Source organism: Schistocerca piceifrons, chromosome 4 (assembly GCF_021461385.2).
Source record: "Schistocerca piceifrons isolate TAMUIC-IGC-003096 chromosome 4, iqSchPice1.1, whole genome shotgun sequence".
Lineage (NCBI taxonomy): Eukaryota > Metazoa > Arthropoda > Insecta > Orthoptera > Acrididae > Schistocerca > Schistocerca piceifrons.
Window position 1 is genome coordinate 60,387,324 of NC_060141.1, and position 144,179 is coordinate 60,531,502.

At 40.6% G+C, this 144,179-nt stretch overlaps 3 protein-coding genes across 3 annotated transcripts; 1 reads left to right on the forward strand and 2 right to left on the reverse strand.

The window, feature by feature from the left end:
- Window positions 1-9,821: 9,821 nt before the first annotated feature.
- LOC124795160 (cancer-related nucleoside-triphosphatase homolog) lies at window positions 9,822-86,839 on the reverse strand. Its single transcript, XM_047259048.1, has 5 exons — window positions 86,637-86,839; window positions 64,204-64,366; window positions 41,070-41,172; window positions 13,751-13,945; window positions 9,822-10,006 (listed from the first exon to the last, which is right to left on the reverse strand). The coding sequence occupies exons 1-5, from the start codon at window positions 86,689-86,691 to the stop codon at window positions 9,929-9,931; spliced, it is 594 nt and encodes a 197-aa protein (XP_047115004.1). The 5' UTR covers window positions 86,692-86,839; the 3' UTR covers window positions 9,822-9,928.
- On the forward strand, window positions 19,055-20,912 carry LOC124795158 (protein ALP1-like). Its single transcript, XM_047259046.1, has 2 exons — window positions 19,055-19,512; window positions 20,042-20,912. The coding sequence occupies exons 1-2, from the start codon at window positions 19,081-19,083 to the stop codon at window positions 20,864-20,866; spliced, it is 1,257 nt and encodes a 418-aa protein (XP_047115002.1). The 5' UTR covers window positions 19,055-19,080; the 3' UTR covers window positions 20,867-20,912.
- LOC124795159 lies at window positions 19,549-21,233 on the reverse strand. Its single transcript, XM_047259047.1, has 2 exons — window positions 20,922-21,233; window positions 19,549-20,015 (listed from the first exon to the last, which is right to left on the reverse strand). Exons 1-2 carry the CDS (start codon window positions 21,222-21,224, stop codon window positions 19,560-19,562), a joined length of 759 nt encoding a protein of 252 aa, XP_047115003.1. The 5' UTR covers window positions 21,225-21,233; the 3' UTR covers window positions 19,549-19,559.
- Window positions 86,840-144,179: the final 57,340 nt, after the last annotated feature.

The window sequence follows — 144,179 nt, forward strand, 5'->3', positions numbered from 1 at the left end:
AGGGAACATCCCACTCTATCTAAATTACAGGTGTCGCTTCAGAAAGACGATCTTTTTAAAGGGAGCAAATTTTTATTGCGTACAGTGTTGAAAGACATAGGCTTCAGCTATTCACTGTTTAATGGACGCAAAATATTAATGGAAAGGACAGATGTAGTTGCATGGCGGTGCAGATTTCTGCGCAGGATCATGGGTGTGGAATTCGAAAGTATAGTGTGGTTAGATGAAACTTGGGTCAATGCCAGCCATTCTTTACGTAGAGGCTGGAATGATGGAACGCCCGAGGGGACAATGGCAGTGCCTGTTGGCAAAGGAGGGCGTATTATTGTCTTACATGCAGGAACATCGAAAGGTTTTGTGCCAAACTGCTTGAAAATGTTTAGGTCAAAAAAGACGGGAGATTACCATGAAGAAATGAACAGTGTAGTATTTCAAGAATGGTTCGAGACATCGCTTATCACGAATCTGACAAGTCCATCAGTGATTGTTATGGACAATGCGCCTTATCATTCCGTTGTTCACGATAAGGCACCAACCTTGGCAACAAAAAAAGACGATATCATTCAGTGGTGAAACGGCGAAAAGTAGATTTCAGAGAAGATTTAAGGAAGGCGGAACTGCTCGAAATTGTGGCACAAAAGAAACCCCAATTTCCAACATATGTAATTGAAGAGATTGCTAAAAGGCACGGGCATGAAATCGTTCGGCTTCCTCCATACCACTGTCACTTCAATGCAATTGAAGGAGTGTGGGCGCAGATAAAAAATTACATTGCTGCAAACAATAAAAAATTCACGATCTCTGAAGTGGAAACTCTCCTTCCAGCAGCTATCAATAAAGTGACAAGCGAAACGTGGGCTAAAATTGTAAACAGCACTGCAAGTGCCATCACAGAGACGGCCAAAACCGAAGGGGTTGTGGAAGAATGCATCGAAAATTTAATTATACATCTGGGAGAGAGCAGTGATAGTTCGAGTAGTGCTGAGGAAGACAATGTCAAATCAGATTCTGACAGTGATGTGAGTGGTGTTTTTCCATTACAGTAACTACAACGTATTAAGGAATGTAACGAGGGAGTTTGCTATCGATCTACAACCAGATCATCATATTGTGAGTACTTTCTTCAGATTATAACTCTTAATACACTGACCAATTATTCTGTAGCTTGTAGTAGAACAAATTAATAATGCTAATACTTAACAATGGAAACCAAAACTGCTAATGTTCAACAACTTGCGAAAATAGTTTTCATTTCAGTTGTGAAGTTTAACAAATAACTTTATTATGTTTCACCATCTTAGATACTTGTACTAAATAGCTCTTATCAGTTTTCGAGTTAATATATTTCAAGCATCAACTTTAAATAAATTCACGCGTACCAATACGACTTGTATTTTGTCTCGCTTTTATTTCTGCTGCTAGAGAATGCGTGTAGCAGACAGGGCGCCGCGTGCTGTGAGCCACGTTCGGAAACAGCGCCGTCTGCCCGCCGGAACTGTCAGTACCAATCACTCGTCGCACGGACTATGGATTGCGTATTTGTTTCACACACAGAAGCATTAATATACTCCATCTCTGGATTAATTTCTACTTCGTTAGATTTTCGTCAGAAAAGATGTTACCAGATGTTGCCATTTTTGTATATTATCAATTTTTACCATAACACTGAAAGATTAAAAAAGTCGCACTGAAGCGTTTTTTTGCAACAAAAACATTAGCTGCTATGGAATATATCAACAACGCAACTGAATGACCACAATACTGATTGCTTTCACCTGTACGGTCGAATACGTCAATAGGATGGGATGCAACAAAATCTTAAGCCCGGTCCACACGCAACGATCTGTCTGCGCAGACATCGGCGCAGATGTCTGTACATGCAAAAGATCGCTGCAAATGTGGTGTGTTCACACGACACAAACCCCATCCTACTACTCGCCCGCCATCTGTCGGTGTAGAAAAGAAATATCAGTGGCAAGCGACTACGCTCCCCGAAAACGTCAAAATTTAATTCAGATATTTTGAAAAATAGAAATGGAGGAAGTTCTGTTGTGGTCTGTGTTCGCAACTTGTGTTGCAAAAAACATTCAGACCAACCGCAGGAAACAGAGAAAGCGGTCAAAATGGTGCAGACAGTGGCTGTTAAAGCGAAAGCAGTTTTGTCACCTAAATTTACTGCGAGAGTTGCAGGGCGAACCTGTTTTGTTTTACATAACCTCGTGTTCCATTTCCTCGCACATTGGCATTCCAATTTCATCTTCAATTGTACTCCTGCTTGGTCTTGGCGTTTCTTGATCACTAAGAAAGCCAAGTAGATCAAAATACCATAACGTTGGCTGGTATACTTGATCTACTCCTACACCAGGTCTTCTAGATTTCTGAACTTTGGATAACTCTTTTCGGTAAACAGTTCGCTGACAGACTAATTTACTTGACTTGCCTTCATGAACTCATCCTTCAGGAAAGCGTAAATAGCTTCACATGTGTTGGGTATTATTTCACTCAATGCTTGTTTCGATATTGCAGATGAAAATTCCAAATCATTGTAGCTCCTTCCTGTTGCTAGGAATCTTCATGTTACTGCCAGGCGTTCATGAGGAGAAATTGCCCTTCTCATACAAGTATTTTTTCTCATAATATGAGGGGTTACATGCTTTAAGAGATAATTATAAGTTTCGACATCCATCCGCAAATAATTTCGCCAGTTCGCGACGAAATTATTTTTTTATTACCGTTTCTCTGTTTGCCGAGGCGCCAACTGCCCGCAATTTTTCAATTAGAGCATTGTATGCTGCTGTCTTTTTGTCTCGGTCACTATATTCTTTACTTTTAATCTTCCACAAACATGGGTGATTTCTGTATATTTCAATGAATTCACTTACAAACTCTCGAGAACACTGACGAGTATCAGCCATTTTAATGCCCTGTGCACACAAATACAAACACTAGATTGAGCAAACAGCTGTTTCGCGCCAGATTTGCGACGATCTCCTGTCCACACGCTCCAACTTGTCTGCGCAGATGTGGTTTGAACCGACAGATTTGAGAGGTTTCGCTCAAACCTCCAACTCCAACTTCCAGGTTTGCGCACACCTCAGGTTGGTGCTGTCCACACGCAACGATCTGTCTGCGCAGATGTGATGTGCGCAGACAGATCGTTGCGTGTGGACGGGCCTTTACATTTTGGATCACCAAAACTACTTATTACTATGTTTGTTACTGTCCACTGTATTGAAATGTATGAAATTATGTGACTAATTAAAATAGAAAAGATGTGTACTTGCTGACATAGTACTCACTACTTCATGCAGGAAAGCGCAGTTATGAATTCTCTCTTACCTTAAATGTTTTCATTCTACTTTGGTTTGTTCATTTTCTTTTTTTACAGATTTCTTTGCCTTTTATTTTCGTGATTCATTTCAGTGGATTTGCCTTCGACTGATTTGTGTATCGTTATACTTATGTTTTGAGCGAGCACTCGACCATGAAAGCAAGGAAAACGATTAGAATAATAGAAACAATTACATTTTCTTTAATAATTGTACAGGCGCGGTCGCCAGTGTGAACTGGCTACCACCTCCGCCAAATAAAAAATCGCCGAAGCTGTTGATGAATGCACGACGTATTTATTCTAGATTGGTATTGGGGGCAGCACAATTTAAGATGCAGACAGTTGGAATTTTGAAATCTAAATTGCTTATCGCGACCTGATAATCGCTTTATGCAGTATCATTAGCTAAAACTGTCGGATTTCTTTTCCAAATGGCTGCAGGTTCAAATCGTACAATAAGCGAAAAATAAACATTGAAAATCTGTTATAAAGTTACGCCAACGACGGACTGGTACCACTTCGATATGTTGAGCCTCTCCACAATGGGCTGAAAAATAAAATTCATAATACATTGGTAGTTAGCACAAATATATGAAATATGGCAAGAAAGTATTCGAAGGCATTTTGATTGAGATTCAGCTTAATATTTTACAAATAATACGTAATTACAGAGCAGGACGCTTACATGATGAAACCGATGTAGTAAAAGAAGAAAGCGAACAACCAGGCATCTCCTAGGTGCCATCAAAAACACTGAAGGCGGCGCCTTCGTTTATTTGTACAGATAAGGCAAATATTAACATATCGACCCTTCGTTCACCATACTTTGTACAAAAAGTAAATTTTTAGAAAGTGATATTACAACCTGAAGGCTAATTCGAACTCAATACTGCTTTATGAAGCATGGTACTATCTGACGTGGATTTCCATTCATGGTAGATGGCCCTGTAATCAAAAAATATCAAGTGCCCTTGATTTAATTCATCATTTGAACACACTTATAATGCCATTTAAAGGGGGACCAACAGTTTATTGAGAACTCCGAACCATGGAACACAGTTATAAATCATTGCCACAGTAGAAGGAATTTGTAAATTATAGAAAAAAATCCTACAGCCAACTGAGAATTGAATGCTCAGCTTTTGTATTTGTAGCCTGATATTTGCTCTCAGCCTCTAGCCACAGTCTGGCTTGTCATAGCACGACTTATTGCATGCTGTGTGCATGTGTGAAAGGAATCAATTGATGGAGGTCTTACACGGAAACACAATGTGTCTTAATTATGCCATGTGACTATGGAAGGGATTATTGCAATCTTACATAACAAGCAACTATCACTGTCCAAGAGCTTCAATACTTGCTGCTGTGTGAATCTGCTCTCATTCTGCTTCTGTTTGTTCAACAGTCAGTGCTTGAATGATTTGCGAACATGAATAGTTAGCACCATGGCAAAAAATTGGGCTTTGTCTTCAACAAACTAAATAAATATTTTGTGAAGTGGCAAATTTTTCTAAAACCTGGTGATATGACTCTCATTTTAGCCTCCAAGAATTCCTTGAAACCAATTTGTACTTGTAATAAAGTAACACAGCATCATCCAAAGTGACAGAACACGTTCCAAAAGTATTTGAAATGAAAGAATGCACTTGCTAAGATTCATACTATTATAGAACAATCAAAGTTGTAAAGGTACATTAACCGCAGTAAGTGGGATGCGACAGAACGACGAAACAGTATTGACATAGACGATTACAGATTATTTTAACCCGAGACAACTAAATATTTCGAAAATGATGTACCGTATGAAAAAAAAGCTCTAGGTGAAAAGTTAATAGAGGAAACGGACATCTGTCTTCGCTACAACTGGCCACCTCCTAACCACCTCTCTTGATTGGGTGGAGTCAACTATGTATTTTCAAATGGGACCTATCATTTTTATTGCATATTAGAACTCTACTCCAAAAAACCAGTAAGTTTTACTCAAACCCCTCTTTTCCATTCATGTTACGTGGCACTGTAACCAACAAATATCAAGCACGCCTGTTTTTGCAATTAAGAACCGACACATTTAATTCTACATTTTATTTCCATTTTAAATGAAAAACTGTTGTGTTGTAACACTTGATATTTAGGTTTAAAATTTGCTTTAGTTTTGAAAATTTGATTGTACAGTGCAATATGATTAGCCATTTCAATGTCTGGTGAGAAATTATGTTTAGCATGATCCAGGAACAATGAGATAGATGTAATTGGTTTCTTTTCCCACCTGGATGCTTGATGTCAGTAAGTCCCATTGCGTCTTAACATTGATTTCGGTGAGTCCCCTGGCTTCTCACACTGGGGTGTTTGATTTCAGTGATAAGGGTTGGGGTTGGGTTGTTGTTGGGGGGGGAGACCAGACAGTGAGGTCATTGGTCTCATCGGATTAGGGAAGCATGGGGAAGGAAGTCTGCCATGCCCTTTCAAAGGAACCATCCCGGCATTTGCCTGGAGCGATTTAGGGAAATCATGGAAAACCTGAATCAGGACAGCTGGACACAGGATTGAAGCGTCATCCTCCCAAATGCAAGTCCAGTGTGCTAACCACTGCGCCACCTCGCTTGGTCGGTGTCTGACAAATATGCCAGAACAACAACTTCGGCAAGTCACATTTGAAGAAATAATTGGTAACAACAGGCACTCACAATTTTGGAGACTGCTACAAGAATCCCTCTCACATTATTCTATCCTGGACAGCATGCTGTGGGCAATCTGAACGCTTAAACTTCCATCGCTCATTCAGTTTCCGTTAATCATGAGATAACTTGATACTACTGAGAACAGGTTATGTTTGGCTGACAGGTTACATAGAATCCTGCAGCAACTCTAGGGAACTGCAGTTGCCTCCCACAACACTCAGTGCTCGCTAGCCAGGGACATGGAAGAGCCACAACAGCTCAGCATGAACTCAACAGACTGAATTGCCCCAAGCACTCACAATGGTACACAACGTGCCATATCGGCACTTATCCGTAATCGCATGGAGGGGTAATCACCTCTCTTCAGTGTGCAAAGTTCCAGAGGTTCTCTGATGTGGTGACTGGCCTGGGAATAACCAGGTTGTTGACTGGCAGTGGAGCTAGCTGGAATGGCGGCAGGTGACACATGGCTGGAGGACCGAGAGGGCCAGGAAGAAGTGGTGTGGTCGGTGCCCTGCTCAAGCAGTGTTACTGTGTTAGTATCACGTCTTGATCAGAAAATGTGATAAATGTATTTTGTGGAGATGTAAGCAAATGTACAAAGTCAACATTTGTGTTAAGGTATCATTGTACTGCACGTCTGAGAGTTTATTGAATAAGCTTCTTGGAAGTGTTCACCACTGTTTGTCATGTTCTATCTCTTGTAAAATAACAAGTACTATTTGTGGTTCAGAGACAAGACAGTGGTACTTTAAAAAGGAACACTAAAAGCTGTACTTATAAGGCACCGGAATAATAAACTGCTAGTTTTTGTAGCAGTCTGACACTGCTGACCTCATTATGGGTGCTTGTGTATTATTTATTAAGCTGATGATTTGTTGTTGTTTCCAGTGCATAACTTATGCCTGTTTCAGGTTAATCAAACCAACGTCTAAGAGTACATGAGGGCACAGTCTGTGCCAATGAATTCCATGTAATGTTACTTATGTAAAAGGGAAACACACCATATACACATTCTGGACTGCTGAATTACTGGACGTGGCAATGGTTGAGGTGTGCTGCAAACTTCTGTAAATGAAGCTGTAGTAGGGTGTTCATCTACTTGGTTCTAATGTGGATCAAAAGTCCAGTGGATCCACGATTATGGTTTGTTCTATAAAGGGGAGTAAATGAACATGATTGTATTATGGTTTTATAAAAACAATAAATTTGGATTTGGCATTTACCGTTTTTAGAGATTATTGTATTGTCAGCACATTCACAGGCAACCATGGATGTTCTATTCTACAATCATTCACTAGATTGCATGGGACCACACAAAATTGGAAAAGTTGATGGGATGGAGTGCAGTTTATGAGATCTTAGGCGTTAGCCAGTTTTTCAATTCACTTGGCTTCTGATTGCTACAAGAAAGTTATAAGCGTGTGTTTGACGGGGGTACATTTCTCAGCTTCTGTTTCAAAGCTAAGATGCCATGCTCCTCCATAGTCATTAGTATATTACGTGGAGGCATGAAATACCTATACAGTGGGTCACAAGAGGAATGGTCAATATTCAGGGATATGACACGAACAATCATCTGAAACAAAAATATTCACATGCACATAAGATCCATTCCAAATGATTTCTGAGGCAGAACACCTTTTTTGTAAATTATTGTTCATTGTCTGTATTATTTGATACATTGCTAGGTTTACAAACTTACAACAGTTACTACGCAGCAGTGTCTATGATGCAACTAGTTCGTCTCAAGTATTCACCTTTTATTTTTTAAACCTCAGACTTCATCCAACTTCATAAACAAAAATTTAATGGCTTAAGGTCTGGCTATCTTTGTGGGCAGTTGATTGTACTACTATGAACAATCCAGTGACTAGGGTAAGTGCAGCTGAGATATCCCCTCATGTTTCTGGTAAAATGTGGAAGGACTGCGTCTTGCTTGAAGCACATTGCAGTCCATGTGGATATTTCCCTATTTCTCTATTCTAAAATGACTGGACCTATCAACATATTACCTACCATATGACACCACACACTGGTCGAAAAACGAACTTGGAAACAGGTTTCCACTGTAGCGTGTTGGTCTTCCTGTGACCACTGGTGATTATTGTGTGTGTTATTGATTTCATTCCTTGTAACTGTGGCTTCATCAGTAAATAGTATTAATGGAAGCAATTAACAATTGTCATACAACAAGCAACAAAATTCAAGGTGTGTGGCACTGTCACCAATGTGAAGATTATATAGATACTGTATGTGAAATGGGTACAAGTTTTCCACGTGTAATGTTTGCCATACACATATTTGTGGGACATTGATATGTGCAGATAGTTGCTGTGTGCTAGACTATGCTGCACTATTTCAACAATGTGTTGTTATTCCTGCACAGGTTCTAGAATGACGCATTCTGAAGAAAAATAGAAACTTGGGAAGAATACCTGATTCATGGAATGTACTGGAAACTTTGGTAAACACTCTTTGATCAGGAATTCAATGTGTAAGAAAGTGCTGATGGTAGTCTTTGAAAGCAGTAGGAGAACTACCACTGCAGAAGCTGTACATGTGTGTCATATCTGTATATTCCTCATTAGCGTAGATGGGTGGCATTTTAGCCAGTGTGTGTACAAACTCAGTTAACTGATGCTTCTCTCTGATACATTCTCAGTCCCCCTCAGTACTTTACTCACAACTCATCATGGATAACAGCATGCTCAACATGCTAGTTTAATAGCAGAAAGACATCCTGAAGAAAGACATTGATAGCAATGAGATAAGTTGGGCTAGAATTAAATGTCAAAGAGTAAGGCACATATGTGCTTGCCACTAGCCCGAAAACTAATGTACATTAAGTGTCTTCTATATTGGAAAAAATTTGGAATAGGGAAAATGTCCATATGAAGCTTTTTGTTTCAAATGAGCATTCCTGTCATATCCCTAAATATTGAACATTCCTCCTAGGACACCCTATATTCCATCTTGACCGAGATTATGTAGGTCAAGATAAATTTGGTCTCAGGTTGGGTGAACTGTAGAACTGGATGGTCCAACCAGAAATGTGGACATTTTACTGTAACTGGACTAGGGATCACATATGATACTGGTAGGTTAGTCTCTGCAGGATTCTGTACGTGTTGTGGTAGGCATTGATTACAAGATGAGATCATCGTAAGCAGTTTGTGGTTGACACAAAAACTTACATAAAATGTGTTTTACCATTGCAGTACACAAAGTGTGTTTTAACATTGCAGCACACAGTTCTAATGTTCGGATGTGCAATGCAGTTGTTATGGCAGTTGACTTGAGAATTCAGGATTGCTAAATGTAAAGTGAAAATATTATTTTCTTAACACAATGTGCACAGCGAAATTACACTACATTAAAATAAACTGCAACTAACATTTATTTCACATAAAATATAATTGACAATTTACTGTACAAATAACCATCAGAGTGTCAAAAATTTCAAAGGAAGCTGTTCCGATATCTTCACTTTTCTCTTTAAGCCTTGAAATAGAAAGCTTTGCTATTAAAAAATAAGAAAAAAAGTGCACCAACATTTTATTTATTGTGACAATTCATTTAGTGTTCATTTACCTGCAATTCCATGGAAACATTCACTTCTGATTACGAAGTTGGTGTTTCACTGCTTTCTAGCATTTGAATAATGATGGTAGCCCCTCTAAGTGTTCTGCAGATAATGTCCGTGGTTCAGCATTATCTGTAGTTCTAGGTGTTGAATTATATTAGCTATTATTTAGAATACTGTTGCCAACAAAAGATAACAACTAAAACAATGAAATTAAAGAGGTTAATTGTACAAGAACTTCTTTATTGTACAGACACTGAAAATTTTAATCCTGAAATAAGAGACACAAATTTTTGTATATTGTAAATTATTTATTACAAACACATTTATATTTCAGTGTACTGTTTTCAATGCAGATATCAGCATCTCAGATATTTCATTTTCAAGACCATTTCTATTGTTGTAATCAACCTGAAACATAAATATATGCAAAATGTAATATTTATGCACCACTATTCAACTATTAAGAATACTAAGAAAACAGTTCACCACATATCTTAACAAAGTGCTAAGTGGCAATTAGGGACATAGAAATTAGTTCTGACTGCTTAGGACACAGACTCAGATAGCTTAATGGTTAAAACAACAACTTGTGAAACGCAGGATATATTGGTTCAAATCCCAGGGTGGAATCCATTTTCATTTGTAATGAAGAATTCACTATGTCGAAAGCTCAGCATTCCTGACTGGTATTCGCTGATATCACTTCATAACATTCCATATTCACTGATCTTATTTTATGTGTTGACTCCATTAATTTCATTCCATTCACTTTCATTCAGTTGATATATGGAAGCAATGCACAGTATTTATTAAAATCAAGAAACAGAAATGAAAACAGAAAAATGAGAAATCTAGAAAAATAATTACTTAAAAACAAGTAAATGTCACTCTCTACCCTGCAAGTTTAACAGGTAATTTTTAACATCAATGGAATTTGCAGTAAAAGTAAAAGTGAAAGGGAAAGCAACAACAATCTTAAAGTTCAATGATTTCATATAACCTTTAGGCTGAACATAAAAGAAATGGAAAACAGCATTAAAACGGGACGTAGAGAATGTTGGGTACAGTATTTAATTCATGGATAAAAAGTAAAAGGAGATACTTATGAAGCTTCACATTTGAGAAACTGATTACATATCATGGAAGATATTCTTAAATTAATATAGTGAATTTCATAAAACAGACAAATGAAAGAGAAAACCAAAAGCAGACTGTAAAGGCATTGAATTTTGTTTTTAACAAAAATACACTGTTTATACATACTGGATAGTGACTTGGGATTACACATCTCTACTATTACATCTCATAAGTACAAGACTATGAAATGTTAAAAACATACAGTACTGGAAAATCTTGAGTGCAATATTTACTACAGAATCAGAAAAGATATTCACTTACTGTATAGTGGCAATATTGAGTGATGGATAGTAAACAAAAACAAAATCTGGAACAAAGTACAAGTTTACACACACACACACACACACACACACACACACACACACACTCTTTATAAAACATGTTTAATCCCAAATTAGTGTTTTAATTTCTTACCAAACTGATAGATTCCACTAAAGCATTAAAGGGTGATTATCTTTAATAGATGAACACGGACATCATCTTTCTAGAAATATCGAATAGTGTGTTGCAATCAAAAGTTTTGCTGAACATTTGCTTTCACCTTATATTAACTATTTAAAACTTTCCTCCAGTAATATACAATGTGATTTTGTCACTGTTCAGTGCCTGCAGCCTCAATAACTGTTGAATCTATGCAGATTTCTTCCGTATAGTTATGTTTTTTATTCACCAAGAATTAGTTGTTTTACAGACAGCTCACAATGTTGATTAAATGAACATTTAATATAAAATAAGAGACTACAGCAAATAAAATGAGAAAAGAATGTATAGTGACTGGGACTTGAAACCTTATTTCTTGCTTATCACAAGCAACCACCACAATCATTAGGTTATCTGGGTGTATCGTCTCCAGACCTGACTCAAACATTCATAAAAGACAAAATTTTTTTGGGAAACATGATGGTGATAATAACCTGTTAAGTAAACACACTGGTGTTGCATGTGTTATTTATTTTGAATATGTCTGCCTGCTTAGCTGGGTGGTAAAATGCTTGCCTCCCATATACTGGGCCGGGGTTCGATTACTGGCCGGATCGGATATTTTCTCCACTCGTGGACTGGGTGTTGGATTGTCATCATGATTGCATAATTTCATCCTCATCATCTACTGCAAGTCATCCAATGTGGCACTGACTGAAATAAGACTTGCATTTGGCAGCCGAACCTGCATGATACATCCTGGTCAATGATACCATATGATCAATTCATTTTTTCATGCTGAATATACAAAAAAAATTCTCCCTCTTTGTGTATGTTTACTGCACCTTTCATTTAACTCTTGTTACCACTGCACTTTAAAATATTGAACTTCTACAGAATGTTTCTGACACAGACGTTCCACTTAGGGGACCTACTTCCTGAAACTAAATTAGACCTGTTACAGAAGACAGCAAAAAGAAGCTTGAACATACTGCATAGGTTCCGGCAGAACCTATTTCCATGGTCATGCCTAAGAACACAAACATAATGTGCTGCGTTTCATGTTAAACTTTTTGCCATCTTTGTACTCTAGACGAAAATAAAAACTGGCAAAAAGTGTGAAAACCTGCCTGGTATACCTAGACTTTCTTGACTGTGATATCATCTGTCAATAATCTAAGATGCGATCTTCAATTATTTCACTGTCTTGCATTCATGTACTCATTCAGTCATTGACACATCATGTTTCATAAATCCCATTCTGAAGGAGGGCTTTTAGGATGTAGAATGTCTACAGCAATGCAACTGTTTTATCACAGCAGATGAGGCTGTGTACCATGTTGCTTACAGATGCGTCCTCTGAATCATTTTCACTGTGTTACATTAAGGATTCACCCATGTCTTTTTAATTTTATAGTAATATCCACGACTATCACTTAGCAGGGAATGTCATATTAAGATGAAATTTTATAGTAGCAGTTTTAACCAGATCTTGTCGAATTGGCCTTGCTACATAAAATGCTTTATAGGCTTTAGTCAGTATTTTACTTAGTACAGAATTAATTCACTAGCAGTGCCACAGTGTTAAAATTCCAGATTCGTGTACATTTTTGAGTAATATGTTTCCTCTAAATTATGAGACGGAAAGTTGCTACTCACCATATAGTGGAGATGCTAAGTTGCAGATAGGTACAACAAAAAGAGTTTCACACTTAAAGCTTTCGGTCAATGGCCTTTGTCAACAACAGATACACACACACGCACACAAACACATGCATAAGCGCATGCACGCACGCACGCACGCACGCACGCACAAAAAGAGTTTCACACTTTAAGCTTTCGGTCAATGGCCTTTGTCAACAACAGATACACACACACGCACACAAACACATGCATAAGTGCATGCACGCACGCACACGCGCGCGCGGACACACACAAAACGCAACTCACCCACACGACTGCAGTCTCACACAATTGAAACTACACTGAGACTGCAGTCTTTTTTTTTGTTGAGCCTATATGCGACTCAGCAGCTCCGTTATATGGTTAGTAGAAACTTTCCTTCTCATAATATTGTTACATTCCATCCTGGATTTCCATTGTTTGATGTGTCCTTTAAATGTATATGTAATGATAGTAAATGCTTCCAACATCTCATAATCGAATATAACTTAAAAAAGACACAATGTTTCCAAGCACTTGATCATTTATCATCATAATCCATTTATGGAAAGAAAATCTACTATGATCCCTTATAATGAAAATATCAAAAATTTTAACAACTGGGGCAACTTCACAGAGATATATTCTTGCTGTTAATAACTTCATCAGTACATCTAAACTTGAGGAGATAAACTTATATTATAATGAAAAATTAGACAGCCGAAATGAAACTAAAAGAATGCTTAAGGGTAACTGGGAGACGAAATTAATGTTAAATCCTAGGAAAAACATTAATGTCATAGAAACAAGAAATGAATTCTGTCAGTTCTTGGTAGCAAATAAACATGTGTTTCAGAACATCAAAGAAGTATTTCTCTTTTGTTCCAGGTATCATTATCCTACACAAAACAACAGTGCTGTCACCTTACTTACTGCTATTACTTTAACATCTGGACGTGTGCGCAACTCTTCAACAAACTGAATAGGCCGCTGTTTAGCAATTGGAATTGTTCCCAAAATTGTGGCTTTTGGTGAACTAAATGCAGCAGAAACACAGTCTTTAAACTTTTTTGAAAATAGCTCCATTTTCCCAATTTCATCAACTACCAAAACATGACCAGGCCGTCCCTAGAATCAATCATAAAAATCCATACATGACACTCACTAAAACAGGCAAAAGTTCACGTTAAAAATCTTGTATTACTTCTGTATACATGGTGTGATGGGGATAAACACAGATATTTCTAATGGCAAGTGAGGATGGTGTATTGAACAACATTACATCAGTATTTACATCTTTTGCTGACTAATAATCATAGCTATTATGAGTCATATGTTTCTAAGCTTGTTAGTACATCCAAGTACACAGAGAAGACCTTAATGCTTATTTTCCCTTGGGCAGCAGGTCAGTTGTTAAGTGTGGATGTATGGATACAAAACAGTTCGTCTATACTGACAGCTGTCGTCCACTTAGTGGTGCAGTTATCACCATGCAGAAAACATCAGGTAGTATACATCCTAAACATTATGACCATCTGCTTAATAATAATAATAATAATAATAATAATAATAATAACAACAATTATATATAAAAACAAAGATGCTGTAACTTACCAAACGAAAGCGTTGTGTTGATAGAGACAATAAAAAACACACACACACAAATTTCAAGCTTTCACAACCCAAGGTTGCTTCATCAGGAAAGAGGGAAGGAGAGGGAAATTCGAAAGCACACACACACACACACACACACACACACACACACACACACACGATATGAATATCAACAGTTGCCTCGTCAGGAAAGAGGGAAGGAGAGGGAAAGACGAAAGGATTTGGGTTTTAAGGGAGAGGGTAAGGAGTCATTCCAATCCCGGGAGTGGAACGCCAACCTATTCATGGGTCGCTTAGAGGAAGCCTTCTTGGTTACCCAGGCCTGCCAACCCAAAGTTTGGTACAGATTTGTTGATGACATCTTCATGATCTGGACTCACAGTGAAGAAGAACTCCAGAATTTCCTCTCCAACCTCAACTCCTTTGTGTTCCATCAGATTCACCTGGTCCTACTCCAAATCCCATGCCACTTTCCTTGATGTTGACCTCCATCTGTCCAATGGCCAGCTTCACACGTCCGTCCACATCAAACCCACCAACAAGCAACAGTACCTCCATTACGACAGCTGCCACCCATTCCACATCAAACGGTCCCTTCCCTACAGCCTAGGTCTTCGTGGCAAAAGAATCTGCTCCAGTCCGGAATCCCTGAAGCATTACACCAACAACCTGACAACAGCTTTCACATCCCGCAACTACCCTCCCGACCTGGTACAGAAGCAAATAACCAGAGCCACTTCCTCATCCTCTCAAACCCATAACCTCCCACAGAAGAACCACAAAAGTGCCCCACTTGTGACAGGATACTTTCCGGGACTGGATCAGATTCTGAATGTGGGTCTCCAGCAGGGATACGACTTCCTCAAATCCTGCCCTGAAATGAGATCCATCCTTCATGAAATCCTCCCCACTCCACCAAGAGTGTCTTTCCGCCATCCACCTAACCTTCGTAACCTCTTGGTTCATCCCTATGAAATCCCCAAACCACCGTCCCTACCCTCTGGTTCCTACCCTTGTAACCGCCCCCGGTGTAAAACCTGTCCCATGCACCCTCCCACCACCACCTACTCCAGTCCTGTAACCCGGAAGGTGTACACGATCAAAGGCAGAGCCACGTGTGAAAGCACCCACGTGATCTACCAACTGACCCGCCTACACTGTGATGCATTCTATGTGGGAATGACCAGCAACAAACTGTCCATTCGCATGAATGGACACAGGCAGACAGTGTTTGTTGGTAATGAGGATCACCCTGTGGCTAAATATGCCTTGGTGCACGGCCAGCACATCTTGGCGCAGTGTTACACCATCCGGTTTATCTGGATACTTCCCACTAACACCAACCTATCCGAACTCCGGAGATGGGAACTTGCTCTTCAATACATCCTCTCTTCCCTTTATCCACCAAGCCTCAATCTCCGCTAATTTCAAGTTGCCGCCACTTATACCTCACTTGTCATTCAACAACATCTTTGCCTCTGTACTTCTGCCTCAACTGACATCTCTGCCCAAACTCTTTGTCTTTAAATATGTCTGCTTGTGTCTGTATATGTGTGTGTGTGCGAGTGTATACCCGTCCTTTTTTCCCCCTAAGGTAAGTCTTTCCGCTCCCGGGATTAGAATGACTCCTTACCCTCTCCCTTAAAACCCACATGCTTTCGTCTTTCCCTCTCCTTCCCTCTTTCCTGATGAGGCAACAGTTTGTTGCGAAAGCTTGAATTTTGTGTGTATGTTTGTGTTTGTTTGTGTGTCTGTCGACCTGCCAGCACTTTCATTTGGTAAGTCACATCATCTTTGTTTTTATATATATACAAGGTGTTTCAAAAATGACCGGTATATTTGAAACGGCAATAAAAACTAAACGAGCAGTGATGGAAATACACCGTTTGTTGCAATATGCTTGGGACAACAGTACATTTTCAGGCAGACAAACTTTCGAAATTACAGTAGTTACAATTTTCAACAACAGATGGCGCTGCGGTCTGGGAAACACTATAGTACGATATTTTCCACATAACCACCATGCGTAGCAATAATATGGCGTAGTCTCTGAATGAAATTACCCGAAACCTTTGACAACGTGTCTGGCAGAATGGCTTCACATGCAGATGAGATGTACTGCTTCAGCTGTTCAATTGTTTCTGGATTCTGGCGGTACACCTGGTCTTTCAAGTGTCCCCACAGAAAGAAGTCACAGGGGTTCATGTCTGGCGAATAGGGAGGCCAATCCATGTCGCCTCCTGTATGTTTCGGATATCGAAATTTCATTCAGGAAATTAACGACGTCGGCCGTGCGATGTGGCCGGGCACCATCTTGCATAAACCACGAGGTGTTCGCAGTGTCGTCTAAGGCAGTTTGTACCGCCACAAATTCACGAAGAATGTCCAGATAGCGTGATGCAGTAATCGTTTCGGATCTGAAAAATGGGCCAATGATTCCTTTGGAAGAAATGGCGGCCCAGACCAGTATTTTTTGAGGATGCAGGGACGATGGGACTGCAACATGGGGCTTTTCGGTTCCCCATATGCGCCAGTTCTGTTTATTGACGAAGCCGTCCAGGTAAAAATAAGCTTCGTCAGTAAACCAAATGCTGCCCACATGCATATCGCCGTCATCAATCCTGTGCACTATATCGTTAGCGAATGTCTCTCATGCAGCAATGGTAGCGGCACTGAGGGGTTGCCGCGTTTGAATTTTGTATGGATAGAGGTGTAAACTCTGGCGCATGAGACGATACGTGGACGTTGGCATCATTTGGACCGCAGCTGCAACACGGCGAACGGAAACCCGAGGCCGCTGTTGGATCACCTGCTGCACTAGCTGCGCGTTGCCCTCTGTGGTTGCCGTACGCGGTCACCCTACCTTTCCAGCACGTTCATCCGTCACATTCCCAGTCCGTTGAAATTTTTCAAACAGATCCTTTATTGTATCGCTTTTCGGTCCTTTGGTTACATTAAACCTCCGTTGAAAACTTCGTCTTGTTGCAACAACACTGTGTTCTAGGCGGTGGAATTCCAACACCAGAAAAATCCTCTGTTCTAAGGAATAAACCATGTTGTCTACAGCACACTTGCACGTTGTGAACAGCACACGCTTACAGCAGAAAGACGACGTACAGAATGGCGCACCCACAGACTGCGTTGTCTTCTATATCTTTCACATCACTTGCAGCGCCATCTGTTGTTGAAAATTGTAACTACTGTAATTTCGAAAGTTTGTCCGCCTGAAAATGTACTGTTGTCCCAAGCATATTGCAACAAACGGTGTATTTCTATCGCTGCTCGTTTAGTTTTTATTGCCGTTTCAAATATACTGGTCATTTTTGAAACACGCTGTATATACACACAGGCAGATATATGTAAATGCAAAGAGGTTGGGCAGAGATGTCAGTCGAGGCAGAAGTACAGAGTCAAAGATGTTGTTGAATGACAGGTGAGGTACGAGTGTGTGTGTGTGTGTGTGTGTGTGTGTGTGTGTGTGTGTGTGTGTGTACCTGTCCTTTTTTCCCCTTAAGGTAAGTCTTTCCGCTCCTTACCCTCTCCCTTAAAACCCACGTCCTTTGTATGTGGTTTAGAAATGATGAATTTTGAAAGGGCATGGAACTAATATCATGAGATAAATGTGTATCAGACAGCAATGAGAAATGCTAAAAGCATAGGTGTTCACTGGTGTGTAATGTAACTTTTTATGGTCAGTGGATATGAGTAAAGATAATACTACTTTAAAATATTACATCTGTGCTAACTGCAACATAAATATTTTTGTTAGAGAATATGAAGTGATTTCCATAATTCTTTTTGGTTGTATGGAGACTAATATGGTTTTTATAGGTCACTGGGGAAGAATTAAATGATGAGAGAGTTTTGGACCAATAGTTAAAAAAAAAAAAAAACCCTGAAGCAGAGAACAGAAATCAGATGAGAGCAGGTACCAGAATCTAATTTTGAAGTGATAATTTGATTTTAGTTAGAACCTGTAAGAAAAGAAGTTACCGTATTTACTCGAATCTAAGCCGCACTTTTTTCCGGTTTTTGTAATCCAAAAAACCACCTGCGGCTTAGAATCGAGTGCAAAGCAAGCGGAAGTTCTGCAAAATGTTGGTAGGTGCCGCCACAACTAACTTCTGCCGTCGAATATATGTATTATGTAGGGCTATTATACACAGGCATGCTTTGTAGGAACTAAGATAACTACTGGGGCCAAAACCTCTGGGTCAGTAAATAAATTTAAAAAAAGGTGGAAGACGAGCTTTTTTTTCTCCGCCCCGAGTTTCAACCACTACATTTTCATAGATTATACAACGACGTAAATACAAATTCCGTATTGTTCATCTTCGAAAGTAGCAGAATTTCAATGTACTATGAAAATCCGACTGGCAAGACTGTTTGGGATGCTTATCAATATGGCCAACTCTACGTTCTGAATTTTTTCCTACCTGTGAGAAGAGACGGTTGCTAAAGCCGCGTACACACTGCCACTGGAAACATGTTTCTGCCGGAAACATTGTTTTCTGCGATGTTTCGCAAATGTTTCCGACTTTGTTTCTGGTCTCTGTTTCCGTCCACACTGGCGGCAAACATTTCTCGTGTGTTCACGCCGTCTGCAGTGCCCCTTGTGTTATTGTGTTCGTATCGTCTGCTGCTGCGTTATGTCTGGTGTCGAAGAAACAATAATGATATGTGGAGCTGCATTATTAATGCTAGAAGGTTTACACAAACAAAATGAAAGGCGTCCTCGTCGTTGGTGGAGAAAAACATTCTATAGAAGAACTAGCGGAAATAATCTGCTACGTGAGCTGAGTATGGAAGACGGCTCTGGCTTCCGCAACTTCACTCGGATCTCACCTACCGATTTTGAATATCTGGCAAATATGATATCACCATTTGTTTCAAAAAAAGACACGAATTTCAGGAAAGCTATTTCAGTCAACCAAAGGCTTGCAGTTACTCTTCGTTTCCTGGCAACAGGAGATTCATTTCAGAGCCTTGCGTATTTATTTCGCATTTCGAAACAAGCAATATCTAAAGTAGTACCCGAAGTATGTGAAGCTCTGGTGGAAGTACTGAAGGATTATGTAAAGGTAAGTAAATGAAAAACATCGTTAAATAAGCACATTTACGAAGGTTATTATTTCTCAATTACGTTACATAATTCGTCAAACACAACTTCTTCAACTGCGTTGTCACTGTCACTGTCTACATAGCTTGTAAATGTAACAGGGGAATTGTTACTTGATGATGATGGCCCTGCTACATTCATACCCCTTTTCGACTGCTCACTTTCTAAATACGCTACATGTTGTTTCATTAGTACATTATTAAGAATAGCCATTGTTTTTGCTCGTTGTAACTCGGGCAATTTCCTTAAAACTGAGGCCACATACTGCCCATACGCACTGCATTCATCGTCCTTGTCTTCTTGTTTTTGCAGCACTTTAGTTAGCAATTGAGTAGCAATCTTGAAGGGTTGCTGCATGTCTTTTTTCTCGCCCATCATCCTTCTGATTTTTGGTGGTGGAGGACTGGAAGGTCCAGCTGCAACCTCTTCGTCCTCAATTGTGCCCTCTGGCGAATGTACGAAAACCTGAAAATCAAATTTCTTTCTTTCAGATACCTGCGACTGAAAACGACTGGAGTGAAACAGCATGTTTATTCTCACAGATTCTTCAGTTCCCCCATTGTGTCGGAGCAATTGACGGGAAACATATCGTGCTACAGTGCCCTGTTGGTAGTGGAAGTGAATATTACAATTATAAAGGTTCATTCAGCATTGTGCTGCTTGCTGTCGTCGATGCCAGCTACAACTTTTTGTACGCAGACATCGGCTGCCAAGGCAGAATATCAGATGGTGGTGTGTTCAAAAACGCGAGCATAAATGAGTTGATTAACAAAAAGAAACTTAACTTGCCACATGCCGAATGCTTACCAGGTGGCACCAAGGCCCTACCATATGTTTTTGTAGCAGATGATGCATTTCCCTTACAGGAAAACATTATGAAACCCTACCCGGGAAAACATGTTAAAGGTTCAAAAGAGAGAGTTTTTAATTACAGGCTTTCAAGGGCCAGAATGGTTGTTGAGAACACTTTCGGCATTATGGCTTCAGTTTTTCGTGTGTTTAAAAAACCTATGTTGCTACAACCGGAAAAGGCAAAAACTGTCACACTTACAGCTGTATGTCTCCACAATTTTTTAAGGCGAAATGCTGCGGCAAGGAACCAGTACTCCCCACATGGAAGCTTCGATTCCTACGATTTACAAACAGGTGAAATGATTCCAGGCACATGGAGACGAGATGACACTGCATCAGTTTTCATTTCAGCACAGAATATACCAAGGAAAGCTGCTTCCACGAATAAACAAATTCGAGACGAATTTGCTAATTATTTTTTAAGCCCACACGGAAGTGTACCGTGGCAAAATAACTATGGGTGAATGTGACTGTGTACTATAAAATACAAATAAAGACAAACAAGCATAATTTTCGTACCTCATTTTCCACAGTATCTGTTGTCTCCTTTGGCTCATGTACATCGTCCAAGAACTGCAGCAGCCGATAGCCGAACCAGTTCGAGTCATATGCAGTGTCTGCACCACTACCAGATGGTCTGCTGGCAATAATTTTTCTTTTCTCGCGCCTGTACGCAACCACTAGCGATCGTATTTTCTTCTCAACACTTCCCTTGTCCGTGCTAAAGGCTGTTGCAATTTTTGCAAGAGCATCGTGTTTTTTAAGGGTATTTTTGTAATCCTTGCTCCGGACGTTCCATAAACAATCCTCCTCCTGGTACATTGCAATTAAATCGACAATTTGTTGCCCTGACCACTCCATTATTCTACAAAACAAAGCGAAAATGAAAACGACAGTAAACAGAACACCGCTAAAAAGTTGACGACACACACACACATACGCTAGCGCCGTGCAGCGGTGACAAGTGGTAGCTAGCCGGAAACATTGTTTCCTTTGATCTGTACCGACACTGCTACGGATAGATGTTTCTGTGTTTCCAAACATGTTTCGAAACATGTTTCCAAATGGTGTCCACATCAAGCTACCGGAAACATGTTTTGAAAACATGTTTCAGTCTCAGTGTGTACGCGGCTTAATAGTAACCCTATGAAATGTGAATCACATACAGTATTCTCTTTGCCATAAGAATAATACGAACATAAACATTTTGCCATGTATTCTTTCGTGTTTGCTGCTATCTCATTTAAATCCTGTCTGCCTAATAAACTACGAAACTAGAGTGAGACAACAGCAAACGCGGAAGAATATAATACGTATCGTGTCATGTTTAAATTCGAAATATTTAGTGATACGGTCAGAAATGAAGCACGGCAACTGACAAGATTTTTAAATCTAAGATGACTCTAATTTCTGTGCAGAATTTGATGTACTAAAGAAGCGGCCGCAAAGATTTTCAAACGGAGAAAAATTTTCGCCTAACTCTCGTTCAGAACATGTTCTATCATGCGCAGTCTATTATTTGGTTCTTGTTGATCATTATCAAAGAAAGCAGCAGTGTAAGTAACAACAAATACCAGTCTCTTGCCATTGTTTCGCTAATGAGATGATTCCTCTCTCGTTTGTTTTTAATTGTAAGCGGCAGTAGCGCGCAGAAAAGCAAGCCATGCCGCAAGCGGCGACAGGCCGTAAACACACACTATAAGAATGCGACAAACAATGCATGACACAGTACAGTAATGCATTTTCAGCTTAGAGTGACGTAAACTCCTATAACAAAGAAAACGGCACGTATCAGATCAAAGCAAAATAAGCAATCGATTCAAACCAGACGAAGCACGTGAAAAAGGAAGGGTACCCGTATAAATACGGACGGAGCACCTGACGCATAGCAAGGATTACCTGGTAAAGCTTAACTGCTAAGCTTACGACGAACCAAACTACTGTAGGTGTATCGTCATTCATTCGACCTAAATTGTGTCTCATATTACAATGGACCAACTTTGTTTCGATTTGGAGGTGCGGCCTAAAACTTTTCTATCTCCTTGAATTTCGAGTCTCAAATTTCAGGTGCGGCTTAGATTCGTGAATTTTTTTTTTTTTTTCCTTTATTTCGAGTCTCATTTTTTAGGTGCGGCTTAGATTCGAGTAAATACGGGTAAATTATTTCCATTATATGAGGGGCCTTGTCATGGAACACCAGTAATATATAAAAAGACTGTGACCTTATAAGAACCACCTTGGAATGTTATTTCTATACTGAATTTCATGGAGTTTGTGATCAGGACAAATTGTAAACATTTATTACATGGTTATATCTGCAGTGTGGAAGGCAGAAGCAGTAAGACAGTGTGCTGCTGAAACAAAGAGTAACAATTTTTAGAAATTAATTGCAAATCTAACTACAGATGCTCTAGGAAGCTTCAGATTAAATGTGAGAGTGACAAAGCTTTACGGTATCTGAATTAATAGCATAACATGGTACATTGTGTCAGGTATGTTATAGCAAGATCAGTATCATAACTGAAGCCTGAGAGCAGAAATTGCAAGTAAGGAATACAAAGACAGTAATCAGTATGGAATTATATTTTATTTTATCATCTTGATGGTCAACAGAATCATTATTAGGGATAGGCATTACAGCATACCTGATAAACTCCACAGTAGATACGGCATATTTATGAGAAGGTGAGGGGGAAGATGTTACAAGTGGCGGTGGTGGTAGTAATTACAGATCTTGTTTGACAAGGATGAGACAGGTGATCATCTGTGAGTTTAAAGTAGGAACCATCTTGGCACCTGCCTGAAGTAATTTAGGGAAACCACAGAAAACCTAAATCAAGATGGCTGATGAAGACCGGAGCCTCCACCATCCTTAATACAAAGACAGTCTGTTTAAAACAGTGCTACCTCATTTGATTTATCCCTACTGTGCAGTACTGTTTAGCAAAGAATTTATTTAATAACATAAAATGGCAGTGCTCCGCTGTTCATCCATTTCTCACTCTCGGTCACTACATACTATCAGCTGACTTCAGGACCATAGTGACAATGTTTGGTTTCCATTTTGTGTGCTGCAACTTCCCATTTGCTAGCCTGAAAAACTGAGTCATCATCCCTCTGTAATGAGTAAGACGTTGGGATCAGAAAGAGGCTAAGGTGTTACGAGTAGTAATATACATTGCATAGCTTAGGGCATAAGGTTTTTAGGGGAAAAAAGAGGGGGGACATAGTGTGAAACTGTTATGTGAAATGATAGATGTTTCATTATATTATTATTATTATTGTTATTATTATCATCATTATTTTAATTTTTTTTACCAAACTCCTACTCTTTGTTATCACTGTATAGAATATATTGCATAACAGAAACTTTTTAGCTGCCTTTTAAATAAATTTGTTTTAGTAAACTTTAACATCCTTGGAAATTTTTGTACAGTTTTATTTCTTGATACAAAATGCTGTTTTGAGTTTTATGTCTATTCTTTCTCAGCAAATGAGTTCAGTCTATATCTTGTTTCATGGTCATGAACAGACCTGTTTGTGCAGTAATGATCAATGTTATTTTTGATGTGTGAGACTGACTGGTTAAATGTCATTCTTTGACTGCTCCTGGCACAATTCATAATGAAATAGTTTACAGATGAACAGGCCAATGCCAGTGTCGAATGTGCACAATATTTTGGCAAGCAACCAACTTGCCATCATCAGGTGCACTGATGATGGGTGGATGGAGTGATGGGGTTAAAGGGACCAAACTGTGAGCTCATTGGACCCTTAACCCTTTGTGTGCCAAGCCAGGAATAGTCCCCAGAGAGGAAAGACAAATCCTGTTGGATTCAAATGTATCCAAGAATCAAGAAAACAAAGAGAAAGAAGCAAGTAGAAATGAGAAAGGGGTAAAAGGGTGAAGGAGGGAGAGTTGCCCCACCCACAGAGCAGCTGGAGGTCCCAGAGCATGTTATGTGACCAGAGACAGGGCCTTTGCATTTGACTGGTGTTTCCACACCCTCCATTACCACATGAAAAATAGCTACATGGACAAGATAAAATCTCAGGAAAGATAACAATGATCACAAGTCTGTCAACCAATGATAGATGTGAAAGACTAAGAAGAACTTAAAAGGTGGGAAGGGCAGGAACCAGGCTGGATCACTGAGAAGGGGCAGCCATGGGCCCCTCGAGGCAGAGCAGCCAATGACATGGCATCCCTCCAATCCCTCAATTGGCTCATGATGTTAATGTTTCCTAAGTAAAAGAGAGGAGTAAAAACCAGTTTCATGGGCAAAACATAAAACTAAATCAGCTACTTTGGCATCATCCACTGGCACCAAAGGTAGCATGTTAGCAAGTTTGAGGCTTCACTGTAAGGTAGCCAAATCAGGGTAGTCCAGTAGAATGTGGGTCACCATAAGATGGGCATCACACTGACAGTAGAGTGGATCCTCACATTGGAGGATGTGACTGTGGGCCAGCCAAGTGTGGCCTCTGGGAAGCCGACGGAGGACAGTAGATTTCCTGTGAGGAGCATGAAGGAAAGACTGCCACATAGTCATACTCTGTTTTATGGTTTACAGTTTATTTGGAGGAAACAGTGCACAACAATTTGCAGTCCAAGCCTCCAACGAAAGTAGGAATAGAGTTGACTGAAGATCTGGTTCCGATACCCCTCTCTCCAAAGTCAGCATCCTGGTAGCCAGTTTGGCCAACCAGTCAACATGTTCATTCCCTGGGATCCCAACGTGACCAGGGGTCCATACAAAGATGACTCACCATCCAGGGCCATGAAGGTCATTATGAGATCATGGGTGGTCACAACCAATGAGTGCTGAGGGTAGCACTCGTCGACAGCCTGAAGACTACTCAAGGACCCACTCTCAATTAAGAATGATTCAACAGTGCAAGAATGAAGATGGCTGAAGGCTCGAGCAATGACCACCAATTCTGCTGTGAATACACTGCATCTGTTTGGCATGGAGAGTAGTTTACTGCTTCTTGCAGGTGTGTAGGCAAAAACCAGTTCATCTGTCAACCATAGAGCCATCGGTGTATACTACGTCTGAGCCTGAAAATATGTGAAGGATGTCCAGGAACAAGTGGCAAAGAAGCCATAGGGGCTATTAAGTCTTTCAGTCCAAAGGAGAGGTAGAGGCAGATCTGAGGGTGGAGTACACACCATGGGGGCACACAAAATTTCTCTCTGACAAGGGCCAACAGGGAGAAAGACAGAGTTCAGAGCACAGACTCTGTATGTGAACTGTGATCATGACTTCAGGCCTCAGCCTAAGTTGTGGGAGGTATATATCTCTACCAGGAAGAAGGACACAGTAGTTTAAACATTCAGGGGTACAACAAATGTGTATTGCTTAGATGAGTAGTAGCTGTTGGTGCCTGATTTGTATGGGAGGGATGACATCCTCTGTGAGTAGACTGTTCTTAGAGCTGCTTGCAAGTCAGACACTACAATGGTATACTGAGTCCAGCATCTGCAATGCGGAAGGTGATGCTGAGCCATATGTCAGGCTTCAGTAATCAAGACATGACAGGATCATAGCTTTGTAGAGCCACAAAAGTGTAGAGTGGTCTGCACCCGAGCCGGTGTTAGTGAGACAGTCAAGAGTATTAAGGTGTGACCAGCATGTTTGCTTAAGTTGGCAAAGATGGAAAAGCCTTGTCAACTGAGTATTGAAGACCAATCCCAAAAAATGATAAGTCTTCACCACAATGAGCATTTGGTCCTTGTGTTAGACTTCTGGTTGGGGAGGGACACTACCCTGGTGAAATAAGTGTGTGACACATGTCTTGGAAGCCACAAGTGAGAGCCCAGAAGTGCAGCTTTTGTGATGCAAAGTGTTCAGCAATACCCACACTTGAGGAGCAATAGCAGATAAAAATGTCATTAGCATGCAGGGAGGGTGACACTGTAGAGCCCACAGCTGCAGCTAGACCATAAATAGCCACTAGAAACAGGGACACACTCAATACAGAACCCTTGGGGCACCATTCTCTTGTATATGAGTACTGTGAAAAGCACCAACTTGAACCTGGAAAGAATAGTGAGCAAAAATATGGTGATTCCATGCAGTGTTGTAAGCTCTATGCAAGTCAAAGATGACAGCAATAAGATGTTGAAGCTAGGCAAAAGCTGACTAAATAGCAGACTCCAGGCAGACCAAATTTTCAGCAAGAGAATGGCCTTAGTGGAAACTGTGCTGGGATGGAGCCAAAAGATTCCAAGTCTCAAGGTACCATACAGCTGTTGCTCATCATACATTCAAGCAACTTACAGAGAACATAAGTGAGATTAAGTGGACAATAGCTGTCCATCTCAAGGGAGAATTTACCCGGTTTCAGAACTTGGACAATTGTGCTTTCTCGCCGCTGAGACAGGAACTTATTCTCATTCCAGATACTATTGAAAATGGCAAGGGTGTGATGTTGGTAATTCACTCATAAGTGTTTGAGTAGTTGGCTGTGGATGTGTTGTGGCCCTGGAGCTATATTAGCACAAATGGCTAGGGCACCGAGGAATTCCCACTTACTGAAAGGAACATTATAATGTTCCAGGTGATGTGTAGTAAATGTTAAAGCAAGTCAAAACAGCAGTGTTTGAGGAAATGCAGGCTGATAATCCTCGGGTCCAGAGGCTTGACCATAATGTAATGAAAATGTTCAACAGTGTCTGCCTCAGGGTAGACATCACCAGTCACAGTGATACCAGGTACACCAGTGGAGTACTAGTGTCCATAGAAACCTGTGAAAGAGGAATACATGGTTCAATGGCAGTAACACACTGCTCCCAGCATTCTCGTTTCTGTCTTTTATGAGATGGTGGACGTGGGCAAGGGGCTGTTTAAGGGCAATGAGGTGCTTCATTGATGGATGTCGCTTATGGTGTTGGAGAGCCCACCTGTGATCTTTAATAGTCATGACGATTTGAGGGGTCCACCAAGATATGTCTTCCAATGGACGGATCCGAAGAAAGAGGGGATCACTGTGCCACATGCTGACAGAATGGCTGCAATGTGCTCTGGACAACTGCATCAATACCTCCATTTGGTGGGGTGCCTAGGGCGACAGCAGTGGTGAAAGCATCCCAATGAGCTTTGGAGAGAGTCCATCTGGGTGGAAACACAGGCGAGTGACACCAAGGGAGAGTAAAAAGAATTGGTAAGTGATAACTGTTACACACATCGTCATAACTCACCAATGGATGGACGGAAAAAGACCTGGGCTGCAAACAGAAAGGTCAGTGGCTGAATAGGACCAGAGTCTGAAGAAAAGGTTATTTCTAAAGCAGCAGTAGAGGTGGAAGCAGCAACTGCAGCAACTGTACCTACACACATAACAAATGCTGGAGCAGCAGCACCTACCACACTTCATCTACAGGATTCAACAGCAGCAGAAGATGAAGCAACATCCACATCTCCACAGTCACCAGTTGCATTACAGTGCCTACAGCAGCAGCAGCAGCATCAGTACCTACCACACTGCATCAGCAAGACTCAACAGCAGCATAAGAAGAAGCAACAACCACATCTCCACAATCACCAGATGCCACAACAGTGCCTCCACACACCATAACAGCAATTCCATCAATTCCTGTAATAGGAGCCTCACCTACAATATCATCACAAGGAGGGAAGAGTAAGCATACATCAGTAGATGTGCTACCACTCCAAGTGAACAATTTTATAGTAAAATGCAACAAGAGGCAGAAATCCAAAAGATAAGCCTTGTAAAAGGATGAAAACCAATCACTATAATGTTAAATGTGTAAGCAATGAGAGTGTAGATTTTAAAATATGTTACCTTAAGATTCAAGGACTGAAAGATAAAGAACTTATCATAAATGAGTTTGGTATTGATAACAAGTATGATATTTTTTGTCTGAGTGAACACTGGGCTAATGAGAATGAACTTGCAGTTACCACATTTAACAACTTAAGTGTAGTAAATAGCTTCTGCAGGAAAGAGCACATTAGAGGTGGTGTGGCAATTTATACCAACCAGTCACTCAATTGCACAATAACCAAACTTGCCCTAATTCCTTGAGTGATGAACAGCACATTGAAGTTACAGGTATAATCATTAATAGTCATACGCTAATAGTAGTATCCATGTATACTATACATTGTATAGATCACCAAAGGGAAGCATTAACATATTTTTAGAAAAAATGGACATGCTACTGAGTGAATTAAGTAATATTAAATGGCTACACTATGATATTGCAATAGGAGGTGATCTGAATGCTGATTTTGATGTTACTAAATGTAAGAGTAGTGTTGCAGAACTGGAAAACTTACTAAGACAATACAATATACATCATGTCAATAAGAGGCCCACAAGAAACAAAGCATATTTAGATAACATCTGTGTAAACTTCAAGACCACTGAAAACACATGTGAAGCTGAAGTGTTCCCATTCTCAGACCATGACTCTGTATCTCTAAATTATGCAAGTAAAATTCCCCTCAATAGGAGCAATACAAACAGACCTGTCCCAACAGTTGTGATTACCAGACCTGTAACAGGATAAAATTAACACATTTCGTAATTCCCTTGCTGACAGAGACTGGTTTAGCCATTGTAGTGTTGATGGACATTACACATCAGGCAATGACCTGACAGCCAAAATAGTATTTATAGATTTTTTAATGCATTCTTGACCCTATTTAACCATAGTATTCCCATAAAGAAAATAAAAATAATGGACAGCAGCCATAAATTCAGCTCTCAAAACATACAAAATATGTGGTACACTAAACAGCTGACAGATCTAAAAAAACAACTTTTGTTACTGTACAACATATACAATTGTATGAAGTCTGACTATGCCAAATCAGCCTATGTGGAATGCAGGAATGAATACAAAAAAAGCCACCCTGCAAGTTAAAGAAACCTACAATGCCAACAGCATACATAATTCCACCAATAAATGCAAAACAGCTTGGAAAACAACTAAAAGTGCTGCCACAGGAGACAAAATTAATATCCCACCTCAAACACTCAATGAGTTTTTTATTAATTCAGTGAAAGAAATAGGAAATACAATTATCCATCAGAGTTACTCTCTCAAAATTGGGGTAGACAGTCGCTAAACACAAGCACGCTAACCTTCACTGAAGTATCGCCTAGATACTTTCGAAATTTTCCTGAATTTCTCCACCCTTTAACGTGTTTTGGAGGCAACACAACTACCTAACCTTTGTACACATCATTGTTCACCAACCTAAGTTCAGCACAGGATCAACATAGCTCATCTCAAACCAACACTTTTTCGACTTTTTTCACACCTTCATCTCTCCCCATATATCGATAATTTGTATTATTTAGCATGTTAGATAGTGGCTTCAGAGCAAGGCAGAACCAGAAAGGACTTAATGAGTCTCCTTGGTATATTCCACACTTAATCTGTATTGGCTGTGGTGTGATATTATTTGAATTTATTTGGATATTAAGTGTGGTTTTCCAATTTTTCATTACTGTGTTTAGGAACTGTATCAATTTAGGATCTACTTTGTATATTTCCAATATTTGTAGTAATCATGAGTGGGGTACACTATCAAAAGCTTTTTGGTAATCAATGTATGCGTAGTGTAGCAACCTTTGTTTAGTTTTAGCTTGATATGTCACCTCTGCATCTATTATCAGTTGCTCTTTACATCCTCGTGCTCCTTTGCAACAGCCTTTTTGTTCTTCATTTATAATTTTGTTCTGTGTTGTATGTGTCATTAATTTCTGTGTAATGACTGATGTTAATATTTTGTATATTGTTGGTAGGCATGTTATGGGGCGATATTTTGGTGGGTTTGCTGTGTCTGCTTGATCTTTAGGTTTCAGATAAGTCATTCCATGTGTAAGTGTATCAGGGAATGTGTATGGCTCTACAATGTAACTGTTAAATAATTTATCTAAAAACAAAGATGATGTGACTTACCAAACAAAAGTGCTGGCAGGTCGATAGACACACAAACATACACACAAAATTCAAGCTTTCGCAACAAACGGTTGCTTCATCAGCAAAGAGGGAAGGAGAGGGAAAGACATCATGTCTGCTTGTGTCTGTGTATGTGCAGATGGATATATGTGTGTGTGTGTGTGTGTGTGGGTGTGTGCGCGTGCGCGCGCGAGTGTATACCTGTCCTTTTTTCCCCCTAAGGTAAGTCTTTCCGCTCCCGGGATTGGAATGACTCCTTACCCTCTCCCTTAAAACCCACATCCTTTCGTCTTTCCCTCTCCTTCCCTCTTTCCTGATGAAGCACCCGTTTGTTGCGAAAGCTTGAATTTTGTGTGTATGTTTGTGTTTGTTTGTGTGTCTATCGACCTGCCAGCACTTTCGTTTGGTAAGTCACATCATCTTTGTTTTTAGATATATTTTTCCCACGTGGAATGTTTCCCTCTATTATATTCATGTTAAATAATTTAGTTAGACGTGAATGTGTTGAGGTGAACTTCTTTAGCCAGAAATTTGCTATTTTAACTTTTCCAGGGGCTTTCCAATTGTGCGTAGAATTAATTGCTCGGGTGACTTGATGTTGCAAAATTATCACTTCAGGCATTTGTGGTCTCATCTTGTATGTGTCTGTTTCTGCTTGTACCCACCGAGTATGCCTGTTATGTTGTACCGGGTTTGACCATATGTTGCTCCAGAACTGTTCCATGTCTGTTATGTTTGGTGGATTGTCTATTTTAATGTGTGTGTTATCTACTGTCTGGTAAAATTTCTTTTGGTTTGTGTTGAATGTTTGGTTTTGTTTCCTTCTATTTTCATTTTCATTTTTTTGGTATCATCTAAGTCGTTTGGCCAATGTTGGTAATCTCTGCTTCTTTTCATCTGATTGCTCTATCACTTCTTGTTGTGAGATTTTACCTAACCTTTTTCGTTTTTTGTCTGATATTTCATTCCTTATAAATTGTGTTAGCTGTCCGATGTCTTTTCTCAGTTTTTCTATTATGACCTGTAGCCTGTGTTGCCATGCTGGTTTTGTGGGTTTCTTCTGTGTGTTGGTTGGTTCTGATCTCTGCCTAGTGTGTATATTTAGTGTAGTGAGTGCTCCTATATAAACCAGTAGTTGTAACTCTTCCATAGTTGTATTTTCATTTATTTTGTTGATAGTTGTTATTGTTGTTTCAACTTGTGCGTTATTTGGTGGTCTATGCAAGAATGGTCTAATGTCTGTATTTGTGTCTTTGTATTCTATATATGTCAGCTGAAATTTTTCTTCTATATCTAACATGTGTGTCAGTTCGTGTTCTATTTGTGCTTGTTCTGCTGGCTGTCTTAAGATTTCGTTTTCCTTTGATTGTTTAACTGATGCGTGTTGTTCTTTGTTTGTTTGCTCTGGGATGTTTGAGTCCATTACTGTATTTCTTCCTCTTCTGATTGCACATTTTGTTCCAGTATTTGTTGTACTTGTTTGATGTTTTCTAATTCTGATTGGGGTATCCTGTAATTTTTGATTATTACATGGATCTGATCAGCTAGTTGTTCTGTTAAAATTTTAATTCTGGGTATCTGGTAATAAATGTTGTATATACTTGTGATCTGTGTCCAGTTATTATTATTATTATTATTATTATTATTATTATGCCTCACTGAAAGTGTGGGAACACCAGCATTCAAAAGGAAAAGATCAATCTCTGCAAAGAAGTTTTCAAAAGCTTTACTACAGCCAGTGGTCATAGTTCCATCCCACAAAGTGTTTCGGGCATTGAAATCACCCAGTATTACAAAGGGTTAAGTGAGCTGAGAAAACACTGCATACAACATGTTGTGGGACATTTCATCATTTGGAGGGAGATACACATTTCAGATGGTTAATTCCAGAGATATCGTCACATGAACACCCACAGCCTAGAAAGTTGTGTTGAGTGGCATGTGTTTGCTGTAGACAGTCCAGAACATACAAGCAAACACCAGCCGATGTCCTTTCATAGTACATGTAGTTGTTAAAATGGCCCTGGCAGCTGTGGAGGGTAGGGGTCCACATTGCTAGGAGACAAGTTTCCTGGTGATGCAGAAAACAAGGGAAGTGCACAAAAGATGTCATAGCTCATCCAGGTGGTAGATGAAACTGCTACAGTTTCACTGGAGGATCACACTATCAGTATCCTGTGGGGGGCATGATTGGACCAAATGCCTCAGTGACACCTGCTGCTACTGGTTGTGAAGATACTTTATCAGTACCCATTTGCTCCAAATGAAGCTAAGTGGGGAGGTCTGGAGCCATAAGAGTAACCAGGAACACTGCCTCAGATACAGAGGCAGAACACATTGTGTCTGTCAACATGGGGTCAGAATCTTTCCCCTATTTAAAGACTTCTTCTTATAATCAGATGATTTAGATTTCTGCAATTTATGGGACAGAAGAGGAACTCAAAGCTTTACGACCTGCAACCTGTGTCTGCTTCAACCACCATCTGGTATCCAGTTGCAGATCAGCAAGGTCCTGGGAAGAGAGCATCTCGAGGGAACCCTTTCTGGTAAGTGGTGCTGGACGAGGGCATTGCTTCTCCGGCTGGAGGTGGGAAATAACATGCCTGGTGGATAGGGTGGAGAGGGAGTCAACACACACAAAGATGGTGTCAGGGAGGCAGTGTGAGGAGGACCCCCACCACTAGGGGAGTGGGTGTAGTCAGGCAGCTCTGAGGGCCAAACGCAGAAGATATGGGGTGTGATGGCAGTCATTCAAGTGAACGATATCAACATAGCAGTAGTGTACATCATTATCATATGCACAGGATGCAGGCAATCATATTTCTTCTTGGCCTCTTGATATATGAGGTGGTCAAGGGCCTTGGATTCCTGGATTTTTTGCATTTGAAAACAGTGCAATCTGGTGACACGGTGAATACTGCTCCCCACAGTTGACTCAGAAGGAGGGGGCACAGGAAGCGTTCATGAACAACTGATGGCCAAAATCCCTATAGAGTGGCCTGGCACTCCAGTGCAAAGACATGTGTCCAAATTGCATACATTTGTAGCACTGCATGGGAGGAGGAATATATGACTTGACATCACAGCTGCACACAACCACTCTGACCTTCTCAGGCAATGAGTCACCTTCAAAGGCCAAGATGTTGTCGTTTGGTCCTTGCTGGACACGATGGGCAAAATGCACATCTCGTCACTTCAAATTAGCATGCAACTCGTCATCAGTCTGTAAAAGGAGATCTCAGTGGAAAATGATGCCTCGTACCATGTCAGAGTTTTAGGGCAGATTATAGTTACAGGAATATCACCCAGCTTGTCACAGGAGAGCAGTGCCCATAAATGAGTTGAGGAGGCTGCTTTAAGCAGAACAGAGCCACTTTTCATTTTTGAAATCACTACCGCTTTCCCAAACCTGTCCTCAAGATATTCAATGAAGAACAAAGGTGTTGTATTCAAAAAGGAATTCCCACTCCAAATGGGAGCTGTCTCCTTTGGTGCCGCCTGGCCACAGTAATGCTTACCTGGCCAGTAGACTGTTGCCCTAAGTCCCCATGCCACAGCCATGGTGGACACGTGCTCCTTGGCTTGGACTGGGAGTTTCCAGCTCAGGTATCAATGGTAAGATCTGTGAGTGGTCAGGGGTCTATAACAGTGCAATGTACTTGTTGCCATCCCCCCCCCCCCTTCCAACAAGGGAATAGCTACTGTGCTAGGTTTCAGGTGTTGTACCATTGCAAGAAAAAAGGGTGCAAAGAGAGAAAAGCACGAAGGTGCTGGATGACCTAGTCTGCAAGATGAGTACTGCTGTAATGCTAACTCACTGTCCTGCCTTGTAGATGTGATGCGTCCTCATCTTTTGTCACACCTGCACATATCACAAACCATTTCTCCAAAACTTAGCTAATAATTAAATAAACTTTCTTCAAATTTCAAGAGCATCTTTCAACATTATAAAGGCCCAAGAGATGTGATATATCCTTTTATCGGAGGCTTAAGTATTATTTGGAGCTTAGAAATATTTCTGTGTGCACTAGTTCAGGACCTGCAAATATTTTGAAACTCTGTATGCTTATGGACATTGACTCATGTTGTTGTTGTTGTTGTTGTTGTTGTTGTTGTGGTCTTCAGTCCTGAGGCTGGTTTGATGCAGCTCTCCATGCTACTCTATCCTGTGCAAGCTTCTTCATCTTCCAGTACCTACTGCAGCCTACATCCTTCTGAATCTGCTTAGTGTATTCATCTCTTGGTCTCCCTCTACAATTTTTACCCTCCACGCTGCCCTCCAATACTAAATTGGTGATCCCTCGATGTCTCAGAAAATGTCTTACCGACCGATCCCTTCTTCTAGTCAAGTTGTGCCACAAGCTCCTCTTCTCCCCAATTCTATTCAATACCTCCTCATTAGTTATGTGATCTACCCATCTAATCTTCAGCATTCTTCTGTAGCACCACATTTCGAAAGCTTCTATTCTCTTCTTGTCTAAACTATTTATCGTCCACGTTTCACTTCCATACATGGCTACACTCCATACAAATACTTTCAGAAACGACTTCCTGACATTTAAATCTATACTCGATGTTAACAAATTTTTCTTCTTCAGAAACGCTTTCCTTGTCACTGCCAGCCTACATTTTATATCCTCTCTACTTCAACCATCATCAGTTATTTTGCTCCCCAAATAGCAAAACTCCTTTACTACTTTAAGTGTCTCATTTGCTAATCTAATTCCCTCAGCATCGCCCGACTTAATTCGACTACATTCCATTATCCTCGTTTTGCTTTTGTTGATGTTCATCTTATACCCTCCTTTCCAGACACTGTCCATTCCGTTCAACTGCTCTTCCAAGTCCTTTGCTGTCTCTGACAGAATTACAATGTCATCGGCGATCCTCAAGGTTTTTATTTCTTCTCCATGGATTTTAATACCTACTCCGAACTTTTCTTTTGTTTCCTTTATTGCTTGCTCAATATACAGATTGAATAACATCGGGGATAGGCTACAACCCTGCCTCACTCCCTTCCCAACCCCTGCTACCCCTCGACTCTTATAACTGCCATCTGCTTTCTGTACAAATTGTAAATAGCCTTTCGCTCCCTGTATTTTACCCCTGCCACCTTCAGAATTTGAAAGAGAGCATTCCAATCAACATTGTCAAAAGCTTTCTCTAAGTCTACAAAAATTAAACTTTTCACTCGAGGGAAGACTTGAACTGAGGACCTCTCGTCCTGCAGCTGCTCAAGCTAACCACGGGACCACGGCGCACTCATGGTTGGACTAAAACTGATCGAATATTTCAACTGCAATGAATTTGTTTCTGTATTAAGACTTGTACACACCAGCTGGACTTTAAGGTTTTGTTGCACTTTCAGTGACTTGATGCATGGCTATGTGCTATTAGTTCACATTTGTTATGGTCTATGAATGCTCTGCTTGCACTTCAAAATTAATCATTTTGGTTTCTGGTATCTGAAGATTAGTAACAACCTATACGAGGCTGCCAATCGGAATAAATTTGAGAGAGATTCGAATAAACAAATAATCAAACTTTAATCCTTTGGTTGTAGACCACATTATTACCCTACGGGATATTATTCTTAATGCTTCCCTCCTTTAGTAATCACAACCCATATATTGCTTTGTTTAATTATTTCACTGTTTTGTCATCCCTAAAGTAAGGTGCCTCATGAATGATCCATGCTTCTATAAGGGGCCAGAGCAACAGTGCAGGAAGAAACACCTTTTGATCGGATGAGCCATATTCAAATCTAACTTGCACTCTGCTATTTATGTAGTGACAAACTGATGTTGACTCACAATTACTTAGTTGTTAGTGTTACTGAGCCCTTGTACAGTTGTAATGTCCCTCTACTCAGTCTGTCTGGAAAACTGAGTCATCATCTCCTCATGATTAATGAGATAATGAGCTCAGGAGAATGGCAAGATATTACTGGCATATATCTTGGCACATGATTTTCTAGTAGAAGCATTACACTGTGATCATGTATTGCGAAAGGGTGCTGTAGCTGTCCACTTTCAGTATTAACCACTACTTTGAGTTCTCTGTGTGATCTTTAATTGTGTAATTCAGTTACTTATGAAGTTTGTACTAGTTGCCTTTTCAAACATGCATTTAGGTATTCTTTTTTGATATCCTTGGACAATTTAATATATAATTTTACTACTTTTTTTTTTTTTTTAGAAAACACTGTTTTCTGAGATTTTGTTTGTTTTATCCTTGGTAAATATAAGTTCAAACTGAATTTTGTTCCATGATTATGTATAGAACTATTAATGAAATACTTACTAACACTTTTCCTGATATGCGTAAGAGATTGATAGATATACTCTCTTAACACAGTAAGGATTCCCAGTTTTTAAAATAGTTAGTTTAGTTATTATTCATATGGTGGTTTGAACCACATCCCTGACAGAAGAAATACCTGAAAGTTTGGTTGATATAATAGGTCATAAAAGTTACCAAATGGGCCATTAGTTTTTCCAAAATTGCAATGGAATTATTAATTATATAGTGATCATAATTATGTATTGGTGAAGTCACATCACACAGTAGCAGAATATTCAGCCAATATGACAAATATAATGAGTCCTAGCCATTAATGAAAGCTGAAATTGCCAGACTCTCTTAAATAAGGAAAAAGTAACAATTTTGCTGCATACATAAGGGTGTATAAGCTAAACTAACCATAAAAAGATTCCTGACCATTTCATGCAAATATATCAAGTGGCTGTGATGGTACATTACGCAGAGAACTAGACTCCAGCCCTGGAGGCCTCAGGTACAATCCCTGGTAGGAGTGGGAAATTTTCATCATTCCAGTCCCTCCATGACAGCCACAGGTCCATTTGGCCTGCTATCAGATGAGTACAGGGGCTCTCTCCTGGGGGTAAATGGAGACCAGGACAATTGGACCACCACCATCCCCCTGCTAGTGATGTGGTGAAGAAAGGCCATACTATGCCTACAGCCACCCAATAGCCCACTCACAGGCTTGTGCCACGGACTTTACCTTTGCTTTACTTATATAGACAAAATAATGTCTCAAAAAGCAGTCACAACAAGAACAGATGATATTATGTGATGTATCTAGCTATTTCCCAATAGTTGAGTGAACTAGCTTACTAGCAGCCACAGGAGACACTGCAGTGCACTAATACTGTGTTGATGGATTACAAGGGGCACCACCTCCAGCAATTCTGACAGCACTTTTGAATGTTAATTGTATAGATACAGCCTTTAAGCTCAGGGGGAATCTTGTTAAGGTTGATCAAACAATTGTGTATGACACCAGTCCACACACAAAGTTATTGAGAACTTTTATAATGGCCTTGTTCTCAGGTGGCATGAGGATTTTTGTCTCCCCCCCCCAATTATGAGTGTTAAACACAAAAGGCTACATGATATCATCTCCATGAACAAAACATAGCATAGTTCTGTTGAACAAAACACAGCATTCGAAATTTATTCACTGACAGTGAGTTCTTTGACATCAGCAGTAGTTGGTAGTTTATTGTCACCTCAACCACTTGAGCCAGCCATGCACGCTGCCCAAATATCCATATGTCACACTATCTATATCCTTATGTCATAGCCCCTACATTCATCACCTAATACTCGCCAACATTATTAATTGGGTTCCCTTTACAAGTGCTACCCGCTATCTATCAAAGTAATCAAATATGGTACATTGTTTATTAGTTATTCTTCTGTGGTTTAACTTAAATATTCTACATATTTAACTGTTGAAAAATAATCAAAATGTGTACAAGGGATTGTCAAACATCGTCCTCAGTTCAGAAATCTACTTCCAAGAAACAATATTGAATCCATTACCGAGACTCTCTGTGGAAAAGAGTGGCACTTCTTGATAGATTCCAGTGAAATTAGTCACACATCACTTCTTTTTCTGCACAATGGGAAAAAATTCCTTTTTATCCCTTTGCTCACAAAGTTAATCTGAAGGAGATATGTGAAGACTTTAAAATGCTTCTCACACTTTCACAGTATGAGAAATAAAACTGACATGAATAGGGAAATCTCAAGGTCATTGAAATTCTTCTCGGCATGTACCTTGGGTACACAAAGCAGTACAGATTTCTACATGAGTGGGACTTATATATTCTCTCTACATTTCAGCCTTCCTTTCTTTGCTCAGCAGTCTTGCCATCTGAGCCCTTGATATTCATACAAGTGCTCCTTGGTGCTACAAGGGTCTTTCCAATCCTACAGGCTACATCTATCTTTCCTTTAGTCATACATGCACTTGAAACCTTACATTTCTCATCCCAGCACTCCTGGGTTGCAATTTTGCACTTCTTGTCAATCTCATTTTTTAAATGTCTGTATTCCCTTTAGCCCACTTCATAGGCCGTATTTTTAAACTTTCTTGTTTCATCAGTTAGATTCAATGCTTGTGAGTTATCCATTATCACATACCCCAAACCTCATCATGCTTGAAGGGGGAAACCAAATGGCACTATGGTTGGCCCGATAGGTCAAACGGATATCAACTGCGTTTTTTAAAATAGGAACCCCCATTTTTTATTACATATTCATGTAGTACGTAAATAAATATGAATGTTTTAGTTGGACCACTTTTTTTGCTTTGTGATAGATGGCGCTGTAATAGTCACAAACGTATAAGTGCGTGGTATCACGTAGCATTCCGCCAGTGCGGATAGTATTTGCTTCATGATACATTACCCGTGTTAAAATGGACCGTTTACCAATTGCAGAAAAGGTTGATATCGTGTTGATGTATGGATATTGTGATCAAAATGCCCAGCGGGTGTGTGCTATGTATGCTGCTTGGTATCCTGGACGTTATCATCGTAGTGTATGGACCGTTCGCCGGATAGTAACGTTATTTAAGGAAACAGGAAGTGTTTAGCCACATGTGAAATGTCAACCATGACCTGCAGCAAATGATGGTGCCCAAGTAGGTGTTTTAGCTGCTGTCGTGACTCATCCGCACATCGGTAGCAGACAAATTGTGCGAGAATCAGGAATCTCAAAAACGTCGGTGTTGAGAATGCTACATCAACATCGATTGCAACTGTACCATATTTCTATGCACCAGGAACTGCATGGCTACAACTTTGAGTGTCGTGTACAGTTCTCCCCAGAAATTACAGGATGACGACAGATTTTTTGCATGCATTCTATTTAGCGACGAAGCGTCATTCACCAACAGCGGTAACATAAACCGGCATAACATGCACTATTAGGCAACGTAAAATCCACGATGGCTATGACAAGTGGAATATCAGCGACCTTGGCGGGTTAATGTATGGTGCGGCATTATGAGAGGAAAGATAATTGGCCCCCATTTTATCGATGGCAATCTAAATGGTGCAATGTATGCTGATTTCCCACATAATGTTCTACCAATATTACTACAAGATGTTTCACTGCATGACAGAATGGCGATGTACTTCCAACACGGTAGATGTCTGGCACATAGCTCGCGTGCAGTTGAAGCGGTATTGAATAGCATATTTTATGACAGGTGGATTGATCGTCGAAGCACCATACTATGGCCCACACGCTCACAGGATCTGATGCCCCCGGATTTCTTTCAGTGGGGAAAGTTGAAGGATATTTGCTGTCGTGATCCACTGACAAAGCCTGACAACATGCGTTAGCGCATTGTCAATGCAAGTGCAAACATTACGGAAGGTGAACTATTCGCTGTTGAGAGGAATATCGTTACACGTATTGCCAAATGCATTGAGGTTGACGGACATCATTTTGAGCATTTATTGCATTAATGTGGTATATACAGGTAATCATGCTGTAACAGCATGTGTTCTCAGAAATGATAAATTCACAAAGGTACATGTATCACATTGGAACAACCGAAATAAAATGTTCAAACATACCTACGTTCTGTATTTTAATTTAAAAAACCTACCTGTTACCAACTGTTCATCTAAAATTGTGAGCCATATGTTTTTGACTATTACAGTGCTACCTATCACAAAGCAAAAAAATGATCCAACTAAAACATTCATATTTCTTTACGTGCTACATGAATATGTAATAAAAAATGAGGGTTCCTATTTTAAAAAAAACGCAGTTGATATCCATTTGACCTATGGCAGCGCCATCTAGCAGGCCAACCATAGCGCCATCTGGTTTCCTCCTTCCAGCTCAATGAGTCTCCTTCTTTGTAGTTTTTTCGTTTGATGCTTATTTTGTGAGGTATTTGGCCCGGTCACTATCAATGGACCACCCTGAATATACTTCAGCCACCTAGAGTTTACTCTCATAGGCACAGTAAAGACATTATCAGGCTAATTACAATGTACACACACGCTTTAGTGCAGCCAGTCATTCTTCACAAAGTCTATGTACGACAAACAGGAAGAAACCTAAACAAGTGGTAAAATGCTTGAAAGCAAATGTTTTTTGAGAAGCTTTAATTTTAGATATAACAAAAAAAAGAAGATATTAACTCTCAGTGGCAAAGAGAGAAAAGGGGAGAAGATGAGAGGTGAAGGTGGGGGGAGGAGTGAGGAGTGAGGGGGGAGGGGGAGGGGGGCGGGGGGAGGGGGAGGAGGAAGAGCAGGAGAGCAAGAGAAGGGGATCAATAAATCTGCTATTTATCCATACTTGGTGCTTTGTTTTACTATAAAGAAAATTGTTTGCATTTCAGGCTACTGATCTTGAATGTTAATTACTGCAGATCAACTGTTACATTAGCTTACCACATCACAAAATACGGGCAATGCAACAGCTTCAAAAGACTTCACATTAACAATATACTGGCCAACACAGTATTCAGGATGGCTTCTCTCAATCTGCTTGCCTCTGTAAAAAAAAAAGTATTATTTAAATAGTGGATGATGACTAGAAAGAGAATGTTACAGAAATTACAAACGATAAGTTGATAAAAAGAAAAGCTGGAAAAAAATGACAAAATGTGAATGAAAACATTCAGTTTTTTTGTACCAAATGGATGAAAGTGGAATATCTTAGCAGCTTCAGGGAATAAACAAATTTCAACTCAAACATTTCTCTTGTTATAACATAAAGTCCCTTGTTGTGCTTACATCATATATATAAAAAAACCTGTGATCCTTGAGGCATAACAGATCCAGAAATCAAAAGAAAATTGGTACTCTTGGTTTAATGTTACTTTTTACTATTGTGTTAGTAGCTGTTTTACTAACATTGGTAACCAAAGTTGTTATGATGACACTGTGGTCACTAATCCTTGTCTCTATACTTATGCCATCAATTAGGTCAGGCCTGTTTGTAGCTACAAGGCCTAAAATATTTCCATTGGATGTGGTCTGTGGAACTAGATGTCCACGACAGTTTTCAGAAAATGAGTTCAAAAGATATTTGCAAGACTGACTGTCTGTACCCCTGCAATGAATCCATAAACAACCCACATGAAGTTTATATGAGAAACTGAAACTAAATTAGCAACTAACACATTGACTGCTGTCAAGTGAGTGGAAGTTGGTGTGAATGGGTATGTAGGGAGAGCTACTGAGAAACACATACAAGAAACACCAAAGATACCTTATGAACTATACTCTTCCATTGATACCATCTCTATTCTTCCACTAATACCACCTCTATTTGAAGTATAAGATCTGCCACTATTCCCCCAGCTAAATGACTGGTATGCCGGTGACAGGTCAAGTGGCAAAGTAAAAGAGAGGCAGAGATCACGTAGAACACAGGGTACTACATACAACCACACATCTAACAGGTTTGAGGCAGTCTCTCTTACTGAAATTTGTAATATATCACCCTCCCCCAACCCCAACAACATAACCCTTTATGTTTAATTTTGTGTAGCATTTTTATCTTAAGTTTCGCGTCTGGTATCTTTCACTATCAATTAGGTGCTAACTCAAGAAAATTCATCCCTGCAGCTGTTTCATTTTCAGTTCTCTTCAAATAAATAAAAAAAAAGCAGATGCATATATAACCTGCCTTTTTCTGGCAAATGTATAACTAAATGAATGGGAAGAGAGGAACACTCACATTTGTGTTACATAAACAGGGATTTACAAGTTGTCTTGATATGGACTATGTTAATTACCAAGCTATTCAATTATTTTATATTTGTGTTAAAATAAGGGTGCTGAAAGAGTGTTATCCAACTAAACAATGACAAAATTTCACCTGCCAGTCATGTCTACATCTGAATCTACTTCTATATATACATACATACTCTGCAACCCACTGTGCAGCATGTGGTTGAGGGCAGTCTGTTCCACTACTAGTCTTTTCCCCCTTCTGTTCCACTAACAAATAGAGGAAGGGAAAAAGAACTATCTACATGCCTCCATACAAGCCCTAATCTCTCCAATCTTATCTTCGCGGCCATTACATAAAATGTATGTTGGCGGCTGTAGAATCATTCAGTAATCAGCCTCAAATGCCAGTTCTCTACATTTGCTCAACAGCACTCCTCAAAAAGAGACTTACACTCCCTCCAGTGATTCCCAATTGATACGAAGATGGTATCTGTTCTTTCGGACATGTCCGAAAGAACAGATACCATCGGTGACCATGCAGTGCTCTAGAATGAAATGGTAATTAAACCAAGACCCTACACTGCTGACAGGCATTGATATACATCAATGGGGACAGTTGAAAATATGTGCCCTGACTGGGACTCAAACCTGGGATCTCCTGCTTACATAGCAGACGCTCTATCCATCTGAGCCACTGAGGGCACAGAGTATAGTGTGACTGCAGGGACGTATCCCTTGCACGCTCCCCATGAGACCCTCATTCCCAACTTAATGTCCACTCTTACGGGACTCGGTAAGATTGTCTGTGGTGAGTAATGAGTGTAATGGGCAGGGGCACTAGGAATGTAGTGTGTGGACATTAAGTTGGGAATGTGGGTCTCACGCGGAGTTTGCAAGGGATAAGTCCCTGCAGTCGCACTATACTTTGTGCCCTTGGTGGCTCAGATGGATAGAGCATCTGCTGCCTATCCTGTCTGTCAAATCATTTACGTATATAGAGAATGACAGCAGTCCTATCACATTTCCCTGGGGCATCCTGAATATACCCTTCTCTAATGAATACCTGCCATCAAGGGGACATACTGGGTTATGTTACTTAAGAAGTCTTCGAGCCACTGACATATCAGGGAACCTATTCCATATGATTGTACCTGCATTAACAGTCTGTAGTTGTACACTGTGTCAAATGCTTTCCGGAAATCTAGAAATATAGAATCTGCTTATTGTCCTTCATCCATAGCTCACAGGATTTCTAAAACTGTGATGATTTGTGGACAGAAGCTTTTATGTCTCAAGGAAATTTATTATATTCAAACTAGGAATATGTTCAAAGATTGTGCAATAAATGAGTGTTAAGGACATTGGTCTGCAATTTTGTGGATCTGTTCATTTACCCTTCTCACATACAGGAGTCACCTGCACTTTTTTCTAGTCACCTGGGACTTTTCACTGCACAAGATAGTTGCGATAAATGCAAGCTAAGTAAGGGGCCAATGCTGTAGAGTAATCTTTGTAAAACTGAACTGAGTTTCCATCAGGACCTGGTGACTTATTTGGTTTCAACTCTTTCAGTTGTTTCTCTACACCGGGGATCCTTATTACGGGGATCCTTATTACTATGTCCTCCATACAAGAGTCTGTGTGATAGTCAAATGATGGTTTGTTTGTATGATTCTCCTGCATGAACGTTTTCATAAATGCAAAATTTTGCCGTCTTCTACTGGCACACCAGACTGGTCGATGAGTGACTGGATAGAAGTCTTAGACCCACTTAGCAATTTTATGTAGGACCAGAATTTCTCAGGTTCTCAGCAAGATCTATTGCTATGGTATGATGGCAGTAGTTGTCGCAAGCCTTGTGTGTTGATCTTTTTCAGAAGCACAAATTTCTATTAACTTTAGCCTGTAGTCATTTGTGAATTCTCTCTTGAATTGAGGGTGTAACAGTCTTTGCTGCCTCAGGATTTTTCAAATTTAGTTGTTAACCCACAATGGGTCTTTTCTGTCCTTAATCCACTTACTCGGCACATACTTCTTCAGAGTGTGGTTTACAATCCATTTAAACTTTTCCTATAATTCCTCCGTGTCTATCATGCTCGAACTAAATGATGTCAGTTCATTGTCTAAGTGTGATGCTAACAAGTGTCTATTCCCTCTCCCTCGCAGAAATACTCTTCTAGCCTTCTTGAGTGTTTTACTAACTTTAGTAACAAAAGTTGCTATGATGATATCACGGTCACTAATCCTTGTCTCTATACTTATGCCGTCAATTAGGTCAGGCCTGTTTGTAGCTACAAGGCCTAAAATATTTCCATTGCATGTGGTCTGTGGCACTAGATGTCCAAGACAATTTTCAGAAAACGAGTTCAAAAGATCTTTGCAAGACTATCTGTCTGTACCCCTGCAATGAATCCATACACAACCCACATGAAGTTTACACAAGAAACTGAAACTAAATAAGGGTGATGCGGTTTGTCTGTTGGGCACCATGCTGTGTCCTGCACTGGGGAACTACATGTAAAATGGTAGGGGTCTGTTAATCATTGGCAGTTCAAATATATGGTGAAAAGTGCAGCTCTTTAAGGAAATAGCAACAAGGGATAAGAATGAGAGTCCTTAAGAACCTTCAAACTGGCTCACACACTATACATCACAGGCTGCTACCCAACTAGAACACTGTACAATATGCCAAGGTATGTTGTATTAGTCAAATGTCTGTCCAGTCCAGATAATGAAAGCTGTAAGAGGTCCCAAAGTATCTGTATAAGATCCAAAGAAATGTTACCTACATAATTTATTATTTACTTATTTATTTTTGAGTTCCATGGATCCTTGATGTGAATGTATCACTAAGAAGCAGAATATGTCAGATTATTACAGTAATAACCAAACTGGCACATAAATGGTTATCAGGCTAACAGTCTAATTGTATGTGAACAGATACAGGAGATTCAAGTGTTCAAGAGACAATAGTTACACAAACAAATTATAAAGCTTACACTCTGATTCACATAGAAATCATTCTGTAAACAGTTGATATACCAGTGCTACCAAGTCAGTTATTATGAGAATGCTTAAAATTAAGCACATTTCACTAATTATTACACACTGTCATAAAATTTCTGTAAACAACAGAAGGAACTATTCAAAAGATAATGTATAACTGTTTTTTGAATTTACTCATATCCCCAATGACTGATTTAACATGAACTGGGAGATTACTGCATACGTTTATGGTTGAATAATGTACTCCTCTCTGCACCATGATGAGACATTTTATTTCTTCTTTGTCAATATCATATTTACCTCTTGTATCATGATCATGATATTCATTGTTTGATTTGTAGGCGAGTCTAGTGGTCAAATGCCGAACCATTTGTGACAAGGTGACAGAGTCTGAAGCACACCTACAGAGCGGTGGAGCTCACATAATTCTAGGTGCAAAAATGTGGATACAACCCAAAATTAATAGCAGCCACATGTTTGAGATAAATGTAAATGTAGATTGAAAGGTTATGCTAATGGTGAATTGAGGTGGTGTGTGTGTCACAGTAAACAAGAGACTCAAATCTACAGAGATAGTAATGGAAGCCGTAAGTGAGATTGCTTGGGGAAGACTCAGTATCAAGGGCAATCATAAACAGAGAAGACCTCAGCACACCAGTACATATCTTCATAATCATAATGTAATTATCTGAGCAGTCTTAAATCGTCAAACAATCCAGTGCAATAGCAATAGTTCTGTCAGCAGTGTGCATGATAAGGCATCCAGTGAAACAACATTAAATGCTTTTTCTGGAAACAATTTTGAACAGATAGCCCAAATTCCACTCGTGATGTAAGTATATTAGATCTACTGGTAACAAAAACACCTAATCTCTTTGAAGATGTCCACATCAAAACTTTTATCAGTGACCACAAGACACGTGTGGCAATAATTACCAAACAGTAACTAGCACAAGTAGGAAGATTTACATATTCAGTAAACCAGGAAAAGAGGCAGTAGTGTTGTACCTCATGAAGGAATTCAAAACATTTAATTCAGGTTGAAGGCAGTAGCATTTAGTGGCCCTGTGGCTCAGTATTAGAAGGCTAGTTGATCAAGCACTACATAGATACCTACAGTCTTTGGGATAAAACCTAGCTACCTGCCAGCTGGTCATCACTGCAAAGACAAAGTCCAAGTTATTCACATGAGGCAACAATAAAACTGGCCACCTCTCAGAATCCTACAGTGGGCCATCAGCAAGAACTGGCACATATTTAGGAATTCAGTAATTTCTAGAGAAAGTATACCTTTTGTTTTAGCTGTTCAGGTGCTACAGTTGCTCGTGGTCTAGGGTTTACACAACACTGTATAAATGTAAAATGGAGAGTCCAAGGCCATTTCTTCTTTTATTTTTTTAAAACTGAATTATATATGTATACTAAAAGTATTTGTCTGAAGGAAGTTCAAAGATAATTTGCTTCACTTTCTAACTTATCAATAATAGCAAAACTTTCCGAAACTAGTTACAGTTACAGTTATGATCTCTGCTTGAGATTTTCCTCTTCATACAGTTGCCACTGACTACTGCAGCCTGATGCCAGGCGACACTCACTCAAATGATTGAAGGCACTACACCTTGCACGTATGGTCTACAGCACACATTCCTGGACTTGCATTGGCAAGCACGAAATTATTTACTGTTACAGCTCAGTTTATAGTGTGAATTATTTTAATAAATTGTGCTAGCACCATGCAGAAACAACCACCACTGAAGCAGAGTAAGACATGGGAAACAATGAAGTACGTTATTTAACACTGTGGGCAAATGATGATGATGATGATGACCAAAGAAGGGAAAGCAGAAAGGTGGGAGGAGTATATAGAGGGTCTATACAAGTGCGATGTACTTGAGGGCAATATTATGGAAATGGAAGAGGATGTAGATGAAGATGAAATGGTAGATATGATACTGCATGAAGAATTTGACAGAGCACTGAAAGACCTAAGTCAAAACAAGGCCCCAGGAGTAGACAACATTCCATTAGAGCTACTGATAGCCTTGGGAAAGCCAGTCATGACAAAAACTCCTCCATCTGGTGAGCAAGATGTATGAGACAGGCAAAATACCCGCAGACTTCAAGAAGAATGTAATAATTTCAATCCCAAAGAAAGCAGGTGTTGACAGCTGTGAAAATTACCTATCAGTTTAATAAGTCACGGTTGCAAAGTACTAAATGAATTCTTTACAGACGAATGAAAAAACTGGTAAACGCCGACCTCGGGGAAGATCAGTTTGGATTCCATAGAAATGTTGGAACACACGAGGCAACACTGACCCTGACTGATCTTCGAAGATAGGTTAAGGAAAGGCAAACCTATGTTTCTAACATTTGTAGACTTAGAGAAAGCTTTTGACAATGTTGACTGGAATACTCTCTATCAGATTCTGAAGGTGGCAGGGGTAAAATACAGAGAGCGAAAGGCTATTTACAAAAATGTTCAAATGTGTGTGAAATCTTATGGGACTTAACTGCTAAGGTCATCAGTCCCTAAGCTTACACACTACTTAACCTAAATTATCCTGAGGACAAACACACACACTCATGCCCAAGGGAGGACTCGAACCTCTGCCGGGCTCAGCCGCACAGTCCATGACTGCAGCGCCTTAGACTGCTCAGCTAATCCTGCGCGGCGGCCATTTACAATTTGTGCAAAAACCAGATGGCAATAATAAGAGTTGAGGGGCATGAAAAGGAAGCAGTGGTTGAGAAGGGAGTGGGACAATGTTGTAGCCTGTCCCTGATGTTATTCAATCTGTATATTGAGCAAGAAGTAAAGAAAACACAAAAGAAAATTTGGAGTAGGAATTAAAATCCACGGAGAAGAAATAAAAACTTTAAGGTTTGCTGACAACATTGTAATTCTGTCAGAGACAGCAAAAGACCTGGAAGATGAGCTGAACGGAATTGACAGTTTCTTGAAAGGAGGATATAAGATGGACATCAATAAAAGCAAAACAAGGATAATGGAATGTAGTCAAATTAAATCGGCAGATGCTGAGGGAATTAGATTAGCAAATGAGACATTTAAAGTAGTAAATGAGGTTTGTTATTTGGAGAGCAAATAACTGATGATGGTCGAAGCAGAGAAGATGCAAAACATAGACTTGCTACGGCAAGGAAAGTGTTTCTGACGAAGAGAAATTTGTGAACATTGAGTATATAATTAAGTCAGGAAGTCTCTTCTGAAAGTATTTGTATGGAATGTAGCCATGTATGGAAATGAAACATGGACAATAAACTGTTTAGACAAGAAGAGAATAGAAGCTTTTGAAATGTGGTGCTACAGAAGAATGCTCAAGATTAGATGGGTAGACCACGTAACTAAAGAGGAGGTACTGGATAGAATTGGGGAGAAGAATAATTTGTGGCACAGCTTGACAAGAAGAAGGGATTGGTTGGTAGGACACATTCTGAGGCATCAAGGGATCACCAATTTAGTACTGGAGGGAAGCGTGGAGGGTAAAAATCTTAGAGAGACACCAAGAGATGAATACACTAAGCAGATTCAGAAGGATGTAAGTTGCAGTAGTTATTCGGAGATGAAGAGGCTTGCGCAGGATAGAGTAGCATGGAGAGCTCCATCAAACCAGTCTCTAGACTTAAGACCACCACCACCACCACCACCACCACCACCACAACAACAACAACAACAACAACAACAATAATGTAGCAGGTTGCCACATAACTTTACAGTGTTCCTGTTCGATGTGCTGGCATGCAGGTTGCAATAAATGTATGTTCAATTATCATATTTCATTTCAAGATCCAGTATTATTCTTGCAGTGATGCACTGGATGTTGTGTGTATGAAGGTTAGGAGGATTGTTGTTTGTGTGTTAGAAAACAGAGTGTCACATGGAAAATGCATCACATGTGACATCTTGATCACTTTGGATTTAATAGAGGTGTGAAAGCAGCAGGGGCAGCTCGAAATAATTTTGCCATGTATAGGGCAACTGCCATAGAAGAAATCATGGCAAACTGGTTTGTTTTCTGTTACAACGGTAGAATGAGGTGTCACTGAATGATAGTAACATGCTTAGAACAGTAATAGTAGGAAAGAGAATGCTAGAATGGAAATAGTTATCAATGTATGCCATCTGAATGAAATTGTGGTTTCATGAAATTACTAGTCTGACAACACGGGAAATACACTGACCAGCCAAACAATTATGGACACTTGTTTAGTAGCATGCTTATCCACCTTTGGAACACAATACACCAGCAATTCCATGTGGCATGGATTCAACAAGTTCTTGGTTTTCAGAACGTTAAGTCTAAAAGTCTACACACGGGTTACACTATTCAGTAAATTACGGTTCAGTGGTGTGTGAGCACAGAGCTGGTGCCTGATGGTGTCCCAGTTGTGTCAATTACTTTCAGATCAGGCGAATTTGGAGACCACGATGTCAACATGAGTTCACCATAATGCCCCTCAAACCACTGTAGCAGGATTCCAGCCTTGTGACATGGATACTTATCCTTCTATGAGATGCCATCATTGTTACTGGAGAAGACATTGAGCAGGAGGGATGCAGGTAGACCAGAATGTTGTTCTTGTGGTCAATAGATGTCAGGGTGTCTTTAGTTGCTACCACAGGACACATGGAAGCTCAGATGAATGTCCTGCATATTACAATACTACCCCCACCAGCCTGTGTCAATGGTGCAGAAAGTGTTTCAGACAGTCATTCATCTGGATGATAGCATATGTGGACACAAATGACATGGCGTATCAATAAATATGATTCATCCAATCAGGCATCCTGTTTCCATTGATCCATACACCTCCTCAATGTCCCTTGTCCACTGCAATTGTAACTGGCAATGTTGTCGGCTCAACATGGGGACATGCAGTGTAATGCCGGAAATGCATATCCTCCTATTTCCATCTATTGTACTATAAATTTTTTCCTCATTTTGTTACCTGAAGATATGACATTTCTGTGTCTTTATATATTCTAATTGTTTTACAATATATACACACCAAACGAAAGTGTTGGTATGTTGATAGAGACACTAACAAACACAAACACACACACAAAATTCAAGCTTTCACAACCAACAGTTGCTTCATCAGGAAAGAGGGAAGGAGAGGGAAAGACGAAAGGATGTGGGTTTTAAAGGAGCGAGTAAGGAGTCATTCCAATCCCGGGAGCGGAAAGACTTACCTTAGCAGGAAACACACACATATATCCATCCGCACATATACAGACACAAGCAGACATATGTAAAGGCAAAGAGTTTGGGCAGAGATATCAGTCGAGGCGGAAGTACAGAGGCAAAGATGTTGAATGACAGGTGAGGTATGAGCAGCGGAAACTTGAAATTAGCGGAGGTTGAGGCCTGGTGGGTAACGGGAATAGAGGATATATTGAAGGGCAAGTTCCCATCTCCGGAGTTCTGATAGGTTGGTGTTAGTGGGAAGTATCCAGATAACTCAGACGGTGTAACACTGTGCCAAGATGTGCTGGCCGTGCACCAAAGCATGTTTAGCCACAGGGTGATCCTCATTACCAACAAACACTGTCTGCCTGTGACCATTCATGCGAATGGACAGTTTGTTGCTGGTCATTCCCACATAGAAGGCTTCACAGTGTAGGCAGGTCAGCTGGGAAATCACGTGGGTGCTTTCACACGTGGATCTGCCTCTGATCGTGTACACCTTTTGGGTTACAGGACTGGAGTAAGTGGTGGTGGTGGGAGGGTGCATGGGACAGGTTTTACACCGGGGGCAGTTACAAGGGTAGGAGTCAGAGGGTAGGGAAGGTCGTTTGGGGAGTTCATAGGGATGAACCAAGAGATTACTAAGGTTAGGTGGACAGTGGAAAGACAATCTTGGTGGAGTGGGGAGAATTTCATGAAGGATGGATCTCATTTCAGGGCAGGATTTGAGGAAGTCGTATCCCTGCTGGAGAGCCACATTCAGAGTCTGATCCAGTCCCGGAAAGTATCCTGTCACAAGTGGGGCACTTTTGTGGTTCTTCTGTGGGAGGTTCTGGGTTTGAGGAAGTGGCTCTGATTAATTGCTTCTGTACCAGGTCAGGAGGGTACTTGCGGGATGCGAAAGCTGTTTTCAGGTTGTTGGTGTAATGGTTCAGGGATTCAGGACTGGAGCAGATTCGTTTGCCATGAAGACCTAGGCTGTAGGAAAGGGACCGTTTGATGTGGAATGGGTGGCAGCTGTCATAATGGAGGTACTGTTGCTTGTTGGTGGGTTTGATGTGGACGGACGTGTGAAGCTGGCCATTGGACAGATGGAGGTGAACGTCAAGGAAAGTGGCATGGGATTTGGAGTAGGACCAGGTGAATCTGATGGAACCAAAGGAGTTGAGGTTGGAGAGGAAATTCTGGAGTTCTTCTTCACTGTGAGTCCAGATTATGAAGATGTCATCAATAAATCTGTACCAAACTTTAGGTTGGCAGGCCTGGGTAACCAAGAAGGCTTCCTCTAAGCGACCCATAAATAGGTTGGCATACAAGGGGGCCATCCTGGTACCCATGGCTGTTCTCTTTAATTGTTGGTATGTCTGGCCTTCGAAAGTGAAGAAGTTGTGAGTCAGGATGAAGCTGGCTAAGTTAATGAGGAAAGAGGTTTTAGGTAGGGTGGCATGTGGTCGGTGTGAAAGGAAGTGCTCCATCACAGCGAGGCCCAGAATATTTGTGTATAAGGAAGTGGCACCAGCAACAAACTGTCCATTTGCATGAACGGACACAGGCAGACAGTGTTTGTTGGTAATGAGGATCACCCTGTGGCTAAACACGCCTTGGTGCACGGCCAGCACATCTTGGCACAGTGTTACACCGTCTGGTTAATCTGGATACTTCCCACTAACACCAACCTATCAGAACTCCGGAGATGGGAACTTGCCCTTCAGTATATCCTCACTTCTCGTTATCCGCCAGGCCTCAACCTCCGCTAATTTCAAGTTGCCGCCACTCATACCTCACCTGTCTTTCAACAACATCTTTGCCTCTTTACTTCCGCCTCGACTGACATCTCTGCCCAAACTCTTTGCCTTTACAAATATCTGCTTATGTCTGTGTACGTGCGGATGGATGTGTGTGTGTGTGTGTGTGTGTGTGTGTGTGTGTGTGTGTGTATATACCTGTGCTTTTTCCCCCCTAAGGTAAGTCTTTCCACTCCTGGGATTGGTATGACTCCTTACCCTCTCCCTTAAAACCCACATCCTTTCGTCTTTCCCTCTCCTTCCCTCTTTCCTGATGAAGCAACCGTTGGTTGCGAAAGCTGGAATTTTGTGTGTATGTTCGTGTGTCTATCGACCTGCCAGCGCTTTTGTTTGGTAAGTCACATAATCTTTGTTTTTAGATATATTTTTCCCACGTGGAATGTTTCCCTCTATATATATATATATATATATATGTGTGTGTGTTTTGTAAATACTATTTGTATTCAGAATGAGATTTTCACTCTGCAGCGGAGTGTGCACTGATATGAAACTTCCTGGCAGATTAAAACTGTGTGCCAGACCGAGACTCAAACTCGGGACCCGAGGTCCCGAGTTGGAGTCTCGGTCGGGCACACAGTTTTAATCTGCCAGGAAGTTTCACTTTGTATTTTTATGCTGGGTCTTGCCTAGGGAAAACTATGCTATCGAACGATTACATCGATAGGTCGTGTGGAAAACCAAAGTGTGTATGATCTTTGGTAGTGTTGGCTCTGCTGCGTGGAGCGCGGGCAGTGCAGAGTCTGGCTGGAGTAGGGTGGTGGAGCAGGTGTGTTGAGTGACGCTCCCATGAGTTGCCGCACTTTTGGGGTTTTGCAGCATGTAACTGCGCTCAACTTGCTACAATAGTTTCTGGCACGGTTTCGTGGATGGGAAACATTAGGTGGCACACATCAAGAGCCCGTTTCGCCTGGTGACCATGTCGAGAAGAAGGCGCGCCAACATCCAGCTTCTGCAACAGCGACGGGCGGCATTGTCGCCACCTCCTCGATTGACTACTTCAAACCTTCAATCAATCAACAAGGAAGACGGAAGGCACGTAAAGTTTAGAAATATATGGCAGACCTCAGCTTTTCAAACTGTTCCATTTGCATCACTAAAATACAGCAACTTAGCATGACTCTTTGTTGTTCACTGTCTCAACTGCATTACCAAGCAGGGTCCCTTTCTTTTCCGAAATGAACCCGAGTGTCATTGAAATTCAAACATCAGCATTAAAGTAATATCATTCCATTTCACTGCTTTAATTTCAAAGTTCAGTTAAAGTATTCATAGCTGGCTTCATTACCCAAACAGAACTATATTTAGGTTGCACAAGCACAAATTAAGAGTGCGGGTTTTGTTACTATATTTTAGCTTACATGTGACTGCATCTCAGCTTGGTACATACTAAATTTTACTACTGTTAATTGTTCAAAATCATTTAATTCAAGTTCAAAGTTAAATCTCATATTTCTAAATTGCATAGATTCAAGTTGCTTTTGAGATGATTGTTGAGGTAGCCCATGACTAACCCTATTTAATTTAATTTCGTAGTGCTTCAGAAACAAAGTTCACTATTAATTTCAGTCACTAAATTAACTTTCAATTTTCCGGTTTTATTAATTCTTTTGCTAAATTAAGTCAGAGTGTAGCAAAATTTATTACTTCTGACAAACATTCAGTTTTCACACAACATGTGTCAACCTTCAGTTGCCACGCTTTTAATGCTAATTACATGTGCATTAACCTTTCTTTTTCAGTTATTTTAGTAGTTGTCCATAGGACTGGTGACCGTAGTTTTCCCGAAATCTCAAATATCTAATCAACGCCAGTTAGTTGATAACACAACGACTGCACATTTACTTTCTTCATCAACTTTACCCTTTTTCAAAATTAATTTCCACCAATTTCATTTGCATTTTTCCTTTCATTTAGATGTAACCCTTTCCTCCCTCTTTACCAACAGATTAACTTCGGTGACGATTGCTTTTCCCAAATTTCTATTAGGTACACGCGGTTTAATTTTTCACTGTCATTAAGGTCGATAAGTGAGGGGGAGGTTACAGCAGGGGTTATGTGCTATGGAGCCCCATGTTCAACCACCTGTACTGAACCGTTTGCTGACATTTCAACCGTTCCTAAATCGATGGTCACATGCCCCCTAACAAACATATGCCCTCTCCTGTGAGCATGAACTCACCTACACTCCAGACTTGCAGCTCCATTGAGCTTCAAACTCCACCTCTCTAATGGCGCTCTCTCCCCTGGATCTTTCATGTAGTGGACATCACAGAACTGATCTCGGGAATTGACATCTTATCTCACAACCAACTGTCTCCAAATGTCATTCTAGGTTCTCTGTTTCACCACACCTCTAAATCTCACATCCCATGTGACCATGCTCCGCCACCTGCTCTGAGTGTAAACACTGTTAATTGTTTAGTGCATAAGTGCACGGCTGTCGCGAGCAGTACTTGTGCAACTGTGAATCGTGTCTGGGCAGAAAGTGTCAAGACATGTGCCCACTGCTGTGAAAATGCCATTTTGAAATATCGCATTGCACACGCAAGGACGAGCTTGCCGTGATTATCGCCCGCATCAATTCACACTGCTCGGCAGTGCCGACACCCGAGCCTTCATTTGCCGCACCTGACAGCTTCACCGACAACAGCACACAGGTTAACAACACCACACTTATCTCGTGTGACTCCAGTATGAACTGCACAGTGTTACCCTCGCCTCCCCCACCCGCATCAAGTTTGTTCCGCATCTCATCTGTTTCACAAACTGAGGCTCATGTGCCTCACGACAACCCAGCCATCTGGGCTCCGACCCCAACCACCGCCACCACACGCGTGCCCACCCAGTGTGTTGGTAAACATTTCCCCCCCTTCTTGTGCCTCCTTGCACAGCTCGCTCCATAGCTCCACGCGTGCTAGCAGCACTGCCACTGCCAAGGGCACCTCTCTCGCAAACTACAGACAATAGACAACCTCTACGCACACCATTCACACCTGTCACACGCTCGGCACTCACAAACTGCCAACATAACAAACATGTGACATTTCATTGCCATTACCCTCTCGAGTAGAGAACTACACTGTTTCCAAGCCATGCGCCCCTAATAAATCAACCAACACCACACCCTGCCTGCGTGCAGTCATCGAACATTTGGTTTCCACCATCATAAATGGAACTGTTCATCATATCATCACATCCGAGGGCACACCTATTCACCAAAAGGCCCACAGCCTTGACCCACCCAAGTTACGCTCGGCTCGCCAGCAAATACAGGAACTTATTGAGGCAGGAATTTTACAGCCCTCCGATAGTAACCCGTGAACAGGATGGCTTCTTTCGTATGTGTGGCGATTACAGACTCTTGAATGCTAGAATTATCCAGCACCGAACATTTCCGCTTCATTCACCTTCTCGCAGGTGCTACAATTTTCAGTGTACTGGATTACAAATGCACTTATCACCAAATCCCAGTTGCACCTGACGATATTCCGAAAACGGCAATTATCACTCCTTGTGGGTTGTACGAGTACCATTTCATGCCATTTGGGTTAAAAAATGCCGCCGAGACATGTCAATGCTTTATTGACTCTCTCTCGCTCCAGTTTGATTTCTGTTTTGTATATCTCGACAATATCTTGATCTTCAGCAAATTCACGCAAGATCGCGAACACCACATGGCGATAGTAAAGGACACTCTCTCATCTAACGGAGTCAAGGTTAACACTGACAAACTGCAACTACACCAATAACTTGTCCAATTCTTGGGGTACACAGTCTTGGCCGTCGGTATACACCCCCCTGAATCGAAGGTGCAACCAATCTTATCCATTCCACTCCCTACAACATACAAAGAGCTCCGACGGTTCCTGGGAATGATAAACTGCTACCGTCGTCATTTGCCTGCAGCAGCTGACACCCAGGCCGCCCTCACTAAAGCCCTCAGCAGCAAGCAAATTCAGGGACATGCCCCGTTCTGTGGACAGAACCAATGCACGCAGCCTTTCAGGCCCTGAAGCACTCTCTCGCACAAGCCATCACCTTCGCTCATCCAATCTCGGATACTGAACTCTTCAAACAATGCCACAACTATGTGGTCATGCTACTTCAGTTCTTTTAGAAGAAGCTTCCACGCACCCAACAAAAATACTCAGCCTTCAACCGTGAACCTTTAGCAGTTCACACTTCTGCCCCTACGTCGAGGGCCGAGCTTTCCACATCCTGACCGACCATAAGCCAGTAGCAGATGCCATATGCAAGCCCCCTCTCGGCCCTCCTCCCCATCACTTTTAGCATTTTGATTTCATCTCTCAGTTCTCTACTGATGTCTGCCATATCAAAGGCGCTGACAACATCGTTGCAGATTTCCTTTTCCGCATTAGTGCCATCTCAATGGTCATCGACCTTTCTGACCTCTCGTCCTTACAGAACCAGGATGAGGATACACAGCAACTCCTCAACAGCACATCCACTTCGCTGTCTTTCACCAAAGCAAAATTCCCCGGGCGTCTGAGAGGAAGTCTGGTGCGACTCTTCCACTGGTACCCTTTGATCCCTCATCCTCACTCCCCTCCACCATTCAATGTTTCACACACTACATTGTCTAGCACACCCAGGAATTATGTCATCGACATCCCTCGTGTCCGAATGATTTGTGTGGTGAGACATGAAGTGCGATTGTCAGACCTTGGCCCGGAATTGCGTCACCTGCCAGTGCAACAAAGTCACCAGGCACACTGTTCCACCTCTTCACAAATACGACATACCATCTGGCCACTTTCACCATGTGCATCTGGACCTGACTGGCCCCCTTCCCCCCCCCCCCCCCCCCCCTCCCTCCTCAGAGGGCTTCCGTTATGTTCTTTCATGCATCGATTGTTTATCTCGGTGGGTAGAGGCCGTACCTCTCACCAACATAACCATCAAAACTGTGGCTAAGGCTTTTGTTTCTTCCTGGATTTCCCTCTTTGCATGCCCCACTACAGTCACCACCGACCAGGGCCAGCAGTTTGAATCAGCACTCTCTGCCCAACTCTACCAGCTGTGTGGTATCATCAAATGTCACATGACTGCCTACCATCCGCAAGCAAACAGACTGGCAGAATGGTGGCATCGCACTTTCAAGACAGCACTGCAGTGTAATGACAGTCTTTGGACTGAGGCCCTCCTGTGGATACTCCTCGGCCTATGGTCATCTTACAAACCTGATATCAAGGGCACCATGAGTGAGTTCGTGTGTGGTGAAAACCCTGTCCTCTCTGGGGAGCTGTTACAAGCTACCTCCCCCCCCCCCCCCTCTCCCCGACAATCCCACCTCCCTTCCTGACTTTGTAAGCCAGATCCGAATGCATTTTGCAAACATTTCCCTGACCCCTCATCTAGCCATACTACCCCATGCTCTTCCATGCCCTCCGATCTCCTGTCATGCGAGTTCTTTTTTCTCCACGATGACACCATCTGGGCCCCACTCACCCCACCATACTCAGGCCCATATGAGGTCATAAATCGCACTGCTAACACGATGGACATCCAGGTTAAAGGTTTGCTAATCACTGTTTCTCTCCATTGTGTGAGACCTGCACTCTTTGACCCACATCTTTCACACCCGACGACATTATGCAGCCTCCCAGACTGAGGACTCACCCTCAAGCTATGACCCCTCAGAGCTGCTGCTGCAGCCCTCATCTGAACATGCGCCTGCATCACCATCAATGCCGTTCCTCGGGTTCTTGCCCTCCCTCTCTCTCTACCTCCTCCCCCCCTACCCTTCCAGTGGTTCTGCAAACCGATGTCCCACCCAAATGTGTGGAGGATGTCACCATCGTCATTGACAACAACCACATCTTCATCCTGCTGCAGGACAACTCGAGCTACAGTAACCCCCTTAGGGAGGGTTATGGTTCAAATGCTGCCCTCACACGAGGGCCAACGCCTCATTCACCCACATCACCTACAGGAGTCGTCCTCCCAGTGTGGTCCCTGTTGCAACAACCTCCGGATATGGACATCCCCATCACACCACCTCTGTCACTGGTCACGCCCCCTTTCCACTGTGCTCAAACTGTGCACCACACTGGGTGGGTGGGTGTGGAGGGGGGGGGGGGATGTGCATGTGTGTTTGTGTGTGTGGGAGGGGGGGAGGGAGGGGAGGTTGCTGTGTGGCATCTACAAGTACAAATAACGTATCTCCGCTATCACAAGTTCTTTGTAAACTAAACTCTGTAAACTAATGGCTCTTGCCATCTTGCTTTTCAGTTCACAGTATGATGTGTTGTAATGTGGCTGTTTGTACAAAATATATCGAGTCTTACGACATTAAGTGTGTTTTTCTTGGGCTAAAACCCAACAGAAATCCCACAGAGTATTAGGTAGAGCTTTTTTGGGTATTACTGTCTATGTGAATGATACTTTGTTTTCAAGTTCAAATTGAGAAGATAATCATTATTTAATAAACAGTATTTTTGCAGCTCTGAATAAAGGAGCATTGAAACTAGAATTGTTGAACAAACAAAATTCCTTGGATATGTCATTAGTGATCAAGGAATAAAACCAGATCCTGAAAAGCTAATGGTCACATACAGATTTATTGCACCCACAAACTATTAACATTTAAGAACACATTTGAGTCTGGTTTACATCACAAATAAGTGAGTGGGTTTTTGTTTGATAATCCTCTTCTCAAGCACCAGTGTAAACAAATGATACCTGGGTATGAACCGACCAAATTGAGGAAGTCTTTAGAGAACTAAAACAATAACTGTTTAATGAGAAGATACTACACCACTGAGACTCAGTGTGGCGTCTTGTCTCTTATAGACTTATATTTTGGACAGGAATTTGCCAAAAACAACTACTTCAGAAGGAGTGGTAGAGTGCTGGACTTATTGGAATGTTGCCACTATCATTGATTGATTACAACATGTCAGAATTGTGTGCACATCAAATAATTTGATGTTGGTCACACAAAGGAATGACATCTTTGGCTCACACAATTTCAAAAAATTTGAGAAACACCAGAATGGAATTTAAAGCCCACCACTCACCATATAGGTCGATTAATTTATTGTATGGGTCTGCAAGTTGATGATGCATTTGTGACATGCCTAACACAATAACAGTGCAGAGAACACAGAGAAGTCGAAAACCTTTTTGGCAATCATTTTATACCAAAAAGGAACATAACTAAGTGATTAATGCTCAACCAACAATTACAACGGGAAGGACAATCTGCAGACAACTTCAATACTGGACTGTATGCCCTAGCTGAATGTTGTGAATGTGATACCACACATTTTCATCTACATCCATACTACACAACCTGCAGTGAAGTGCATGGCAGAGGGCACTTCCCACTGTACCAGTTATCAGGGTTTCTTCTCATTGCATTCACATACGGAGTGAGGGAAGAATGACTGTTCAAATGCCTCTGTGCATGCTGTAATTAATCCAATCCTGTAATCACAATTCTGACAGGAGTGATACATAGAGGACTGTAGTATATTTCTAGAACCATCATTCAGAGCCAGTTCTTGGAACTTTGTAAGTAATCTTTAGTGGGATACTTTGCATCTGTCTTCAACTGTCTGCCAGTACAGTTTCTTCAGTATCTCCAATGAATCAAACAAACTGGTGACCATTTGTGTTGACCTTCTCTGCATACATTCAATATCACTATTAGCCCTATCTGGTGCAGGTCCCACAAACATCAGCAATATTCTAGGATGGTTCACATGAATGATTTGTAAGCAATCCCCCTTGCAGACTGATAGCATTTCTGTAGTAGTCTATCAATAAACTTAAGTCTGCCACCTGCTTTACCTACAACTCAGCCTATGTGATCATTCCATTTCATATCCTACAAAGTGTTTCATCCAGGTATTTGTATTAGTTGACTAATTCCAAAAGAGACTTATTGATACTGTAGTCATAGAACACTAGATTTTTTTCATTTTGTGGAGTTCACAATTTTATATTTTTGAACATTTAAAGCAAGTTTCAATGTTTGCACCACTTTGAATTCTTATCAAGAGCTCTTGAAACTCCAGAAGCTTCTCTTCTCACCTGCTCTTTCCAGAACCACTTCGTTTGTGACCTTGTCGATACATTTTATTTTGAGCATGCGTCTATAGCACCAAATTTCAAAAGAATTTAGCTTCTGGTCTTCCTCTGTCCCGAGAGTCCATGTTTCACACCCATAGCATGCCACACTCCACACATATGATTTCAAAAATCTTTTCCTGATTTCAAGGCTGATGCTCTTAGATGTTCAGATGTTTTTCTTCTTGTTAAAAGCAGCCTTTGCTTGAGTAATTCTACTTCTCACTTCTGCCTTGCTCCTTCCATCCCTGGTAATATTACTGCCCAGATAAGTAAATTTATCAACTTGTTCAAGCAGTTCATTGCCTACATGAACTTGGACATTCACTTGATCTTTTTTGTCACATGCCATTACTTTTGTTTTTGCTTTATTAATTCTTATATTATATTCTTCCCCCATAACTTTATCCATTCTGTTCAGTAGGACTACAAGATCAAGTGTTATCATACATTTAAAAAGGTAATGACATCTAGGATAATAAAATGACTGCTCAAAATGACTATATATAAGGTTAATATTAGGCCAGTGCTTACATATGAATATGAAGCATGGGCGCTAGCCAGCACTGATGAACAACAACTCAGAGAGTTAGAATGAAGAATACTATGCAAAATTTATGGAGGTATCCAAAATAATAATGGTATCTGGAGAGCAAGGACCAATTATGATTTGGATCATCTTATATAAGGAGCTGATATTGTACAGCTAATTAAAAGTAAAAGAAAAGCCTGGCTGGGACATGCCCTAAAGATGCAGGACACAAGAACTACAAAGAGGCTCTTCCAATGGAAACCAACAGGAAGAAGATTAAAAGGAAGAGCACATAAGCAACGACTGAATGAAGCAGAAGAAAATATCAAAGCTAGGAATAAGAGGATGAAGAAGGAAAATAAATGAGAGGGCAAAATAGAAATCTAACTGATTGCTTTGATGCCTGGCATTCAGTATGTCCAGTGAGAAAAATCTGAGTTTGGTTTTAATGATCAGTGTTTTCAGAATCCATGCTGGTTGGCATGGGCAAGGCCATTCTGTTCAATGAAGATCATTATGGTTGGCCTTAGAATATGTTCTGCTTGTTTATCAGAGATGTATTACAAGGAGTCCCCCACAGAGGTATGATAGGACTGCTATTAAATGATCTGGCCAAATGGGTGAGCAGCAATCTGTAGCTGTATGCTGAGGATGCTGAGGAGTAAGGAAACGTGTTGAAGTTGAATGACTACGAGGATACGATATGAATTAGGCAAAATTTCTAGTTGTTGTAATGTATGGCAGCTAGCTCTAAATGTAGAAAAATGTAAATTAATGCGGATGAATGAAATAGAATGAGCACATGAGGATTGTGGTAAGGAAGGTGAATGGTCAACTTATGTTTATTGAGGGAATTTTAGGAAGGTGTGGTTCATCAGTAAAGGAGACCGCAAACAGAACACTAGTGTTACACATTGTTGCATACTGTTCAAATGTTTGGGAGCCACAAAAGATTGGATTAAAGGAAGACATCAAAGCAGTTCAAAGATGGACTGTTAGATTTGTTACTGGTAGGTTCAAACAACAAGTAAGTATTACAGAGAAGCTTTGGGAATTCAAATGGGATTCCCTGAGAAAATTTAGAGAACTTGCACTTGAAGCTGACCGCAGAACCATTCTACTGAGGCTAACATACTTCTATTGTAAAGACTACAAAGATAAGATACGAGAAATTAGAGCTCATATGGATGCCTATAGATAGCCATTTTTTCCTCGCTCTAATTGTGAGTGGAACAGGGAGGGGAAAGACTACTAGTGGTACAGGGTAGCATCCACCACACACTGTACAGTGGCTTGTGGAATGTGTATGTAAATACATTAGTAGAGTAAATGGATGTCAAGGATACTGGATGATAGTTTTGCAGATAACTCCTCATAATCTTCTTGCATATGGGTGTGACCTTCGTTTCCTCCCATCTACTGGGCATTCAAAGACAGGTTAACTCAGCTGCAAGTTCAATGTAGAATCTGACAGGGATCCCATCAGCCCATGAAACTCTGTTTGATTTTAGTGACTTTAGCTGTTTTTCAACACCACTGTTATTAACATCTATATCACTCATCTTTGCAGTGGTGAGAGAATTTTCATTTGTACACTCAGATTTGAAAACTGAGTACAGTGTTTCTATTTCCTCTTTGCTACCCTCAGTTTCTGTTTCAGGCCCTGTCTCATGCATGAGTGTCTAGTCATTTACTGTGGAACCACTAACAGCCTTTACACATAACCAGAATTTCTTTGGGTTTTGTGAGAGATCTTTCGATAATATTTGCTACCGAAGTTGTCGAAAGCCTCGTGCAGTGCCCTCTTGACAGCCAAACACATTTCATTCAGTATCTCCATATTGCTAGCCCTACGTTTTGCTGTACAACTATTATGCAGCAGTCTCAGTCTCTTTAGAGGTTTCTTTACAGTGACTACACTTGGAGCATCATTCCCATAATGAACTGTACTATTAGGTACATATCTATCAAGTGCATGGTCAACAATTCTTCTAAAGCAAAGCCATGGTTCTTCTACGTGCCCCTTTCATGAGCACAATGTTTTGAGTTATTTACTGACGTACGGCACTAGTCACAATTTCGGTTAAAAAACTGTATGTGTTCATGACCAGAAAACTGCAGAAACCCACTGCAGTCAGCATCTACTGTCATGAAATGAAGTGAACAAGTGAGACCAGTGTTGATTTAAATCCCATTTAAATGTTCAAAATCAGAAATTAGTCATGTGTTTTCTAGACAGGTTAAGACGAAGACTACCTTCAAATAAAAAATGCCAACAAAGAACAACTGAAACTCCTACATACATATCAAAAATCAAACACCACCACAGACAGTGGAAGAAGCAGTGATGCACCACATCACTGTCCAACAAGAACAATGTGCTATAGATAGAAGAAAAAATGTATATATTAAAATATTATTTTACAGATGATATAATTTACCATATAGTGGAAATATTCCACTATACACATTCTTTGCTGCTCATGCCTGCTTTCTACCAACATTCCAGCACACCATTATCTTGTATTTTCTTACTACTTTGAATCTAGCAAGGAATATCCTTTGTTCACTTACCATAAATTTGCCAGACTAAATGCAACCTCTACATTCACTTTGTTTTTATTGCAGTCAAAACTATGTCTTCCAGTCCCTCACCAATGCACCTATTATCTTGCCTCTCCAAATGATTTCCAACATACATCTCTCCATTGCTTTGCAAGCAACCATAAGTTTCTGTATGCTTTTCATGTTAACAACCATTGTCTCAGTTCCATAAATGAAAACTGATGGTACACAATGATTATAAACTTTATTTCGCTGATACATTTGATATTTAATTTTGAAGGCCCTATTTAATGTAGCAAAAACCACCCATGCAAATGCATTTCAGTTTATTTCTTTAAATGTCTCTCCAGACATTGTCTTAAACTATCCAAAATACAAAACATGGTTAACTAGTGATATGATTTCATAGTTAATTTGACTACATTCTTTTAAGTGTGTATTGCATTATTTTAGTCTCATATTTTAATAGTTCTTTTGAGTTTTAATGTTTGTGCTTTAAGTTTATCTGCACTACAGACAAACAGTTCACAGTCACCAGTAAAATGAAGGTGGTCTGGTATGATCCTTTAACACATATAGCTGAAATTACGAATAAAAGCTACATTTATAAAGGAACAGAAGCTAGGACTTACCGTACTCTTGCTAACTCTCCTCTTCTTCCATCCAGAGCCACAATGTCAAATCCAATTCTCCTTCCACTCTCACATACTTCCTCTGTGAAGAAGCCTTTAGCTTCAACACCTTTGACTTTCAGTGAATCATATATCTTTTTGATTAAAGTTGTTTTACCAATTCCTGAGTCAAAAAATGAATACAATTAGAAACCTTCTGTCCATCAGACATTGCTGTCAATATTCTCTGCGGACAAATGCTGTGCTGAACAGATCACACAAACTATCACTGTATGAAGAACAAGCACTGAGCGAGTATGGAGGAACAGTCACATTACTGGACTGGCATGTAAAATTTATGGAACTGAATGATCTGAACACTGTCCAAATGTAGGTGACAGTAATATAATAAACAGCTCATCTGTACATTTTGTACATCTACATCTACATCTACATGGTTACTGTGAAATTCACACTTAAGTGCCTGGCAGAGGGTTCATCGAACCATTTTCATACTACTTCTCTACCATTCCACTCTCGAATGGCTAGTGGGAAAAAGGAACACCTAAATCTTTCTGTTCGAGCTCTGATTTCTCTTATTTTATTATTATGATCATTTATCCCTATGTAGGTGGGTATCAACAAAATATTTTCCCATTCGGAAGAGAAAGTTGGTGATTGAAATTTCGAAAATAGATCTCGTCGCAGTGAAAACCACCTTTGTTTCAGTGACTGCCACCCCAACTCGTGTACCATATCAGTGACACTCTCACCCCTATTGCACAATAACATGAAACGAGCTGCCCTTCTTTGCACTTTTTCGATGTCCTCCGTCAATCCTACCTGGTAAGGATACCACACTGCATAGCAATATTCCAGCAGAGGACGGACAAGTGTAATGTAGGGTGTCTCTTTAGTGGGTTTGCCGCATCTTCTAAGTGTTCTGTCAACAAAGCGCAGTCTTTGCTTCGCCTTCCCCACAATATTATCTATGTGGTCTTTCCAATTTAAGTTGCTCGTAATTGTAATTCCTAGGTATTTAGTCAAATTGACACCCCTTATATTTGTGCGATTTACCGTATAGCCAATTTATCAGATTTCTTTTAGGACCCATGTGGATGACCTCGCACTTTCCTTTGTTTAGTACCAATTGCCACTTTTCACACCATACAGAAATTCTCTCTAGATCATTTTGTAATTAGAATTGTTCGTCTGATGATTTTACTAGATGGTAAATTACAGCGTCATCTGCAAACTGTCTAAGCGGGCTTCTCAGATTATCACCTAGATCATTTATGTAAATCAGGAACAGCAGAGGGCCTATGACACTACCTTGCGGAATGCCAGATATCACTTCTGTTCTACTCGATGATTTACCATCTATCACTACGAACGACCTCTCCGAGAGGAAATCATGAATCCAGTCACACAACTGAGACGATATTCCATACGCATGCAATTTGATTAATAGTCGCTTGTGAGGAACAGTATCAAAAGCCTCCTGGAAATCTAGGAATATGGAATTGATCTGAGATCCCTTGTCGACAGCACTCATTACTTCATGGGAATAACGAGCTAGCTGCGTCGCACAAGAACGATATTTTCTGAAGCTGTGTTGGTTATGTATCGATAAGTCATTTTCTTCAAGGTGATTCATAATGTTCGAGTACAGTGTATGCTCCAAAATCCTACCGCAAATTGAGGTCAGTGATGTGGGTCTGTAATTCAATGGGTTACTCCTATTTCCTTTCTTGAATATTGGTGTGACCTGTGCTACTTTCCAGTCTTTAGGAACAGAACTTTTGTCAAGTGAGCGGTTGTATATGATTGCTAAGAAAGGTGCTATTGCATCTGCATACTCTGAAAGGAACCTGACTGGTATACCATCTGGACTGGAAGACTTGCCCTTCTTAAGTGATTTGACTTGTTTCGCAACACCTAAAATATCTACTTTTATGTTGAATTCTGGAATATTTACTTTGTCTTCTTTCGTGAAGGAATTACAGAAAACTGTATTTAGTAACTCTGCTTTAATAGCACCATCATCGGTAACATTTCCATCGCTACTGCGCAGCTACGGTATTGGCTGTTTTTTGCCACTGATGTACTTTAGATACGACCAGAATCTCTTTGGGTTTTCTACCATATTTTGAGACAATGTTTCATTGTGGAAACTATTAAAAGCATCTCGCATTGACGTCCACACTAATTTTTGAGCTTCCGTGAAACTTATCCAATCTTGGGGATTTTGCATTGTTCTGAATTTGGCATGCTTTTTTTGCTGCTTCTGCAACAGTTTCTGATGTGTTTTGTGTACCATTGTGGATCAGTAACAGAGGTTGAAAATTGGTGTTTTCTATAAACAGAATATTCTTTGTTCAAATCAGTTGTTCAGGCCAAGGGTATTATTATATAATAATATTTAAACTCCTGCCAGCTTTTAATTCAATAGTTTACACATACTGTTTATATCAAGTGTTGACCTTTTCTGTATGACCAAATGTAACCGAGTTACAAGATTTTACACATAGCGCATTTCAATATAATCAGCAGCTCATCTCAGGCAGTGTTGAGTACTTCTTCCAATCAGCACAACCATTCCTCCAACATAGGTGAAGTAAAGATGGAATCAAGCTGGTGCAACATTTAGCAGTCATACTTAAACCATCCAAACCAAAGGATTTGAAATAACTCCAATATTTTCAACACAAGTTAAAATTGTTAAATAATTTTATAGCCCACATTGCAGACATTACTTGTCCACTCAACTGGCTGTGAATGAAGTGTATCAGGTTAATTGGATAACAGAACACAAAACTTATAGCCTCTAAAAAATAAATTAAAGTTGTCTCTATGCCTAGTGAATCACACATAAGGTAAATAATCAACTCTCTAAACACTTGCTTTACATAAGATGTAATAGCACTAAGACTAAGATAGGTCCAAGCTGTAATTGGTTTCATCTCTGAAACGTAGATATTACACATTTACTCACATTGAGTAGTAGATCTTAGTCTTCATTTCATATCCACCTTTATGGGAGTATATAACATGGTCATAGACCATGAACTCCTTAGAACTCATCTCAAGATCTGAAGATAATAAAACAGAACCTCCAATATTGGGCCTGTTTTTAGTGTTTACATTAAAACATTCACTCTAAAATGATGAATCAGTACTGAAATGCAAATATGTCCTCTCATATACCAAGAGGGCAATAGGCCCAATCCAATTTTCCACTTGCAGGAAGTGTTGTACTTTCAGATGGGGCAGCCACAGCAGAGGGGTTGCCGCAGGGATCATATCCCTGTGAAGATCCAGGAGCAAGACCTGCCCAATCCATGCACCCAGTGCTTCCTATTCCAGTCCTCTCAAAGGCCCCATCATAGGCCGGGCCACCAATGAAAGCAGCCGTTACACATCTACTCTGCTGCAATCATTGCACAGGTTTTTATATTGATATGACTACCAACCAGCTGCCCACCAGGATGAATGGCCACCACCGATCTGCGGGCCAAGAGCAAAGTACACCACCCCTGGCACAAAATGCAGCTAAACATAAAAGTCTTGATATCAAAGGTTGCTTCACAATCTGGGCCATCTGGATCCTCCCCTCCACCACAAGTTTTTCTGAACTGTGAGATGGGAGTTATCGTTACAACACATTCTCTGCTCCTGAAATTATCCTGGCCTCACCCTACAGTAACCTACTGTCACCACACCCTCCACCCAACAGTTTACACCCTCTCTACCCCACTACTTTCTACTTATTCGCATCACCTCACTTTCATTGTGTGCCATCCTCTGCCAACTCGCCCACCAATCTATCCCCTTCCCTGCTCCTCTCCTTTTTCACTGCTCATTTCTCCCCTTCTTGTCCACATCTCCCTGCCCCTCAGCCTCTTGACACTGCACATGGTAGCAGTTTTGTCATACCTCCATCTAGTCCCTGCAAACTCTGCCCACCAGACAGCACTCCTCCCCCTCCCCCTCTGCATCTGCCCCCCCCCCTTACCCTGCTATCCCTTCACTTTCCCTGTCCCCTCCAGGTTGCTGCTTTCATTCATGTGACAGTTGCAGTCTGGTCCAAGCTGCCTGAGATGACTGCCATGTGTGCATGAGGTAGGCTTGCTTGTGTGAATGAATTTGTGTGTGTTTTCTAAAGAATACTTTGGCCAAAAGCTAAATGTGTAACAGTCTTTTCATTGTGCCTGTCAGCAACTCAACATATCTTTACGGTGAGTAGCAATCAATGCTTTTCCTTATATTGTTGATATTCCAACACGGAATTTTCATTGCTTGAGTATAAAGCATTTGCTGGCTCACTCTTTCCAACTGTGATCCAGTGTGGAAACATAGAGCTTAGTGAGCAGTTTTAAAAACCAAATTAAGAACATAGTAGTGGTGTTACCAACACAGACTGCTGTCAGGATGATTAGGTAGTAGTGGACAGGAAACAGTTTGGATCGGGACAACGTGTGTAGTGTAGGTGGTGACCTGAGTGCGATAGCTTCCCTTAATGGCTGCACTAATGTAAGAATGATAGAGCTGTTCTGGTAGCACAATTGGTCTCCTCTTGGTAGTGCTGTATAACAAGTCAATGCAAAGCTGGTGCTGGCATTGACACACATTCAACTGGTGCTGGTGGGGACTAGCAGGAGATGGGACTACACTAGGCATGATCTGCACATCAACAGGACTGGGAAAGGGAAGTGGGTGTATTTAATTAGTGATAGTAGAGCAGGTGGGTGTCAGTCCACACAATATCAAATACCTGTTGCCATGGGTGCAAGGACTAGGTCTTTATGACAACAGGCTCCCCTCTCTGAAGCAGTTTCTTCAACGTGTACACAAAAGATAGAATGTAACATATCAGAGCACATAAACGCCACAGAAATTTGCCCAGAATTATCTATTTTTTAACAAAATGTGTGGTCTATTAAAAATGAAGTGCAATAGCTTGAAGTTGAATTACAGTCTTTCAACAGAATGGTAGTATGCATTATAGAAAACTGTGGTAGAGAGAATGAAACACAGTGTATAGTGCTATCATCATATGAATGTGCAAGTTGCTACTGTAGAACTACCTGAAAGGGTGGAGGATCAAGTATTTATATATTTTTAGAGATGGCACATATTTGAAACCTTGGGAAGATCTATCACAGTGTAGACCAGCAAAGCTAGATATAAATAAAAAGTTAATCATTCCCCCCACCCCACCATCCATTGTGCATGTGTGTGTGTGTGTGTGTGTGTGTGTGTGTGTGTGTACGCGTATATACCACTGGGACACTTTCTTCAACACATTAACTTTAACTGGAGTCCTGGAAAGAGTGTTAGCCCCCAAAACTAACAATAATATGTAGAGACGTGAATATTAACACCGGTACTGAGGGTGAAATTAGCAGTAACTTCCTAAACATTTGGAGCACTTTTGGCACGGAACAACACAGCCATTAGGGCATCAGAAGGTTCAGCATCAGTCTTAGACCACGCACTTACAAATATAGACAGGGAAAATTGTAAAATATTTATAAGAGATCTTGCGCTTTCTGATAATTACTGTCAGATAATAAAGCTAAAGACAGGCTTGCTAAAACCCACAAAACTGCAGGCCTATGAGATGATGGATGTAAGGGTAAAAGCGTACTTTATCTAGGCACTGGCAAACGTGGGAAGAAGTGGATATGGAAACAATGTATCTGCTACATTCTCCAACTTCTGTGCAATGTTTGAATTAATTTTTGAGATGACTTTTCCAAAGTAAATGTTACAGCAGCAGCAGGTCCTCACAGACAAAAGCACTATACTAATCCACAGTTCCTAGATTACTGTCATAATTATACAAAATGTACAATGTGCACTCTTTGTTGCAAAAAAATTATCCAATTACAAAATAATAAATAATGTAGAAAATAATGGCAAAGTAGTTTGGGATGTCATAAAACTTGAAACAGGGATGCATTATAACATAAAAATCAGAGACTGGGGTAAAATTAAAGAAAATCCACAAGAATCAGCAAATTTTATAAATGATTATTTCTCTGATACTGTGGAGAAGTTGTCACAAAATGTTCCTAAAACACATGTAACACCTACGACTACTTACAAAGCAAGCATAATGATGTTTGCCCGTAACAGAGCTTCAAGTCAGGAAGACTATACAGAAATTAACGAATAAGATGTCAGCAGGCACAGTGGGGCTCCAGTCTGTTCTGAAGGCATGCATAGACAGCATAAGAGCCATAACTCATTTTTCCAGAATACCTAAAGCACACACAAGCTGTGCTCTTACTAAACAAAGATAATGTGGAGAGTATAGAACACTACAGCCCAGCTTCACCACTGTCCGCATTCTCAGAAATAACTAAATCAATAATGAAAGACAGAATAATGAGTTGCATGAATAAATACAGCCTTTTAACAAAGCACAATTTGGTGTCTGAAGTGGGAGGAGTCTATCATTAGCCATTACAGAGTACACAAGAATGGTACTTGAAGCTCTTGACAAGGATGACTATGTTATAGACATGTTCTTAGACTTGTCCATGGCTTTTGACACTCCTGACCATAAAATACTAGTAAACATGCTAGACACCTACATCAGCAGGTGTAGGAGGAATAACAAATATATGGTTTCAGTCTTACGTGGAAAACAGGGTACAAGTGGTAAAACAACTCTCCAACAAGAAAAACACAGTCCAGTTTGGTTCTTAATATATATTAATTACTTTTAGTACCATATAAGAAACAGAGAAAAAGTTGTGATTGCTGATGATAGCACCGTCATAGTTGCTGATATAACATCAGAACTCCTATTAGAGAAGCCAAATGAAACCCACAAGTATGTTTAAAACTGAACACAATGAAAAAAAACAATAGGCATTTCAGCATTAAGAATAAACAATTTTGTTACATTACGGACAGATGATAAATTTATAGACACAAAGTTTTTCAAGATTAATATTGATTGTTAATTAACATGGAGTGAACATACAAAGCTGTTGGTAAAAAGAACCTCAGCAGTGAGTTTCGATCTTGGGGTTCTATCATAATTTTGTAACAGTCAATGTCTTGGGGTGACATACTATTCCTACACACACTCAGTTCTTAGATATAGAATTATGTTCAGGGGATCAAAGGCACAACACATGGACACAGTTTTTAAAATGCAGAAAACAGCCATAAAAATAACAACTAGAAGTAGCAGTTGCACTCATTGTATGTGCAAAAAATCTTATGTTTACAAAACTGGGAATCCTTATTCCACAAATTAAGTACATCTATCACTCTGTTGTGCAAATTATGGAAAATATTATTACATATTTTACTAATACATAATAATGGGGCAAGAGCCAATTTGTACTAACATTTGCCAATGATTAACAAACAAAACACTCAAAACAGCATTTCCTATCAGGGAGTAAAATTGTATAATAAATTGCCCAAGGAGTGGTAAAGATTACTAAAACACATTTGTTGAAAAAGGCAGTTTCAACATTCTTCATAAGTAACACATATTATGCAATTAAAGATTGCTAAGAGGAATCAATAATTGCAGTTAATAATGAACAGGGATAACAATGCACAGGCATATTACTACACATAATCATAATGTAATGCTTATACAAGAAAATCATATTCCAACATCTATTTTGCATGACAGTAATGTCTTGTCATTCTCCTGAGTTCAACATCTCACTCATCATGAGGGGATGTTGACTCAGTTTTTTAGGTGGACATGAAGACATTCATGGGGCACAGTTGCATGTTTACAGGCATGTCATTAGTTTTCAAAACAAACTGGAATTAGTGCAGGGGGTATAGCAGCATGTTCATGTTCAAGGAGTCACCAGCAGCTGTCCTTTGTGCAGCAATGAAGAGCAGTACCTGGAGCTAATTGTGTGTAAATGAAAGAAGAGTGTACAAAGGGGACCAACTAAATGAGACAGTATAGTTGTTAAGAAACTGGCCTAATACCTAGGAGGATGGCATCTGTACTCTGTCAGACCATCCTGATTTAGGTTTTCCATGGTTTTTGTAAGTCATTTCAGTCAAATGGTGGGATAATTTCTTCTATGAGGCCATGACCGACCACCTGTCCTCTCCTCATAAAAGCATACTTATTTTATTCTGTATGTATATTTTTGAGCTATTCACTTTCATTGTATTACATTGACAAATCCTAAATAGTTTTAATATGATTCCAGGATGGATGAATGAATGAATATATAAATAAAAACATAGGATATTCCTGAGCCCCTATAGGATAATATGAATTGACTAGACAAGCCTCATTAAAATTTTGTATACATTACACCACTGCACATTCCTGCAACTGTTCTGTACACCAGTCAGATTATACATAAATTCATGTTATTTGTAATGCAATAAATCCTTTAGGCGCTCTCAAACTCGATCTTATTAGTAGTTAACCTTCCTTTTGGCAGCTGGTAAGTTACTGAAAATGTGTGTTCCTGAATAATGGACACATTTTAGTGGTAAAGTGAATGAGTTTAGGTAGTTATGAAAATTATTCCAGTTGTTATTTCTAGTGCTGATTCCATGAGTTGAGCTGTAGGTTTGAAATCAATGATTATATTAATCATGACACATTTTGTTAAAGAACAAGCAGTAGTTGGTATCACCAGTTCCTTGGAAAGGCCTCTGCAGAACATTCTTGAGTCCACACCACAAATAATTCCTGTTATATGCCTTTGTCTCGGAAATATCTAGCTTATACATCAACAAAATAATCATTTTTTGAAAATATAATGTAACTGGACAGATCAAAAAATCTACTTGCCAAGTGACAGCAGGGGAAAACACATATAAAGGTATTGAAATGTGCAAGCTTTTGGAGCTATTTGCACCTTTTTCTGGGAGATGGGTTGGAGGGGAAAGAAGAGGTATGAAAGAGAAGAACTGGCGAGGTTTAGGAAATGGAGAGACACTGACAACAAATCCAGGTCAGGGGAGACTTACCAGAAGGGATGAGAAGGAAAGACATTGTTGGTGACAGCACTGGATGAGATTTGAAAATCTGAGAGCCTATATATGGAAAATAGAGTAATACCCCAGACAGAGACCACTGACAAAACACTGTGTATGAGTTAATAAAAGCACTTAGTTTCCTGCTCTTGTTAACTCATACATGATTACCGAATGTTTGTCTTGCGTATTACCCTATTTTCCATGTTTAAGCTCCCAGGTTTTAAAATACATCCATGCAGTCACCAATAACCAAACTTTTCACAACTCATCTGACAAGTCTCCCCTGAATATGCTGCTGTTATACCATTGCATATAAAGGGAGTAGGTCTGATGCAACAACTATTGCCCAATCTCACTTCTGATAGCTTTATCCATAATTCTTAGAAAGGTAATGTTGTTAACAGAAGCTTCACCTATTTGTAAAAATAAATTACTAAGAAAATGTTAGTTTGGTTTTCAGAATGGCTTTTCAACAGAAAATGCTATAACGCTTTCACTGATCAAATATTAAATGTTCTGAATAACTGAAAGCACCAATTGGGATTTTTTGTGATCTTTCAAAGGCTTTTGATTGTGTAAATCGTGGACTACTTCTAAATAAAATTTAATAAAAACACAGAATACACAGTTCTGTAGAGTAAATGGCACAGCAACATTAATAAATATAGAGTTTGAGCAGAAGTCTGTTGCTAAGGCAGAATATTCCAAATTTTTGTGTGTGTGCATTGATGAAACATTGAATAGGAAAAAACACAGATAGTTAGTTACATATTCCATGGATCATTTTGCATGATATATTGTAATGATGTGGAAAAAGTCATTTTACATTCATGTAGCAACTTATTTTGTACATATGATTATACTCTGAACATTTCTACAGAAACTCTCCTACAAAACAGAAGGCATTGTCAAGGAGAAACTTTCTCAGTTTGTTATCAAATGTTCCTTTGCTGCCAGTCAGACATTTTACATCACTGGGTAAGTGATCCAACATTTTTGTTGCAGCATTGTGCACCCCTTTTTGTATTCCTTTTGAACTGTAGTAGATTATTTACAACAAACCTCATGAAGGAATAACAGATGTCTATAAGATGATGACCTACTGGAATGTTTGAGTTCAGCTACTTATGCTATTAGTGTTACTGCAAATCTGGATGATAAGCATATAAGTAATTAGCTTACTACGCCTGTTTTCATTCACTGCTTTCTTACGCCATCATTAAGAGAAAAACTATTCATTGCAGAAAAGTGTGTAATCAGAATAATAACTGAAGCCCACCCAAGATCATCCTGCACATGTGTATATAAGGAACAGTTCAAAAGCAATAGCAATGTACATAGTTACAACACTAGGAGAAAGGCTGATCTTCACTATTTTAGGTTAAATCTACTTTGGCGCAGATAGGGGTGAATTATGCTGCCACAAAAGACTTTGGTCACTTACCAAATAGCAACAAATGTCTGGCAGCTAGCCAACCAGCATTTAAAAACAAATTAAAAGAATTTCTGAATGACAACTCCTTCTACTCAGCAAATGAATTTTTGGATTTAAATTACTAGTATAAAAAAGCACAGTTGAGCCATGGCATGTAAAGAAAAATTTGTTGAACTGACACATCTTACACCATTATGAAATATCATACTCATGATCTATGGAACAAGTATTTATGTAATCTTATCCAGGGCCTGAGATGACATCAGTCTTCTTCCTGACAAATACATTGAGGAAGGAAAGGCAGCTACCCTTCTCCACCTCTACAGCAAAGCAAATACTAGGGTGGACTGAATTCAGATGTTCTAAAAAGTGTTCACATTTTCATTGCCGTAGGGACGAACAACAAAAGTATCACCTACATATTAAAAAAAAATCATGCAGCATTCAATGCTGCAGACTCCAGGAAACATTCCTTGAAATCTTCCAAGAGCAGATTAGCAACAATAGGTGACAGGAGGGTCACCATAACAACTTCATCTGTCTATTCACAGAACTGGTCATCAAATAGAAAATAAATTGAAGCCAACACATCTTGAAATAGGTTAGTTAATTGAAGTTAATCGCAACTTTAATCAACTGTAATGCATTAAACAGAGGAACATGAGTGAAGAGATAGACAACATAAAAAAAAATGAAAATATCAGAATCATTCAAATGCAATCTCTCTAATTGACATGAGAAGTCTGCTGAGTTCCTAATGTGATATACACACCAATCTACTAGTGGGCCCAACAGAATAGCAAGGTGTTTTGCTACATAGTATATCAGGCAGAGCACCAGTGTTACTGACAATAGGCCTCAATGGAATCCCTCCCTTTTGGATCTTCAGAAGACTATATAAGCTAAGAGGGACAGCACAATAGGAGTTATGACGGTTTATAATCTCTCACAACAAGGAACATTTCTTCAGTAGCTTTTTAGTCTTCCTCTCAACCCTTTTTGTTGGGTCGGCACCGATAAATGACACACTGAGTCAGGCGTGAACACTGAATATTTTAAATATCATCCTGCTTGTCCAGCACAAACGCAGTAATGCATTTGTCCCCAGAGAAGACAGCAAAATCATGATCCATCCTAAGTGAATGCAAAGCAGAACTCTGAACTGATGTAATTTTTCTTTTGGCCTAACATGCCCCAGTCAACACACAACATGCTTCTCTCCTAAACTTCTCAGCAACATCTGGAGGCAGGGATTGAGTTAGTACTACTTTCTCATCTGTTGGTAATTAATATTCACTTTTGATAAACTCCGAAGCTGATTATTGTAGACTGTGGTCTTGGTCACAGAGCCCTCCAACCATTGAGTGTTTAAATTTCCTTGCACAGCAAACAATAGTTATTCTCTAGAATCATTATGTTACACTTATATTAAGCTAGACATAGGAATAAAATATATTTAATTAACATAATCAAGGAAGCTTTAGCTTACTTCAAATAAGATACTTCCTCTTCAATCTACTACATTAAATGTAATATGGACTTCCCAAAAGAATTGTTCTGTGCTTTATGCTTGCTTATTTATTTGTGGACAAACTTAGTACGTGTTGGAGCTCACACTGTCTGTGATTCATTAGCAACATAACATAAAGTATGAAATATAGTTTTGGTCATTCATTGAATAGTAACATGAAGACGGGTATGTATCAAAAATTTTACCCTACAAAAGTCTGTTCAAAAGAGAATGACTGAATCCGAGTTGAGAGCAGTGGAACTACTTGGATGAATATGAAAATCACACAATAAGAAACATCACAGTGACTTCATCTTCTTCTTTTTTTAAAATGGTTAGTAGTATCAAGCACAGTAACACTACAGCAAATAAATCAGTGCACAGCATCCTTACGCATATTTAAGTGGCAAATGGATGAATGCTCACAGTTACATGCTTAGGTCCACTATTGCTGTATGTAATATTAATAGACAACAATGATGCACCATGTTTTGAAATAGGCATCTGCTGCACCATCACCACTGTTCACATGTAGCAGGACAATGTGACAAAGGGAACAAAGTAGCTTGTATTTATATAACTGAATGTTGTCTGTTCTGTTGGACATATCAGACGACACTTAAAAAAGGGGGAAGAAGAGGAAGGTGTAGGTGAGAAATCATGACTTCCAGCCGCACAGGGCACAGCTGTATTGCAGTGGTGAAAGCTGAAAATTCACACTGGACCGGAAGTTGAACCAGATGGTTCGCTTCCCTAGAATGGTTGCTTTAACCATATCGGCCACTCGGACATGCCTTCGGTCCAACTCAAATTCTTCACTTACCGCATGCTGCATTGTAGTATTCCTCATCCATTGCAACACTACTCGCAAATTCTTGATTCCCAGACAGTTTCAAAAGATATATACATCTATAGTCTGTGAACCACTGTGAAGTGCGTGGCAGAGAGTATGTCCCACTGTACCAGTAATTGGAGCTTTCTCCCATTCTAGTCACATATGAAAGTGTAAATGCTTCTGTGTGTGCTGTAATTAATCTAATCTTATCTTCAAGACCCTTATTGGAGCAATATGCAGGAGGTTGTCATACAATCATCATTTAAAGCTGGTTCTTGAAACTTTGTAAGCAAGCTTTCTCAGGATAGTTTACTTCTGTCTTCTAGAGTCTGTAAGCTCAGTTATTTCAACATCTCGGTGACACTCTCCCACAGGTCAAACAAATCTGTGACCATTTGTGCTGCCCTTCACTGTATATGTTCAATATCCTCTGGTAATCCCGTTTGGTAGTGGTCCCACACACTGTAGTAATATTCTTAACTCATGACTGAGCCTATGTAATCGTTCCACTTCATGTCCCTACTAAGTGTTACACCTCAAGTATTTGTACGAATTTATGTATTATATTCATAGGATACCTTTTATTTCACTTCGCAAAGTGCATAATTTTACATTTTTGAACATTTAAAGCAAGCTGTCAATCACTGCACCACTTCGAAATCTTAAAGTCTGACTGAATATTTGTACAGCGTCACTAAGTCTGGACTTCATTGCAGATAACTGCATCATACATGAAAAGTCTCAGGTTACTATTCAAGCGACCCAACACACTTCCCTGGGGCACACACAAAGTTATTTCTACATCTATCAATGACTCTCCATCCAAGATAACATGCTACATCCTCCCTACCAAGAAATCCTCAATGCAGTCACATATTTTGTCTGACACTCTAAACAACTGTACTTTTGATAATAAGCATAGGTGTGGTACTGAGTCAAATGCTTTTTGGAAACTGAGAAATGCTGCATCTATCTGACTTGAGCCACTGCTTTCGGAATGTCATGTGAGATAAGAGTGAGTTGGGTTTCACATAATCTATGCTCTCGAAATCCATGCTGGCTGGCATGGAGAAGGTCATTCTGGTCAAGATACCACATTATACATGAGCTCAGAATACATTCTAAGATCTAGACCTAGATCTACATAGATACTCTGTAATCCACTGTATAGCACATGGCAGATGGTACCCCTTACCACTACTAGTCATTTCCTTTCCTGCTCCAGTCACAGATAGAATGAGGGAAAAGAACTGTCTGTATGCCTCCATATGAGCCCTCATTTCTTCTATCTTATCTTTGTGGTCCTTATGCGCAATGAAGGTTGGAGGCAGTAGAATTGTTCTGGAGTCAGCTTCAAGTGCTGGTTCTCTAAATTTTTTCAACAACATTCCTTTAAAAAATGTTGTCTTCTCTCCAGAGGTTCCTAATTGAGTTTCTGAAGCATATCTATAACACTTATGTGTTATTTGAACCTAACAGTAACTAATCTAGCACCCCAACCCTGAATTGCTTAACAAATGGGTGTCAAGGATGTTGGATGGTAGTTTTGTGGATCACTTCTCCTACAGGTGTGACATGTCCTTTCTTCCAGTTACTGGGCAAGTTTTTTGTTTGACGGATCTAAGATAGATCATAGTTAACAGAGGGGCTAGCTCAGCTGCAAACTGGGTATAAAATGTGATCGGGATTCCATTGGGCTCTGGGACTTCATTCAGTTTTGATGATTTCAGCTACTTCTCAATGCCCATGACAGTGACAATTTCACTCACCTTTTCCATGGTACAAGAATTAATTTGGGGCAATACTCTTGGGTTTCCTTTTGTAAAGAAAGATTTGAAAACATACACTCCTGGAAATTGAAATAAGAACACCGTGAATTCATTGTCCCAGGAAGGGCAAACTTTATTGACACATTCCTGGGGTCAGATACATCACATGATCACACTGACAGAACCACAGGCACATAGACACAGGCAACAGAGCATGCACAATGTCGGCACTAGTACAGTGTATATCCACCTTTCGCAGCAATGCAGGCTGCTATTCTCCCATGGAGACGATCGTAGAGATGCTGGATGTAGTCCTGTGGAACGGCTTGCCATGCCATTTCCACCTGGCGCCTCAGTTGGACCAGCGTTCGTGCTGGACGTGCAGACCGCGTGAGACGACGCTTCATCCAGTCCCAAACATGCTCAATGGGGGACAGATCCGGAGATCTTGCTGGCCAGGGTAGTTGACTTACACCTTCTAGAGCACGTTGGGTGGCACGGGATACATGCGGACGTGCATTGTCCTGTTGGAACAGCAAGTTCCCTTGCCGGTCTAGGAATGGTAGAACGATGGGTTCGATGACGGTTTGGATGTACCGTGCATTATTCAGTGTCCCCTCGACGATCACCAGTGGTGTACGGCCAGTGTAGGAGATCGCTCCCCACACCATGATGCCGGGTGTTGGCCCTGTGTGCCTCGGTCGTATGCGGTCCTGATTGTGGCGCTCACCTGCACGGCGCCAAACACGCATACGACCATCATTGGCACCAAGGCAGAAGCGACTCTCATCGCTGAAGACGACACGTCTCCATTCGTCCCTCCATTCACTCCTGTCGCGACACCACTGGAGGCGGGCTGCACGATGTTGGGGCGTGAGCGGAAGACGGCCTATCGGTGTGCGGGACCGTAGCCCAGCTTCATGGAGACGGTTGCGAATGGTCCTCGCCGATACCCCAGGAGCAACAGTGTCCCTAATTTGCTGGGAAGTGGCGGTGCGGTCCCCTACGGCACTGCGTAGGATCCTACGGTCTTGGCGTGCATCCGTGCGTCGCTGTGGTCCGGTCCCAGGTCGACGGGCACATGCACCTTCCGCCGACCACTGGCGACAACATCGATGTACTGTGGAGACCTCACGCCCCACGTGTTGAGCAATTTGGCGGTACGTCCACCCGGCCTCCCGCATGCCCACTATACACCCTCGCTCAAAGTCCGTCAACTGCACATACGGTTCACGTCCACGCTGTCGCGGCATGCTACCAGTGTTAAAGACTATGATGGAGCTCCGTATGCCACGGCAAACTGGCTGACACTGACGGCGGCGGTGCACAAATGCTGCGCAGCTAGCGCCATTCGACGGCCAACACCGCGGTTCCTGGTGTGTCTGCTGTGCCGTGCGTGTGATCATTGCTTGTACAGCCCTCTCGCAGTGTCCAGAGCAAGTATGGTGGGTCTGACACACTGGTGTCAATGTGTTCTTTTTTCCATTTCCAGGAGTGTAGTTACACATTTCTGCTTTTGCTTTGCAACTATCAACTTCAGTTCCAGTCTCATCCGTGAGTGACTGGTCACTAACTTTGATGCCACTAACAATCTTCACATATGATCAGAATTTCTTTGGGTTTTGTAAAATAATTTGACTGTATTCTGCTATGGTAGTCATTGAAGGCTTCACACATTGTTCTCTTGACTGCCAAAAGTGTTTCATTAAGCCCCTTTCTGTCTATAGCCCTGTGCTTTGATTATACCAATTGTGAAGTAGTCTGTTTCTTTAGAAATTTGTTTACAGTGCCTGTATATCATGGAGGATCTCTTCCATTATGAACGTTCCTGCTGGGTACATATCTATCAAGAGCATGGGCAACTATTCTTTAAAACTCAAGCCTTACTTCCTCTATTTATTTTTATTTATTTACACGTCAAGTTCTGTAGGACCAAATTGAAGAGCAAATCTCCAAGGTTATGGAATGTGTCAGTACATGAAATTACAACATAAAAGTAATAACAGATAAAAATGAAATGTTTATGAACCTGAAAAAAGTCAAGCCATAAATTTAAGTAAATGCAATCAACAAGTACAACAAGAATCAGCTTAATTTTTCAAGGAACTCCTCAACAGAATAGAAGGAGTGCTGAATTGCTTAACAAATGGATGTCAAGGATGTTGGATGGTAGTTTTGTGGATCACTTCTGCTACAGGTGTGAAATGTGCTTTCTTCCAGTTACTGGGCACGTTTTTTGTTTGATGGATCTATGATTTTTTGAGAGGCCAATGTCAAAGTACCCAGGCTCATGAACAGGGGCCGACAAGAGGTTCATGAACTTACACTGCTTATATAATACCATACGACATAAGCAAATGAAAATAAGCAAAGTAGACTAATTTTCATGTCGAACGATCATTCACTTCAGATACCGTTCGAACAGTAAAAATGACAGCATTAAGTCTTTGAACAAGATCCTGAATGTGGGCTTTCCACAACAGCTTACTATCTATCTGCACACCTAGAACTTTGAACTGTTCAGTTTCACTAATCATATGCCCATTCTGTGGAATTAAAAAGTCAGGTTTTGTTGAATTGTGTGTTAGAAACAGTAAAAATTGAGTCTTACTGTCATTTAGCATTAGTTTACTTTCTACAAGCCATGTACTTATGTCTTCAACTGCACTATTTGAAACTGAGCCAATGTTGCACACAACATCCTTTACGGGCGTTATATATCCAGCACAGAGAAAAGAGAGAATATAGCATTTTCAGTTGTTAAATGACTTCTGAAGCCGAACTGTACATTTGATAGTAAATCACGTGATATAAAATGATCAACTATCCTAACATGCACAGCCTTTTCAATAACTTTAGCAAACACTGTTGGCATAGAAATAGGTCTAAAATTTAAAATAATTGAAAAGCCACAATCGCTTCAATTGTTTATTAGATGACCGGTTTTAGCACACTTAAGGTGGCATCATCAGATCTGTGAAGGTATAACATAACAGGTTTGAGGGAGGGCTTGCACGAGTTAACTATATACATTAAAATTATTACAGAACCACATACCTGAAACGTGGATTAACATTTATAAAACCATATGGACATCATGGCACATGAGGCATTGTAATACAATTTACAATACCTAAGACCATGGTGCCTAGACATGTAACGCCCAGCATACAGGTTTTTATCGCTCGTCACATTGTACCTAACTCATGTTACGAACAGCTTTCTATGTGCATATTCCTGACGTCCTTATATGAATAAAGGTAAATTATAATATGTAGTTTTGTAAGGTGCTAATGGATAATGTCTGTGCCTCAGATGCTTTTACTTTGTAACTGACGTACTTTATAGTGATTGTAGTATGTACAGGAAATGCATGCGCAAATGTGGGCTTTGCATGGGTATGTAACAAGCAGTTATATTAAACTTGTGTTTTAGTAGTAATGAGTGGTTATATCATGGGACTGTGTATGTGCTGCTTGGACAGCGCTATCTGGTGGCTGGTTGTGAACCGCTAGAATCACAGCAGGTAAGCCTATGCAGAATAGGGCAGTGATGATGCCGACGGGTGTTAGGCAAGCAGTGGTAGTTTCATCTGGTGACTTCAGTTTTATATCTTATGGAAAGAACGACCATGAGAGCAGTTTTTTATTATTTTTTATTGATTGTGACAATGATTTTATGAATGCCTCATATGCCATAATGTCCGTATGGATTTATAAAGGTTAATCCACGTTTCAGTCATGTGGTTCTGTAATAATTGTGATGTATATAGTTAACGCATGTAACTCCTCCCTCAAACCTGTTATGTTATACCTTCACAGATCTGATGATGGCACCTTCAGAGTGCTAAAACCGGTCATCTAATAAACAATTGAAGCGATTGTGGCTTTTCAATTATTTTAAAAACAGAGTGATCGCCCCACGACACACCATGTGTTCACTGCAAAAGGTCTAAAATTGTCTATATGATCCCTTTCTCCCTTTTTATAAAGCAGCTTTACTGCTGAATACTTTTATCATTCAGGAATCTAACCATTTCTGAAGGAAAAATTACAAATGTGGCTAAAGACAGGGCAAACATGTGCAGCACAGTACTTTAATATTCTGCTAGGCACTCCATCCTATCCATGAGAGTCCTCAGTCTGTAAGGATTTAATTATTGACTCAATCTCCCCCTTGTCTGTATCACAGAGGAGTATTTCAGACATCAATCTTGGAAAGGCATTTGCAAGAGTGTTATTTGATTCCCTGTAGAAACTAAATTTTTATTTAATTCACCAGCAATGCTCAGAAAATAATTGTTAAATACTGTACATATATCTGATTGATCAGCAACAGAAATATTTTTACCACGAACTGACTTTATATCATTGACCTTGTGCTGCTGACCAGACTCTTCATTCACAACTGACCATATGGTTTTAATTTTATCCTGTGAATTAGCTACTCTATTTGCATACCACATACTCTTTGCCCTCCTAATAACATTTTTGAGCACCTTACAGTACTGTTTGTAAAGGGGTAACTGTAGCTTGATTGTGACTACTTCTAACATTTCGATATAATCCCCGTTTTGTTCTACATGAGATCCTTATTCCACTAGTCAGCCACCTGGGCTGACTTTTGCTGGTAGTATCCCATTTCGAATATTCTAATGGAAAGCAACTCTCAAAGAGCATGAGGAATGTGTTAATGACAGCATTATATTTGTCATCTACTATAAACATCCTGCCACTCTTCTTCCTTGATGAGGTTTGAAAAACTCTCTGTTGCTGTTGGATGAACTTTCCTATATAGTTTGTAATTATATGTGACATTTGTTTGAGTACAAAAGCTTTTTAGCATTAAAATTTGTGCATCATGGCCTAAAAGGCAAGAAGCTAAGTAGCTGACTCGCAGTCAGCTACTTAGGTAGCTGCCTCTGATGTGTACTGCACACCTGATTTATTTAGGGGAAATCTAGAGTTGTCAACCCTATGGCGCAATTCTCGGAAGTCATAGCCTAGCTTGTCACAGAACTCTACGAGTCTCTGGTCCAAGCCTTCTGCCTGATTAAGAATCCGGGGACCAGAATGTGTCCTGGGGCAATGTCACAAATCGTGAGCTTTGCTAAAACTCTGTTAGCAAGGCTTGTATTCTCAATTCTCTCTGCCAGTCACTAGAATGATCCAAGTATCATCTTGGGACCAAGACAACAAGCATCATTTGTTCCATTGTGCACCACAACTGTACTGGTTGCACTATGCTCCCTCAGTGGCTGCCAGAGCAGCCTTTTCAACATGTTAAGTGGAGCCTCCAGGCATACAAATGAAGTGTACCTGATGTTTCTACCCATTCTTTGCTGCCGTTTTCCTAAGGGGTACCGTTATTCACCATATGTCTGAACTGTCAATGATTAATAGATCACTACCCTTTCGTATTTATCTCCTCTTGACATGGGACAAAGCAAGTTTCCTCAAAAATATGAAATGAGTCCCAGTGGCTTGGTTTCAGTTTGAGTGAAAGACAGCACTTTGAACTTGTTTGTTAAAGGGACTGGTATAGCACACTGAGTCCTTGGTCCTTATCACCCTGTACGAGATGCCTAGACTCAACACTGACACGCCACTAACAGTCAAGTGGATGGCAGCTTCCACAGGAGAGGATAGTACTTGAGGTATATTTGATACCTCTGGCACACAACTCTTGGTATCCTCCCAACACACCCATTCGCAAAACTTACAATCACTCAACAGTAACCATGGCAATTTCCAGCTGCTTATGAACAGCAGCCAACTCATGCTCAGCCTAAGAATAGCAAACACAGTGTGGCTGCATTATGCTGGTGAAATATTTTATAGACCAGTAAACAATCTACGCCTGGTGTAGCATTTTACAGAATAGTAAACAAATAACTTTATATTAAGCTTGCTGAGTCTCTTAATATATGAGCCTGATAAGGAACAAATATTATCAGCAAATATTTGTGCATCTGCATTGAAACGTATTTAATAGAGCCATCACACTCAATTATATTAATGTACTGAGGGTTTTCTGTTCTGTTGGACATCTCCACAATAGATTTATGACATATGTTTTGGTTTGGATGCACAAATATCATTCGAATCATCATGGGACTCGAGAATCTGTGAGCAGGTGGTGCAGGATGAGGGATGCTGGCATGCAGCGTGCATAAGTTGAGGCTCAAGTCCAGGTGGCCAAGAAGGTTGCGGCAACCATTCTAGAGAAGCAGAACATCTGGGTTCAAATCCTGGCCTGGCACCTCAAATTTTTCCATTGCAATGCTACAGTTCCCTGTGTGGCTGAAAGCCATAATTTCCCACCTGTCCCTTTTCTTCCCTCTTCCTCTCTTTCAGAAAAATGTCGTTTGTTCAGGAACTACTAGGGGGATGAGTGTGATGAGGTTGTAGTTCAATGGCTGAATACTCAATTCAGAAAAAAAGTTATCATTACCAACTTACTGTCCCCTCCCCCTACATTTTTCATAGTTTATATTTAGCAAATGTATGTCATATACATTATAACACCTATGAGAGGTTTTCCCTTTATCTCTTAAAGCTGTTTCTGAATTTACCTTGCAGTTTCATTAATTTGCAATTAAAAGTGTGTTGAATATCAAGTAAACACAGCCCTCAGGCTATGCTACATGCAAATCTTTATTTTGCATTCAAATGTGTTAGAATTACTAACTCAAATCAATCAAACCACCACATTAAAGCCTACCTAGATCTCAGGCTATCGCACAGCTCAGTGTGTCACCACAAATAAAATTGAGAGGGGAGGGTGAGTGGACACACTATCACATTAAAACCAAATGCTGATCAAAAAGTGACAATTTCTAATCTGCGTGCTGCACCTGCACTCAAGCATCTGGCAGTTCGAGAAACACAAATAAAAATCAAGCCTCACGTTCAGTAAATGTGCAGGAAGTGGCTATGACTGAACAACAATTCAACGCACCACACTGCATGACTCCACAACCAATTGTTTTTTTAACAATTTCCAGAGCCTCTACAGACATTGCTTCAAAAATTCAAGAATCAACTTTTTGAAGGAAATGTAATTTCCCTGAACATTGCAGGTTTTTTCCAGACAAATTATCAGCTTGCTAGGGCCTATGTATATCAGGGAGCGAAGGCTAAATAATTATTGTTTGCTTTAACACCTAAACATGTTTCACCACAGTTTTGGCACCCCCAGTGGTTTTTTCTTTTCTTTTACATTGTGTGCCATATGGCCGAAAATAGCCACAAGTCTAAATTAGTACGCCATGTCATCATTGTAGTGTTTGGATGGATCTGCGCTATAACAGGTTTGTTTTTTTGTGCCACACGTGTTTCTGTTGTGTAGTTGACTGACGATTTTTCCCGCTCACTTGTGCTATTGCTGTGGTTTGGGGACACGTTTTACAGCACAATTTTTCGTTTTATTAGTATGGTACAGTTACTTAATAGGATGCTCTGGGGCACTGTAAAATAAAATATACCTGCACATAAATGACATGTTTCAATCATACAGTCCTGAAGTGGCCATTATTTTACGCGCAATAGTACGTACAATGAGGGATCTCTCTTTTTTCATTTTATTAAAATACAGGGCGATTTGTATTTTGATAAGATGTTTGGCATAAATGGATAAGGAACTCGTCAATACGGTCTTTACCAATATCTCAAGAGTACTGTGGGTCATATCAGTAAGTAACTTTGGCCAACATAAATAATAATTTTAAGCTACCTGTTACAATTACGTACAGCGATCTCTCCACCTAGAATGAAATTCTTTGTTCCTGCATGCATACAAAATTTAATTAACATCGAATCATGGGCCATTAATTCAAGTGATCGCACAAAATATTTAAAGTTACGGTTCTGCAACATACGCTAACTTTTATTTCAAAATAGGTACCGGTACCTGGACGTCCGGTTAGTAACACGTGTTTTATTTCGTCGCCGACAAACGATGTCATCTTTTGATTTACGTACAACACGACTTCTATAATTTGTAAAGGACAGTTTCACAACAAATACTACCAGTATTCGCAGCACTTTCAGAACAACTAGTTGTCTGTGGACAAACTGAACATGGCAGCTTCAGTTAACCTCAGAATCCACTTCTTTATTGTCTATGAAATCAACTAATCTATAAATTTGAGTGAAACATTTCTCCGTATGGGATGAATTACGAAGTTTATGTTCTACAAAACTCTGAGATGGGTGGCTAAGTTAGAGCTATCATGCAAAGCAGCGGTAGTATTGATCGTCTGCTTCAGCAGACGACGTCTTATACAACTTCCATATTTATTTGGAACTGGCACCAAATGGTCGCCACAAAAACTTGTGCCAACAAACTAGTAGTTGGAAACATCCACCAATTTATATATTGAGCTATTTATTGGCTTGACAAAGGCTAAAAATAAGTGAGACAGGTGATTCTTATGGGCTTCTTTACCAAATAAATACGCTATTTTCATTCATAAACATTAAACTATGTTATTGCTATGAATGAATCTATATGAATGTTGTAGGAAAGTTCTTGTAGAATGTAAATACTTTAGGATTAAGGGCCACCACTCACCGAAAAGAAGAAATGCCGTGTTGTCGGTAGCAACACACAAAAGGAAGAAAACTTGCTATCTTTCTGAGTTATCCTTTGATGAGCTAGAGTAAAGCACACACACACACACACACACACACACACACACACGTACGCACGCCAATCCTCCTACACGGTGCCAGCTAGACTATCAGTGCCAGTGCTACTTTGAGGCAGGTGGAAGGGTTGCAGTGGGGCTAGTGATGTGTGGAGGGAAAGGAAGGAGGGATGCAGGGAGAGGGACTGTGGGTGTGTAGCTAGTGGCTCGGAGGGAGGCGGCCGGTTTTCCATCTAAGAATGGATGATTGTGGTTTATGGGCTGTCACAATTGTAGCCGCTGGTGGGAATTGGCACCTGTTGAGTTCTACACGGGAACATGAACTGAGAGGGGGTGACAAAACGTAGGAAGGGGAAACTGCACAGTTTAGAAAAGTTGACGGTAGAGGAAAGGATCTAGATGGGTTGGGTTGTGAAGCAGCCACTGAAACTGAGCATGTTGTGCTCAGCTGTAAGTTGTGCCATTGCGTGTTCAACTTTGTTCTTGACAACAGGTTGGAGATAGCCCTTCATCCTCGTGGACAGCTGGTTGGTAGTCGCACCAACATAAAAGGCCATGCAGCGTTTGCAGGAGAGCTGGTGTATGACATGGCTGCTTTCACAGATGGCCCAGCCTCTGTCAGGGTAGGAGAAGCCTGAGACGGGACTGGAGTAGGAGGTGCTGTGTGGATGGATTGGGTAGGTTTTGCACTTTGGTCTGCTGCAGAGGTATGATCCCTGTGGCAAGAGGTTGGATATGGGAGTGGCATAGGGATGGACTAGGATGTTGTGTAGGTTGGGTGGGTGATGGAACACCATTTTAGGAGGAGTGGGAAATGTCTTGGGTAGGATGTCTCTCATTTCAGGGCAGGATGAGAGATAATTAAAACCCTGGTGAAGGATATCGTTCAGCTGATCCAGTCCTGCATTATATTGGGTGATGAGGTGGGCAGCTCTGTAAATGATTCTTGAAAGTGGTTGAAGATGGTGTTGTGTGAGGATATGGCTTGGGAAATCTATTTGTGGACTAGATTTTTGCCTGTCTGTGAAGGTCTTCATGTGGCCTTTAGCATACTGGGCAAGGGAGTTCTTCTCACTAAACTTATGTCACCCACTGGTGGCTAGACTGTATGGGAGGGATTTTATGGTGTGGAAGGGATGAAAGTTGTCGAAATGCAGGTACTGTTGGTGGTTAGTAGGTTTAATGAGTACAGATGTGTGATGGAGCCATCAGAGAGGTGGAGGTCAATATGCAGGAAAGTAGTACATTGTGTAGAGGAGAACAAGGCGAAGTGGACGGAAAAATAGGCTTTGAGGTTGTGAAGGAATGTGGATGGGGTGTCTTGGCCCGGAGTCCACATCATGAAGATATCATCACTGAACCTGAACTAGACTAGGGGTTTGGAGTTTTGAGAGGCTAGGAAGGTTTCCTCTAGATGGCCCTTAAACTGGTTGGTGTAGGAGGGTGCCAGGAGGGTGCACATGGCTGTGGTAGTGATTTGTTTGTAAACCTTCCCTTCAATGGACAAGTAGATGTAATTCAGGATATAGTTGGTAAGATGTATAATGAATGAGGTGGCTAATTTGGAGTCTGGAGAAAACTAGGAGATGTAGTGTTCAATACTGCCAAGGTCATGGGCATGAGGGATCTTAGTGTATAAGGAAGTGGTATCAACAGTGAAGGGCAGGGATCCAGCAAGTATAGGGCTGGGGATGATGGAAAGTTTGTGAAGGAAGTGATGTGGGATTCTAGGTTTCAGGTAACTGGTTGGAGGTGTTGGTCGACTTTCTTTCAGTGAGAGGACAGTAGCCAGCTACAATGGAGTATCCAGAATTGTTGGGTTTGTGGATTTTGGGGAGCATGTTCAAGGTGGGTGTGCAGGGTGTTCGTGGGATGAAGAGAGAGATGAACTCATGTGATAAATTTCAGTAGGAATTGGACATAATGTTGGACTTCTAGGATGGGATCATTCTGGCAGAGCTTGTAGGTGGAGGAGGCAGATTGTTTCTGGAAGCCTTCCATGAGGTACACTGCAACTCATCACAATAGTGGTGGAACCATTGTCTGTGAGGAGTATGATCAGGTCTGGATCTGTTTTCAGGTTGTCTATATGTGTCTTTTCGTGTAACAAAAGGTTAGTGTTCTTAGGTAGGCACCTGGGGAAGAATGAGTGGGGAGGCCAAGTTGAAGGTTTGGAATTCCTGAAAGCTGACTAGGGAGTGTGATGCTACATTGCCACCCTTACAGCTCAAGGTCTCACATGGTACCATAATTTCTCAGTTGTTGCAAACCATTTGTTGCAGATGGTGAGTTGCTGATTCAGTTTGTGTTGAGAGTGCACTGTAAAATGTTATACTGTTGATCTAAAGCATATGTGATATGGTCTGTTCCTTAAGATATAGGAACGTAGGCAGGGGCGCTACCTTAAAGAACCAATCTCACATGCTTGTATGTAGTGTATGATGCTATTTTGAGGAAGAAGGCAGTCCTCTTATACTGTTGTCAGAAGTCATCGAACAAGTAGCGGCAGCTTTCAAAACTGACAGACTCATGAAGAAAATATCAAAGTATAAGAGTACTGGAGATCTACAGGAACCAATTGCTGCTCTTGCTACTCCAGGAAAAACCAGAGCTGCATGTTAATAAAAAGACGAAACTCAATTTGACGACATATATACTACTGTTTCACGCGAAAAGTACACTCCTGGAAATTGAAATAAGAACACCGTGAATTCATTGTCCCAGGAAGGGGAAACTTTATTGACACATTCCTGGGGTCAGATACATCACATGATCACACTGACAGAACCACAGGCACATAGACACAGGCAACAGAGCATGCACAATGTCGGCACTAGTACAGTGTATATCCACCTTTCGCAGCAATGCAGGCTGCTATTCTCCCATGGAGACGATCGTAGAGATGCTGGATGTAGTCCTGTGGAACGGCTTGCCATGCCATTTCCACCTGGCGCCTCAGTTTGACCAGCGTTCGTGCTGGACGTGCAGACCGCGTGAGACGACGCTTCATCCAGTCCCAAACATGCTCAATGGGGGACAGATCCGGAGATCTTGCTGGCCAGGGTAGTTGACTTACACCTTCTAGAGCACGTTGGGTGGCACGGGATACATGCGGACGTGCATTGTCCTGTTGGAACAGCAAGTTCCCTTGCCGGTCTAGGAATGGTAGAACGATGGGTTCGATGACGGTTTGGATGTACCGTGCACTATTCAGTGTCCCCTCGACGATCACCAGTGGTGTACGGCCAGTGTAGGAGATCGCTCCCCACACCATGATGCCGGGTGTTGGCCCTGTGTGCCTCGTTCGTATGCAGTCCTGATTGTGGCGCTCACCTGCACGGCGCCAAACACGCATACGACCATCATTGGTACCAAGGCAGAAGCGACTCTCATCGCTGAAGACGACACGTCTCCATTCGTCCCTCCATTCACGACACCACTGGAGGCGGGCTGCACGATGTTGGGGCGTGAGCGGAAGACGGCCTAACGGTGTGCGGGGCCGTAGCCCAGCTTCATGGAGACGGTTGCGAATGGTCCTCGCCGATACCCCAGGAGCAACAGTGTCCCTAATTTGCTGGGAAGTGGCGGTGCGGTCCCCTAAGGCACTGCGTAGGATCCTACGGTCTTGGCGTGCATCCGTGCGTCGCTGCGGTCTGGTCCCAGGTCGGCAGGCACGTGCACCTTCCGCCGACTACTGGCGACAACATCGATGTACTGTGGAGACCTCACGCCCCACGTGTTGAGCAATTCGGCGGTACGTCCACCCGGCCTCCCGCATGCCCACTATGCGCCCTCGCTCAAAGTCCGTCAACTGCACATACGGTTCACGTCCACGCTGTCGCGGCATGCTACCAGTGTTAAAGACTGCGATGGAGCTCCGTATGCCACGGAAAACTGGCTGACACTGACGGCGGCGATGCACAAATGCTGCGCAGCTAGCGCCATTCGACGGCCAACACCGCGGTTCCTGGTGTGTCCGCTGTGCCGTGCGTGTGATCATTGCTTGTACAGCCCTCTCGCAGTGTCCGGAGCAAGTATGGTGGGTCTGACACACCGGTGTCAATGTGTTCTTTTTTCCATTTCCAGGAGTGTATATTCCACCTGTAAGAAGCTCTTTCTCCTACTATGAGATGTAGAATTGTTTTTTTGAGGAAAATCCAGTGTTTCAGTGTTACTAAGGAAGTTAGGATTTCGAGGGAAAACGTTTTCTGGAAGGATGGTTCTGCTTGAACGTGTAGTTAACGCCATAGGAAAGTTCATAGAAGTACTCAAACCTGAAATGATGGCTGACAAAAGACACTTTATTACTAATAACATTGCACAAGTTAAAATCACATATTTACAATTCAGTGGTCAGTATCGGACTGTTGGGAACAAATAATGTCAGTGTGAACTCCGCCTTAGACAGATGTCAGAGAGGCTTCTTTGTCAGTGGTTGTAGATTAATAATGTTTTTGTGTACTTTGTAATGGAGTATGATTGAAGGGGGAAGGCACATTGTCTTCATTCAGTCAAAAATGTAATTCTGTACATGCTGTAGTGGACAGGGGGGGGGGGGGGGGCAGCTGGAACAGGAATGCCATTCATTGTCTGGACACTCGAATGAGGACACAGCTGGAGGTGATGTTTGTTGATCAATGTGGTGCAATGAAGAGGGTTGAGGCTACCTCATCATGTTCGCCACAATGTTCAATGCGTCTGTGAGAGGATCGTTTTTAAGGACCCAAACCAGTTTTACATGCTTAATGGAGACCATTGTAGGCCTGTCACGCAGTAAAGTGATAAAAGTTGTCTCCTCTTCACATATCTCAGTGTGTCCCCAAATAAGGTGGCTGCAGTGCAGGTCATATACTGTCACCTCTCAATATCAAATAGTCGCAATGTGTGTGGGCCTTATGCATGAAAACTTTTGGTAAGTTGTATGGTTGTGGTTGTGTTGTGTGGATCTGTGCAATATGTGTTCATACTTTTATGACTAGTTCCAGTAACTCCATGTTCGGTGGATCAACAAGTTCTGTAGATATATGTGAAGATTCACTGTGCAAGACCTTATCTGGCGATGCCTGCAAGGTACTGAAGGAAGTGCATGTGCCCAACATCACCCAAAGGAAGTGCATCACCCCATTGTCCCAAATAGCACATTACAGCTGCCTTAAGAGTGAGATGCTACCACTCTACCAACCTGTTGTTTTTGGGTTGGTAGGCAGTGGTTCGAAAGTGCCTGATGCCATAAGGCCTCCATAGTTCCTTCAACATGGCCAACTCAGACTGATGGCCCTGTTCAATGCTAATTACACCTGGGCAACCAGATCTAGAGAATCTACAACTGTATGAATGCTTTAGTTGTTGATTCCTTGGTAATGTCTGTCAATGGTGCTGCCTCCACTCAAAGTATCACACGATTGGTCGCTGAGAGAATTTACTTGTAACCATTTCACTCTGGAAGGGGCCCTACCGAGTCTAAGCGAATGTGTTACAGCCTGCCTTTAAGGATGTCGACTTGGCTTACAGCTCGTGTAGTGTGACGTCCTGTTTTGCTCCGCTGACATGCTGCATACGCTTGTGTCCACTGTTTGCAGCTTTTGTTTTTTATTTCTGGTCACACAAAATGGTCTGTTACCAATTTCTTTGTGTGTCATACCCTCAGGTGAGAAAATTGGTGCAAGACGTCAAAGACATATTTCTTCATAGTCGGAGAAACCAATGGGCGGGCCCTTTCCTGTGAAATGTCGCACCAAATCTGCTTTTCCAAGCCAGGGAGAAAATGATGTTCGAACTTTCGAACTTGAGGCTGGTTTTCACGTTGTGCAAAAGTTTTTGAATTTGAGGGTCTCGTTTTTGTGCAATCTTATGGACAATGCATTGATTCATGGCAGATAGTCATCCACCACGTTTTTGGCTCCCCTGGTGTGCTGTACATCATTTGTTAACTGACCGACATAGTAAAAAAAAGATGTATGTTGTTGCTTGCTGTCTACAAATTGCTCAGCACAGAATGCTGGAATGTAGCTGTTGTGTTGTATGAAGCTGCTGTTGATGCTGAGGTGTGTGGTGTCGTTGCTGTTCACATTGTACTTTCGTGAGATGTGCTTGCGTCTTACATAATTCTTCTTCTGATGTCTGTATAGAAGTTTTAAGTGCTGCATTCTCTGATAGTTGAATTCTTTCAAGCTTGACTAATTCGTGGCTCGTGATCGTGTCTGACAGTATGCAGTTCAGTTTGCATGCAGGAAGAGAAGTTTTTAGATTCGATGTCTCAAGTTCTTCCATAAAATCAGAACAACAGCTTTGTGAAATTTTCTACGAAAAGCAGATTTACCCTCAAACACTTTCGCAATTTTAGAGACATCTGTTAGCAATAGTTGACCCAATATTGCACTGAAGTCCATTTGGACGCAACTCGCCTCAAGTTGTGGCATAAGAGAATGCAACAGATGAGTGCTGCATTTTTGGAGGTATCCATCGATCCAGTCAATATGCAAAAATCTCTACATGATCAGTTTGTTTATTACACCCCGCCCCTCCTCCACCCCTCCCTCCTCCTACTCCAGCATTGTGGTGTGTGGAACTGTGAAGAAGCTGGACAGGGGAACATCTGAAACGAAACCCACAGCAAAGGCGCCAGGTTTCCTTCAGCATCTGGTAGCAGATTTGTCTGACACTCGACACTTGTCTAAAGCCTTGTTTACTACAGAGCGAATGAAAACGAACAAACTCCTTCTTAAAAACCTAGGTGAAAGCTCCATTAAAACCTGTATGGGTGGCAACATACACCCCAAAGAGGTAGCAAACAGAATAGTTAACCTTACGAGAAAAACACCACGCAGCAACAAGGATAAGACTATGAAAGTAAAGAAAGAACTGAGAACCAAGCTCCGACAATCCACACCCGACAACAATTTCTCAAAAACCTTTACCATCCTAGAGATCACAGAAGCACTGAAAGAAATGAAAATGGGTAAAGCGGCTGGTTTAGATGAGGTCTACCCCGAGTTCTTACGGCACCTAGGACCTCGAGCTCTACTGTGGCTAACTCCGTTTTACAATGACATCCAACGATCGGAAACACTACCACCACTATTTAAACAAACCAAGATTGTCGCCATTCTTAAGCCTGGCAAAGATGGAAAGCTCCCAGAGGACTATAGACCTATAGTTCTTCTAAGTGCATGCTACAAACTATTGGAGAGACTTATTTTCAACAGAATAAAACCCATTGCTGAGAATTTCATTCCTATTGAACAAGCCGGATTTAGACCCGGTCGGAGCTGCTGTGATCAAGTATTATCTTTTACCACCCATATTGAGAGTGGATATCAAAGGAAGAAAAAGACAATCGCCGTGTTCATAGATCTATCGTCAGCATATGACACAGTGTGGAGGGAGGCAATGATTCTTAAACTCCAACGCATTATTCCTTGCAAGAAAATGGCTACCCTAATCAACAATATGCTTTCAAATAGATTTTTTGAAGTACAGCTAGATGGAGAGATAAGCAAGAAATATAGGTTAAATGATGGCCTGCCCCAAGGATCCGTGCTAGCTCCATTACTTTTTAATATATATATATATATATATATATATATATATATATATATATATATATATATATATATATATATATATATACATCAGACCTACCAGAGACATCTTCTAAGAAGTTTATCTATGCAGACGACATTGCTCTCACATATCAACATCAAGACATCCACAATTCCGAAAGAATCATTGAGGAAGACCTTATCAAAGTGGATGAATATTTCGAAACATGGAGGCTCAGACCTAATACTTCTAAAACCCAAGTCTCCTGTTTCCACCTCAACAACAGACAGGCAAACTATGCACCCCACGTAGAGTTCAGAGGCCAGCTGCTTAACTACAATCCCCTCCCAAAGTATCTGGGAATTACATTGGACCGATCTCTGACGTACAAGGAGCACTTATACAAATGCGCAGCAAAAATCAAAACCAGAAATAATGTCCTACACAAACTCACTGGAAGTAGCTGGGGAGCAAGCGCCACAGTTCTCAGAACATCTGATCTTGCACTACTATATTCGGTGGCTGAATACTGCGCTCCGGTCTGGCTAAACAGCACTCGTACAGCAACAGTGGACACCCAGCTAAACGACACCATGAGGCTCATCTCAGGCACTACTAAACCGACGCCCCACCAATGGCTCCCGGTACTGGCTAACATGGCCCCACCTCATCTAAGGCGAAGATCTGCACTGAAAAGGGAATGGCAAAAGTGCGCTAACAACCGTGACCTACCCTTACACGAAGACTGCAAGAATCCCAGCCACAGGCTCAAGTCCCGTAAGTCATCATGGAGATTAGGGCAACAGCTGATCGAGGACAATTATGATATCGACGAAGCCTGGCGTCGGGAATGGGATATGTCTAACCCTGATCACCTTAACTTAGTCTCGGACCCAACCGTACGGCCCGAGGGCTTCGGTCTTCCCAGAAAATCTTGGACAACTTTAAATCGTATCTGAACAGGCTATGGTAGATGTAATTACTGGAAGCACAAATGGGGACAGACTGCCTCACCCAACTGCGAGTGTGGGAATCCACAAACTCTACATCATATCGCAATGGACTGCCCTACGAGGAGATTCCCTGGTACAATGCAGGAGCTGCACCTCCTGGAGGGAGATGCTTCTGGCTGGCTGAGGGACTTGGACATACAACCATGAGTCTGGTCTACTCTTCTCCTTCTGAAAAACCTATTACTAGATACTATTACTACAATTTCTATGTATTTTTGTGTATCTTGGGTTTTACTTCCTTTTTTAGATCTAATAATTGTTTGTTGCCTGTAACATTGACCATTCATTGTTTTTATACGTTGTTTGTGTTACTACTTACTTACTGCTGTATTCTATTAGCCATACGAAAAATAAAAAAAAATTGTGGTGTGTGGAACTGTGAAGAAGCTGGACAGGGGAATATCTGAAACGAAACCCACATCAAAGGCGCCAGGTTTCCTTCAGCATCTGGTAGCAGATTTGTCTGACACTAGACGCTTGTCTAAAGCCTTGTTTACTACAGAGCGAATGAAAACGAACAAACTCGAACTAACATTCTCAAACAATTCGCCTGTCTTCACTATGATTCGCTTTTACTTGCGAGAGAGATTTATACTGGAGAGAACGGACATAGCAGGACAATGCTATAAAAGCTGCATCATCGCAAAGCTTCTGCTCAATACAATGCAGGATGCAGAACTTCAGTATTCAGAAAGGCTTATTTTGCAAGGCGAGTGTGCTGCTTTTGATGAAGCAAGCGGAATGGCGAGGGAAAGGAAAAAAATTGAGTGTCTGAAACTGTGTATTTAAACATGAAGTTCATGGAGGTAGATGGAGTTAGCGCGCTACACACTCAGTTGTTTGTGAAGAAAATGGTTCCTGGGGATTTATTATGCTGTGAATTTGTAATCAGAAAATGTTTAAAGAAAAACTGCAAGAAGTAAATTAATATTGTGTAAATTCCACGAACCCATTTTACTTCTGGAAACTTCAAAGTCACACCTGCATATGAGAAGTTTCCCTATCCTGTTAAAATACTGGGAATAAAATCCTTTGATAGTGGAAAACAGCAAAACATCCTGAAGCTGATTTGATAAATAATGACACAGTGTACTGTAATTTTGCTTACCAATAACAGTTAAATTCAGACAAATTTGCATCTAAACATGAATGAATGAATATGACATTAAGTGGCATGTAAAGAAAGATCGTGTACTTTGACAACTGTCAGATTCAAAGTTCCCTCCAATATGCTAACTTGAACCAATGGCGAATAAGCTGGTTCTTTGTAATTGGTTGGTGCAAATAACTTCAATGACAGATACCTCAACTTACAGATTTGGCCAAATTTCACAGTGAAACACATAAATTCTCCTATCTAAATTACTGCAGATACACATTAAAGCACGCCCTTCAAAAAGACACACACAACGTATGCAGTGACTAATGCAAGTACCCCTGAAAAGCAAAAACAAATAAATGATGGCAATAGCTACTGTTAGGGGTGGGGTAACAAACCACTGAAGGTGAACAGTCTTTACTATACACTACTTTTATTTACAGAAAGAAACATTAAGAGATAGTCTATTACAAAGCATAATGCAATTAAATTGGTTACAATTGTGTTTCTCGAAGAGAGGAATGTTTTTGATTCTTATCTGTTCTGGGTACGTGTGATGTGGCGATGGCGGTAGAAGCAGTTTGAAATTGCTGACTTGAATCTTGTAAGTTCCTCCAGTCGTGTCCTTGGCATTAAAATATCATCTTTCCTTACATCCTGTTTTGGCTTGCGGTGGTAATAAGTGGTGTAGCATCCATTTGTCATAGGCCGGAACAAAGTAACTGCCTATGCAGCACCTGAAGGTCGCGTTAGTTCAACTGCAACTTTCATGCTCGATAGTTTGGCACAGTCCACACTGTGTTTAAATTGACATTCCACTTGCTATACTATTCACTGTTCCTGCAAAAACAGTCATTTACGTAGCAACACAGTTCACAGTTTCTGTATTGGCAGTTAGTATTTTAGCACACGTCATATATCGTAGACAAGAAAATGAGAAATATTAAATTCACATTTTGTGTAATGCAGCTCAATTTTAAACTGACGACAATACTGTCTGTACACGAGTGTCTTGTCACTGCCACCAAGCACTGTTCTGAAAAGCAAACAGCGTTTGTGTAATACAACGTCCGTTTAGAATATTCATCATAAAGTGAAATCCCAAACCGGTCTAACACAAAAAAAGTCACTTATTAATATCGCGCTAAACGCACACCATTGTTACACACAATACTTCTTCCATACCGGCATGCTTTCGCACCAACTGACACTATCTCCTTACTATTCTTTCCGACAACTATCGATGCCTCTCTCGTTCCACAGATCTTACAACACTTCTGCTTATTGCATTCTGTTTCACGCAATATATTTAACAAAACTATTTGATAGATCACCAGAAACGAAATCCAAGTCTTTACATAAGGAAATCATGTAGAAAATAGCACAGTAAACATCGTCATACATACTTCATATTCTACACTATGTAACCAAATGAAAATTATTCTACGTCGTCAGAAATATATATATGGAGTACTAGATAGTAAAAGAAAGGGAAAAAAAATATCACGTTACTAGCCACGGCATCACATGTTGCAGCTGCAGTCTTCTTTAGTGTTATTCCGAAACTTCGCACATAAGTCGGTTGATGCTTTTTGCTGACTTCTCATTACACATGAGGAGGAAAATTAAAAGTAGAACATATTTATCGATGGGCAACAAAACTTCATGAAAGGTTTGCATTTATGCTGTGGTTAACATCTGGAGGCATTTACGTTAGTAATTGTTTCGCATTCTAATAGCTGCTATATCAAAGACAGTTCCTGATATCTGCAGTAACATATGACGAGCATTTGAAAGATTTTATTAAAGTACCATAAGAAAGATTAATGAAATGAGAAACATAGCCTATATACAACTTGTCATAAGGGCTACGTGACAAAATCTGGTGTACAGTTTGTTAGAGAGCAGATAATGTTATTATCGAAAAACGATTTTAATTTAATCGATTATTAAATCAAAAGTCCCTAAATTAACGATGATATTTCAATCACAGCTACCATGAAACGTTAACAGTCACTACATTTACAGGCAACACATCTTCCAAAAGACAAAAACCGAATTTAGGAAACAATTTTTCGGTGTCGTAGTTACATTTTGAACCGCGTTTGCTAGCCTATTTAAATATGGCGCCTGGAAAAAAGCTGTTCCAGTTTTTTAGTTAGTACAATAGCTATTTCTCTCCACTTAAACATCAGAGATAGACTGTTTCATGCTCAATATAATATGTCTGCTTCTCCTTCACTGCACAGTAAGTCACCCCATCCATTTTAGCCGAATATTTTGAAAGCAAGACATAACCTGATAGTACAAGCACATTTCAAAAATGGTTGTGAGCTTACCTGGGAGCGAAAATCGATTGTGAAAGTGGGAAACTGGCAGCTAGGAACGTATTTCCAGAATCGATTTTGAGGTGTTTACGTGACCAACTAGAAACGGTATTGTGAAATGGGTTTGTGAAATCCGGTAATGGGAGCCCCATGTAAATATAGTGAGTGTGAAACATAGGATTTGTCATATATTTTCAATTTTAATCAGCATAACAGATGTATATTCATTTTTGTTTACCTTCAAGGAAATTTATTGTGCTGGTTCTTTTTAATAAATATAAACGGAAAGTTTGTGTATATTCACTCCATCTTGCCTGATGGATGCATCTACCGTATTTTTCTTCTTCCTAGTGTCCCAACCGGATCTTTAAGTATGTAGGTAGTGGGGAACAGGTGTGGCGATTATGACGATAAATAATCACTCACTGTCCATTCACTTACTATGAATACTTTTGTTCTTGCAGCGTACACACAATGTGTGTCTATGTCCCCACAGAGCTGCCCCCTCCTCTCCCCCCCCCCCCCCCCCCCCCCCCCGCCCCACATGTGCAGAGCATGGTGACTAGTGTATGTTGTGATGCATTGCCCTGCTTGCCCTGCTGGCGATAGTAAGGGCTGACATATTAGAGGATGTCAGGTGCCTGGGCGGTCGTACATATCGGCCAGCCCTTGATGTCAGTGGCAGTGCCAATGGGGCAGTGGCTGGTGGTGCGGTGTCGGTCCGCCAGTTGCAGTGCCCGGGTTGTCAGTCATCGCTATGAAGTGCTCTGGGGCTGACACGAGCAGGTAGCCATCAGAAGAAAGAGAGGATTTAAGACGTGCTGTGTCTGTCGTAGGCAGAAGGGACTTGGAGCACTCTAATGATTTCGAGACCGTGCTATAGCCCGACTGTCTATTGTCGAATTTGGCCATAAGTAGGAAGTGCTGCAGCATTACAGAAATTTCTTGTGGGAGATAGTCTCACAGGTCTAGGATGACTGCAAATTGGCTTGAGGGGCCTGGAGCTGGGACTGGAGGAGGGTAAACACAGGGTGTGTCTGGTAAAGTCAACGCTGGTTTTAGGCGGTTCAGTGGCACTGTTGTCATTTTTTCAGCTTGCAAAATATCAGACGTGTTTGGCCCTCATTTCAGCACTTTGTACAGGCAACTGTAGGCAGGGTGGAGGGAGGGTTTGATGGCGTCAGTCTTGAGCATGATAATGTACACGATTGGAGCTCCTTGTGCACAAAGATGGTCGGTTTGGCGTGGTGGGATGCGGACATGGTGAATGTGGTCCCTGAAACGTTTTACTATGTCTGGCAGGCTGAAGTCCATGGGGTCGGTGGTTTGTGATATGAACTCTGCTGGGAGAGTGATCAGTTACTTGTAGAGTACCTCTGCCAGTGAGAAGTCAATACCTTCTTTGTAGGCAGCTCGTACACTCAGCAGCACCCAGGGGAGGGCCTCCGTCCACTCCTGGTCGTGGCATGCAAGCGCTGTCTTGATGGTGTTGTGCCACCATGCCACAAATTCGTTACATCACCAATGACGAATAAATATTGTATCATGAAATGGACCTGATCATCTAAAATGGTCACATAATCCTTGGCAGTAATTTGACTTTGCAGAATACTCATGGAATACCACGATATGGCTGCCTAAATCATCACTGAATCACAGGCATATTTCAATCTTGGAACATAAACTACGCCAGAAGTTGGAAACAGAGTGCAAGACTCATCCAGCCAAATGTCATTCTTCCTTTGCTTCATAGTCAATGCGTTTATGGCTTCGGCACCACATTTCCCTGCTAGGGGCTTCTGCACCACTGATGTGTGGTTTTAGAATTCGAACTCACACTGAAATTCCCTAATTCTGGAGCTCCCTTTGTATTATCTTCCTGCTGATGAGGTACATGAGTGCATCATCCAGTTCTACAGTGACTTTTGCAGCTGTCGTCCCCCTGTCATAGTCACTCAGTATACACTTCCACACGCATTGTGACTTAAAGGATGATGTGTTTCCCCTTTCCCTGTACGCTATATAAAAAAACGATAAAAAATCTGCATCCTCTCTGCTTCAGGGCTATTAGTACAGAGGGCATTCACCTGTTTTTCTTTGTGTGTGAGCTACTGTTTTGTCAATATGAGTTCCATGAACTATGGAATGATCAGAAGTGAATGTAATGCTGGTGATGTATGAATATAAACATCGTAAATGCTTACGGGATCCAAGAGATCAACATATGGTGAAGAAAAAGATATATGAGGGTAAAAAATTTCTGAAGCACTTGTGGGGATCTATCCCCCTCCCCCCTCCCCAATAATATTACTGCCCTACCGCAGCAAGAACAACTGTATCTTTGCCAGATCAGTTCTCTACAGTACACACTCTATGCTAACGCATTGTGTAAATGCTGCGAGAATAAAAGTATTCAGAGTCGTAATTACCACACCCGCTCGCCTCTGCCTACAGTGGTGACCCTGTTATTTTCTTTTCAGCCGCGCCGCGAAATACCGAGCTACACTCACACTGGCACGCCGCCAATCATCATGGGATACAAACTTCATGCCGCAAAGAATATGACCCACGATGGTGTTTCATCGCCTGGTATCACTATAGACGATTTAGTTGCGCATCTATTTGGCATCTCGCCGATCCCCAGACGATATAACCAGTGCAACTGTGGTTATCGAACGAACAATGTTCCCATTGTTCCAACAACCGTAGAACCAGGGCATCGCTACCTCTACCCAAATGGATGAACACTCTAAATCGCGAATCAAATACTATGTTATCAGTGAAGTTGTTGAGATAAAGCGTGCCACTTCCTTAATTAACTGTGTTACATCAACAGAGCATGATGCTGTCGGCCGAGATCACAGACGACCACAAGTTTTTTGTGCTTTTTAGCTACCTCCACACCAATACCGATCTTACCAGCGACCTCCTATTGCATGTACCAACCACTGACAGATACGAGACAGCGAAGACGCTCATACTACAACGCCTATTGCGTTCAGCTGAACGAAAACTCCACCTACCCATCGCTGAGACATGGCTGGGCCACAATAACCCGTCAGCGCTCTGGAGGAGGTTACACCTCTGAATCGACACAAGCCTCTTACCAGATCGTGCTTTCTGATCACTATGACGACAGAGTCCTTGTTCACACAGCTCGCATCGTCCAGGGTTTTTTTTTGTGAGCATGAGGATAAAATATCGCATCTCCCCTGGCCACCATTGTCACCAGATCTCGATATTATTGAGCCTTTGTGGTCTACTTTGGAAAAAAGGATGTGTGATCGCTATTCACATTCAGTATCGTTATCTGATCTTGCCACTATTTTGCAGGAAGAATGGTATAAGATTCCCTCGAAAACCATACAGGACTTGCGCATTTATCAATTCGGAGACGATTGGAAGCTGTTTTGAATGCCAATGGTTTTCCTATGCCGTTTAGGCATGGGATTGTGTTGTGTTTTTGATGTTATTTTTGTCCGTCCTCCATATGACTTTTTTACATATTAGCTGATATGATTGTTGGGTTTGGTAGGCCTCAAAACAGCTACCTAAATGTAGACCAACGCCACACATTTTACACTTCTGTGCACTTTCGCTTCTCTTACCTCTTGACTAGCACGTAACACATGCTCTTGTGAATTTGTTTCCTTCTCAATTAGGGATATGCGTCTTGAGATATGAGTCCATATTTTGCCTGAAGTCTCATTAGGGTGGTACTCAATGATGGTTGCTCGTGAGCAGAGTTCTCAGGGAAGTGTGCAACATTTGTTCCTCTAGTCACTGTAAGAGGTTTTTTCCTTTCCACATAACACACATTACTTGTGCTGTGTTTTAGAATACATTTAAGAGCCATCTATTAGTTGGAAATTGAACCCCATGGATTCATATAATGAAGCATACATTTGTGAGTTGAGCTTGTCATACTGTCTGCTCACCTGACACGAGGCCACCATCAGGTGAAGTGGAGTCTCACGAGTGATGCTACGATATGGCCTGGCAGTGGAAACTTCATCACTTTGCGTGCACCAGTCCACATTTTCAGTGCCACAGTAGCTTCAAGCGACTACAGCTCATCATTTGATGGGACTGGGTTAAGCATTCTTGGGTGCCACTGAACCTTGCAGTACATTGTCACAGAGACTCTTCTATCACACAGTATGACATCTAAATCTACATCTACATTTATACTCCGCAAGCCACCCAAAGGTGTGTGGCGGATGGCACTTTATGTGCCACTGTCATTACCTCCCCTTCCTGTTCCAGTCGCGTATGGTTCGCGGGAAGAACGACTGCCGGAAAGCCTCTGTGCGCGCTCGAATCTCTCTAATTTTACATTCGTGATCTCCTCGGGAGGTATAAGTAGGGGGAAGCAATATATTCGATACCTCATCCAGAAACGTACCCTCTCGAAACTTGGACAGCAAGCTACACCGTGATGCAGAGTGCCTCACTTGCACAGTCTGCCACTTGAGTTTGCTAAACATCTCCGTAACGCTATCATGCTTACCAAATAACCCTGTGCCGAAACGCGCCGCTCTTCTTTGGATCTTCTCTATCTCCTCTGTAAACCCGACCTGGTACGGATCCCACATTGATGAGCAATAGTCAAGTATAGGTCAAACGAATGTTTTGTAAGCCATCTCCTTTGTTGATGGACTACATTTTCCAAGGACTCTCCCAGTGAATCTCAACCTGGCACCCGCCTTACCATCAAGTAGTTTTATATGATCATTCCACTACACATCGCTCCGTACGCATACTCACAGATATTTTACAGAAGTAACTGCTACCAGTGGTTTATTCCGCTATCATATAATCATACAGTATAGGATCCTTCTTTCTATGTATTCGCAATACATTACATTTGTCTATGTTAAGGGTCAGTTGCCACTCCCTGCACCAAGTGCCTATCCGCTGCAGATCTTCCTGCATTTCGCTGCAATTTTCTAATGCTGCAACTTCTCTGTATACTACAGCATCATCCGCGAAAAGCCGCATGGAACTTCCGACACTCTCTACAAGGTCATTTATATATATTGTGAAAAGCAGTGGTCCCATAACACTCCCCTGTGGCACGCCAGAGGTTACTTTAATGTCTGTAGACGTCTCTCCATTGAGAACAACATGCTGTGTTCTGTTTGCTAAAAACTCTTCAATCCAGCCACACAGCTTGTCTGATATTCCATAGGCCCTTACTTCGTTTATCAGGCGACAGTGCGGATCTGTATCCAACGCCTTCCGGAAGTCAAGGAAAATGGCATCTACCTGGGAGCCTGTATCTAATATTTTCCGGGTCTCATGAACAAATAAAGCAAGTTGGGTCTCTCACGATCGCTGTTTCCGGAATCCGTTTTGATTCCTACAGAGTAGATTCTGGGTTTCCAGAAATGACATGATACGCGAGCAAAAAACATATACTAAAATTCTACAACAGATCGATGTCAGAGATATAGGCCTATAGTTTTGCGCATCTGCTCGACGACCCTTCTTGTAAACTGGAACTACCTGTGCTCTTTTCCAATCATTTGGAACCTTCCGTTCCTCTAGAGACTTGCAGTACACGGCTATTAGAAGGGGGCAAGTTCTTTCGCGTACTCTGTGTAGAATCGAATTGATATCCCGTCAGGTCCAGTGGACTTTCCTCTGTTGAGTGATTTCAGTTGCTTTTCTATTCCTTGGACACTTATTTCGATGTCATCCATTTTTTCGTTCGTGCGAGGATTTAGAGAGGGAACTGCAGTGCGATCTCCCTCTGTGAAACAGATTTGGAAAAAGGTGTTTAGTACTTCAGTTTTACGCGTGTCATCCTCTGTTTCAATGCCATTATCATCCCAGAGTGTCTGGATATGCTGTTTCGATCCACTTACTGATTTAACGTAAGACCAGAACTTCCTAGGGTTTTCTGTCAAGTCGGTACATAGAATTTTACTTTCGAATCCACTGAACGCTTCACGCATAGCCCTCCTTACGCTAACTTTGACATCGTTTAGCTTCTGTTTGTCTGAGAGGTTTTGGCTGCGTTTAAATTTGCAGTGAATCTCTCTTTGCTTTCGCAGGAGTTTCCTAACTTTGTTGTTGAACCACGGTGGATTTTCCCCGTCCCTCACAGTTTTACTCGGCACGTACCTGTCTAAAACGCATTTTACGATTGCCTTGAACTTTTTCCATAAACACTCAACATTGTCAGTGTCGGAACAAAAATTTTCGTTTTGATCTGTTAGGTAGTCTGAAATCTGCCTCCTATTACTCTTGCTCAACAGATAAACCTTCCTCCATTTTTTTATATTCCTATTTACTTCCATATTGAGGGATGCTCCAACGGCCTTATGATCACTGATTCTCTGTTCTGCGCTTACAGAGTCGAAAAGTTCGGGTCTGTTTGTTATCAGTAGGTCCAAGATGTTATCTCCACGAGTCGGTTCTCTGTTTAATTGCTCGAGGCAATTTTCGGATAGTGAACTCAGTATAATGTCACTCGATGCTCTGTCCCTACCACCCGTCTTAAACATCTGAGTGTCCCAGTCTATATCTGGTAAATTGAAATATCCACCTAAGACTATAACGTGCTGAGTAAATTTATGTGAAATGTATTCCAGATTTTCTCTCAGTTGTTCTGTCACTAATGCTGCTGAATCGGGAGGTCGGTAAAAGGAGCCAATTATTAACCTAACTCGGTTGTTGAGTATAACCTCCACCCACAATAATTCACAGGAACTATCCACTTCTATTTCATTACAGGATAAACTACTACTAACAGCAACAAACACGCCACCACCGGTTGCATGCAATCTATCCTTTCTAAACACCTTCTGCATCTTTGTAATAATTTCGGCAGAATTTATCTCTGGCTTCAGGATGGACGCCATTGAAGAGCACCAACATCTCCGACGCCATACTTACATTTTGCTAAGGAGAATACAAGCGTAATACAATGTACATGGAGGAGAAACAAAGTATTGAATGTTACCCACCAGCAGATCTTGCTTTCCCATGTGTGCAAATATCAGTGATTCCGAACACCTGCATAATTTGATTTTTTCACAGTTATTTTTTTGTTTCTCAAGGCCAATTCTTTTATTCCTTGCTGCCATTCAGTCCAAGTGTACGCACACGTTCAGAGATATGTAAGTGGGGCAAAACGTTTTTTGAGTAGTGTATGTCCTTAAATTAAAGGTAATTCAGCCTTGAATATGTTCTTGAATTTATGTAGAACCCCTATCCAACATTTCGTTTCAGGTCTTAGAGAAATGTTCATAGAACAGAGGACGAATTAACTACTTTGAAATGTATTTAGTTTAACATTATTCCTTTCACTCATTTTCTAACAGTTAATGTCTGGCTTGTAGCTATTGTTTTACATCAATAGTATTGTAAAAATTCGAAATTTTTCTATTTTATTTCGTCAGCTGATTGCCACTGTGATGTCACTGTTATATAAGATCACAGATCAAATGATTTTGTGTTCTACCAGGCCCGGATTGTTTGAAAAACCTGTTACGTGTTCATCATTTTGTTTCCATAATGAGTATTTCACTCAGTAGCGGAGTGTGCTCTGTTTTCAAAACTTTGTGGCATATTAAGATATTGTGTGAAAGGGGAACTCGAAACCAGAATGTTGACTTTTGTGTGAAATGAATGCTCTTACCTACTGGTATGATCGGTAGTTTGAGTGTGGTTTGGACATTACGAGAAGAGTAGTTACGGAACTGAGGCTTCGATTACAGGTCCACGAGTCGTGACTGGCGGTCTCAGTCACCTGTAAAAGTCAAGGTTCCACAGTAGAGTCCTCTGCGGCTGTCGTTAAGCAACGTCTCTGTGATATTCTTTCTTCCAGAAGCGGTAGGACCACTTTTCGGGAATGATGCAGTTATCTACAACAAAGTACAGTCTGAATGAAGCTGTATAAATATTCAGTCAGACCTTGATACTACTTAGAAGTGATTCAAAGACTAGTTCAGTCAGCAAGAGAACTGCTCATAGAAGGCAAGACTTTGGGTTCGAGTCCATCTGGAGCACACAGTTGAAATATGCCAGAAGGTTTCATCCTATTTTTTGCTTTATACATTTCAGTATGATTCTGATAGAAATGTACAGAATATTACTGCTGTGACTAGTTCGTGACTTGTACGTGCACTTAACGGCTATTTTACTACATAATCACGTAACAAAAGAGAAAAACAAGAATGCCATTCCTTCCACAGTTAAAATTGCAGCACAGTGTGGGAAACTGGTGTTAACTTCTATAAGGAAACCAGAATTTCAGCGAAACAGTGGATTTTCGAACGTCAGCTGGATTCAGTATGAGGACGTAATTTCTACTGAAGTCAGAATTTTATAGAATTTGTTGTTACTGTTAGACGTCGGAAATCGCTGAAACACTCACACATCCCGTGCACTCACGTCCCGATGTTCAGAAGCCAGGCCAGACGTCGCGCAGAGCTAGTTGCCGCCATTAACGCGCGTCTCAGCAATCGCGCCATGTCTGCAGCTGGACTCGGCCCGCCGGAGAGGACCACATAGCTGTGGAGGCTGTCTGGGATGACCGGAGTTGTACTACTCTGGATGTTACCAGTCCTCCAGTGCCAACACTTGTCAGTAGTCGATATTGAATCTTCTTACACATCCATATAAAAATCGGAGAATATTAACGACACACACGATCACGAAGGCTTCCCAACACATACTGAGTGTTAGTTCGCTATTCACCTGCCCAGAGGGCCACACAGTTGTACCCCACCTGGCCAGTTCGTGAGACTCAGCAGCAGCTCACGCCTTAAGCTGGAAATGTCTATTCATTCGTCACGGGCTACCTCCGTCACACAACTGGATGGCAGGCAGGGTCGTCGTAGGAAACCAGCCACAAATTTATCAGTGTAATTACAATTAAATATTAGATTGCAACCCCAATCTGGTAACGTCTGACAATGAGCAAAGTATCGGAAGTATCTTCTGAGGACTGTGTCTTTGGAAACATCAACTGCTCAGGTAGATCTATATCCTTCTTATGACTGGACAAAATTTTCCACATAAAATCTTTCACCCTTCTTATGCGCCAAAATCGCAATTTTTTACATCAATGCTGCCCTTAGGACAAGGCATAGTCATTTCCTTTGCACATGTCGGAAGCTGACAACAGTAACTTTACACTCCTATACACACACATTTCCAGTTACTGTTCACATGCGACTAGTGTCCGAAAATGTTATGGTATATCTGCACACACATATACTAGGTGTTATATAATACAGGGTGATTCAAAAAGAATAACACAACTTTAAAAATGTGTATTTAATGAAAGAAATATAATATAGCCTTCTGTTATACATCATTACAAAGAGTATTTAAAAAGGTTTTTTTTTCACTCAAAAACAAGTTCAGAGATGTTCAATATGGCCCCCTCCAGACACACGAGCAATATCAACCCGATGCTCCAACTCGTTCCACACTCTCTGTAGCATATCAGGCGTAACAGTTTGGATAGCTGCTGTTATTTCTCGTTTCAAATCATCAATGGTGGCTGGCAGAGGTGGCCGAAACACCATATCCTTAACATACCCCCATAAGAAAAAATCGCAGGGGGTAAGATCAGGGCTTCTTGGAGGCCAGTGATGAAGTGCTCTGTCACGGGCTGCCTGGCGGCCGATCCATCGCCTCGGGTAGTTGACGTTCAGGTAGTTACGGACAGATAAGTGCCAATGTGGTGGCGCTCCATCCTGCTGAAATATGAATTGTTGTGCTTCTTGTTTGAGCTGAGGGAACAGCCAATTCTCTAACATCTCCAGATACTGTAGTCCAGTTACAGTAGCACCTTCGAAGAAAAAGGGACCAAAAACTTTATTGGCTGAAATGGCACAGAAAACGTTCACCTTAGGCGAGTCACGTTCATACTGAGTTGTTTCCCGCGGATTCTCAGTGCCCCATATACAGACATTGTGACGGTTGACTTTCCCATTAGTGTGGAAAGTTGCTTCATCACTAAACACAATCTTTGAAACAATTTCAGACGATAAGGTTTCATAACTAACCTTTTTCGTAGGACTCTCCATACAGTTGATTGTGGAATTTGCAGCTCTCTGCTAGCTCTGCGAGTCGATTTTCCTGGGCTGCGAACAAATGCTTGCTGGATGCGTGCTACATTTTCATCACTCGTTCTCGGCCGTCCAGAACTTTTCCCTTTGCACAAACACCCATTCTCTGTAAACTGTTTATACCAACGTTTAATACACCACCTATCAGGAGGTTTAACACCATACTTCGTTCGAAATGCACGCTGAACAACTGTCGTCGATTCACTTCTGCCGTACTCAATAACACAAAAAGCTTTCTGTTGAGCGGTCACCATCTTAGCATCAACTGAGGCTGACGCCTAGTCAACAGCGCCTCAAGCGAACAAATGTACAACTAAATGAAACTTTATAGCTCCCTTAATTCGCCGACAGATAATGCTTAGCTCTGCCTTTTGTCGTTGCAGAGTTTTAAATTCCTAAAGTTGTGGTATTATTTTTGAATCACCCTGTATTTAGGTCTTCCAGCCTATCAGATTCAGGAATAAACTGCAGGTATTTTCAATCAGCACTTTCAGAAGGTTTTGCATCCCTATAAGACTCCCTCAAACAAGTGTTCTAAAGCACTGGGGTCCAGCACTACGTGATAACCAACAGCGCTCCTGCGGACGAAAGGGTTGGAAAGACATAACCTATATCCGTTGGTTTACTTAATAAACATTGCAGTTGGTAGTGCAACAAAGAACGTGTGAGGATCCGTTAAGAGGGGCCGATGAGAGGACGTTCTGTTTATCCATTGTGTTACAGCCATATTGCCCGCCCTCTTTGTATTCTACAGCAGAACCGTTTGAACCATTGCACTGGCATATTGTGCACGTGTTTACGAAATGAATCTATCACTCCTTACGCTCGAATATACTCGTCAATGTGTTGAATCAGAATTTCCTTCGTCTAATTTATCCTCCCATTACAACGAGACATACGTAATTTTTTGCATGAATAGTAGTATGATTATTTCCTACAAACGTCGGGTGATATGTCGGAACATAAGCCTCAGTAACTTTACATTTCAACAGCGTAATGTTTCTGACTGTAATGTATATGTGTATAGCGTCCGAAAAAAGACCACACTCACATCTGTCGGGTGTCCATTCACACAGCCTGCCATAGCTTTGCTGTAGCAAGACCCTCCCACTACATCGTCGTTATCACATATTCGTCGAGGAATAAAGGGCGTAATTACAATTAAAAAGCCTTCGTGTCTTTTATTTGTGTTAGGTACATTCTTGCACAATAGGCGGCGTTTGCCAGAGCTAGAAGAACTGAACCCCAAGCCAAGTCACTGATGCCTGTTAATTCTCTCGAAATACCATCACGTTCTGCAAGTACTGTTTTATAGTAGGCTGACAGGTAGAGAGCTTCAGAACAAGAAAAGTAGAGCACAAACTTACAGGAGGAAATTCACAACCATGTAGAGTACACGAAGACTGCATGAAGAAATTCAGAAGCATAACACTTATAATCATCGATACCAAATGACACTCTACAAATATCTCCCTGTAGATGACTTAATCTCCTTTATCGTATTCCTGTTATTACCAAGGTAAAAATATGACAGTGTAATGGTTCAGAGTCTTCGCTGGCAGCACAGTGTCTGTCTGTCCCAAACCCCTCCCCTTCTCTCTCTCTCTCCTTGTTATTTTTGTAACACTCTATGAAGTAGAACTATGAACTGTAAGAACTTTGCTAACATCACCTGGTACAGAACTCAATAAGATTTTACTACGCCTCTCTATTCCGATTTATCGAAAACAAATACCGTCTGCATTTTGACATCGACCACATGTGATGATCCCATTAACAGGTGACCAGTGATCGAAGTCGCTTCCGTTGTCGCCTGTACTGGAGGAAGACCATATCCCACAAACTACCTGTATAAGCAGAGGGCTTGTTGTTTCATAAGCAGTTTGATACATTGCTTTTTGCTGTAACACATGGAAGCAGTGTATGACTACAGCTGTGTACACTGCCATACATTTTGTTTTTCTACCATGACTTCGACGTCTGTGTCAGGTACTAAACCGACATTAACACGTTTCGTTCCATTGGCTCTCATAGAAGGCTGGACATTGCATAGTGTAAACCATATTGCTCTCACAGCACACAGTATGGTTGAAATAAAAGACAGAGGCGGTGTTTCTTATTGACAAAAATGTGGAAGACATCACAACACATGGAAACTGGAAGAGTTTGTAGAATTGTGAAGCATTTCCAAACAACGGTGATGACCTCTACATTTAATCTCATCTTCCACAGTGATGGGATAATAGATCTCTTCGTGTACTGTTTTTCAAAGAGAGTCAGAGCATCGATTCCTCATGATGGTGTTGCATATTGCACCCAGATATATGATCGCTGTTTCCGTGTCCTAGATGGTTGTCATCTTGACCTCCGAATCTTTGGACACGGCATCTTTCATTTATATGACTGACATTGCATAGGTGCATGTGGAACAAGGGGGGGGGGCATCTGCAGGACTTAAACCCATAGAGCATTGATAGAAAGCACCATAAACTGTCAATCACACTTGTGGACGAATGGAACGATTTTCATACACCCAGGCGAGCATGTAAGTACCCTCATCCCCCCACTTTTTTGTGATATTTTCATCAATTTTACGTATTTTTCATCAATCTTCGTAATTTTATCAGGTTTTACGTAATTTCATCGCATTTTACTCAATTACTAGAGGTTCAAACCAGCACTCTTGATGAGTTGTGATGTCAACAAAACGTCTCATCCCATCGATCTGGTGATGCTATCAGCCAATGACATTACAGCATCGTTCTCAATTTTTGTATCATTGCTAAATCACCCCCTCCATTACTCTGCGAAGGTCATATACAAGTAGACATATCGTGAACCCTATTATACAGCCTATATCACATGACACAAATACTGTTTATTAATGCAGGAAATAGCCATCAGCAGAGAGGAGGTGCAAAAACTACGTTCCTAAGCTGAAACACTTTATAAATTCGGTAAGATTTAATTACGATTTGCCGACTCCACCCATGTGGATGGGAGGCACAAAGCATTTTCTCATTCATAGGTCCTGAGCAAAACTCTAGATGGTCTCTCTATGCATCTTATAACCGTTCCTCTGTTTTTAACCAACCCTCTGTGCAACATTGTCTCCGATTTTATTTGTATCTGACCAGAAGTAGGAGTGCACTATACCTGCTACATTCAATGTCTCATTAAGGAACAGAATGAGTTGAGTTCCACATAATCAATAAAGTTCGATATTTTGCCTTCAGGAAGAGCATAACACATGTTCCAAACTTGAACAACAGACTGACACCTGTTATATAGATCGGCATTCTCATTCCAATATTGTAACTACCACCCCAAGAGGACTGTTCTGTACCAATCTTACTCACGTTACTCATCCAGTGATAGACAATCTCTCTAGTTGCATGCATGATGAGAAGGTTAGCACGCTTTATTGGTGTACAGCAGATATGAGCCTGATACATTTGAGAATGTTTTGGTGATATAGTAGATGGTTAAGAAGAAGAAGAAGAAGAAGAAATGTTTGATTTATGCATGATGGAGCGCCAGACGAAAGAAGTTTGAAGGGTTTTACATAAATCACTTGTGCTAACAGTTCTGTAGTATTGTTATAGTGTTTGAATTCCATACCAGGAATATACTGGAAAGGGAGAAATGATTGTAGAACATTAAGACACACTCCTAAGGCTACATGGTTCTGCACTTAAGAGTGCTATAATATTAAAGCAGTCTGGTTTCCGATTTATTAGATGCATGGAATGCAACTCTGTTTATACACCGATGCAGAAAATATATTTTAAATACCTGATATACATTCACCCTGCAAGTTTTCTATCCCACTCACTATGGAGAGAAACTTTAAGATGATAAAACGACTACCTCCTACACCAAAGAAAAAACAACATAGAGTCTTTGTAATACATGGCACTATATAACTTTCTGGAGCTGTCTAGCGCTCGCTGTTCACGTCCGATTAAGGTTCGGCAATTATGCTATGCTTGCGTAAGTTGTATAAAATGATCATCAGCAAGTGAAAGTGCATGAAACTACATCTTATGAGGAAATAGATAAATGCATAGCAGCGGTGTTTGACATATGAAATTACGTGCCACACTGCACTAACCCTGTGAACATAACACAGTCTCTTTCACACACAACATCTGTCAAGCAGCTGTACACACAGGGATTGCAGTACCCTCCAAAACTCCTGTCACTGACTTAGAATCACTACAGTTATCAAACTGGATTCGATTTGTGTCCAAGATGTGGCAGGGAAATTAAGTACTTCACATACATCTTCGTTTATCTAGAGGAGGGAGCTGAAATAGGTCTTTCGTCGGTTTGGTGGACATGATTTATCACACATGCATTGGAAGTCCTCTGCTGACTCTGGGCTGACTCTGCTATGGAGAGGTTTGCTGCTAACGACTGCAGGTAGATAGCGCTGTAAGTCACAAACAGAGCACGAAATTATATACGAGTTCAATGTAAGTTATACCAAGTAACTGATACACCCCGAGAGAACAACGGAAAAAATGGTTAAATGTGTGATAAATGACCTGCCACAACGTCTCCCTCTACCAAGAATGCATCATCAGTCTTCCTTTAAATCATACCGATTACTCTATCCACTTTGTATCATCCTTTAACACAGATCCATGTCAATTTAGAGGCAGATGGCTGTGTTTTCCAGAAAATCATCAAAGACAGTAGTCAACTTGTGTTTATCCCTGTTACCTCAATAGACATATAGCAGAATGTTGTTAAAAACCATGCAGCAACTGTTCTGCAAAGTATTTGTTAGCTGACACCACACGATTGTGATTGGTAGCGAGTACAGAGAAGCACATTGTAAATGTCATTTGTTAGAGTTTAAAATACATAAACAGTGTTGCACAGGTTGGTTGGTTTGTTTGCAGGATTGAAGGGACCAGACTGCTAGGGCCATCGGTCCCTTTTTCCAAAAACTTCAAACACCCACAAAGAATAAAAACGAACAATGAACATGACAAGAGACAACACAGGACAAGAAAGACTCAGACAAAAAAAAAAAAAAAAAAAAAAAAAAAAAAAAAAAAAAAAAAAAAAAACCGAGAAGCACTCAGATCAAGTGATAAAAGCCCCCTGCCCGAACAAAACGCAAAACTAAGCCTGCCATGGGGCAGTATCATCTGTTAAAAGGGCAGGGAGTATTTCAGGCAGCGCAAACGTCTGCCTGAGCACAGTTAAAAGGGGACAGGCCAACAAAATGTGGACCACTGTCAAAGTCGACCTGCAACAACACAGAGGCGGCTCCTCACAGCGCAGTAAATAGCTGTGCGTCATCCAGGTGTGGCCAATGCAGAGCTGGCAAATGACAACTGATTCCCTGTGAGTGGCTCGCATGGGTGACCGCCACACATTCGTCGTCTCCTTGATAGCAGGAGTTTTTTTGGTGTGGTCAGGTTGCGCTATTCAGTGTCCCAAATCACGAAAACTTTGCAGAGGAAGACTGCTTGCAAATCGGGCTCCGGGAGGCCAATGTCCAGAGAAGGTTTACTGGTGGCCTGTTTGGCCAGATGGTCAACATGTTCATTGCCCAATCTCCCAACATGGCCTGGGGTCCAAATGAAGGTCACTGAGCGTCCACTCCTGTAGAGGGCATAAAGAGACTCCTGGATTAACGATACCAAGGATGCCTAGGGAAGCACTGGTCGAGGGCTTGTAGGCTGCTTAAGGAGTCACTACAAATGACATAGGACTCACCAGAGCAGGAGCGGATATGGTCACGAGCGTGATAGATGGCAACCAGCTCTGCAGTGAATACACTGCAGCCAACCAGCAAGGAGCGTTGTTCTGTATGGTCAACGTGAGCTTAAGCAAAGCCAACAAGACCGTCGACCAGTGAGTCATCAGTGTAGATGATGTCTGAACCCCCAAACTCGCCAAGAACAGAGAGAAAATTCCAGCGGAGGACCTCAGGTGGAACTGAGCCTTTGGGGCCAAGCAATAGGTCCAGCCGAAGATGCGGCCAAGGTATTGACCATGGATTGGTACAGAAACGAGTCTGCAGGAAAGGTGGTAGGGGGGAAGCGTCAAGGTCATGAAGAAGTGACTGGTCACGGTCAGTGAAGGGATTCCCAATTCTGGGCCGTTGTTGCGGGAGATGGACTGCTATGTTGGGGTAAAGAAGACGTTAATTTGGGTGGCGAGGTGAACTATCGATGTGTGCGATATAGTTTGCGAGCAGTAGTTGCCGCCAGAGCCGCAATGGAGGAACGCCCGCTTCTACTAGGAGGCTGTTCACGGGCCTAGATCGAAATGCTCCTGTAGTGAGGCAAACCCCACAGTGGTGGACAGGGTCTAGTAGATGCAGTACAGAAGGGGCAGCTGAACCATACACCATGCTTCCGTAATCAACACGGGACTGGACAACAGCTTGGTACAGCCGCAGTAGTGTACAACGATCAGCACCCCAGTTGGTGTGGCTCAGGCATTGAAGGAGATTGAGATGCCGCCAGCACTTTTCTAAGCTGACAAATATGGGGAAGCCAACTTAAGTGGGCATTGAAGACCAGTCCCAGGAAGCAGTAAGTCTCCACTATGCCTAGTAGTTGGTCATCGAGGTAAAGTTCGGGATGGGGGTGGATGGTAAAACAGTGACAGAAGTGCATCATACAAGTTTTGGCGGTCGAAAGCCGGAAGCTATGATTGAGGGCCCATGACTCCACCTTCCTTATAGCTCCCTGCAGACAGCGTTCAGCTATAGTAGAAGAGGAGCAGAATGAAATACAAAAATCATCAACATAGAGGAGGGGAGATACTGACGATCCTACTGTGAGTGCAAGACCATTGATGGCAAATAGAAAGAGTGGGACGCTCAGGACAGAGCCCTGTGAGACCCCATTCTCTTGGGGTGCGCTATGGGAAGCACCAACACGAATTCGGAAAGTGTGATAGAATAAAAAGTTCTGTATAAAAATCGGGAGTGGTCCCCGAAGACCCCACTCATGCAGCGTTGCGAGAATGTGGTGTCACCAAGTAGTATAGTAGGCCTTCGTGAGATCGAAAAAGACGGCGATGAGGTGTTGTCGCCAGGAAAAGGCTGACTGAATGGCAGACTCATACGCCAAATTGTCGATGGTGGAGCGTCCTTGGCGAAAACCGCCCTGGGACAGAGCCAGGAGGTCCCGAGACTGAAGGAGCCAGTTCAACTGCTGGCTCACCATGCGTTCGAGCAACTTGCAAAGAACGTTGGTGAGGCTAATGGGGCGGTAGCTGTCCACCTCCTGTGGGTTCTTGCCAGGTTTCAGAATGGGGATTACGATGCTTTCCCGCTATTGCGGCGGGAACTCACCCTCAACCCAGATACGGTTGTAAAGGTTCAGGTGGCGCCACTGGTAGTCCACCGAGAGGCATTTGAGCATCTGACAGTCGATGCAATCTGGCCCGGGAGCCTTATCTGGGCAAGCAGCTAGGGCACTTTGGAATTCCCACTCACTGAACAGAACATTGTACGATTCAGGGTGGCGCGTATGAAATGAAATGCTCCGACGTTCCAATCGCTCTTTCAGGGAGCGGAAGGCCAGTGGGTAATTCGCAGAAGCAGAACTCTGAGCAAAATACTCTGCTAAGCGGTTGGCAATAGTGTCGGATTCAGTACAGACTGCTCCATTCAATGAAATCGCAGGGACACTGACAGGGGTCCAATAGCCATAGAGTCGCCTAATCGTGGCCCAAACGTGCGAGGGAGAGGTACGGTTGCCAATGGTAGAGACATACCTTTCCCAGCACTCTTGCTTGTGTTGGTGAATAATGCGGCGGGCCCGCGCACGGAGCCATTTATAGGCGATGAGGTTCCAATAAGCGATGCTGCTTGTGATGCCGGAGCGCCCGCGTGCGATCTTTAATCGCCTCAGCGATCTCAGGCGAGCACCAAGGCACAGTTCTCCGCCGAGGGGACCCAGAACAACAGGGAAAGGCAGATTCTGTGGCAGTAACGATGCCGGTGGTGACCGAGTGAACCACCGCATCAATGGCGTCAGTGGAAAGAGGCTCAATAGCGGCAATGGAGGAGAACAAGTCCCAGTCAGCCTTATTCATAGCCCATCTGCAGGGGCGCTCAGAAGAGTGACGCTGTGGCAGTGACAGAAAGATCGGAAAGTGGTCAATACCGCACAAGTCGTCATGCACACTCCATTGGACAGACGGTAAGAGGCTAGAGCTGCAGGTTGAAAGGTCGATGGCTGAGTATGTGCCATGCGCCACACTGAAATGTGTGAAGGCACCATCATTTAAAAGGGAAAGGTCGAGCTGTGCCAGTACATGCTCAACGGTGCTGCCTCGGCCTGTTGCCACTGATCCACCCCACAGAGGGTTATGGGCGTTGAAGTCGCCCAGGAACATAGAAGGTGGCGGCAATTGAGCTATCAGTGCAGCCATGACATGCCACAGGACATCACCAAACCAGAGGAAGATACAGACTGCAGACAGTAACAGCCTGAGGCGTCCACACCCGAACAGTGACAGCCTCTAAAGGTGTTTGTAGAGGGCCACACTCGCTGTGAAAGGAGTGAAGGATGTAGATGCAGACACCACCAGATACCCTTTCGTAAGCTGTCCAGTTCCTATAATAACCCCAATAGCCATGGAGGGCGGGGGTTCGCATCGCCGGAAACCAAGTTTCTTGAAGAGCAATGCAGAGGAAAGGGTGAAAGCTGAGAAGATGTCGGAGCTCAGCAAGATGGTGGAAAAAGCCGCTGCAGTTCCACTGGAGGATGACATTGTCCATGGCCGAGAAAGGCATGAAGGGATCAAGGAGGCAAATTACGCTGCTGGGTCACCTGCTGCCACCGATTGAGGACCGACAGGAGCGACATCCATCATGTCCGAGGGACTGGCGAGATCGAGATCCACAGCAGACACAGGAATCTCCACCTCATCCTCAGATGCCGAGCTTGTACGTAGTGGTGGAGTGGGTGCGACCGCAGGGTCCTTGGTCTTAGGGGTCTTTAATTTCGCTTTTAACGCTGTTCCTTTGGTTGCCCTTGCAGGGAAGGCTTCTTTGAGTCAGTGTCCGGGACTGAAGAGGATCGCGAAGCTCGATGACCAGTGACCTGTGGCTTCTTCAGTTACTTGTGGGCGTCTGCTGTGCCTTTGGTAGGAACCTGGGAAGCGAGTGACCCAAGGGATCCCTTCCTAACGAGAGAATCCGAAGAAGACCTACGCTCCTCCGGCTTAGAATTGGGGACTCATGTCCCCAGTGGTTGAGGGGGTGCTGCTCCTGAGGTAGGTGGTGCAGGAGCAACAGGGAGAGAAGTGGCCCCCACCATCAAGGGGGCAGGAGTGGTCCTTAGGCTCTGAGAGCTGACTGTATGTGATGCAGCTGATGGAACTGTAGCAGGAGTGACAGTGGCGGCATAAGATGATGTCATGCACACAGGATGAAGCTGTTCAAATTTCTGCTTAACCTCAGTGTAGGTCAGGCAGTCCAGGGTCTTGTATTCCATTATTTTCCATTCCTTCTGTAGAATCTTACAGTCCAGCGAGCAAGGGGGATGGTGCTCTCTGCAGTTGACACAGATGGGAGGCGGGGCACATGGAGTATCAGGATGGGATGGACGACCACAATCGCGACATAAGACGCTGGAAGCACAGTGGAAAGACATATTGCCGAACTTCCAACACTTGAAGCAACGCATCAGGGGAGGGATATACGGCTTGACATCACCTTGAACTTCTCAGGTAATGTGTCACCCTTGAAGGCCAAGATGAAGGCACTGGTGGCAACTTGATGATCGCTCGGACCCCGGTGGCCGCACCGGACGAAATGGACACCACGTCGCTCTAAGTTAGCGCGAAGCTCGTCGGCGGACTGTAAAAGAAGATCCCTGTGGAAAACAATTCCCTGGACCATATTTAAGCTTTTATGGGGCGTGATAGTAAGTGAAACGTCCCCCAGCTTCTTACAAGCGAGCAAGGCTCGTGACTGGGCAGAGGATGTTGTTTTTATCAAGACTGCCCCGGACCGCATTTTGGACAATCCCTCCACCTCCCTGAACTTGTCCTCTAAATGTTCTACAAAGAACTGAGGCTTCACGGACACAAAGGATTCCCCATCAGCTCTGGTACAGACGAAATACTGGGGTGAATATGTTTCCCTGTCATTCATAGCTTTACGTTCCTCCCATGGTGTGGCCAGGGAGGGGAACGACTTGGGGTCATACTTGTTAGCTTTGAAGTGAGCCCTCGAACGCTTAGAGACTGCTGGTGGCTGGCCACGAGCAAGAGAAGATGTGCCACGCTTAACTGCGTATCATCCACCCTGATCCACCTGCTCTGACCAAGGGCCCTCGCCACGGGCGCCACCCAGCCACAGCAAGGGCCACCTGGCAGGATCAGCAGAGCGATCCCTGTGTTGTCAGGGGGCTACAACCAACAGGGTACATGGCAGCCCCACCACTATGAACTGGCTGGATATTAGATGCAAGGAATGTTGCACAGGGTCCAACGTGTGTTCCATTCTGTACTTGTATATTGCAGCCCCAAGCTGGTAATACAATGCTCTTAGACAAAGGACACTTTAGAAGAATCTGTCACATCCTCGCTCCCATGGACAAGAATCATTCTGCACTAAGCAGACATGTAAGTACTCCCTAATTCTCCTTCAATTTCCCCCGCATTATGGTATATTTTCCCTCGATTTATTCGTATTTTTTGCAACTTCCGTAATTTTACCGATTTTATGTCACTTCTGCTGATGTGATCATTACACCACTTCTTGCCACGTGCTCTAAAATGCTTGTAAATGTAGCACAGATGCCAACACCTAGCGCAACTCCATTTTTCTCTTGGTTGGCTGGTTGATTTTCGGGAGGAGACCAAACTGCAAGGCCATCGGTCCCATCAGGTTAGGGAAGGATGGGGAAGGAAGACGGCTGTGCCCTTTCACAGGAACCATCCTGACATTTGCCTGAAGCGATTATGGCAAATCATGAAAAACCTAAATCTGGATGGCCGGACACCATGGTGTGAGAGGTTTCTCAGAACGACAGATTATCCCTAGTATCCCTAGGGTGTTATAAACCAACCCTCAAGCTAGTCATAAACCGCTTAGCAGAACAATAGGCTTGTGTCCGTGAAGCCTCAGTTCTTTGTAGAACAGCTGTAACAATTTAATTAATTTACATATCAATTTGATATAAAAAGTGTGCAAGAAACTGATTTGCCATACTACTGAGGTATATAGGAAGACTGTGAATTCTAGAAGGTAGGAGATAAAATACTGGCGGAAGTAAAGCTGTGAGGACAGACTGGGAGTCGTGTTTGTATAGTTCATTAGCTAGTGCAGTTGCCCGTGAAAGGAAAAGGATCTGGGTTCAATCTCAGTTGGTACACAATTTTAGTCTGCCAGGAAGTTTCAGTTGTATATCTTTTTGCGAAACTAGTTTGATACCTCATTGACCCATTTCTCACTCTTTGTTAATCTATGAAATTTCAGACAAAGTTTTAGTTGCATTTGTTATTATGGTTTTCTCATTTACCTGATTATTTCAGGCATTCAGCTTTTTTCATGTTTCTTTCTTTGCAAAACTCTTAATGGTAAACCACGTATTAAAAATGGAGGTGTACTTAATTTTCTTCACAACAAAAACAATACGCTCTATTCAAACACAATTAATTTATTTTACTTTTTATCCAACAAAATCCAGTAAAATGGTGGGACCACGATAAATAAAATAATTCACAAACATGCCATAACTGAAATATCCCAAAAGAAGTGTAATTCATCTGTTGTGTAGATTACATGATTACAGAAAATGATCATAATGCAACCATTATTAAATTTTATATCAATATGACTTCTAAGCCTGGGTTCAACATGTTATGTTAGAGTATTGATGCAAAGAAATGGTTTGTTGTAAGGTCTCCTGCTCGTATCCAGTCAGCCAGCAGCTGACCTGCTTGTCTGTCATTACAGTTTAAGCAATGATGTGTGGCAATGGGCTTCATTACCTCAAGGTTAATCTAGCAACAAAGGAACCGCAGACTCTTCAACTTCCATATGAATGTCATTTTTGTCGCTGGTTTGAATCTCTGTAAGAAAATAACCAGAGTCTTTTACATGTTTGTTTTCACATTGAAGAGAAATTCTGTATATTTAAATGAATAAAGCGATACCGACATATATATTCCTATGAATGCCACATTGTGTAAATTACCAATGGGCTGGATATCTTTACACATGAATTCACAGAATGGTCTTTCTTAAACATTTGGTGGGAGTAAACAGTTTTTGATGTTGCTGAGCAACAGTCATACAGTAACTTTTGAAGTAACACACTGCCATTTAACTGTATTGTTGTTTATTTAATTACAACCCGGGTTTCGGCCTTTTATGCCATTTTAAAGTCACTGAGTTTATATCATTAACATATATTGCAGGACATCAAGCTTAAAATTGGCCATAAATTAATAAAAATATTCGCTCTCCTCGAAATGCCAGATGTTAAATCATTATCTTGTAAAAAGGTCAGTATATAATAGTGGGAGCACATCATATTTAATAAAAAAATGTTTATTTTGGTATATAAAAGACGACCATATTTGGCGGGGAGTGAATATTTTTCCTGATTTATAGCCATTTTTGAGCTGTATGTCCTGTAATATATGTTAATGACATAAACTCAGTCACTTGAAAGTGGTATAAAAGGCCAAAACCTTGGTCATAAATGAACAACAACACAGTCAAATAGCGATGTGTTTATTTAAAAAATAAAAAAGTGGAAATGATTGCTACAGCCTGCTGTCACATTTGTGTCTGTGGTGCCTTGATAAGACTGTGTTTCGAATATGTCTAATACTGCTGTACTATTAAAATGAACTTTTGATGTAAAAGAAAGTCATCAGTACAGTTCTTAGCCAATAACAACAAACCTTATTAAGAACAGGCTAGACGCTTTCACTTTGCATGGCCATGATTTGCTTGTATCTATCATAATGTTATGTTCAACAATATATATTTTCTGTTGCATATGACTAACCCTAGGCCATAGATATATACATTAATGAAGCGTTTAATCCAACAACAATTCAGTTATATGTCCACTTCTTGTAGTAGAGTATCAAAGCCTACTTTACCAGATGGACCTTTCAACAAGACAACATCACACAGTTTTCAAATAGACAGTGAGGCTTGGAGAATGCACATTAAAAACAAAGCTACTTCACTCTCCAATAAATGCGATTGTATGATTACCATATATTTGCAAGAAATTTTCATTTATATATTTTTTTAATTTAAGTAAGTAAGAAGTGTTGAAAATTGTGATATATGAAAGCAGAAAATTGTGCTGTTGTGAGGTATATAGTTACAGCAGAACTTGCTGTACACACATATGTACATGACAAATACAGTTGTTTTCTGTGTCAATAAATGTAAAAGATGATGCCAAATTGTTGAGTATTAAACAAGTGGCCTATTTACTAAAGAAATTGGACAATTTTTTTCAATATAATTCAACACTATTTTGAACTTGAAGATAACTTGAAGATAAAAGTGACATACCTGGCAAGAAATTGGACAATTTTTTTTTCAATAGAATTCGACACTGTTTTAAATGTAAAGGTAACAGTGACATACCTGACTTGATAAATAATGCATTACTAGACTTTAGATGATAGCTATAAGTTAATAAAATATGTGATGGTACTGTATAAACATAAAATTACTTGGATGTAAAATCCAAGATATGGTCATTGTTTATTCTTTTTTAGGTGAATTATAGTAGTTTTATTTAGTTCCCTTCTTCACTAAATAGTCAGTTTATTCAGGAGAATGTTGGAAACAGCATTGTATGTACCTTCATACCTCTCACTGTTACACTAGTATCTCTCTTAAAGTGTGGAAGACTTCTCAGAATCAAAACTCCAAGCAAGCTGAGACTAGAGGATGGCAAAGTCGTTACAGTAGGGCCCTGTTATGAAGAATGTCAAAATGTAGACTAGGATATATACTTAGCTTCAACTGGCAATGCAGATTTCACAGGATCTCCTTTGGACTTTTGTATATCTTTATGAACTACATACACACAAACAGAAACAAAAACACATTAATTATATTTTTATGAGTTCAACACAAGAAACTTCAGATTTTGGGTTTCCTACAAACACAGTCATTCACGTCATAGCAGTTAAGTCGCACAGTTCAGAAACATCACTTATAATCTAGTAACTGAAATAAATACTTTCATTTCTACAGTGTGGGGAGTACAAACCAAATAGATTGTCAATACGTCTTATTTCAGGTTCTAAAATGTGATTGTATGGAATGTGATGATTTGCTCCACATAAATGTTTGTATGAACCAAATCCTACTTCTGACTTACCAGTACGAAACTTATCAGCCAGAAAATACTGAAATTTGAAATTCTGTAGATAAAACAGAACACTGTAAAAAGTGTCATTAGTTTGGCGCAAAGCTTAGCGTGTCGCTCTTTAAATGAATGAAACCTTTACTTACATTCAATGCCTGCCACTCTTTTAATCAAAATTTAAAACTTAAAAAAGTGACAGCTTGCCATAATTATATATGTACCCATGAAAAAATTTCTCACATTCACTATCTTCTACCAAACTGCAACTATCCTTATAAACTAAGATGTACACCCACTCTACACTTAAAACACATAGAAACAGCTATAGTTACTTTACCAAGTTAATATTTTGCCATTCAGTGCCGTTGCAGAACAAACTTTTATAACAGAGCTTTAGACCTACTTTTACAACGACTGTGTCTACATATTTTGTAAGTTGACTACATCAGAAAATTTGATAAATCAAACTATTTGTGTCCCTATTTATATCAAATGACTGGAACATTAAAGTAACATCTCCATCTGGTACATTTATCCAAATGTTTGTTGTATTCTTAAACATGTGTATCAGCTTGACCTACTTACTGTTAAAGTTTGTAATGGATAAAAATGGACCACTAAACGATGATGATTATGACAATTACAGCATAAATATGAAATAAATGATTTTACCATTGCTAACATTCCTTACTATGGTTCACACAGTGTTAAATATATCAGTAGAAATTTGGCCAGTGATACTTATATCTGATTCTGTCTAGAGTCTTCATGAATCCTAGGTGACTAAATATTGGACTATTGTGGAAAACTTTCAGGACAGCTTGTCGTAGATGAGTTGAAATGATGAGCAACCATTTGTTCCTGATTGGATCATAGTTCCTCTTAATTTATTAATTGGAATTTGCCTTTGATGCGTTCGTCATTCTTCGACGTGTCTGTGGTTTTCAGCAATTTTGGATCTCCATATGTTCAGCAGCACTGTCATTTAATGCAGCAACGAATGAGATTTCGATTACACTCTTGTGATCGCCAGAGGTTTCTTTGAAAGACAGTCAGGGTCATTCCATTAATGTCTATATTTGTATGCCACTGTGATGTCATACTCCTGAAACCTCAGTGCCCATCTTGCCATGTGACCCAATGGATCCTTCAAGTTAGTAAGCCGGCATAGAGAATGATGGTCTGTTACAATGGCGATTGGTTTGCCAAATGAATATGGCCAGAACTTGTTTATGGCGCGTAGCAACTGCAAGGCACTCTTTTTCATTGTAGAGTATTTCATTTCAGACTTGGAGACTACTTTGAAAGCATGAACTATCACACTTTCAGCACCTCCCTGAATATTTACTGGAGCTTCTCCTATCCCATAACTGCTAGTGTTGATGTGCGTTTATATCTTGGTATTATCGTCACACAATACTGGGATTGAAGGACGTGTTAGCGCCTTCTTAAGGACAAGTAAAAAACTCTTTTGTGCCTTATTCCAGGAAAATTTTGTATCTCACTAATATACTTCTTGCAAAGGACATGGCTTTGTACAGAATTCCTTCATGAATCGCCAGTAGTACGAGCACGTTTCAAGAAATCTTCTCATATCACGAACGTGGTGAAGAAACAGAAAATCTGTAAATGTTCGTTTCTCTGGATCAGAATGGACTCCATCACCCTTTACTGCTCCAAGATTTTTTATTTCTTTGTACTGAAGAAGTAATTTTTCTGATTTAGGAGGAGGCCAGCAGTTTGAACACACTTCAATATGCTTGTCAGGCGGCTTAAATGTTTTTCAAATGTCTTAAGGAAGGCAGATACAGTAACTGGTATCTCTGCAGTCAGCTTCTACCAGTTTTTCCATTCCTCTGTAAATAATTCGTGTCAATATTTTGCAACCATGATTTGTTGAACTGACAGTTCAATAATATTCAAACCTGTCAGTACCTGCCTTGTTTGAAAGCTGAATTACTATCTTCTTCGTGGAGTTTGAAAGTGTTTCACCTGTCTCACACATCATTGCAAATTTTGGTGATAAACATCTTAGTAAATTAGCTTACTACGCCTATTTTCACTCATTGCTTTCATATGGCATCATATTTTGGGGTAATTCATCACTGAGGAATAAAGTATTTATTGCACAAAAGCGTGTAATCAGAATAATAGCTGGAGTCCACCCAAGATCATCCTGCAGACATTTATTTAAGGATCTAGGGATATTCACAGTAGCTTCTCAGTATATATACTCTCTTATGAAATTTGTTATTAACAACCAAACCCAATTCAAAAGTAATAGCAGTGTGCATAACTACAATACTAGGAGAAAGGACGATCTTCACTATTCAAGATTAAATCTAACTTTGGCACAGAAAGGGGTGAATTATACTGGCACTAAAGTCTTTGGTCACTTACCAAATAGTATCAAAAGTCTGACAGATAACCAACAAGTATTTAAGAAGAAATTAAAAGAATTTCTGAATGACAACTCCTTCTACTCCATAGAGGAATTTTTAGATATAAATTAAAAAAAAAGGAACACAAAAATAAAGTTGTTATATTAACTTAAGTATGTTGTTAAATTAACCTAATTATGTCATGTATTGGAAAATTCGACTCGTTCCACATCATTACGAAATATCGTATTCATGATCCATGGAACTAGTATTAATCTAATCTAATCTAATCTAATCAGCTGATTTAATTTTGTCATGGATGGTTCTCCCAACTATATCAGAATTACTGAGGGAATGTCATGTACTTCAAGGGGCGTTGTTTCAACTTAGGTCTTTCAGTGCTCCGTCAAATTTTTCTCGCAGTGTCATACCTCCTATCTCATCTCCATCTACTTCCTCTTCCATTTCTTATTAATTTTCGTATAGCCCGTATCTAATCTTTCCCATAGGTTATGTGTTTCTACTGTCATCAGCTAAATGCAATATCTCCTACATTATTCAAGGAATTCTACCAGACTTTGTTTTTTTACTTATTTAATCCTCTGCTGCCTTCATTATTTCATCTCTCAAACATACCAATTCGTCTTCTACTGTACTTCTTTTCCCTATTTCAGTCAATCCTTGCCTAATACTCTCTTACAAACTGCAAACAACAGCTGGTTCTTTCATCGCATCCAGGTACTATTTCTTTAATTTGCTACTTTTTATTAATTTCTTCAGCTTTAGTCTGCCATTCATAATTAACAGATTATGGTCAATGTCTGCATCTTCTCTTGGAATGGTCTTATAATTCGAAATTGGATTTCATCACCTCACTCTTAACATTAGATAGTCAATCTCAAACCATCCAGTGTCAACAGCTCTCTTCCACATATTTAAGCTTCTTATGTGATTCTCAACCTTAGTGTCAGGCATGATTATGTTAAGCTCTGTGCTAAATTCTACCAGGTGGTTGCTTCTTTCATTCCTTTCCCCCAATCTATGTTCTCATACTATTTTCCTACCTCTTCCTTTTGATACTATCGAATTTCAGTCCCCCATATCAATTTACACTTCGTTTCTCTTAACTATGTGAGTAATTTCTTTTTTCTCATCATACATTCATTCAATCTCTTCATCATCTACAGAGCTAGTTGGCATGTACACTAGTACCATTGTGGTTGCTTTTGGTTTCATGTCTATCTCGGCTAAAATATTATGTTCACTAATGATAGCTTACTTATATTCCTATTTTCTTACTCACTATTAGGCCAATCCTGCATTATTCCTATTTGATTTTAAATTTACGACTTTATAATAATCTGATCAGAAGTCCTGTTCTTTCTGCCAATACATTTCAGTAATGCCCACGATATATGACTTCAACTAAATTCTCTAGCCTAACTACCCATTTAGTGATCTAACATTCCAAGCTCCCATCGGTAGAATGCCAGTTTTGTTTTTCCTGAAGATATCCTCCTGAGTAGTTCCAATCTGGTGATTTGAATGGGAGGACTATGTTACCTTCGGAATACACTGCCTGACAAAATAGTGAAGTGCCCAGCAGACATGGTCAGATAGTAATTTAATGTCATACAGGTACACAAGATCGACGAGCATGTAAATGTTTGGAGCTGCAATTCTCTGTGGCAGGTAGAATGGCCACCTGAGTGCAATAGTGTTGTTCGGGTGTAAGTGTTGTTTCCATGCCTGGTGGGAATACAGTGTAAGGGCTGTGAGCAGTGTCAGATGTGCTCCCTATTAAAGGTATGGCGACGCTACATATTCGTGTGAGACAACATTATCAGCACCTGACAGTTTGAAAGAGACGTCATTGTGGATCTCGGATCTCCATTTGGCTGGAAGATCGAATCATGCAGTATCAAGATTTCTGGAGCATTCAGATGTGACAGTGGTCATATGGTGGAGAGCACAGTAACGTGAGGGCAGACATACACATCGTTAAATTTTATGAGTGACCACATCTGACCATCACAAGGGAGAATCGCTGCATTGTGCATGAAGCAAATCGTAACCTTTTCATATCTATGCCTGCCAACCAAGAACAAATAATAGACTCCCTGCAACATTTTGTATCATCCTGCACCATTAGTCAGGGACTAGCAGCAGTCAGACTAGGTCATTACTACATTAAATGTATTTGTAACTGCGAATATGGACAACCATCAGCTGTAGAATGGAATGACGACAATGAAAATTTGTGCCAGACTGGGACTCGATCTCGGATTTCCCGTTCATCGCGCCATTTGGCTATCCATGCACGTTCCGCGGCCAAACTCGAACTTCCATATGTCGTCAACTATGTGTCTTCAACCTGTACTTCTATATCCATTATGCACATTTCCGTACAGGTGGGACATTTTACTTGAAAGTCACATGCACGGTGTTGGCAGAGTAATATGATATTGCAGTGTGTATGTTATTCTGAATTACATGAAGTTCCTTTTGACGTGTATGCATGTAATTTGCATCGTAATTTAGAATAACACAGGCGCTGCGATATCGAATAAGTAATTACTCATACTGTCCCATAAATAGGCTGCCATTAATATCGCAACAAAAACGCCTGCGGTTACAGTGATGCCATCACTGGGAACCATCGAATGCTGATGAATGGCGTCGCACAGTTTTCTTGATGAATCGCGGTTCTGCACTACACCTGCTAACCATCGTTGGCGAATGTGGCGGCGACCTTTGGAGAGTGCCAGTCGTCCAGTGTTTGCAAAGGCACAGTGGTGTTACTTCCAGCGTCATTTTGTGGGGAACCACTGGGTATGCCTGCACTCTTTAGGAACCACAGATTATTCTAGTCTCTCTACAGATAATCCTATGTTGTGGTTATATCTAAGGTACAACTGTCTGTATTGTTGAGGCACGTAAGCCACCCAGTGAAAAATTTTGTACGTTTAGTTTGGAAAGATTCCCATGAGTACCTTCTTTGATTTAAAGTTTCTGTACTCTCAGCATTAAATATGAATGAATAAACTTCCTGTATTGTAACTCTGAAGTGATATGAATAACCATTAAATAATATTTCGCTGCCAGCTGGAGTGGCCGAGCAGTTCTGGGCGCTACAGTCTAGAACCACGCGACCGCTACGGTCGCAGGTTCGAATCCTGCCTTGGGCATGGATCTGTGTGATGTCCTTAGGTTAGTTAGGTTTAACTAGTTCTAAGTTCTAGGGGACTGATGACTTCAAAAGTTAAGTCCCATAGTGCTCAGAGCCAATATTTCGCTATTGGCAATCAGTGATTGATGTATGTAACATTTTCTAGATTAAGTTCCTGTTTGTCTTTCGTAATTTCTGTATTAGATATTCATGTGGTATCGTGGGCACAGCGACAAATGTTCTGACGTCAGTACAAGTGATGCTGAGAGACTCTACCTTGGAATACTGTTAGCAGTGTTGTATAAAAAAAGAAATGTCAGTTGGATAGGAAAGAAAATTAGTTGTTTGTGCTGAAAAGGTCTATGTATCTAAATGCTGTTTATACTCAAGTCCTTGGCTAATCATTGAAGCGGGCCTGAGTGAGATAGTACATGTCTGTGTTTTGAAGAATAAAGTGGACAGATGCTCTACAGAACCAGAAGACATATAACTACATCCTGCTGAACTCTCGCAACCCCGCATCGGTAAGGTCCACGGCTCATGAGACGAAAGCACCAGTAGGCTATCGTAATTATACACAATTTGAATACCTCTGAGAAATAATTAATCAGAGTACTGCCAGTGGGTCCTTGGTTAGAAATGATATCATATTCAAGAAGACAGAACATTGTTAAAGATTACACTATGATGGAAGTAGCTTCTAGTTCGTTGCCTTCAATATTGATAAGTACTTGTTTGTAAATTAGTAAACTTAACAGGAAATCTGCAAAAAAGGGGCGATGAGGAAAAGTGACACACTCTGTAATGTATATCAAAATCATAGGTGCTGCAATTATCGAGCTTTTAAGGTTACATGAAAATCGTTTGACACAACTGCAAAAACTACAACAATTGTTACAGTTCATAAAACAGAAGATATAAACAATAGAGGATACAACAATACTACAGTTTCAATCCACAGCTGGCTGTCTACACTTTCAGCAGTCTAGAAGACAAATACTTAACAAAGGAGGGGTATTCTCACAACAATATCTCTACTATTCACAACCAAAGAAATTTCAATAGCCGACTTTCTCCTCAGCCTTTGAAAATATTTTATTGATACAAACCTACACAGGGGGAAATGATCATCACAATAAAATAAGAGAAATTAGAGGTCGCACAGAAAGATTAAAGTGTTCGAATTTCTTGTGTGTTTTTTGAGAAGGGAATGTTAGAAAAACAGCTAGAAGGTGGTTCGGTGAAGCCTCTGCCAGGGCATTTAATTATGAACTGGAGAGTAATCCTGTTGATGTAGACATACTTCTAGATAAGCTCAAGTACTGTGGTATGACTGAGACAGTGCGCAAATGGTTTAAATCATACCTAACTGGAAGACTGCAGAAAGTTGAAATAAACAGTTCACATGACATGCAAAAAACTGGTGATTTCTCAAACTGGGGAACAATCAAGAATGGGGCGCCGCAAGGTTCAGTCTTGGGTCCTCTGCTGTTCTTAATATATATTAATGACTTGCCATTCTATATTTATGAAGTTGTGAAGCTGGTACTTACTGCCGATGATACAAGTATAGCTACACACTCAACAGACAAGAATTAACTGGTGAAATTGTAAATGATGTTTTTCAGAAAATCGTTAAGTGGTTCTCTGCAAATGGCTCTCATTAAACTTTGAAAAAACACAATATATATAGTTCCACACAGTAAATGGAACGACCCCATTGATAAATATAGACTTCGATCAGAAATCGGTAGCTAAGGTAGAATATTCAAAATTTCTAGGTATACGCATTGATGAGGGGTTGAACTGGAAAAAACACACTCAGGATCTGCTGAAATGTTTGAGTTCAGATACTTATGCTATTAGGGTCATTGCAAATTTTGGCGATATAATCTGAGTAAATTAGCTTACCACGTCTATTTTCATTCTCTGCTTTTGTATGGCATCAAATTCTGGGGTAACTCATCATTTCGTAAAAGAGTGTTCATTGCACAAAAGCGTGTAATCAGAATAATTGCTGGAGCTCATCCTAGATCATCCTGCAGACACTTATTTAAAGAGCTAGAGATCTTCGCTGTAGCCTCACAATATATATATTCACTTATGAAATTTGTTATTAACAATCTGAACGAATTCAAAAGTAATAGCAGTGTACATGGCTACAACACTAGGAGAAAGGATAATCTTCACTACCCAAGGTTAAATCTAACTTTGGCTCAGAAGGGGGTAAATTATGCTGCCACAAAAGTCTTTAGTCACTAACCTAATAGCATCAAAAGTCTGACAGATAGCCATATAGGACTTAAAAGGAAATTAAAAGAATTTCTTAATGGCAACTCCTTCTACTCATTAGATGAATTTTTGGATATAGTAAGTGGGTAATTTCCCAACCCCCACAAAAAAATTATTGAGTGTCATGTAATATTTTGTCTAATGTAATATCTTGAATAGACACCTTTTATTAACCTGACATGTTCCACATCATTACAAAGTGTCATATTCATGATATATGGAACAAGTACTAATCTAATCTAATCTAAGCAGAGTTCCCAAATGAAAGAGGGGTATTTAATTAAGAAAGATACTACTACTGGCAATCAGAATGGACCCTCGGTAGAGTCGCCAAATAAAACATGTGTGTTTTATTAAGAGAAAGTTTGCCTAGTGAAGACTTGTTTTGGCCAAGTTCATATTTCAAAACATGGGTAGGATTGCTCATTTCATTTCTTTTCACTGTCGTCGATAATGTGTGCAAACCCTTTGCAATTTCTCCTATTAAATCCTACCTTCTCTTAAATCATACAATGGATAATGCTAGGGGCTTTGTAACGATCATGTAGTGGCGATTCATGTGACAAGGAATTAAAATTTAACAGCTAAAGTCGTGTATCTATTTTAGAAACTTGCCTGAGAGGCTTTCTGACATTTACATATTCTTTTTTTCAAAGATGAACTATGGGAAGCGGAAACCTAGGTATCATGTGTGTAAGGTCAGCTAAAACGAGAGACTATGCATGAATAGGGTGGTTATTTATTACCATCATCATATGTCAGCCACTCCACGAAACAATTCAAATATTTCACATAGAAAAAATTCCTTAAAATGGACACCTTAACATACATGAAGGTAGCAAATAGTGTTCTTTCATCCATGAATCTGTAGGAATGCCTCACAAGACAATTAGATTGCAGACCTGGGAGTCTCCATAACTGGATAATTCTGCATTATAGTGTTTTAATCATTCAAACTGGGAAAACTATGGGAATTTATACTCATATACACCACTATAAGAAAGATATGAAGTCAAAGGGGTGGTGGTGTGGGGAGAGAGGGGGTCACTGTATGATTGCGAAGTTCACACTCTGTGAGAAAAACTATGTTAAATAAAAAAGATAAACAGTAAAGGCTTATTAAAGGAGGTGCTGAAGACACATGGTCACATGTTCACTGGAAACAAAGTCTATATACAAATTCATGCATTACATCTTGACTGTACTAAAATATTCCACAATTTAAGCCAAGTAAGTCTCTTCTAAATAACTGAAATTGTAACCATATCTACTAATTAAGCCTCACAAAGAGCATTACAAAATTGTAACAAATTGGCTATATACTTCACTATGTTACAACAAAAATTGCATCAAGTTACTCCATACATCGACATGTTATAGAAAAATTGTAAAAAACATTGCCTCACACATCATAATCATAACAAATTGCTCCATACATCTCTGACTAAACAGGCTGAGACTTGTTCCAGAAAATTGTGACTTTCTCCAGCAAGCAAAAATGATTAATCAACAAAATGAGACTTATCAATACCACAAGTCAAGACCTTTTCCAAGAAGAAAAATGAGATTAATGAGATTCATCTACAGACCAATACCATATCCATGACGTCAGTGATGTATAGATAAATTGGTTACTATTTGGTTGTAAAATGATGATGTATAAGGCAATTTGTTACAATTTCTTTTGATGCTTACCAGTAAATGAATATAACGTGAGAGAGATTCCGCAGACAACACCCCACTATCAACTTATGGCACATAAACTGTCAGCTTCTAATGTTACAGTAATAGTACGTCAGATAATGGCAGTTATTACGTTACCTGACAACATATTAGGTGATGCCCATTGCATATACACAATGACAGATTCTAGTGTTACAAACAGTTTTAAGCTTCAGTAACTGGCATCCACTGTCAGGTGGATATTATTACTATGCATTTGTGGTAGTGGTAGCCACTATATCAACTGATCATCATTGTCCCCAGTTTGGGATTATGGTAGCCACCAAACAACTGACCATCATTGCCTCCCCCCTCCCCTACCCAATAGTATTAGAGGTAATGGCAGTCACAGTAACACCTGACCATTATTGCCCCAATAGTAGCCACTATATGTTTGTGATGTATAGGGCAATTTATTTCAAATTTTCCTACAATATGAAGTAATATGTTACATTTTCACTGTAACATGGGGTAATTTGTTAGACGTTTGCAGTAACATAGCAATGTATGGGGTACTCTATTACTATTTTGCTGTAATACAGCAATGTATGAAGCAATTTGGTACAGGATTGGTGTAACACATCAATGTATGGAGCGATCTGATGAATTTTTTGTATGACATCTCGGTATAGTACAAATTTGTTAAAGTTTTGCTGTAACAATCGATGTCTGGGGAATTTGTTACAATTTTGCTGAAATATTGTGATGTATGACAATTTTATATAAGTTTGCTGTGGCATGTGTGCATGAAACTTTCGCATGACAACTGAAATGTTCGATTGTGTATAAATTTTGGCCAGACTTGGATTAATTCTCTTACTTAAATTACACATTTCTCATCTGTAGATATTTCTGGATGTTTCTGATTGTCAAAAACTATTTTTCTGTCAGTATATTTTTATTATTTATGTCGACATGTTTCATTGTCTCAATCAAGTAACACAAAAATTAGTAGTCATAATTATTAACTTAAATGATCTGAAAACAAGTTTACATTCAAAACAATGTTTTTAGCCTTTAATTCTTATGCAAGCAAAATTTCTGTCTTCATTTATAATTTTTCTAATGTTACTATCAATAATGAAAACGATTTTATAAAACAGCATGAAGCTTCTATTTTTTATATTGCCAAAATCTGCAACCTTTGTAATCAATAATTAGGCCTATAAATCTTTATTCAAATCATTATTTTCAGAGAGCAATATATAAACTAAAACTGATAAACCACTTCAGTTATGAAAGTTGTGTTAACAGTAATTTGGACTATTTCCTGTTCTAGAAGGAACTCGAACCTGTGGTTGTAACCTATATATGATGTCTTCGACATATACATCTACATCTGTGCTCTCCAAACCATCCTGAGGTGCACGGCAGAGGATATGTCCCATTGTACCAATTATTAGGGTTTCTTCATGTTACATTCATGTTTGGAGTATGGGAAGAATGATTGTTTGAATGCCTCTGTACATGCAATAATTATTCTAATCGTATCCTGATATCCCAATGTGAGCAACACATAGGGCACTGTAGTATGTTCCTGGAATAATCATTTAAAGCTAGTTCTTAATACTTCGTTAATGGACTTTCTCGGGATAGTTTCCGTCTATCTTCAAGAGTCTTCCAGGTCAGTCCCTACAGTATCTCTGTGACACTCTCCCACAGATAAAAAAAAACAAACATATCACCATTAGTGCTGCACTTCTCTGTATGCGTTCAATGTACCCTTTTAGTCCTATTTGGTATGGTTTCCACACACTTGAGTAATATTCTAGAACCATTCACATGTGTGATTTGTATGCAGTCTCCTTGGTAGACTGATTGCACTACCCCGACAGTATTATACCAATAAACTAAAGTCTACCATTTGCTTCACCCACAACTGAACCTATGTGGTCATTCAATTTCATATCCCTACAAAGTGTTACACCTAGGTACTTCAGTGAGTTGGCTGATTCTACAGTGACTCGTTGATATTATAATCATAGAATACTACATTTTTTCGTTTTGTAATACGTAAAATTTTACATTTCTGAACATTTAGAGGATGTTGTAAATTTCTGCACCACACTGAAATCTTATCAAGAAATAACTGAATATTTATGCAGCTTCTTTCAGACATTAATTCATTATAAATAACGGCGTCATTTGCAAAAACCTGATTTTACTATTAATATTGTCTGCAAGGTTATTAATGTACAATATGAACAGCAAGTCATGAATTTCACTTGATACCACATATGATCATACTTCATACTTTTGACGATAAGTGTAGGTGTGGTAATTAGTCAAATGCTTTCGAAAATCAAGAAGTACTGTATCTACCTGCTTGCCTTGATCCAAAGTTTTTGCCACGTCATGTGCCAAAAGTTGTGAGTGGGGTTTCACGTGATCCATGTTTTCGAAATTCATGCTGGTTGGCACTGAGGAGGTCATCCTGTTCAAAGTACCTCACTATTTTTGAGCTTAACATATGTTCTTAGTGTCTACAACAAATCGATATCAAGAATATTGGACAGTAGTTTTGTGGATCACTTGTACTACCCTTCTTGTAGACAGGTGTGCCTGTGCCTTTTTCCAAGAACTGGGCATGGTGTTTTGTTCGAGTGATTTACTACAGATTATAGTTAGAAGAGTGGCAAACTGAGCCTCAAATTCAGTATAGAATTGGGGCGTGGAGCTTTGTTCAGTTTTAATGACTTCAGCTGTTTCTCTACGCCATTGACACTAATCTTTATTTCATTCATCTTTACAATGATATGAGGATTAAATTGGGACAGTTCTCTTCGGTTTTCCTTTATGAAGAAACATTTCAAAACACAGTTAAGCATTGCAGCTTTTGTTTTTCTACACTCAATTTTAGTTCCTATCTCATCTTCTAGGGACTGGACACTAACTTTGGTGCCACTAACAGTCTTCACATATGACCAGAATTTCTTTGGATTTTGTGAAACGTCATTTAACAATATTCTGCTATGGTAATCATTGAAGGCATCGTGCGGTGCTCTGTTGACAGCCAAATGCGTTGTCATTTGACAATATTCTGCTTCGGTAGTCATTGAAGGCATCACACAGTACTCTGTTGACAGCCAAATGCGTTTCATTCAGTATCTATCTATCCACCGCCCTACATTTTGTTTTGCACCTATTATGCAGTAGTCTCTGTTTCTTTGGAAGTTTTTTTACAGTGACTGTATACCATGGAGGTTCCCTCCCATTATGAACTGTTCTACTGCGTACATATCTATCCAGTGCATGGTCAACTATTATTTTAAACTTGAACTAGAGTTGTTTTACATTCTCCTGCCTCACATAAGTTTCTCATTGAGATATGGCGCTACTGATTTTTTTATCTAGTTTACTGAATATATATGCCCTTCTGCTGGTTTTAGTTGTCCAATGTATTTTGATAATCATTGTTGCCACAACCACGTCATGGTCACTAGTACCAATTTTGATGTGGAAGTCCTCAGAGAGGTCAGGCCTATTTCTTACCTTTAGATGGAATATATTTCCATCATGTGTGGGGTTCCTAACTATCTGTTCCAGGTAGTTTTCAGAGAAGGCATTTAGTAAAGTTTGACAGGATGTCTTATGGCGCCACCACTAACGAAACTTTAATTTTCCCAATTGACTGTTGGATGATTAAAGTCTCCACCGATGATTTCAGTATGATACAAATGAACTGAGGTTTTCTCTAAGGTTTTCAGTTGTACCAGGAGGTGAGTCTGGTGGGCGATAGAAGGACCCAATTATCATTTTATGTCCACCGCTGATACTGAGCCTTGCCCAAACAGTCTCACATGCAACATCGATTTCTATCTCAGTGGATTTGAGTCTCTTTTCTACTGCGACTATACACCACCTCCATTTTCCATTTGCCTATCCCGTAGATAAACACTTAAATTTTCCCCAAAAACCAAGCTACAATCAATTTCGGCCACGATTAGTTCTGTGGACAATGCTGCAAATTGTGAGCTTCGTTGAAACTCCATGCGAAGGGTGCTCTTCTCAACCATCTCTGCCAGTAGTTAGAATGACCCAAGATTGACCTAGGACTCCTGACGACAGGCACTGTTTGTTCAACATGCACCATAATCGGCACCCTGTTTCCTCAATGGCTGCCGGAATAGCCTCTTCAACATATTGAATGAGGCCCCCAGGCATACACGCTGAGTGCATCTGGTTTCCTTTCCTATCCATCGCTGCCATTTCCCTTCATTCAGTGTATGTTTGAACTGCTGACGATTGATAGACACCTGCCCTTTTGCGTTTACCTACGCCTGACACCTGACAAAAAAAGTCTCCCCAAAACAGGTGAATTGAGTCCTACTGGCTCAGTTTCAGTTTCAGTGAAAGACAGCACCTGAAACATGTTGGTCTATGAGATTGGTACTGCACCCTGAGTCCTCCCTGATCCCCTTCTATCCTGTAAAGAACGTGTAGGTCTACCAGTGACACGACACTTGCAGTCAGGTAGATGGGTAATGACAGACCCTGTACTTTCTGAGGAGGAGACATGATCCACAGGAGAGAGTAGTACTTGAGGTATTTCCGGTACAGGTATCACAGGTACACGACTCTCAGAAGCTCTTCCAACACACTGATTCGCAGCAACTGCCAATCGTTTGACAGTAGTCATGGCGATTTCCAGCTGCTTACGAACGTCAACCAACTCATCCAGTGTTTGAGAACAGTATTCACAGTGAAGCTGCATTTTGACTGGTGCAATGTGTTACAAGGCAGTGAACAAATAACTTTAATAAAGCCTTTTTATTATTTTTTAATCTGTTGAGCTAAAAAGTTGCTAATTCCCTATAAGAATTGAAGTAAATACACAAAACAAGATTCCTATTACGGCAACACAAAAACCTGCGCCTAGTGCTTCAGATTTGTGTTAGAATTAAATTAGATAGCGTCACAGTGGGCTTAGCATATTTAGACTTTGGTACAGTTGCTCTTAAACTGGCTGCTATCTTTGTGTGGTGCAGACAAGTCGCATAATGTACATTTGATGAAGTGCTGTTTATGTAATTATAAAATCTGTTTCCAGAACACTGAAACATAAAAAGAAAATGGTTAACAGCAGCATAACGTTCCAGCGACTTGTCATTTAAATGGACACTGGACAAAACCTTTTCATTAGGTTGCACAGAAACAAAGGAAACAGCCCAGACACTGTGACCAACTTTGCCAGATAAGTACTATTTATGTGCAAAATGATGAACCTTCTCGTACAGACTTGTTTAAACATTGTCTTAAGTATGAGATGGTATTAGAATTCTTTGTACTATAGGACATTAAATAATGGATTCTATTATAATGTTGATGAATGGGGAAATTTTTTCGATTTTTGCTGTAACAAGGAGCATGGTTTTTGATAAAAAATTTGGTGTAATATGGTGATGTATGAGACAGGTTATAATTTTTCTTTACACACTCATGTATGGAGGGGTGAACTATCATGCAGTCTCCACCTTGTAACAGCAGAAGATGGTAAACGCTTGTACTGCAAGATAAAGTTAATACTCTGCCTCGGTGTCACTATAATGTTTGTCTGACTTTGAAAGCATAGCAACCAGCGTTTCTTAGCAGTGCAAATGTTTATTAATACTGTTAAGAATGCTATTACATCAAAGAGTCACATAGTTACCGTTGTGTGACAGTGTGATTTAGCATTAGCAACAGAAGATGACAAACACTTTACAGTGCAACATAAAGTTGACATCATAATATGGGGTATCGTTACAATGTTTCACTTATTTTGATATTAGTGAACTAGGACAAGTTTTTGACAAATATAGATGTGGGAATAGCATTGACCACTTAAGTATTTAGATCAAAATATTTTCATCAGCAAGTGCATTTTATGCTGTGAGTTATGTGGAATACCTTCTACATTTTTCTGGTAAGAGTGATAAATATGATACTTAGATTAACTGTATTTGTCATTTTCTTAAACAAATGAGTGTAATAAGTCTTCTTCATCTTTACTGTTTTTGTCGCTGTCATCCATCAGTCTAAGTAACAGTTATTATTGTACTTAAGCTAAATGGTAATAATTATCATAATTTTTGCAGGTATTTAGTTTTTCGTTATTCTGTTTACCTATTCAACAATCACGATTGTTTGTATGGCAGTGATTTCTGTTTAAGACTTATCTTTGAGTGTGAAGCATGCCATCCCTGCACTATTATATGAATAATTATTTGGTTCATTTTAGAACCTGGAGTCGTTTTTACTTCTAAAATGAACAAAGATTTTTTGCTGTACATTGTGATATATATTTCACCATATTGTACAGCAATTTTATATGGTCACTTGTCACCAAACTTATCACTGTTGAACAGCAGACTCTATGCTTGTATATGATTCTTCAAACACAAACGGTATACTAACAATAATAAGCGAAAAACCAGCTGTGGGGGGAGTCTGGTACCATCAAATACCTCAGTTTCTTTTAAAAAATCTTTTATGAACTATTTTCACTCGCAGTGTAGCTCTATGTGTCCTGTTAGTGAACAGACTAACAATTAATCTTGACATCTTAAATTATAAGGACTATGGGATAAAATACAACTGGGTCCCATCATCAATACCAGGTAGAAAAGAAAGATATTTTATGTAAATTTCAGTGAGCAAAAAGAATCGCAAGCTTAAGACGATGCTGACAAAGCTATGGCTAAGCCTACAGTTACTAGTATAGTAATTCCTGTAGCTGTTTGAACAAATAGGCGAGTACAAGGGAAAAGTACTGCACAATTTACCACTTAAGAGGATTTTTCAGACATTTATCGTCTTAACTAAATCATGATACATTCGCTACTAAAAGCAATATGTCCACTTTAAATAATGAAGTATCTCCCTTGTTTAGTGAAATGTTTACTAAAACTGAAATGACTACCTTATGTAGTGAAATGTGTACTAAAAATGAAATGTCCATCTTATGTAGTGAAATGTGAACAGAAATTTCTTGTAAGTTGTCAGCTGATTTGTCACCCAAATTTGATGAACTGTCCACTAAGTTACTGGGTGAAATTTCCGCAAAATATGATGAGATTTTTAACGAAATTTCTACACAAATAGCTGATTTGTCTACAGACATATCAAAATTAACATTACAGATAATACTCTCACAATTGATCTAGGAAATTTGACACTACAACAAAATGAGCTGTTGCTCTGACAAAATGAAATGAGTGCTGAAGTAGCTACTTTGGAGAATGTGAATACAGATTTGTCTTATAAAATGAAACGATTGTCTCAAAATTATAAAAATATTGAAGAGTCTGTACATAAATTAAGCCTTAAGGTGAAAAATTCACTACCAAACAGTAGACTAATGTTTAATTGCAATTATATGCATACCTACACAATCTTGATAAAAATTATTTAGAGTGGCTTTTTGGGAAGAATACATTTGTGAATGAACATTTAGATTCTGAACAGCCACACCCAGTTCAGAAATCAGGAAATGAGCTATTGTTACAAGGAAGTAGTTTAGGGAAGTTTGTAAACTCTGACATTAAGCAGTTAAAGACCATAGCAGATAGTGAAACTTACACTAAATATGAAATGTTAAGTAGCGATGCTGGACTTTCAGCTCATATGACGCTTCTGATAAAATTATTAAGCCTGAAGTGCATCAGTCTAGAAGTTAGTGATACAAAACAAATCAGTAGTGCATACCAAGAGCCATCTGAGTAAGAAAGACAGAACCTAATGTGCTTCTACCTGTAACTAACGCAGAAAACAAAAATGTATATTCTGCATTACTCACTGAAACTTTCACACAGGAAACAGATCAAATATGTCCACCATCCAAGTACATAAAGCATGTTTATGCAGTCAGTATTACTTGATGTCTGACAAAGGAACAGTTAAGGTTATGAAGAATGTAAGAGTTAACATGCACAGCAACAAGAGTGGTTTGGAGCATTCCCATACATTGTGCAAAACATAGTACAGAAATGGTGTGCTAGTAATGACAATGTCAATTCAACAACACAGCCAATGCCGCTACCTGCACACCATATTAGACATGCAGATACGGCCAACCAAATCTAATTGACTGAACAGAGGTAGTAACAAAACCTGACCAGTTAATATGCTTTACCGAGACATTATTCTGGTTATGATGCAAACACTAATCAAAACGTTAACAATCCAAACTTACATGAAATTTTGTACTAAATTGTACTGTCAATGTAAATGACCAGTGAGCAGTGCCACACGACATCATAAATAATATATTAAGAGTAACTACAAATACTAAACCACGGTTACTCTGGGAACAATATAAAAGAAACAGTTCAGATGCTACATTACAATGAAGATGATATCAGGGAACAATTGACTTTCAATCAATTTAAGTGTCATGAATCGTGAATGAAACAAGGAAATTGTAGATGCTAATGTACATGCTCTTGTAGGAGGTATACAAACTGACACTGTGATTGATATGTGTGCAGTGATAAGTAAGGTAAGTGACCTATTTTCAGATAGTGCCCTAATACTGGATAGCTGGATATTCGCCCCTGGACAGTGCTGCCAAACGTGGCAGCTTCCACCAGTTTAGTGCCCTGATAACTCCCGAGTGCATCTGTTGCATTGTGGGCTCACAGTTGATTTTTTCTCCATATCTTGTGTTTGAATGTAATATTTTGTGGGCACAATGCAAGCATCACAGCTGCATGGTAAGATATTCGATATTTTAGCTTTTTTTCTTAGCAATGTATCATATTTGATGGAACCTGTGGGTAGTACATAATTCATTAGATGTTTCAGCAGTCCAGTCATCTTTCCTATCGGGACAGGTGCTAGGGTACCTTATTTTGACCAAATGGAAATAGAACCCCTTTACAGATTTCACTTATTATTACTTTTTATTAGATGCCCCAGAAGAAAAGAAAACTTTGGGCAGAGAAAAATATGAAGAAGGCTGTGGAAGCTGTTAGAAATAAAGAGATACATAGCTAGAAGATGTACAAATCTGAAAACTGCAAATGATAGCCTCAGCATAGTTGCAAGTCTATCATTATTACAATCAAATTGGAATTAGCTCAATGTTACTTACTTGTAATAAAACAATGTACCTATAGGTATCCAGTCTTGAATTTTTCTTATGGAATAACGCTAATCAAAATTAGGAACCACCATTCTAGTACACACTGCAAAATGCACATGTTTGTTTGACATAAGTTATGAAATAAATTTTGTTGACTTTAGCTATAAACGGTTACATATAACCAAAATCCATTTCTGTTACCTATATCAGCCATTTTTGGAGAGTTTTCAGCTGATTTTCAACACCTGTATCCTTAGGCTTCCTTAGCTATTTGAAAATAGGGCACCTTACCCTGTCATGTCTACCAGTTTGTATAATAAAATACGCGATAGGCTGGTTGGTCGATTTGAAGGAGGTGACCAAACAGCAAGGTCATTGGTTCCATCAGATGATGAAAGGATGGGGAAGGAAGTCGGCTATACCCTTTCAAAGGAACCATCCCATTTGTCTGAAGTGATGCAGAGAAGTCAGGGAAAACTTAAATCAGGATGGCTGGATGATGGTTTGAACCATTGTACTCCCAACTGTGAGTCCAGTGAAAATAGGAGAAGTAACAAGAGTACCATGTACACTGTCCAGAACTATCGAATTCTGGGAGCTACAGGGATTAAACTGTGGAACATCAGAATCCAGGGAGAAATAGAAGTAAGATTAGGGAATGGAATGATACAATGCTTGTTCTTAATCACAAGTGGGCTAATTGTCGAATTTGTTATTGGCCTATACAATTTACATGAGAAGGACTCTGCAACGGACTTCTCAATGGGTGAATGGTATTTGAGCATTGATAGTCAAAGAACTACAATAGGTCTGGCACAGACAAAAGTGTACCATGGTAAGTGCCAAAAAGGGATAAAAGTTAAGTTAATTAAAATAAAAACGTTGCCCACCTGTGACATGTTTGCCCAAAGTATTCAATTTCATGATCTAGAGACTCAAATAATGAATAAAGTAAAGGAATCTACCAATGATGACTGATCGTAACGTGATGAATTACACAATTTGTCGTTGAAGTATGTACACGATTCTAGTAAAAAATGTGGTATCATAAATACTTGTCAAATCATATGAATGTTCGCCCACATAAGACTAATTGCTACAATACATATTCCATCCCATCCTATGGTCAAAGTAAGCGCAATTCATATTGAAATAAAAGAGATATTTGAGCAGCAAGTGACGAACTTTTTCTTTTATATAACACATGGTCTTCTCCAGCTAATCTGATTAGTAAATTGAGGGAATGAAATGAATAGATGGATCCGCTACCACGAGTATCCAGAGAGAATGTTTCTGGAAAGAAAAGGTAGGAAACTGTAAACGGCCATCACATAACAGGCATGCTTATATAAGTTACACTATGACAAGAAATTACACCAAATGCAGACTTACCAAGGAGGAGATTACATTCTTTTAAGAATGTACCTCAAACCATCGCTTCTGCACAAGAGGAATTGCAAGTGGCAACTTCTGTATACCAGACTTTTAAGGATTTTACAAATACCACATCCAGGGAGCTATCTTTCAGCTTACCTTAAAGTGACAAACTCAAGGGATTATATTCTCACTGGGTCTTAAAGAAATAGTTTCATAACTAATGAGTCTTAAATTATTTATTTGGATTTATCTCTAAATATAACTTCGAAGGTAGTTTGTAAACAATTAATTCATGACATTTACGGAAATTTTGCTCTACAGGGAAGGACACTATTACATGGAAGAAAGTAATCTTTAAGTAGTCAAGGCAAGAGGAGGCCTA

What these genes read in the sequence shown, in the direction of transcription:
- LOC124795158 (XM_047259046.1), top strand. Translation starts at nt 19,081, where the DNA reads ATGTCTGGTGTCGAAGAAACAATAATGATATGTGGAGCTGCATTATTA. An exon ending in TACTGAAGGATTATGTAAAG is followed by an intron (nt 19,513 to 20,041) that starts GTAAGTAAATGA and finishes TCTTTCTTTCAG; the next exon opens with ATACCTGCGACTGAAAACGA.
- LOC124795160 (XM_047259048.1), bottom strand. Translation starts at nt 86,691, where the DNA reads ATGACATCGTTTGTCGGCGACGAAATAAAACACGTGTTACTAACCGGA. An exon ending in GTTACTAACCGGACGTCCAG is followed by an intron (nt 64,367 to 86,636) that starts GTACCGGTACCT and finishes TTTTTGACTCAG; the next exon opens with GAATTGGTAAAACAACTTTA. An exon ending in TGCCCGTATTTTGTGATGTG is followed by an intron (nt 13,946 to 41,069) that starts GTAAGCTAATGT and finishes GATTGATTCTAG; the next exon opens with GGACGGCCTGGTCATGTTTT.
- LOC124795159 (XM_047259047.1), bottom strand. Translation starts at nt 21,224, where the DNA reads ATGTACCAGGAGGAGGATTGTTTATGGAACGTCCGGAGCAAGGATTAC. An exon ending in CAGATACTGTGGAAAATGAG is followed by an intron (nt 20,016 to 20,921) that starts GTACGAAAATTA and finishes TTTGATTTTCAG; the next exon opens with GTTTTCGTACATTCGCCAGA.